General features: G+C 42.8%; 6 protein-coding genes and 1 long non-coding RNA gene across 12 annotated transcripts in view; all 7 read right to left on the bottom strand.

Moving 5' to 3' along the window:
* The window catches only part of kifbp (kinesin family binding protein), a gene marked incomplete at its 5' end in the record, with an annotated part of 9,085 nt that extends 2,519 nt beyond the window's left edge, over positions 1-6,566 (bottom strand). The window contains 9 exons of one of the 2 annotated variants that reach the window (XM_079736388.1): positions 111-185; positions 754-960; positions 1,128-1,240; positions 2,183-2,276; positions 3,918-4,042; positions 4,579-4,637; positions 4,886-4,965; positions 5,268-5,366; positions 6,132-6,566. In XM_079736388.1, coding sequence (XP_079592514.1) covers positions 111-185; positions 754-960; positions 1,128-1,240; positions 2,183-2,276; positions 3,918-4,042; positions 4,579-4,637; positions 4,886-4,965; positions 5,268-5,366; positions 6,132-6,566 — 1,287 coding nt within the window. The remainder of the gene's footprint in view (positions 1-110; positions 186-753; positions 961-1,127; positions 1,241-2,182; positions 2,277-3,917; positions 4,043-4,578; positions 4,638-4,885; positions 4,966-5,267; positions 5,367-6,131) is intronic. The other variant, XM_079736389.1, reaches the window with a different exon arrangement.
* Positions 6,567-7,866: 1,300 nt separating this feature from the next.
* On the bottom strand, positions 7,867-11,179 carry mpc1 (mitochondrial pyruvate carrier 1). Its single transcript, XM_079737084.1, has 5 exons — positions 10,120-11,179; positions 9,539-9,542; positions 9,265-9,361; positions 8,772-8,904; positions 7,867-8,462 (listed from the first exon to the last, which is right to left on the bottom strand). The coding sequence occupies exons 1-5, from the start codon at positions 10,188-10,190 to the stop codon at positions 8,438-8,440; spliced, it is 330 nt and encodes a 109-aa protein (XP_079593210.1). The 5' UTR covers positions 10,191-11,179; the 3' UTR covers positions 7,867-8,437.
* Positions 11,180-23,690: 12,511 nt separating this feature from the next.
* Positions 23,691-49,079, bottom strand: LOC307076355 (globoside alpha-1,3-N-acetylgalactosaminyltransferase 1-like). Of its 2 annotated transcripts, XM_079737317.1 has the most exons (11): positions 48,843-49,078; positions 45,238-45,279; positions 45,008-45,085; positions 44,873-44,905; positions 39,412-39,546; positions 39,008-39,116; positions 38,350-38,463; positions 25,372-25,488; positions 25,124-25,257; positions 24,807-24,884; positions 23,691-24,203 (listed from the first exon to the last, which is right to left on the bottom strand). In XM_079737317.1, exons 1-11 carry the CDS (start codon positions 48,905-48,907, stop codon positions 24,056-24,058), a joined length of 1,053 nt encoding a protein of 350 aa, XP_079593443.1. In that variant the 5' UTR covers positions 48,908-49,078; the 3' UTR covers positions 23,691-24,055. The 2 variants fall into 2 exon arrangements, with proteins under 2 accessions (XP_079593443.1, XP_079593444.1); XM_079737318.1 differs by lacking the exon at positions 44,873-44,905 and having other exon boundaries at positions 48,843-49,079.
* Positions 49,080-55,124: 6,045 nt separating this feature from the next.
* On the bottom strand, positions 55,125-60,757 carry LOC307075694 (uncharacterized protein). The gene is made up of 3 exons (XM_079736373.1): positions 59,621-60,757; positions 59,190-59,273; positions 55,125-57,724 (listed from the first exon to the last, which is right to left on the bottom strand). Exons 1-3 carry the CDS (start codon positions 59,774-59,776, stop codon positions 56,654-56,656), a joined length of 1,311 nt encoding a protein of 436 aa, XP_079592499.1. The 5' UTR covers positions 59,777-60,757; the 3' UTR covers positions 55,125-56,653.
* A 9,026-nt stretch (positions 60,758-69,783) lies between these two features.
* LOC307075991 (uncharacterized protein) lies at positions 69,784-82,570 on the bottom strand. The gene is made up of 4 exons (XM_079736795.1): positions 82,330-82,570; positions 80,153-81,499; positions 78,932-79,008; positions 69,784-77,899 (listed from the first exon to the last, which is right to left on the bottom strand). The coding sequence occupies exons 2-4, from the start codon at positions 80,163-80,165 to the stop codon at positions 75,917-75,919; spliced, it is 2,073 nt and encodes a 690-aa protein (XP_079592921.1). The 5' UTR covers positions 80,166-81,499; positions 82,330-82,570; the 3' UTR covers positions 69,784-75,916.
* A 142-nt stretch (positions 82,571-82,712) lies between these two features.
* LOC307075992 (globoside alpha-1,3-N-acetylgalactosaminyltransferase 1-like) lies at positions 82,713-119,183 on the bottom strand. 4 transcript variants are annotated; one of them, XM_079736796.1, is made up of 12 exons: positions 108,712-108,852; positions 107,888-108,071; positions 104,265-104,306; positions 104,035-104,112; positions 103,900-103,932; positions 98,439-98,573; positions 98,035-98,143; positions 97,377-97,490; positions 84,395-84,511; positions 84,147-84,280; positions 83,830-83,907; positions 82,713-83,225 (listed from the first exon to the last, which is right to left on the bottom strand). In XM_079736796.1, the coding sequence occupies exons 2-12, from the start codon at positions 107,950-107,952 to the stop codon at positions 83,078-83,080; spliced, it is 1,053 nt and encodes a 350-aa protein (XP_079592922.1). In that variant the 5' UTR covers positions 107,953-108,071; positions 108,712-108,852; the 3' UTR covers positions 82,713-83,077. The 4 variants fall into 4 exon arrangements, with proteins under 4 accessions (XP_079592922.1, XP_079592924.1, XP_079592923.1 ...); XM_079736798.1 differs by lacking the exons at positions 107,888-108,071; positions 108,712-108,852 and adding an exon at positions 119,104-119,183; XM_079736797.1 differs by lacking the exon at positions 107,888-108,071 and having other exon boundaries at positions 108,712-108,914.
* A 6,066-nt stretch (positions 119,184-125,249) lies between these two features.
* On the bottom strand, positions 125,250-128,199 carry LOC307076200. The gene is made up of 3 exons (XR_013811888.1): positions 127,269-128,199; positions 126,841-126,924; positions 125,250-125,378 (listed from the first exon to the last, which is right to left on the bottom strand). It is a non-coding gene; the product is annotated as an uncharacterized lncRNA (long non-coding RNA).
* Between the last annotated feature and the right edge of the window lie 15,980 nt (positions 128,200-144,179).

Here is a 144,179-nt window from a genome sequence, read left to right as displayed (position 1 = left end):
GTGAGGCATTTAGTAGGCACACTTTACTCGTTGCTGCCACAAGAGGTCATCCAAAATATACTGTTCAAAAGATCCATCTGAAAAATGTGTGCCTGTTGTATATTCCTCACCTGTGTGACATATGTCTGTCCCACCAAAAACAAAGCTCTGGCTTCAGTAAAGTCCAATGGGGTCAAACTTTGCACCTAAAAATAAACAAATAATAAACACACACACACACACACACACACAAATAGGGTTAACGAAACAACAAAAAAAAGATACAATTATTGGTGGGTCAATAAAATAAACGCCTTTTCACTTTATATGTGAAAGCGCAAATACAATGCCATAATTGTTGGCAATATTTTCACCGATGAGGTTAAAGATGACTATTATGAGCAAGGAAATCTGTAGAAAAGTAGTGCAAAGTGTTAGCCAAAAATAGAAGTACCAGTAGTACTACTACTACTACTACTACTACTACTGGTAGTAGTAAAAACCTAACAGCGATTCATTAAGAAGCTGAAAGGTACTGCCTTTCAGCTTCTTAATGTTTCGCTGTAAGATTTTTACTGCTACTAGTAGTAGTACTACCAGAAGGTTCAATCCCCAATGTCCGCGCATCTATGAGATCCCAGAACATAATGCCTAACCACTACCTGCTCCTTCAAGACCTGTACCAGAATTCAATGACCACTTTGTATAAATGTATAAGATGCAAATGGTTAATATGGCTTCTTAAACTATTCCGTATCAATAAGGGACACAGACCTTCTCTTCCAGACTGGCGATGGAGTCAAACGTGTCTTCAGATCCAAAGAGCAGGGCACTCTTCCTGCTCTTCTCCTCCTCCTCCACCTCCACTCTTCTTGCTGCCTTCAACTCCTCCTGACGATCCCCATCCAGTTCACCAATGTTGTCCTGTCGCACACACAGATAAAGAGAGAAAAACACACAGCCACACAAATATACAAACACCTCCACACACACACACACACACACACACACACACACACAAAGAGAAAAACACAAACACACACACACACACACACCAACACACAAATAATGTGTCATTCAAGGTACAAGTACCGTAAAACGTTCCCAAGAGTGGAAGAAGCTAGTGATGACCAAGGGTGGCCCTGTACCTCCAGGGCTTTCTTTGCATCCAGCAGCAGATTGAGGCAGTATTTAATCCAGCAGCGGGCGATGTCGGCCCTCTTCTGTCTCAGCTGGTCCCTGCGCTCCTGCTCCCGCTCACCTGCCACACAGCCAGGGACACAGCGGGTCAATGGTCCTCCTATACGCAACCATTATGGATGGCTATGGGAATTCTATTCCATTTCGTGTAGCATTTAGATTAGGTCATCAGCGGCACATCTCCCACGTCAAAATAGACAAGATCCAAATAACATTCTGACGACATTATTGAAAAATAAATATTAGATTCTTTAGATAATGCACATCAGGAATGCATGGTACTTATTTTAGATTTGTATCAATTGTGCCATAAAAAAGGCTAACAATAACTATTACAAAGATTGGAAAATTGCAGAAGTTGCAGGACAACTCCTGCAAATAAATAAGGCCTACCAAATGGTGACTTTAGAACAGTTCCTCAGTACTGTCTCTCCCACCCAAAAGGGTACTGGGTTTGATCCCCAATGTCAACATTCCACCTTAAGGCATCCTTCAGCAAGATTCCCAAAACCAACTATCTCCTTGATAGCATGTACATCAATTCACTGTAACAGTAATCTCTGATCCAGCAGCCCTACTACTTTATAGCAGAACGTAGAACGTTCTAGGGGGAGTGACGGCACGAGACTGGGCTGGAAACCAGTAACTGAAAGGGCAGAGGGACGCCTCATTTAACCATTCGTGCGGGAGGCTGACATCACAAGGGGATTTTAATAAGTGTATTTCAACACTGGCCAGTCTACACTGTGCTGAACTGAAGCCTTTACAGAACCTCAGCACGTTTAAGCACTGCTAGCCGAGCGTGTGATTGCCAGTTATGCGCTTACAGACCTCCGCCTTGAGCTATATGTTTGCAAAATAAAAAAATACTAATATATATAAAGCAAAATTATGTGAAACTCCCCGTTCCCCCAGGTTTGGGCTTGTCTGCCATCCAACTTCAGATTATCCATCTAAAGTCTGATCTGTGAGACTAGTGAGTTGAGTGGATGAGTGAACTCACTCTCCTCCGCAGCCGCCTCAGAGGGAACCTCTCCTGCTAGGCCTGAGATGACGGTCGCTGCAGAGAGACAGTGTCTGCCTTCCATGTAGAGGCCCTTCACACACACACACACACACACACACACACACACACACACACACACACACTTTGAAAATCGGGCTGATGAACATGCAATTGTAACGTAGTTTGAGAAGGAAAGGAAAGACCGATCCTCATGTCTGACTCACGTCGGTGCAGGCCTAATGAGTAGGTTAACGTTTACGCTAAGAATAGGAAAGTGCACCACATGCACCAGCAGCCAAAGTGAGACATTAGAAAAGCCTGTAGCCAAATAAACACTGTCATGCGCCTACCCGATGTCAAGTGGACGGGGTTGAATTCACTGCGGCTTTCCTGAATCTGTGCAAACTAGAGCAGCACTAAACAGCAATATCGACGTGATGCGCTATGCGTAGAGAATAAAATTTGCAACATATGATTCTAAATCTGCCCATAAATGTACACGTCAGAATTTTGCTGTTTTCACTGGCTACAATATTGCATCTGTCAGTTGTCAGATTTGCTGAACAAAATGTTAAACTTCAATAATTGTTCATAGTCAACTTATTTAGTCCATTTATTTAAGATCTCAACAGCATAACCAGACAGCTTCGCCACATCTGCGAGAAATCACGGCACACGCAAAGTATATCCATGGAATCAGCCGTTCAAAGCCAGTCTGCATGAATCGTATGACAACTGGATGGCAGGGGATGCGGAATACACCGCAGGGGGGAACATGAGAGCCCCAGCTCGCCGCATATGCCTACTAGTAGCCTGGGTGCTTAAAGCGTGGAACAAGCTGGATACGGAGCGGGCAAAAAACTCCTTTAAAGTGTGTGTCTGTGTGTGTTTGTGTGTCACTCTGTTCGAGCCTGCACGAGAGTTCAATGTTGTCATGAGCTGTTACGTCTTTCTGCCCAATCGCAGTTCAAGGCCGACCTGGGCTGTACCACTTCGGAAGGGGGCGCTCAGTTACTCCCCTGTAGACAAAATCGAATTGGTTGCGACGTTGACAGATTGTATGTGTTGCATGTGTTGAGTGAGTGAGAGGTTGTGGTTGCACAGCGCAGTGTGTGTGTGTGTGCAGGCGTTATTCGATTGCCTGGTAAACATGTACGGTAATATTCGTACTGGTTTAAATAATACATTTGATAGTGTTTCCCATCTTTGCTGAACAAGAGTTTTGTTCGAAAGTTCAGTGATTGAAACAAATAAAAGCCTGGGCTATTGAAGTTTTACAGTAGGCCTACCACTGTCATGCACCCGATGTCAAGTGGACCGCGTTGAATTCACTGCGGGTCTCTCGTCTTATATCCATCTTACCAAAGATATTTTATTACTGTCCTTCTCAACACTCTGATCTCACTAAAAGGCTAGCAGCACGAAACAGCAATATCGACGAGATGCTCTATGCATAGAGAAGAAAGAATATGTTGAATTTGCAACAAATTATTCTAAATCTGCATATATTGACAGTCAGAGTTTTGTGGTTTTCACTGGTTACAATGTTACATCTGTGGCTGCTGGTAATGCAACCACAAAGAAGTATACTTTCTGGGGCTATTTTCATAATTTTTATGTTTTTTTATTTATTTTTTGACGGCACAGCGATCCGGGGCTATTCCCAAAAGATCCGAGGCTATAGCCTCGAATGCCCAGGTCTAATGACGCGCCTGGCATAATGGAAGCTCACCTTGTTAATGTAGTACTGTGAAAGCGTAGCGGCGTTGAGAGCCCATTCCATTGGATTGAACTGGTTCAGCTGGAGCTGTCTCTGTAGGGTGCTATGACAGTATGTGGCAGAAAGCTCCGTTTCACCTGCCAGACCAATGAAGACGTCCATATCAATCAATATCTAATGAGTAAGTACAGTACTAGTATGAACACTATAAGTACATACTGTGGGTCATTATCACACTACACAGGCAATAGCCAAAACATTTAAAATGGCTTGTATTGCAGGAAATTAGGGTTAAATAAGACAGAGGTTTTTAAGATAATTTCTAAAATCGAATGACCTCGAGGGAAAGGTGGCGGAGAGCAGTTTAATAACCAATCTATCTATATGGATATGAGGCTTCAAATTATTATAGTAGCCAGTACTACGGAAGAATTGCATACATATTTCAAACATTAACAAAATCACATTTCTCAGCTGATTAATATGTTCTGTTTTACCAACCACCAGTCAAATGCCCATTGAAGTATGGCATCAGAATCCATTGATTCAGTACAATACATTCAATTCTAAAAAGGGATGAAGAGGACTGATGACTAAAGACTTCTCCTCATAGTTCATGATCGATTGATTGCCACATGATCTGTAATACTAACGGTCAACAGAGACGACTCACCGAGGTACTGATAGACCTGGGCCAGGTAGTACTTAGTATGGGTGTAGGCCAACTCAAACCTAGAGAGACCCAGGAAAGGAGAGAACAGGCAAGAGAGCCAAGAAAGACAGAGAGGGGGCAAAGAGGTTAAAAACTAGGGAGTGGAGAAGACAAAGAAAAAATGAGAGCAATGAACATAAAATGTAAATCGCGCCTGCTGTCAACTTTTTAAACAGTTGGACAATGGCAATCAGGAACTCAACAAGGCATTCACTTTAACTGAATATAAATAATGTGCGTATAGAGGATGTCAGTGCGTTTCCAATACCGCTTGGTCCTCTCTTGGTGCGTCAGTTGGTTCTCTTCTGTGCTGAAGTACTCCGTCATGTCTGTCGGAGGACTCCCTTCCTGAACAAATACAAACAAGAAGTGCAGATTTTGAGTTCAGCTACAATTAATAAGATAACTTGGATACAAGGCTACTGTAACTCTAGGTTTATTTGTTGATCTTCGCCGGGTCATACCTGGCTACGTTTAACATTACCAAGGTATGTAACATTAGCCAAAAAATATGTCAGTAAGGACTCACTGTTCCATTTTCTTTATGTTGATATTCGTGCCTTTGAATATTTAACTGTCTGTAAAAGTCCAGGACTACCTCCATGGCATTCCTTTACAATGTGCAAACTTTTTTTTAATGAATGCCTTACCTTCTTCATGTAACGTAGATAGGTACCTTCTGCAGTTTCCAAAAAGGCTTTTGCTGTTACCGTCTCGTCTCGCCCTGACCAGAGGATTCCCAGTTGGTTCTGTCAATCAATACCAAACCAAAGTCAATCAGGAGCCTCTGTATACATATGTTTGGCTAATTGTTTGGCAGCAGAATTATGTGCTATATGGATTGGTAACACGGAAGGGTGGTTATGGCGTTTATAAACCTCCTGCTGAAAAACAGGCTTCACTTCAAGATAAAGCTCAAGCTTTTTTATATTTCTCCAGTTCTAGCACATAAACACCCATCCAAAATGCACTGCAGTTTTCATGTCACTTTTTGCAGATATATAAAATTTGAATTCAATTTTATATCTACATAATCAATGTAGATATAAAACCATTGGCCATCCTGCTCTCTATCTACAACCTGCTCATCCATGTGTTGTCCATTGGTCTACAGATGTTTGCAACGGAATCGACATTAGATGATATATTAGACTTTAACCATCTATCTATATTTATTCAAGCTGACTAGGGGACGAATAAATATAGGGTAACCTATTCCAATCAATAAAATATTTCACCGAAGATTCGTGCTCTTTTATCACTCATGTTATTGAACAGTAGTGGTCTACCGTCATCTTTAATGCATCCTTCAGATTTGTTATGAACTGATGTAGATTATGAATCATTGTGTATTCATTATTGTATACGAAATAATAAATGTTATGTCGCTGATTGTGCCAATTAGGCATTGGCGTAAGTAGTGGATTTAAAAAACGTTAAAAAGGTATTAATAGCAAGATATTATTGTAAAAGTAGGGCCTAGGTCCGATGAAAATAGAGAGGGCGATCATTACCTTGACATGGATGACGAGAGACACATTCATGGACGAGGTACTCCATTTATCTAATAGTTTCATGCAATTCATCAAATGCTCCTGTCCGGCAGACAGCTCTTCAGTCTCGATGTGGTTGACACCCAGGAAATACTCCACAGCTGCCAGCTTTGCGGCCCGCCACCCGGCCGGTGAGTCTCCGTAAAAACATTGGCATTCCTTCTCTCCATCTACAACCTGCTCCTCGCCCCTCTCTTCGCTGCTCTCACTGTCAGCCTCGGTGGCCTCGAAATTCTTCAGAGCACTGTATATCTCTCTGAGGATCTCCCGTGCTTTGTACTTGGATCGAAATGGATCGTTCTCTGGGTCTTTGTGAGATTCTACCTCAGTCAAGTTTAGGGCGGTGGTAAATTGTTCACAGACGGTTCTCCAGTCTGAACTGTTCACGGACGCCATGTTTCATACTGGATCTGCGCATGTTTGTTGACGAACGTCTTGAGGGCGTTCGAGAATGCGCGCGCATCAAGGAGGCAATAAAGCGTTTTGTTGCCATAAACTACTGTGGTCCCATTAGCGAATACATCGATGTTATCAATGTATAAACGACATTGTACTGCATTATGTCGGATTTAGCATGATGATGTAATGATAAGTTGATATTACAAATTTATCATTAATCATTTGGATATTATTGTCACATAGCTAATGTTTGTTTGTTTTGTCATTCTAATTCGACTGACACGAAAACCTTAATTTGACTGCCTAAATAAATGACAAGTGTTGCCCTCTTGTAATTCTAAGATAGTTAACTTAAGCAAGCATTCTAACCTAAGAAACTATAACGTTATGGTTTATGAACTTGGCTTACTTGCAGCAATATTGACCCTGCATGCACTCAAATGATTTTAATAATCCTAAAATCTTTAACTTAACGACAATAATGCTAAAAGGAGGGAATATGTGGCAAGATTTGGCATCTGGCCATCAAATACACTGGAAGCCTCCTTCTCACAGTATACAGAATAACAATACTGTGTGTGTAAAATATAATGGGATATAATGTAGTGTCCCTTGGACATTCTGTATTGCTTTCAGATGTGTATTCTCCTTTAGACCAACTTTTCTAATTCAATATTTTCCCTGCAGGGTCAACATAGGCAGGATTAACTAGTATGTCCTATTCAGTGAGGAAAATGGCATTGTTGTGTCTACACAAGCAACCATTTATTTTTTATCTGTTTCCTGGCCGGAGGTCAATTTAAGAGGCTTTGCAATAACATTGGATGCATGTTGAGTGCCTACAAAACTTGAATAAAGGTCTGTTTAGTCATTGCTAGTAAATGAGAATAGCTCAAGACAAGGTCAGGGGAACTGTAGGCCTTGTTTTGTCCCTCTCTCTGCCTCAACCCTGATTTAGTTGTGACAGAGGTTTTTACCATCTACCAAAGCAAATACGAATAATGCTCTCTACTCTTTACGCGGAGTGAATGCAATCATTTCACCACTTTCAACATACTGGAAGTTCAACATACTTCAGGGCAGTATTTTGAGTTAAACATATGCAAATGACCATTGATATACTGTATAGTGCCAGTGTATTTAGGTACCCAGAGACCATATACAACCATACATTTAACAGGGAGATTATCTGAGTAATTTATTACCATTGAAGAATAATTCACCAAGAAGCATACAAAGTCAACACTTCCCCAGTTCAATTACACAACCCAATTTGTTCATGTAATAATCAGTAGTCTCAGAAGAAAATCTGAATTTAATTGTAGTACACCGTACAATGTAGTACATCATACAAAGTGGGCCCTAGAGGGTAAAATTAAATATGTGTCTTGTTTGTAATTCATATCATTCATACATCTTAGAGGTTTCATGCTAAAATATTGGTTCTAGAACTTTCATTACAATAAATTAAGAGATTAAAATTGATTAAAATCATCAACCATTAGTTGTTTGAAGATGGTTTAAGAGCTAACAGTGTAACATTTTTACAAAGCTAATGAAGTATAGGCTAATTTGTGATGATTTACATTCTCCCCAATTACGATGATGCGTGGCTTAAGTTGTAAAAATAAACTACATACAGTTTGATATTTCTGAGAACCGTCTGTGTTAATATCCCTGTGAAGTACATCCTACAATCCAAACTACAACTAAATGCTGAAAATTAACCACTAGCTAGCAGCAAAGAATACTCTTAGGGTCTCTACGTATTGTACTGTGGTGGTCAAGGTAGATCCTTAATCAGCAGGCCCCCTCAACTGAAACTCGCTCTCCAGGCAGGAAGCTGACGTGAAGGCTTTATGCTGCCACTAAGACGCCCTCTTCTTCTCCATGCTGAAATAAATACATTTGGGTTAGTTACCTTACTTTCAAATCCTTCCAGAAGAGAATTAAAAGAACAGAAATTAATAAAACAGCCAGTGTGTGCTATAATATTATATGATCCTCATATGCTATGCATACTTTCCTTTTTTAATCTGTGAATTAATAACAATAAATATATAAAGTGTAGTGTCACATGTATGCTACAGTAGTACAAAGGCAGCTTGGACAACAGCCAAGATAATGACTAATTGCTGCATCTGTTAGCAAGAAGAACATGTATACATACAATTCAGAAAGTAAATAAAAAATAAGACTTACTTATATTTGATGAGTCGACCACCCTGAACGAGCTGAGCCGATTCATTGGTCAAATGGCAAGCAAAAAGCAACCAATTGCGAGGCTGCACCTTATAGGCGAATCGCATGAAGAGCAGTGAGTAGCAGGTCAACGCTACAAGAGAGGGAGAAAAAGTTACGGTGCATCAAGGTTATCCTATGTGTCAATTGTTTACACAAAATATGAAAAGTGAATACACTACAAATCATATGTCATGAACAGTGGGAGCTAGTATTCAACTAAATGTTAATGTGCATTTATGTTTAGGTATGGCCCCGGACTACAAGGCTTTTTGCACAGACTGTACTTTATAGATTTTGGTCACACTCGGTACTGAACTTTCAGTCAAGCGTACCCTGATAAGTTTCTGCATTTGCCAATGAAAAAAAAAAATGCATTTACCATACACATTCCAAAGTATTCTTGCTTTATTTTTTTCATATTTCTATGTTTGGGTCAGTGCATGTGTCTCACCAAAGGTCATTCTGCCACTTATAATCTCTGGGCTCTTCTTCATATCAGAGATGGCCGCAATTGGAAGACCCCAGTTTGCAATTGGACCCCAGAAATGCTGTCACACACAGACAAACAGAATTGTTAGACTGTGACTAACAAAAAGTTATAATTAAGTTAATGAAAACCTAGTACTACTGATATTTGATACTTAAAACACAGTAACACGTTCATTAACATTTAATGAATTGTTAACTTTGTAACAAATAAGGCTGAAGATAAGTAAGTTACTTACCGTGCTGGTGATTGGAGTTAACATATAAAAGAGATACAGAAGAACAAGAGAAATACATCAGTTGGGACATTGACCATCAAAAGTGTACATTTACAGCAGTCCATTGATTTTGCAGTGTTTTGACTGTTATTAAGGAAAACATCGTTAGGAATGATAAGAATAATTATTATCCTATTAATCTTCAAATGAACATACAAGTAAACATATGTTACCCCATTGCACTTTACTTGTAGGTCAAACGTTTAGAGAATGCAGGTTAAAGCTCTAAATAAATCCGAATCTCACTTCTGCATGACACTTTTGTTGTCACCATCCACCAATGCAGTAATCTCATTTCCAACATTAGAACCATGATTAGGATGCTATGCTGTTATGTTTATACGTCAATAAGTCCTCATGCAGAATCACAGAAAGATTTTAACTAAAAGTAACCATTTTAGTTACTAAGTTGTATATATTGTATAGTGGAGGCCAGCTAGCTTCATTTAATTCGTAATGCACACTATCTAAATACTGTCAGTGTACATAGCTAGTGCCCACAGATAGCACACCAGCTAGTTAGCATTTCCATCAAAATTTACCTCATCAAGTAATCTCTGAAATCCTTGCTCCTCATATGGTCGATGGCTTTTCGTGCAATTACTCCTGCCATGATTAGGTTTGTCGATTGCCCAAATTAAACTTGATTTGGTGTTTGAGAGAGATTCGGCCGAACCGGTTTAGAGGACAACTGGTCAAATTGTCAACCTGCCGTCGGCCTTGACGACACTGTCGCAACACCATCGTGAAAACAAGCGCTCTCATTGGTGGCTGTGGGGGAGTTTCGTGGTTACCATGGATTTCAACACCAGCCCTCTGCTCACTGTACTCTAAGCAAAGAGAGCCTAACATAGATCAACAAGGGTCGAAATTGTTGTAATGCGGTTAATGGTGGAACTGGTGAATAAAATTCGACATGTAATATTAAACAACAAGACGACAAAAATACAAAAACAACTATACTGGCTCGCTCGATTATCTGCGACGTCTGTGACGGTGACTATATTGAAGTTTACCAAATCAATTTAAAATTAAAAGCCTGTGTAACGTTATTTACATCCCTGCTACCGTATTGCGTCTGCAGAGCTATAAGAATAAATACATGTGAAACAAACCAATGGATAGAACGATTAGTGTGCGCTTTCTCTATCTGTGGTCTCCTGTGAGCTCTCTGGGTCACATGAGACACATGAGGGTCTGGGTCAAAGCAGCGGGCGCGGGGATCAACGTGACACAAGGCAGTTTCACTCAGAGAGATTTCAAGTTAATTGGGATACATAAAGCATAGGCCTATACTGTTTATTCAGAGAAGGCTCTGCCTGGGTGTGAAGAGTCTAAACGGAATAATACGCGTGTGACGTTCGAGGCTTCATCTGTGACAGGGACGCAGTGACAGGGACGTCTCCCTGTCACCCCCTGCAGCTGATAGTTGTTCTCCCCTGCTGCTGTTGTCTGGGGTTAGGTGTTCTTTCCCCAAAACCTATCCTTCCTTCTCAGCCAGTGCCAAAAGCTCCCTCTCTCAGCCTCCTCTGCCAGGTCATTTCTTGCCCTCTTTAAACTCCCTCCGGTCACTCCTGCATCCCTCAAGAGGCGTATGGTTGACAACCCCAGAAACCCTCGGCATCCAACCTCCACTGAGTAGATGGTAGCCTTCCAGCCAGCCTCCCGGCACTCAGCAGCCAGCTCCTGAGTACTTGGTGTAAAGTTATGTAATTATAAATAAACAACTTTGGATATTTCTAAGTAGGTGTCTTTATTTTACCAGCCTTCATGGTTCTCCCGTTACACTTGTTCTGTCGTTCTCAAGTCTAGCTTCATCTGATCTAGTAATCAACACTGCCACCTAGTGGTCATAACATATAACATATATACAGAACATACATATCATTACACTTGGTCTTCTTTCGTTCGAAGGCGGCCTCAATCCCTCTCTCCTGTGGTACTGTGAGCTCGATGAGGTGCACAGATCTTGTATGGTTGACCACACAACTATGTCTCTTGGGAGAGATGTGGTGGTGATCTCTGTGGGGAACCGGAGCTGCCTGTCAAGGTCAACCCTCATGTTCCACTCGGGGAGATGGGCCTTGATGTTTCTGTTGGCCTGGTGTTTCTCCTTACCCCTCCTTCTGAGACAAAGCTGCAATACAAGTGGGGCACAGGAATGTGTCTCCGCAAAAAGATTCTGGATATCAATCAAAGGCTCATAATTATCTTTATACCATGTACTAATAAAATGTAAGTTTCACTAATAAAATGTAAGTTTCTCTTTTCAAAACGCCACCTCAAGCGTTTTATTTTATTTATGTATTTTTTGCAGGAGAAGGAGTGGGCAGCTGAAAGGAGTCGTTTTGAAACTGAATAACAGTGGGAAGCAGTGTCATGGTCGTCGCAGCCACAAATGGCGCATGAAAACCGAAATGTTGTTTCGGCCCGGCATAATAATTGTTAAATACTAATTGTTGTCCAGATGGCAGGAGGAGTGTCAATGGGTAGAATGTCGAGGGTCTTAGGTTCAGCACAAAAAGGCAGCAGTGAAGCAAAAATTACTTCGAATCCATTTGAATCCATTTTTTCTTTCATACAACTGACAATACACAAGCAGCATATTGCACGGCTTCCACGTTCTAGCTTCCCCTATCGGGACTGACACGCCACCCTTATATCTGCTCATCAGGTCACCCGAGATTGGTACATACCAATCCATGAAATATTGCCGGGGGTGTTTACATATCAATCAACTAAATATGCATCAAACTGGTCAAAACAAACGTACCTATAATAAATTAAACTACATCAGACCTTAGTTATTATTTTTGCGTGGACACACGCCACTACTTACAAAGTACATGTTCAAATAAAGATAATTCATTTCACGGAGACGCAACGGCGTACGCCCCCGCACCATATAGCTGTACCCAGCCGGGCGCGCGCTTCTTAGAAGCCGCATGGAACGCACAGCTGACAACGGCATTCGGAATTCTACAATAAAAGGTTGCACCCGTCAGAGACTCTCCGGTTATTTTGATGTCAAGGGCAGCTACAAATAGTAACGCCTGTATCTAAGATAATCAAATCCCAGATTTACTTGAATGATGAATTATTAAACGACCAATGCGGGTTATGTTTGTTATTGTGTAGTATTGTTTGGTTGCGAGTGCAACCTGTTATTTCTGTATCGCTGCACTGATAATGGGACTGTTGAATTTCTTTGAGCCAAGTGTTTACATGTTTCTTGCTGCTGACACGACCGAGTAGACAATCGAACGCCTGAAGGAAGCTCACATGATGTGCAATTAACCTCTCTATGTGAGCCGCGCCCTTGACAAGGAGGGACGAACGTTAGGTTCATGAATTACAGGTCCTGAGGACGACAGAGGAAACGAGAGCTGTGACTGCAACAATATCCAAAACCCCCCACATGTACCAGCGCACCAATACATGAAGATCACCATCCATTCCGTTCGAGCCTACAGACAATCTTGACTTTCAATGTTGATTGTTATGTCACTTATTTTTGTACCTTTCACTTTAATGCGTGCTGAAAATGTATAACTTTGTCACATATAACCAGAAGTATTAGTTTGCATTTCTATGAATGCATTTATCTATGTGCCCTTATGACTATATTATTGTATGAAAACCAGGTAATATACTTATTGTTGCATTGTTGACAATGACCTGTATTGCCTTTGAGACCCACCACGGTGAATGCCGTTTCAGAATTAGGGAGACGCGTTGTGGTTTTATCTCCCCTATGGAGTTTCTCCACCTCGGTCGATGGTGTTTATTTTTTCCTATTTTGACTATGTTTTCGGTGTGGTAAATGGTGCAGGGTTAGTTGTGGTTGGTTGTGGTCTTAGTGAAACAGCCTAGCCTTGGAGTTGGAGTAGTTGGAGTGATTGCGTGTTTGTGCGAAAGAGAGCGCACCTGCCGTGGTGATGTTTGGCTTGTTGTGGGCTTTGTGTATGTGTTCAATGATGTATCTGTCTGATCGTATTAGCTGTAGATGGATGGTTAAATAATGTCACAAGATCGGTCATACTGCAGTCTCTCATTTGCAAGTGCACTGATTGTGTGCCTGTCTCCGATATGCTATATAGGCCTACCTGGCATTTATTCAGTTCATTGTTCTTCTGAGTGCGCAAGAATGGTGCCAATTATTGTCGTGTTTGCATTGAAATGCACAAATTTGCCTCTCCCTGTTCTAAAATAACGAGTCCGGCCGGTTTACCCTTTTACCGCGCCGAGCAGGATCAAACATATAGGCTGTAATAAGTACTCCAGCCACAGAAGCCAGCATCTTTAACACAGACTGTTGTAGGAGCGTATGTCTCTATCCAGCCGGAGTGTCTGCTCTGAGAATGTTCTCGGCGCTTCATAATTTGAGAATAATTCGGCGCTTGAGAATGTTCTCGGAGCAGCATAATTCGGTGCGAATTATGCTGACCTTCCAGTCAAACGCGGGGAGATATATTGGGTATGCATTGGTCACTTTGGATGAGTGACCCCTCTACCGAACCGTCAGAGCCAATAGAGTCGAGGTACAGTCAAATCGAGGGACCCAAATCCATGTAAAAAAAACACCATTCGCCAATCAAAGGTAACACACTGTATAACGTTTTTTATTTGTTTATTTATTTTGCTCTTCTTTGGCTGCTAGTTCAGTGAGTTTTCGTCGGATATTCGTCGTTCATCATTGGAATCCGTGGAGCCTCAGCTTTCATATAACATATAGTTTGTGTGGGTGGCATGAAGTAGCGAAATCGGCGGCGGCCAGTATGCGTGCATGCACGTTTTTGCGTGTTTGCTACGGGCTCATTTAGTTGCTTGGTGTTAGAATTGTGTTTTGTTTAGGTAAAAATGGTTATCATGGGCTTTTAGCCGAGCTTCTTCCCGTTACGTGGGTATGCACCATGGACATGTTGGAGCATGGTGGTGCTGTTTACAGCTGTTTACAGCACACGTTGGTGCAGCTGCCCCTGCCCCCGGGGGCGCTTGGGTTTAAGAGGTTAAAGGATAGGGTCGGCTTAGCTCAGGAGCTAGAGTAGTTGTCTCGTAACCGAAAGGTTGCTAGTTCGATCCCAGCTCCTCCTAGCTGAGTGTTGATGTGTCCCTGAGCAAGACACTTAACCCTAACTGTTCCTGATGAGCTGGCTGTCGCCTTGCATGGTTGACTCTGCCGTCGGTGTGTCAATGTGTGTATTAACCAATGTAAGTCGCTTTGGATAAAAGCGTCTGCTAAATGCCCTAATTGTAATTGTAAGGATACATTGTAGTGCCGGAGGACGTAGGCAACGTAATAATAACTGTTTAATCCAAAACGACCGCAGAACAATCACTCGCAGTGCATGGCTAGAACAACAACAAATGCTGTGCCACCCTCTCAACCCTCCCCAGACCCCCGTGTCTCATAGCCAGTTCCCTCCCCACCATCACTCACAGTAAGAGGGGAACACGAACCCATAATGTAGTCACTACCCCAGCCCCCCCAGTGTTCACCTCAATATTCAAAATCCCCGCGGCGAGGAGGGCGAATGGCCCGGCCCCTACGACTGTAGGCAAAGTCAGGAGGTGCGGGAGGAGGCGTGACATCGTCCATCACATCCTCTTGTTGGGCGGGGCGGGGGGCAGCGACGACCGGAGGGGCTTAAACTCATGGCCCTCCAGTAAAAAACGGAAGTGTCTTTCCGCGAGCCACAGCCCGAGGAGCTCTCTGTCAAAGGTGCTGTACTTGTGCTCTCTGGGAGACAGCTGGCGGCTGAAGAATGCGAGTGGCTGCCAGGCCTCCCCAACCCACTGCTCATACACCACCCCCACGGCAAAGTCTGATGCATCCGTGGTGAGAGCCGTGGGCGCAGAGGGCAAGGGGTGGGCCAACATGGCCGCGCGGGCCAGGGCCGCCTTGGTGTCCTGGAAGGCCTTGACACGTTCCGCCGTCCAGTCGATCGTTGCTTCAGCGCCTTGCCCTTCTGGGCCTCGTACAGCGGTCGCAGGATGTGAGCTATGTGGTGGAGGAAGCGATAGTAGAAAGTCACCATCCCGATGAACCCCTTGAGCTCGCTGACTGTGCAGGGGCGTGGGAAGGCTGCAACAGCTTCCACCTTTGAGGGGAGGGGGATCACACCCTCCGCGGAGACCTGATGCCCGAGAAAGTCAAGGGTGCCCCGTCCAAACTCACATTTTGCCGGATTGACAATCAGCCCATTTTGGCTGAGTCACGTGAAGAGGGTCCGGAGGTGGGACAGGTGCTCCTCCTCCGTGGTGCTCGCAATGAGGATGTCATCCAAGTAGACGAAGAGAAAGGGCAGGTCCCAGAGCACCGAGTCAATGAGGCGTTGGAAGGTCTGCGCCGCGTTCCTCAGGCCGAAGTGCATCCGCAGAAACTCGAAAAGACCGAAGGGGGTGACGACGGCTGTCTTAGGGACGTCCTCTGGGTGCACCGGCACCTGAGGGTACCCCCGTACCAGGTCCACCTTGGAGAAGAAGCGTTTGCCCGCCAGGTGCGCTGAAAAGTCCTGGATATGCGGGACCGGGTAGCGGTCAGGCTTGGACGCGTCGTTGAGGCGGCGGTAGTCCCCACATGGGCGCCACCCACCGTCTGGCTTAGGGATGATGTGCAGGGGAGACGCCCAGGGGCTGTTCGAGCGTCAAACGATGCCCACCTGCTCCATGTGCGCGAACTCCGCCCTGGCGACGGACAGCTTCTCTGGGTTGAGGCGCCTGGCCCTGGCGTGGAGGGGAGGCCCATTGGTCTCGATGTGGTGCTCCACTCCGTGCCTCACCGTGGGCGCAGAGAAGGTGGGCTTAGTTAGGTCAGGGAATTCGGCGAGCAGCCGAAGGTACTGGTCGCTTTCGGCGAGCGTGTTGGACAACCCGTTGTAGACCGCCTCCCCCTGCATGCAGGCGAAGGAAGTGAAAGTCTTCGAGTTGACCAGGCGCCTGTTCCCCACGTCCACCAACAGGTTATGGGCGCACAGAAAATCTGCGCCAAGAAGGGGAAATGTGACAGCTGCGACGGCAAAATCCCAGGTAAAGCGTTGTCCCCCGAAGCACACGTCAACCGCCCTAGTGCCATAGGAACGGATTGGGGCACCGTCCGCACCCACCAACTGCGGACCATTACATTTACATTTAGGGCATTTAGCAGACGCTTTTATCCAAAGCGACTTACAATAAGTGCATTTGTTACAATAAGTACATTTGTCATAAGAAGTGAAACAATATATCGCTGTCGGTACAGTAAAGACGTTCGTAGAACCAAGTGCAAGTATTACAATCGCTAGGCTAACCCATTCCCCGTGTAAAGCAGCGATAGCAGCTACTGTAGATGCTACACAATTAAGTACCTTGAATAAGTGCAATGTACAAGTGCCAGGACGTACAACATTCAATGGTGGCTGTGCATTGGTTTCTATGCAATGCTATGTCGAGATGAACTCTGTCGAGATGGACCATGCTCTCCCATCGCCACCTCTGATCTCCCCGACGGAATGATGCTCCACTGGGCACCTGTGTCACAAAGGAATCTGCGACCGGAGATGGTGTCTTGTATGAAGAGCAGCCTGTTGGTGACACCAGCGCTCAAGGATACTACTGAGCGCCGGCCCTGCTGTTTCCCGTCGGTCCAAAGGAGCAGGGCGAGCAGCAGCGTTTGGCCTTGGCGCCAAAAGTGGCGCGGTAGAAACAATGGCCCGCAGCGTTACCCTGCGGGGTCCCACGATGGTGGTGTTAGCCAGCGCCGTCCTGACCTGAGCTGGCAGTGTGCGCATGAACAGCTCCGTGAAGAGGATCATGGGGTCCTCTGTACCGAGCAGGTTTAGCATCCTCTCCATACGTGCAGAGGGCCTCTCGTCTTCCAAGTCCGACACGTCAAATAAGCGGCGATTGATTGAACAGTCATATTGTTCTTAGTACAAAGAAACAGATAAAATGTGATAAATATAAAACGCCAGGCCATATGAAAAAAGCATGCTATACTATCATTTATTGAGAAAAGCTTGCAATGGATTGTGGGATTAGGAGTTATTTTATGTCCAGATAATAATATGTACACAATGTTTTATAAGAGTACTGGGGTAGCTGGTGGGCCTTATTTCCATAGTTAAAGCAAAATATATTAGCAAATGAACATTTTCAAATGAGGTTTTGAAGGAGAATTATTTTTTTTCGTGGGCAAATTAAGATAAAATAATAATAGACTTTCTGAATTGAAATATTCTTCATTTACAGGAATGTTCTGTCGCATATGCCGCCAGCATAAGTAGGCTGTAAAGAGAGGATCACCCCAAAGGGTGTTCATTGAGGTCCCCTCTCAGACGTTTAGAAAGGATGTCTTGGATGCCCATTTGAGGTCAGAACATCACAGTGCAGCGTTTAAGGCCCACACAACTTTGGTTAAAGGTAAGATTTAATTTAATGATTTGATTTCAGTGAAAGAATTTAACAACTAGACTTTAATCACATTAATGTGAAACTGATGTGTAAGGGCTTATTTTGCTCTTTGTCCAGGTCACTCTGTCACAGCAGCTTTCGAGCCTGTGGTCGTTATTGAGCATGAGGCTGTGGTGGGTGCTTTCAAGTGTCTGTACTGGCTGGTAAAACACAAAATTGCCCACCACACTAACTATCCAGCTCTGCTTGAGCTAGCTGAGCTGCTGGGTTGTGACTACTTTGCCAAACTGAAGGCAACTGTATAATATTAACTGGTAAACTGTCAACTGTATTATAATAAGACTTATATAATTTAAATTTTTGTATTTTTCTATATCTCTTTTATTTTCAAAGATAGGGAAATCCACCAACTATAGGTCCCATCACATGGTTGATGAAATGCTGGAAATACTGGCTGGTGTTATAGAAACAACAATCCTGCAGGACATTAGAAACTCCCAGGCTGTCGGGATCGAACTGGATGAGAGCACTGATGTTGCTGTGATTAAACAGCTGGATGTACATGTTCGGTAAAAAGATAATGTTTTCTTGTAACAATAATTTAACATAGTTTGAAAAATATATTGCAAGATCAAGCTATGTGTATTTATTTAATTTTAAAACTATTTTATTTTAGATACCTTGATAAAGAGGGAGTTCTTTTTAGCCAGTTTTTGGATTTGGTTCCCCTTCCTGATGGGAAGGCTGACACCATTGTGACTGCCATCCATAGCATCCTTGATCAGAAGGGCATTCCCAAGGACAAAATATTTGGTCTTGGGACGGACGGTGCAGCAGTCATGACAGGTATAAGATTATTGGACTTAAATATATTGTTTTTTTTGCAATTATACCCTCTAATCTTTTTTCTTTTTAAAAATAGGACGCCATAATGGAGTGGCGAAACAACTCTGTGACACCATGCCATGGCTAGTCGCTGTGCACTGTGCTGCCCATCGTTTGGCTCTGGTCTGCAGAGATGCCTAAGAGAAAACAGCCTACCTGAAGACTTTCAGGGACCACCTGCAGCATCTTCACCTGTATTTTTGTAACAGCAGCAACAGGACAGAAGTTTTGAAGGCAGCAGCCACAACACTGGGAATCGCTAATCTGAAAGTTAAGGCAAGACAAACCTTAATTTTTACAATGAGGAAAGATTACAGAAAACTGTTTCATTGCACCAGATATTTCATAATATTTTCCCTGCAATAATGTATAGGAGGTCAAGGACACACGCTGGCTTTCTCAGCACCAGGCAGTGGCAAACCTGCGGAGAAATCTCCCTGCAGTGCTGACGGCCCTTGCAGAGGAGGTACAACACAATAAGTGCCCGGTGGCAAAAGGACTCTACTCCTTTTGTGCTACTTATCGTTTTGTAGCTGCACTGTATCTTCAGGCTGATGTGCTTCCTCATCTGGCGAGATTGTCAAAGATCTTCCAGAAGGAGGATGTTAATTTCCTCGCTGTGAAAGACCAGTTTATCCACAATCCTTGTTAGAACTTTTTTTTTAATCCAAACAAATGATTTGATATTTTAAGACTATTTGGTTGTGCAGTTGTCACACTGCATACTAAATGTAACTTTGTTTTTCCCTCAGGTACCAGTCACAATTGCCTCAATCCAAAGGATTAAGGAGGCAGGTCACAACCAACCTCCTGGCTCAGCCCTGGCCAAACTCCACTACGACCTGAATGATCCCAGGGGGCTGGGATTGTTTAATATCAGGGCTGAAGAGGAGAGAGAGAGGAGAGGGCAGCAGTCCTCTGGCAGCAGTGACCAGCAATCATTTTGGGGTCGATTTTGCACTCAGGTATTTATTTTTATATTTATTTATATTAGCTAATTGCAACCTGACAGATACAACTATTTTGTACCACAACTATCATAGTATAACAAGTTGTTTTTTTTAACAAACTAGGTGATGGAGCCATATCTGCTGCAACTTGTTGAGCAGTTGAACGGGCGTTTCCAGGAACTCCACATCCTTGGGGCATTTAGTGTGCTGAGCCCACAAGCAGCCAGGAAGCTGGATCAGGATGTGCCTGTGAGCCAACTGAAGACTCTCGCAAAAAAGTTCCACCCAATGGATGAGCAGACACTGCTGGAAGAGTGGTCTTCATTCAGAGAACATCTCACTACTGGCATGCTGAAGGTGAAAGATTTTTTAAGAGCTAGCTTTGTCCCTTATCAAATTTCTATTAATTATATTAATGTTCCTTGTCAACTGCTCTATCAAACTATAGGACAAGAACCAGATGGATTTAATGAAGGAGCTGACATCACAGTACGATGAGCTCAGTCAGCTCTATCCCTGTCTGAGCAAGCTTGCTGCAATTGGGCTCACTATTCCGCTCAGCAGTGTTAACTGTGAGCGAGGTTTTTCAACTATGAACAGGGTAAGTAACACAACTCATTAATAATTTTAGCAAAGTAATTTCTCCCTTTAGTCAAAATTTAAAAATCTAATGAACAAAGACAAAAACAAATCTTCACTTTTGGTAGGTGAAAACTGACCTCAGGAACAGGCTGCAGGGAGAGCACTTGGGGGACTGCCTGAAAATATCCATCAATGGGCCGCCTGTTGGAAACTTCCCTTACCAAGAGGCCATGGAGCAATTCTTCCAAAAGCCTAGAAAGATTAAGTGTAGCAACCAGCCATGCTCACTGTGTTCATAATAAAATAAGTGTATTGTAAATAAAATGAGTGTATTAATAAAATGAGTGTATTGTAAATAAAATGAGTGTATTGTAAATAAAATTAGTTTATTGTTAATAACGTGTTTATTGAATCATTATCAACTTGTAATGGCTAAGCAAGTGTTTTATATGGAAATAACCAACAAATACTCTAGCATCCCGTGAAAAATGTATAAAAAATCACACTATCAGCTCTTACCACCGGGCCTAAAAGAAATTCTAGGGGAAACATTGAGACTGATACGTCATTGAACACATACACAAAACACATTTGTCAAACCACGCCTGATGCTGACAGACAGCCCTTAACAAGCCAAACATCACCACGGAAGATTCGCTCTCTGTCTCTATCGCACGCTCTCTCTCTCTCTTACGCAAGTACACAATCACTCCAACTTCTCCAACTCCGAGGCTGGGCTGTTTTACTAAGACCACAACCAACCACAACTAACCATGAAGTATGCTGAAGCCTGAGAACGGCAACAGCTGAGGTGAGCCAGGCTGCCAGGCTGTTTCTTCTTACGGTTGAATTACTGCCATACTGCTGACATGACTGTTCAACAGGTAGCGCTCATGCGCTAGTTCTCATGTGCATTCGCCTAATTGGCGACTATTGTTGACTATAGGGTGTATGCACTAAACTGTGTGACGTACTTCCTGTTTCAAATAATACAGCTCGGTTGCTTCCGGTCTGTGTGTTTATCGCGCTAGCCTGCGGACTTTGATACTGTAAACATGGATCAAGACCTCAAACATCTAAAAACTGGAAATTTTCAGAGGCAGGAGACAACCTACGCAGAGCACTGCTGTGTCCCCCACTGTACAGCGTCAGCTAAATTCAACGGGGTATTAAGTTTTCATGGCTTTCCGAGCCAAACTGACGTGAGGAGTCGATGGATTGTGAACATACGCCGGGATGCATATGTCATCACCACTCACTCCAAGGTCTGTAGCAGGCACTTTAGTCCCGACAAGTTGATTGAGCCAACTACTCCAAACCGTTGCTGGATTGCAACGGTTTGCTGGCTCCGACGCAGACATACGATTTTACACCAGGGAAGTCATTTCCATTTTTTGTATTAGCCTATGTGATATTAGCTTTGTCCCTAAGTGACGGGGATATGTGCCATGCAGGGACAATAGCTCTACGTTACAGATTAATTTATAGTACTGTACCAAATTACTTCTTAATAGGTCTATGTGAATGATAAATAGCACACAAGTAGTGTCATGTTGAAAGATGGCGTAATTCAGGACAGGAGTTGGGAATGTCCATGTCTTATCAGAATTTATATATTTGAATGTGACAGCATCAATAGTTCAGAAAAAAACATTTGTAATACAGATTTGTGTAAAGACTTACAGAGACGTTACCAGTTAAAGACTACAAAAGTTTATTTTTAAATAATTGGAAAAAGTCATTAGTTATTCTATGAGAGGAAAATGGGAGCACTGAAGCGACAGCGCCAGAATGTGACCGTCTCCAGCTCCACCAATGTGGGTCCTAGAACAAAAATACTATTAAACAATTGTAAAAATGTATGAATTGAACTTGTAATTGAAATTGTTTAACTTACCATTGTTCGCGGCTTGTGCCATTGCTGCTCCGACTCCGTACAGCTATGCACAGGGGGCACGACAGGAAGCTTCAACGATGAATAGTGTGCTGTCTGAAACAATAATGCTGCTAAATGGTTGCACAGAACAGTGCCAGCCACACAGGAGCAGTGGTGGTGACTTAGCATCACTGGGGATGAATCACAAAGCTTGATCTAAGAGAAAAAGGTAAATCATTAGAAATTATAACCTCAGCATCATGGGTGTAAACAACCAATTGGTTCTTATGAAGGTAAGCACTTGAACTGTGCTAGAAAAAGCCTACCATCCTGAATGCTTACTGTTATATTCTCTCCCTCTTAAAATAAAGATGTGATTGTTTTTAAAGCGGACTCCAAGAATCACACAATTATTCCACTGTACCTGTACTTCTGCTTTGCAAACGACAATAAATATCTTGAATATTGAAGTTGTAGTCTTGTACTCATTACCTTGACTAAATTAAATTGTGTGCGGAAAAAAGGGAGGCATGATAAACATTCAAGTTGGTGGCCCTTGAGGACTAAACTTAGCTACTGCTCAACCGAACAAACCCCACTGAACAGGGATGAACACAGCATCCTGCCTACACTCAAACTGTGTGGTGCCTCGCTCTTCCTCATCGACCTGTAGCACAAGGCTCTCACGCTGACCTGCCCTGTCAGCTTGTCTTTATTGGACACTGAATGAAATAACATACAAATTCATTAAGCTTCAATTGTACTGGGTTACGCATCATCACTATAACAAGTGACTACATGGAAAGTAAGGTTAGGTAGCTACATAACGTTATTTTTGTATACGCAAAACTGTGGCTATAAATTAAACAAATATTACTCAACACAACAGGCAAAAACATCAAGGCTGATATAAAACACTGGTTAAGAAATCTTGTTAGAATTTGCTGTTACTGCATCGTACGACACGTTAGAAGGTGACAGTTAACTGACAGACTAGCCTTTGACAGTAGCTACTAGCTAGCGTCTGTTAGAAGTAGTTTTCTTACCTTCGTAGCTGTGAATGTAGGACGCAGCATACAACCTAAACCCCTTCTCCAATTTGCTCGTCGGAGTTTTTGTTTCCCGACATAAACGGTGCACATCTGTGATATATATTGCCGGCAGCTCCTGTAAACACCGGGTGTAGAACGTTGCCATCTTGGAACCGGAAGCTGATGAGCTGTATTACGGCGAATCAGGAAGTGCTTGTGCAAGTAGCCTATTGTCACGTGAAACGCTGTGCGGATCGGATCATATTTATTTCTCCCCTTAAATATCAGATCCAGCGTAATGGGCCAATATCGGACCGATAATGATGTCGTGGATGGGATCGGGACATCCCTTTTTTCTACTGGCATTAAGTCAATGACGGAATATGCAACAACCAAGATGAAATCCATGTTAATACCCTTTAATGAAAAAAAATAGCATTTATATATATATATATTATGAAGTAGACAATTCTGTTGTTTTAGCAATGACTTTTAGCAGAGATGACTTCGCCTGACAGAAAAGGCTGGATGTAATTTATTAATTTATATCAGTATCATTGAATTATAATATACAATAATCTACAAATGAAAAAAACCTTGTTTGTATGATAATAGTAGACTAAAAATGGCAGTTAAAAACCATTGTCTCATTGATTACATGCTTGGTAAAAAGCTACCTGTACCTTCCCATGATCCTGCTCTAAAATTAAATCCAAAAACGTTGCTGTCAAGAAGTGGCTTCAAATAAGTCATTCTTCTTCAATTAGTGTCCACCATTTGGCCTGACCTCGGCGTAATTCTTCACCAGCTGAGAAATCCTGACTACCTTGATTTCTTCAGGTTTCTGGTCATAGTCTGACCACAGATACTCTGGAGACAACACCTTGGTGGGCTTGTTGTGGAGGAGGTACCTGCATGGACAAAGACCTCACACATTAACGGAAAGAAGGGGTTTTGGCCAATCTGATAAATGACCAAAACACATACAACAGATTTAATTTACACCTGACATTAGAAAGAGTCTCCAGATTCCTGACGGATATTTGAGAGACCGATCGTTCTCGCTGGGTGCCGAGTGAAAAAACAACAACATCTGATGATTGCCGGCCATAGCAAAATCATTAGCTGTATTGGCTTCAATGTTCCTTATGATAAATTACTGTAGGACTAACCCATTATGTGCCCCTAAATGCATGTTTGGGAGTCGGTCGAATTTAAGCTTGCATTAGATAAGCTGGGAATTCGGTCTAGATCATCTCCTGATGTGCTTCGACTGATACAATCAAAAATGCGACTTGGGTGCATTTGCACCTTGCTTTTTAATGCGTTTTGGCGAGTGTGTACTTCTTAAACGAGAAAATGTGGCTGGTTGGGGGTAAACAGACAATAGAAAAATGATACGGCTCATCAAGAAGAAGATGTTCTGTACACCAACAGGTCTAACATATCTGTTAAATGTTATAAGATCACACATCATGAGTGAACCAGAAAATTAGGCTTTATTAACACTGTACTTGTTGAGATGGCTTTCTTCTTGCCAGACAGCTTCAATATTGTTCTTGGAATCGATCTCCGACTGCTCATAACAGTACCTTAAAACACACACACACACACACGTATATTATTCATTTTCCGTACTTTCTCCTAACCCTTATCAATTTGCTCCCATCTGATCCAGACTGTCAACAGGTAGGCATCTTATCAACGTTCCATCAACGAGGAATGGCATTATCATTATGTACCATTTTTACCCTCGCAACAAGGTTGCACTGGCAAAACAACGCTGTACTGCGATATATATCCAACCGGAGCACTGTTAAAGGTTAACTACCTGACCAGTTTATACATGTCCTCCAGGTATCCGCCCCAGACGGCCGCAGTGTAATAATAGTCTCCCTCATCCATCGGGATGTAAGCCTGAGACTTAGGCCGGCGCTCATAAGGGAAATTTCCCCTTGTTTCATCCTAGGAAGGAGAGGGAACGATCAACTGATGGCTGTTACTAAACTCAACATACTAATAGGCATTCAAACATTCCAGAGGGCACTTGAATGATAACAGGATATTCTTTATTAAAACCTTGTAGTATCCTCGATGAAGAACAGCCGACATCCGACTGAGAGATTCAGCTCCGACTCGGCCATGGAAGAGGCTGTCGATGTCCATCATAAAGATATAATCGGACTGATTACGAATCTAAGAACACAGTACATAACAGTGAAGAACAAATGAGTACAAGTTGTGTAAGAAATATGTTACATTCTTTAATATTCAATGATGTTATACTTTAATATTAATTATTATAATAATTTAATATTATGTTGGGTAAATAGGTCAGATATATTTCTGTACAACAGCTGTCTGGTCAGTTCTATTGGATTAAAACAACACAGGTGTAAAATGAACTAGAGCAGGGAAGAAATGTTGCCTGCTTTTCCTCTTCAGCATTGGTTCATGTTTAAATGTTACCTAATTACTGGCTTGGTTTAGAGAGGAGCAGGTCTGCATTAGATGAAAATAATGGCGGAAAGAGATATTGTAGAAGAAGCATTTGAAGAACATGTTTTTATGCATTAGGAATATATGTAATGGTATATATTGGATAGCATGGCCTATCATGTAAATCCTGTTCTGTTGAGCTTAATAACAGCATACCTGTTCACTAAAAGGTAAATTGACCAAGAGCTAAATGTATTAGGTCATATTATGTAATCCTCTGTCAGATCTCTCTCTCTCCAGTAGATATACAGTATATATTTAACAACGATAAATATAAATGTTTTTAATTGACAATCACATCAGTGTCATGTCTTACAGGTTTGATACTAGATTTAATATCATGTTTGTTCATGCCATCCACAGACAATGGGCCCTATTTTAACGGTCTGAAACGAGAGTTACATATGTAACCAAGGTTCTATGAATTCTGGATGACCGCCAGATGCAGTGATTAACGCTGGATGTTATCCATCGCGCATGCGAAGGTTGAGTATTTAATATCAACAAAGTCACACGTGACCGGGGATGACTTCGGGCCGCCCGTCTATATAAGCCCACATCCAGTGGTGGGCTGTCAAAATCTAGATAATATATATATTATTATTTTCAAAATTACATTAATTTGTGTCTGAACGCATCTTAATTCCATATTTTTTTCAGTACTACACAATAATTCCAGAAGGAAAACCGTTTCGATTTTTTAAGGCTGAGCTCAGCTGAATAACGCATCACAGCTACATGGACCAGCGGGGCCAGCGCTAAAAGTATTGCTAGCCTTTCGGTGAAGCTGCCACCTCCCATTGGATAATAAATTTGACTGACGTTTGTAATCAGCCAATCAAATGTTGATGTGTAGTAATAGAACACCCCCAGGGCCCAGCAATATACCGGCGCTGGCCCCCGGTGATGTCATTGTAACCAATAAACAGAATTTACTCGGGTTGTGATAGCAGTTTACTATCGAACCAGTTTTATTTAACATTTGCTGAACTGAAATGCATCTTACTTGATCACAATGTAGGTCAGGAACAACATAAAACAGTAAACCTTAAATCACATGGAAATGTGATATATTTTTGATAACCCTCAATTAGAATAAGAAAAAAAAAATATATATATATTTCCCCTTTTTAGGCAGTTAACCAAATACTTAAATGTCTGAACAACACCCTGTTATTCAGTACAAAAATACCTGAAGGAATGTTACTCGTCCTCTTTAATTAAATGTCTCTTTCTCAGTCCAAGAAAACAAAATGGATACCGAACGGTCTTCTTATAGAACATAGAACAAATCTTGAAGTGTCCTTATATTGTCTTTAGCAACAAAAAAAAATAGCAAAATAAAGTGAAGTGCTGGCCAGCAATAATATTATAGAGCTCTATGTGTGTGGTGGTTTAGTAGTTTTGCCTGCAATCCTCAGGATATTCAGAAGATGACGACGGCTCCTCACGAGCTCACGAGCCACAGGAAAGCACTCAGGCAACAGCGGCAGCGTCTCGTCAATGTTCATTCACTCGGCGGAGTTCCTTGCAAACGGTCTTCTTGTGGATAAACGTTTCCAACGGACTTCCGGATATTATTCAAAGGAAACCGAGTACTTTGTACGGTAAATATTTCACTTAAAAATACTTTTAACAAGTTAAACTCCAAAATTAAACAGCAGGAGAATCACAGCTTGACCACACGTTGCATGCAGGCATTGAAGAAGAGATCTACCCGCCAAAACTTAGTCTCCAAGGTAACAATAACACACACCGTAAAACAGCAGTCGTAAAGCTGCCGCAACATAAAGTGGTCGTAACCCTTAAAGAGACACACACCAAAAACAGTGATAATACAGAAAAGCATTAGCTGACTGAAAATATATCTGGGTTACATCAGCGAATTTTGAATCGTTGGCGGTTAGTGAGAGAGTTGATAGTGAACTACTATGGCCACCGCCTTCACAGCACCTAGCAATCCTTTTTCTGATCTCCTTCGTTTGCCTTTTTCAAGGCGATTGTTTGGAGAGAAGACAGATTTAATTTCAAGAGGCTAAGGTAAAGGTAAAGGTTTTGTGCGGCACTTTAGAGTGCAACTACAGCCGCTATGACTGGCTAACGGCTAGCACCGTTCAGAACAAGCTATTCTGCTGGCCGTGTTTGCCGAGCTCATCGGCGAAAACACCGGTATGCGGCGTTCATAACATAGCCGTGCGTGACTAATCGCAGCCCTTGGAGGACGAATCCGTGGCTCCAACCATGCGGTTGCAGGGCTACCAGCAAAGAGTCACCGGCTAATATTGCTTCTATTCAACCTTATTTCGTACTCTAAACCTGTATTCGCTACTGCGAGAAGATACAAGGGACATCTTGGAGAAGGACGTGGGCTTATATAGACGGGCGGCCCATCGTCATCCCCGGTCACGTGTGACTTTGTTGATATTAAATACTCGACGTGCGCATGCGCGATGGATAACATCCAGTGTTAAGCACTGCCTCTGGCGGTCAGTAAGAATGAAATAGAACGCAAGTTAGAAGCGCCAAACGGAAGTAGCTTTGTGGGCGGTTCTATGGCGATGTTGCTATTTTATCGGCAGATAAATGACTGTGATAATGAAATCTAAAAATGGTTGGTCTGAAGTAGCCTCATTTGGTTTGGGCGTAACGTGCAATAAACCAATGAGAGTGCTATCTCTCACCCCCCGCCATGAGTGCATTTGAATCTGACGAGTTGATATTTTGACAGTGCGTTTGCAGTCTCCGATGAGACAGATGCATGACCACATGAATTTTCATTTGAGGACATGAGTCCTCAAATACATTTCGGCAAAGAAAACTTAACACACATATGATATGCGGTAACTGTGTTTCTATTTAATGATATACGCAATACATTAACAAACATTGTTTCTTACCAGTATTGTATGCATTATCGTTATCGACTTGTGTTCCTAATTTTTTGCCATGGACTGTATTATGCGTTCCGTGTTTAGTTTGCGTATGTTTAAACAGATGGACGCACACACACGCGCCCGCATTCATTAATTATTTTACACATACACACGCGCGCCCGCATTCATTCGTTCTTTTTAACACTCTCGGTAAAACAATGTTATCTCATGTTCAAATACTCATCAATCCTAAAAGTTATAGGCTTGTACACGATGTCTGTGTTAAGAAAATATGTGTTTGCTGTACGGTGTTTGCAGATGCATTGATTTAAAAGTACTCCTTATTACCACTGTATCAGCAGTGATTCATCAATAATTTCCCAAGAATGTGTGGCTGGGTAGATGAGAGAAGCAAAGTGTATGCGCGAGGTGTACAAGCAACATTATGCATGCGCCCTTAAAATAGCATCTGAACAACGTGCCATTGACTATAAACCAGGGCCCTGTTTCCCAGCATCGTTAGCCTAAGTGGATCGTGAAGTGCGTCGTACGAGCATCGTACAGTTTTCACACTGTTTCCCGAAAGCATCGTTGGTAACGAACGTCGTGAAAACGCTCGTAGCTAACAAGGACTCCAGGGGTATGCGTAAGATGCTAAGAGCATCGTTAGCCTACTATAGCCTCAGTGGCATCACCAGCGGACATTCCATGTATTGAATGTGTTTTATTCAAACACATCCAATACCACGGAATGCCAAGCTGGCGCAATTTCGCAACCAAAAACAGTGGGTACCGCTGATGTATTAATCATAGACTACTGTTAGATTTAAACAGCAAAGATAGAGACATTTTAGAAGTCAACAACATAATTTATTGCAGCAATTTAAAATTCCAAAAATACATGCGCAGCCAAAATGTACCGATCAAACGCCACGTCAAAAGGTATATAATAAAATCAAATGATTCCATTGCTGTGGAATCATTTGATTTTATTTTATTTTGTGTGGGAGGTCACTTTTGAGCTGCACTTGCTGTCTCCCTCTGATTTTAATTCAACCATCGTTGTTAAAATGTCCTCATATTGATCAATGACAGAAGACATAGGCTACTGTAGACATGAATCATGCTGAGACCAGCGGGTGTCAGAGAATTTCTGCAGGCGTTTTTTGTTGCGATTTTTTGCATTAAGCACTGTAGGCGCTTCGGTGAGGCTGTGATGAAGGTCACTATTTATTGGTCTGTGCACTGCAAAAAATGAAAATATAGACTAGTGTAGTTTACTTGACTTAAGTATATTTATCTAATCACACCATTTTTTTGACTTATTTACTCATTCAGGCTGAAGATACTTAAGATAATATTACTTGTTTCAAGAAAAATTATTTTGTGCCAACCAACTTAGATAATAAAAGTAATTCTAAGCAAATTTATCTTAAATTGTTGAGGAGGTAGCCTTTAGACATGTTAACAACTCAGCTTAAGGATATTTTTTACTTGTTTCAAGACTCACATCAACCTGTTTTAAGAATGTAGTCCAACTCATTGAGATAATGTAAGAATATATTGTATGTATCATGCATTAATTTACTCTGGGACAATGCAGTGTTCTATGGAAAACCTTTACCTCAGTTTGATTGGTTAAGAATAGACATTAGCCAGTTAAGGTAGCAGGTGTGTGTTAAGGTTAAGGCCTTAACTATAAAGCACTGGGGGAAACACTGTCTAGGCTGCTAATGATACTAAAGTTGAATCTAATCTAATCAATGGGAGCATCCTGGACAATAACAATAACAAAACATGAACTTTTATCAAAACGCTGAGAGGAGTGCCTCAACTACCTTTATTCATGTTTATGGTTCGGTATTTCGGTATGACTCTTTTATCCAAAGCGACACTCATAAAAACACCAATATAATGTAACAAATCAGGACATTTGTAGAAGTCATTTTCAGTATTTATAACTTATAACATACATCTTGTCATGGAATGATACAGAGTGATATGCAGTGTAGTCAGGTAATTTCTCCAAATCTATGAATTCTGTTGCCAGAGCAGCATTTGGTACAGCAATTTCATAAGAAAGTAAATCGCGGTTAAAATCCAATGTATCATATATTTGATATTCGCAACAAATTAGGGATGAATCTACAACAAAAATATTATTTATCAATCCAAAAATAGGCAGCCCGTCTTTTGGATCTGTGATGATGAGTGTCTTCTTACTTATATACTTGTTACCGTTGAGAGTAATCCACTTAACAGAGATGATATGCTGGAAATGGTCAATATTTAAGAAATCTCTTATCTTTGAATTCACATATTCTAAGTTTGATACTTCTGATACAGGACCCAATTCTTTCTCATGTGCAAAAATTTAGTTTGTGTGACTATGAACACTTTCTACCACTAGACTGTGGTTTACCAGAGATTTGCAAACGTTCTTGTAGTTTAACTTTGAAGACCACTTTTTAAAAAAACGATGCTTAGACTCGAATCTCATACACATGTGCCTTGTTAAGGGACCCAGCGCCTCAATTTGTGAAGGAAAATGCAACATATAATGCTGCTTTGGTGTTATATTGTTCTCAGGGAACAGCTCCCTGAACATTTTAAGATGCTTCTCTAACATCGCTCTAAGTTTTATACCTTATATAATGCATCAAATTAATTGTTTCAATTTCAACAGAAGCATGAATGCCTTTGAAAAATTGGACCAGGTGGCGAACGACATTCTAGCAGGTAAGAATGATGACCTGATACTAGTTTACAAATTACATTGGGTGTGGAAGTCGCATGATCTTAGGTATATCTATAGGTGGCTCATAGCCTGGGTAGGGATTCCATTTTGTCCTGCAGGCTGACCCCTTGCTGTTTGTGATTGGCCGGAGTTGATCACTCCTGTTCAAAGTTGTCCATTACTAGAGCTTGGTTTGGGATTAGCCAGGCTAGGGGATGACCACACAAATTCCTAACCAACTGTCAACCTTAAAGGAGAACTCCGGCCATTTTTTAATCCAAAGCCCTGTTGCTTAAGGTCACTGAGTATTATACATAGGAAAAATAACAACACAATTTGGTTGAACATAGACCGAATATCGGTCTGGCAACTAACACTAACCCATGGGGGCAATCAAACTTAAAGTGAACCTTAAGGGAGGTTGCCCCCATAGATTAGCTTTAGACGCCAGTCCGATATTCAGTCAATGTTGAGCCAAATTTTCTCGTTCTTTTTCCTACTGGCATAACTCGTAACTTCAATCAACAGAGCTATGGGTTGAAAAACGGCCGGAGTTGTCTTTCGAAGGAGATTGAGTGGTGGTCTGGCAATAGCCATAGCAAGGTACCTCAATGAATTATCCTGGGTGTCCAGTGGTAGATGTGGGTCTGGATATCCAGGATATAAATCAATTGGACAAGGTGTTGACAATGGAAAGCACACGGTTCTTACCGTAGCCATACCGACGGCACGCTATTTGCAAATCAAACACAACTTAATTTTACATTTAGGGATATTGTGCTGCTGTCTCTATTGTGGCCTGCATGTCTTAATAGTCTAATAGATGTGATCCTTTGAGCGTGCTGGAATAAGAGTTTTAGGAAAAGGAACAAAACAGCGCTGGAACTACATAATCTCTTGGATCACCTTAATCAGTTATCATTATTCTTTAACTACTTCTCCTTTGTCTCTATTTGTGACACAGCTGCACAAATTGATGCAGATGCTCTGCACACACTCTCAAGGATAGATCTGCGGGACCTTTTTCCAGGGCCTGAACATTTTCTTAGGAGAAAATCCATTTGGAAGGTTGTGCATCCTGTGGTATGACAAACTCTTTGTCTTTTGTTTCTTTTTTTCAGATTTTCTTAAAACAGCATCTCAGCATTGTTTTTCAGACTTGATATCAAAGGTACATTTTTCTTTTTCCATGGATTTATTCACAGGAGCAGGCCTCATCCAGCTCCTGTGCAGCCGACACCCAACAACCCAACACCCCAACACCCAAACACCCAAAAAGCGATGACACCAACATCAAAGAGGAAAGTCCAGCCAAAACAATACAATTGCAGGGCTTCCAGTATGTTATTTACATAGATAGCGAGTTAGAGCACGTTAGGAAACACTATTTTGAAATGAAAAGAATTGGGCGAGAAGGACAGTGTGAGCTCTCTAAAGAGCTAACCTGTAGGCTGGTTAGACATACAGTGACAAACATGGTCTCTGTAGTGAGGGCCACGGCCACCGAAGACTACATAAAATACCCTGCCAAAGAAGACCTGCAATCAATGGCAAGGAGACTTGTTTCATATTACCCAATGTTGTCCAATAAGCTTGATCTACAACGTCCATGGGTAAGCATTTCGACATGAATGTAATAATTTCATTAAAATATTAGGGGTGGAATGGTACAATGACTTGATGTGTATCTCTTGTCATGATTATTTTTAAATGATTTGACTAAATGGATACACAATCAGCCACTTAATTTGTCTGAGGGGAATTTGTTTCCAGTCTGGCTAGATGGAATCGTGATCTAAGTTTGATAAACATATCAACACATTTGTATTGAACATCTTGGAACTAAATGGTTCCATATGAACACCTGTATCCTTGCACCCCTAACCAACACAAGTACATGGCTAGTTTGTCTTAGTAAGTCCTTGTGTTGTCCTAAATCTTTTTAATGTTTGCTCATGGTCTTTGTGTTTCATGTTTCAGTTCAAACTCTATAAGCGACTGAACAAGAGGATGCAAAACATCAGGACTCCACGCAAATCCCAGGGGGCTACACCAGCAAGGGGGAAAAAGAGACGCCTTGAGTTTGGAGCCACAGAGGGTGACGATGAGGACGATTTTGACTCCAGCGCATCAACTGTCATTCTCTCCCCAAGTTGCAGTAGCACCATCAGCAGCCAAGACGGGGATCCCCAAGTCATAACCAGCACTCCAGTGAAACAGGCTGATGTTCTTGGTAAATGTATTAGGTTTTTGTAGGTTTTTTAATGAAGGAGTCCCATTCATTGAAATTGCGCAAAACACAATATTAATCATCACCGTACATAGTTCTATTTCTTTCAGAGGGGCACAGACAAAATCTCCAGCTTTTATTAAGATATTTAACTGTTGGGCTGAACAGAAACAAGACAAGCAAAAAATGACAAGGCCAACTGCCATAAAATTCTCATGACCACTATTAACTCTCAGGGGGCTGAGAATTTTGACCTAGTCATTTTTGTCTTTTCCTGATTCTATTCAAGAAATATCAATGATTGTCTTCATTACACGTAGTGGAGATTTTGTCTTTGTTCCAATGGAAGCATTAGGAGCATGAATAACATTAGCAAATAACAAATAATTCTGACCTCAACTGTGTTGTAATATTTTCTCTCTTTAACCTTTAGTTGAATGCAGACAGGACAGCCGGATGGCCCAAGCTAGACTCTACACAACTCTGCAGCAGCTATATCGCAAGACCAAACAGAACAGAGATGATGTGGCACAACTTCTCGACCTGGAGTTCGAGGGCAGGAGGGCCATCATTGATTCAGATGCAATAAGGGAACAGGCCGGCAAAAATATTGGAGGCATATCCATGCCTAAGAGATATTGACCATGTAAGTATGATCACAATTCACACTTCGGTTCAGTTCAACAGTGAACGTGTTTTTTTGAACATTCGAAGCATACTGCTTTAGCACATGAAATAGCTGTTTTAGGCCCCATTTACACGTAGGGAAAACCTATGTATTTTCATGCTGTCTGATGTATCATTTATACGAAAACAGAGGTTTTGTCCCTGAAAACGAAAAATCTGGTTTTATTTCAGCATGTAGACAGGGAAAACAGCATTTATGCATTATGACATGATTTTACCTTGTTTAGAATATCTGATAGTCCATCTGTTTCACAATTTATTCGCAACACGTCAGTGTTTTATCATCAGTGTGAATGGAATTATTTCCACAAATTGAGGAGGGGGAAAATACAGTTTTTCCGAATACATTGCTATGTATAGATGTGGTCTTAAAGTGATGCTTGAACTAAACTATCATGTGTTGGTTATTTCTATAAAATGTTTCTGTGGGTGTCTTCCCCACCAAAGGTTCTTGATGAACTTAGACGAATACTAGACAACAACTCCAACTACGTGGAAGAGCTGAGGGAGCGGTGGCTCGAATTCAAATCTAGAGTACGCTTCTACGGGGTTTACAAGAAGGCAGTGAAACCTCCATATCACTTTCAGCTGGTAAGGACAGCAGACATAATACTAAAAGAATATGTATCTTTATGTTTGTGTCTGTATACCGAGAAACCAATCTTTCATTTTCTCTCCTCTTTTTTAGAGGAGCAAGCGATAAACCTCTTGACCGTACTGCCAGCTCTGTTCCCGTCCAATGTTGCTGTGCCCAAGAAGATGACTTCTGCCTCTGAAGCTCTCATCCACGTTCTACTGGTAAGTCATAACTTTTATATAAATACAAAAAATACCTGCTAAATTTCTCCAATATGGTTGCTCCGTCTGCTGGTCCACTATTTGGTCCATACTAAATCATTGTGTGTGGGCGGGGAATGGAGGGATGGGATTGCTGTCCCACTGATGTTGTGTTTTTATGTTCAGCCCACAGAGGACCCTGAGACGTTCCTGAACAGAAGGCCACTCGCCACACCACTCGTTTTGGTGGATGAAAACCAAGACGCCTTTCTCTGCCTAGGAAGCGAAGCAATCCCATTGCCCAAAAGGTGCTTAGGGGACGCAGCATTGTATATAATTGCATACTATTATGCATTACATATGACCTACCCCAAATGTGTGGCCTGTGTTCTTTCCATTATACAAACCGAGGTCCTGGGGGACTCTATCCATGAGAAGGATGCCACACCGGCTTTCAAACGAGCAAGGACTGATTGGAAGGCCTTTCTTGCATAACTTTGTAAAATGCTGCCTCCCCTAGGGAACACACACACACACACACACTCTCACACTTTGGTATTATTTGTTATTCCTCGTTCTAAAAAGATTTTAGGATTACTGAAACAGTATAATTCTCAAACATTCCCACACAGACACACTCAGACAGACACACACTGACACACAGACAAAACTAATGTTCTTCAAAAGTAGACTAAAAGACTGTTTGCGATTTTCTTGTCAAGTTATACCAACAGCTTGTTGTGCCATCTTATCTGTTCGTGCATCACATGTGATGAGGACCACCAGGAATAAGGGGGAGCTGGGATTAGCGGTGGGTGCGCAGGTGACTGATAAGACCAATCTTTGCGCAGAAGGTTCTAGGGCAGTGGGGGCAGGGATGGAGACGTGTTGGGGGTAGTTGTTGATACACAATTTCTTTGCTTTCCTTTGCACTTTTGTTTTATGTTGGTCCCTTTGTGCTGCCCTGTTGGCAACAAAATGTATGTTACTATGTGTTCAGTCAGTTTGACAACACACTGAGACCTGTGTATGTGATAATTGTGACTGAATTACAGTTGGCACAGGATGAACGTTTGTCAATAAAATAAACAGGTATTGATGTTACTGATGTGTCATTGTATTTTGTGATGATGCCAAAGGTTGTGGTTTGCCAAGATTTTGCAGTAAATATATTAATGTGTTTGTATAATATACCTAAAACTAGACAATTTCTTAAAACAAGACTTCCTAATCTAAGATTTTTTTTACTTAGGAATATTTTTGAGATATTTGATGCACTTGATACAAGCAAATTCATCTTGTTTTCGACCTATTTCTGACTTGTTAAGAAATATTTACTTATTCCGAGATTTCTTTTTTTAAAACAATACAAGATAATTCGTCTAGTTTTAATCTTCTTGCTGACTAGTTTTGAGGAAGCTTGGCTCTCACCCAGTTGGTTTCTAAGCAATAATTCTCCAAAACAAAACACAAATATCTTAAAATAAGACAAGAAAACCTTGACAAGAACACTAAATATAAGTATTTCCTGCTTATAATAAGATTTTTAAGTTTCTTGTTTCTCAGATATTTTTTCCTTGTTTCAAGAAAACTTAACAAGTGGAATTATCATGATCCACTGGCAGATAATTTTGCTTGAAACAAGTAAATTTCCTCTAATAGTGGCTATATTTTCTTGTTTTTTTAAAGCCATTTTTTGCAGTGTGTCTAGACAGTAACGAACATCCCAGACCATAGTTAATCGCGTTTGTAGTCTACACTCAGACGTGAACTCATTATTGCATGCGGGTGTCTTCATTCATAAAAAAAAAATTCAACATTCGGGAGTATGCAGTAGGCTAATGCAAATTATTCTAAAGAGGTCTAGACTCCGCCCGCAGCCCGCCTTCTCCAGTGTACCAAGAAAGCCCACGCAGTGACGAACGGGGGATTTGACCCCCTCGGTTTTACACAGGAAACTTGAGATAAGAAGGTGAAATCGCTGGGCGTGCCAAGCTGCGACCGAACCGGCTTGGCAGTGTAAAAAGACCTATAGCCTACATCATCCTGCCCAACAATATGGGCAGGATCTAGACCAAGCTCTCCTAATCGGGGTCAGCAATAGCCGTGAGTCAATGCCTAGCCTCTGCGTTTGAATGATAATGAATGAATGGAACGTTGGATTTTTAATGTATACTTATATTCTAGACTAGAGCGTGCGCGCCAATCAATGAAACCTTATGCGGAATTAGATAAGGTCAGCTCTCTTTGCTGCGCAAAGCATGTTTCAGAAACCAGCACATTAAGATAAATGTAGTTGTCACACAAGCTATTTTTGAATTTTGGAATATGGAATTATTTCAGGGGGGGAAATGCAGTGAAAAAATGTACGCACAGTGCATTCAGGATTAGGACTGATACATATGTCGGCATAGGCCTAATCAATTGTGTTTTAATATCTTTAGCATTCACATTATTGCAGTCTATTCTTTTCGTAGGCTACTCTGCTGTTGGGCTTGATGGGGAGAAATTTTAAACCTTTTTTTTTACCGTACATACCCCGTTTCAGCACCGTGTCAGTGGACAGTTACAATCCTACGAACGTCGTGAGTGCAGTGAACGCGCGTTCATGTTAAGAGGAGTTTCGGGAAATGCTCCAAAGAAATTCACGATGGTTCGCAAGATCCATCGTGAGAATGATCGTACGAGCGATCGTTATCGGGAAACGAGGCCCAGGTATTTCCTGGTTGGTGGCGGAATTGTTTTCTGAAACTGCAAAATAGCACCAGGGAAGGTTTGCGCCAGAACTCCTCCTTTCGCCGAACCGCCCCTTTGGGTGCAAGGTCATTCTCTAATTTACCGACGCGTGGCGTTGGAGGGAAAAGAACGCTCTGCGCCAGTTGCAAACTAGAAACGACCCATGCGTCAGTGTAGAAAGTCAATTGCGCTGGGTGCAAGATAGGGCCCCATGTGTCACTGAAGCTCATCCGTGAGTTATTTCGTGGACACAAAGAGGATAACCTCAAATACACTCAGGTTAGACTTGTATTTTCATGAATCGTTTACACAATGGAGAGACTTGCAACAAAAACCTTTCAACTTCCACTAAGTCGCCTCCGACTATCTCATGTCCCATCTCATTCTAATTCTTATCACCAATACTATTGCTTTAACATGTTCGTATTTTTTGGGATAAAAAGGTGCAAATTCAATGAAAATCCTTTCCTGTTTGATTCTTATGTTTTTCCAGTCTGTCATCGTATCATCAGGTGTACCTGTTGGTCAATGGCGATGGTGGCGTACTTCATCCTACCCAGCACCACGTCTTGCCAACGAGTGGCACTGGGAACTGGGAGGATGGTGATCTTCCGGCCCATACCTTGGTCAACCTAGGAGAAACACACAGGATGACCCAAATGACAAATCACTAACAATTTATTAGCTACGTAAGATCCAAGCAATCGATAACAAACAAGGAACAACTTGGCAACCACTTGGTGCACTGAAACATAAAGAAGATCTAATTTTAACTTTAATAATCAAGGTTTGTGTACCCAGTTTGTGTACCTAAACACAGTGACGCATTACATGATAACCCCACTGTCAGGCTACTCAATATGTATACACTGTGATCCCAGTTTCAGGTTGTTTTGACTGCATCACCAGCCGTGTCCCTTCCATTCTGTTGGCAGTATCCTCACTGAGGCCCGCTGTGCTCAAGGGCTAAAGGTTTGAGTGTCTTTATTCTTGATATGGGCTAGGAAAAGTCTTTCAAAGGTCTTCATGACTCCAGAGGTCGTGTGACAGGCCTGTAGTCATTAAGGCCAGTAATGCTTGTCTCAGATTTCGGCACAGTTGTGGTGCCTGACAGGGAGGTCAATTTCAAAATAAAACCAAAACAAACAATGGATGTAGAATGTTGCATGAACTTACATTGGGAACCTCGTCCACATGGTCTGTAAAGATGTAATAGGTGAGTTTGAAGTCAACCAGAAAGTGCTTCTCTCCTGATTCAAGGAAGCCCTTCAAAAAACGAGTGTACCTAGGAAAGATTGATAATATAATTTAGATTTGGAGAGTTTTGTGATGCCTTATAGTGTGATGTGTTTTTTCTGGTCATATCGTTACTTAAGTTTTCCAAAATGTCAGTGTGTGTGTGTGTGTGTTTTATTTTTGGGGGGGGGTATAGGGTAAGGATTAATTTAGTCAATCCTGTAGTCAGAAGGCAAAAGTGAGAAAAGCCACATATTTTGCTTTATAGGGATGAAAACACAACTATTATATAGGCTAGGGTTATTAGCCATGTAAGCAAGAACAGAAGGAATAAGTGGGCATACTTGCCAACCGCGAACACTATTACAGCAATTCTTGGATCCATTCTTTTGTAAATGGAATCAATCACCACTGGGTCAAACGTCCCTTCCCACACCAGGGGAACATTCCAGTTTGTGACAGGGTTAACATCCGTCCGTCTAGGAGTAAAAGGACAGAAGAAAACAGATTCTCCAGTTCAGGCAACTGGACAACCGGTTGACCAGTATAACCAATATAGAATGGTAAACAAGATAAAAACACTCCCTGGATAAATGACGCTAGGGCTGGGCGATATGACCAAAATATCATATCCTGATATAGGTCATTCATATCCCGATAACGATATATATCACGATATAGCACATTTTCTGTAAATTCAATGAAAAATAAATAGTTTATATAAAATGACCACATGGAAAGGCCTATTTCGTATTACATTTTGAATTATATACTCTACAAATAAAGATAACTTACTCATGATAATTTTTCTCCTTTTATTTAGAAACTTTGTGCAAATTATGCATGCAACAAAATATAAAATATGAATGCATAAATATAAAAAGGTAAATAGAAAACACTTTTTTTGTTGGTTTTCAAAAATATTAAAACCAACCAAAAAGCTCTTGAGTCGTGGGGACTGCGTGAGGATCACCTAGTCTGTGTCACCACGGATAACGCCACTAACAACATCCTTGCACTTCGGCTGAATGACTGGACACGCTTGCTATGTTTTGGTCACCGTCTTCATCTAGCCATTGGTGAGTGTCTAAAACAATGTAAAAATATATTTCAGCAAGAATAAGAATTTTTATAGTAACAGCCATACATGGTAAAATATGTCTGCAATTGAGTTTCTGAGCATTTAAAAGCCAGTTTAAAAGCTTAAAATCCAGAATACTCCCCCTGACTTTGTAAACAATCAAGTCATGATTTTTCCCACCCCCTAGTGCGCACCTCTATAAAATACAGTAACAATAAAATATATTTTTTAAATTAAAATAGTGGTTGGTTTGTGGCGTTATCCGTGGTGACACAGACTAGGTTATCCTTACGCAGTCCCCACGACTCAAGAGCTTCCCTGAGACCTTTGGCTATAATTTCTCCCGTGTGGTCATCTGGGAAATAGCTTGTCTGTAAACACCGACTGCAGAGTGTCCAGTCTCGAACAAAGTGTATCGTCAGGCTCATATAGGGATGTGTCGTTCGGCTCGACCACATATCTGTTGTTATAGCGTAGTACAATACCTTGTGGATTTCCTCCTCTACTTTGGCCCGACACTCTTGATATAAATGGGGCAACTGGACTCGAGTGAAGTATTTTCGGCTTGGCATTGTGTACCTTGGGTCGAGTGTTCGCACCAACTCATGAAACCCCTTAGTCTCGACCGTGTACATTGTGGCCATGTCTTTGCAGATGTAAAATGCAATGGCAGCCGTTATCTCCTTCCATCGTCGGGAATCTTTGTCATATGGTGTGCCGCGGGCAAAAGCTTCTTGCACGGTCTGGGGTTTGTTTTGAGCGCTCGACGACTGTATTTTTTTGGATTTCATCCGTAGACTCTCTCCGTACTGTTTGTCGTGATTCTTTCGTAGGTGGTAAAATAGTTTGGTGGTGTGGGGACCGGTTTGCGGCATACTTTACAAAGTACGTTTTTCTGGTCCGTGTCCGACTTTTCAAACCCAAACCACATCCATGCGATAGAAGTAGCCCCTCTTTTAGGTACAAGCTCACTTTGTCTTGGCTGGTCGTCGGAGTCCTTCTCCTGTTCAGAATTGTCACGTTCACTCTCCTCCGTGTTTGTTTGTGTTGCCTTCACGTGCCGTGTGGAAGAATGTAAAGCGTCGTCCAAATGACGAAAAATATTACCGTAAAGTGTGTGATTTGCGGCAAGACGATATAAACGATAGAGCATCATATGAAACGATAGACGTTTTTATATCGTTACACGATATATATCGTCATATCGCCCAGCCCTAAATGACGCAAACCCCTATTCGCTAGAGATAAAAAATATGCAAGATGAGATGCCTTTGGGCTGAGTGTTATTTGCACCGACAGGCCTCACGGTTACCGCTGATGCAAGCCCACTGATCAAAGCATACTTGTGAGTGTTACGCGCTCCAGGATACTTTGATTCATGCTGCAAGAGGGACCGGGGTCAATTGCTGACATACTGATAACAGACGCACACCACTGCATGCAGAATCCGCTAGAAATACAATACATGCCCAAAGATGATTTTATTGTACTGCCAGAATGTTTTTTGATGGACAATTAGAAGAGTTTGAGGAGTTGTGACTCCCAAATCAACATACAGGCTAAGACAACCCCAGTACAGGTCATGCCAAGAGGCGATCGATGGTATTGCACCAGTTTTCAACTCATGGTAGGAAGCCGGTGTAACAGTTCCGTGTCCTGATTCACCATGTAATACCCCAATATTCCCAGAGAAAATGGCACCTGTTGAAGGACAACCTACAGCGGGGCGGTTTTTGATTCAAAAAGGTAAATGATGCAGTGTATCCTAGAACACCCATCGTTCCTGATCCTCACACTATTAGCACAGTTTAATAATATTGTGAATCAACGGCTGTTTTCTCTGCAGCGCTGCACGACAATTTGGCTCATTTAGTACTCCGGATGGAAAAACATTGACAACAAAAAATCGAATAATGGGTTTCTTTGAAACAACGGGCTACTGTAGACAGTGGATACTCGTTTATTACAATTTAGCATGGCCAGTCCAAGACAACACACACAGCCATGGCCTGACCCCGTTTGGCCCTAACTGACCCCAGACTTTTTGTAGACCTTAAAAAGGCCCTTATGGCCTCACCTAACCTTTGTGCTTGGGTAGACCGTCACAAGGAAGAGGGCACACCATAAGGTGCATTCACACCAAACACAACATTTGTCGCCCGTTCGCGTTGTCGCCGAAGTTTTGTCGCACGACAAATCATAATCTGTCGCTGTGCAAGTTTTGTCAGGCGAATTTGCTGTGGTTCACCCCGGACTGCACTGCAGGGAACGGTTGGCCGGTTGAACGCTGATTGGCTGTTACATTACACATGTCACTCAGTGGCCACGCTGTTGAACGCTGATTGGCTGTCATCACGCGAATGTCGCGGAAAAGTGGAAATATTTCAACTCGAGCGAATTTGTCGCGCTACAAATCCTCGTGAACGCGCTCACCTGTGCAGGGCGAAAGTGTGGCGCGACAAATCAAAACTTGTCGCCGGTTTTCTATAGCGAATAATTCGATTCGCGTCTCTACGTTCACTTTGTGTGGGATCGTGTCGCCCCATAGCGTTTGGTGTGAACGCACCTTTATGCATTCTTCTGTTTGATGAGAACACAGGCAACTCTGTGTCTTGGGTTAACATTACCTAATTTGATTATTGACATTTTCATTGTGGGGAGTTGTTTAAATAGCTATTCATGTGAAACTGTTTAAACAGCTCTGCCTAGCTGTATTCTGGACTCACTCTGCTACAGAGGAGTCTAATGTATGCATGCATTAAAGTAGGTTAATTGTCTACAACTATTGTCTGCTTTATGGATTTAGAAATCTCATCTGTCCTAGAAGCAATATTAAAGTTTATCAGAAAAAAAGGGAATTTTTCTTCATCATTTCTGGTATTCAATACCTATTTTCTAGATATACCAAAAAGATAAATAATGTGATGTTTTTAAATATAACTGTAGTATTCAGATCATGCCAGTAGTCTGAATACATGTTAATATTTACCATAAGCTTGCACGTACTGCTTACGTCATTACGGTAGTAGAGGCGCGTACCGGATGTGATGTGTACGTGGCGGATTCTGTTAGTTCTCCAGCAATAAAGCAACATACTGCGAAGCTCCGTCTCTTCATTCTAAACTAAGTAAACGATACCCACAAATACCACACTGCATTCTCAAAGCTGGACCTGACGTCGGGATACCACCAGCTGGAATTACATCCCAACAGCAGGTACATTACCACATTCACAACGCACCTGGGACTGAGGAGGTACAAGCGCCTCAACTTCAGCATCTCCTCAGCTGCTGAGGTATTTCAGAACGCCATCCATCAGACACTTCAGGGCATCGCCGGGGTGAAGAATCTCAGCGATGACATCATCGTTTACGGGGCGACACAGGCTGATCACGACAAGAGCCTGACTGCTGTGTTCCAGCTACTAAAAGAGCGCGGCCTCACACTGAACCGCAAGAAGTGCGAGTTCAACAAGACTCGACTAGAGTTCTTCGGGTTCATATTCTCAGATGGCGGCGTCTCAGCTGATCTGAAGAAGGTTGACAGTATACGCCAAGCCGACAAACCCAAGGATGCAGCAGAGGTAAGAAGCCTTTTGGGCATGGCGAACTACTGCTCACGTTTCATTCCCGACTTCGCTACAGTCACGGAGCCGCTGAGAAAGCTGACGAGGAAGAGCACTCCCTGGCAGTGGGATGCGGAACAGGACGCAGTGCTGAGCACGCTGAGAGAGAGTCTCACCAGTGAGACCACGATGGCGTACTTCGACCCGAACAGGGAAACAGAGCTCATTGTTGACGCTAGTCCAGTAGGACTTGGCGCAATACTGCTGCAAAAGAACAAAGAAAAGAAACACATCATCGCATATGCAAGCCGAGCGCTCAGTGATGTAGAGAGGCGCTACTCTCAGACAGAGCGTGAAGCACTTGCAATCGTATGGAGCTGTGAACATTTTCATCTCTATATCTACGGCAAAGAGTTCACTATGGTGACGGATCACAAGCCACTCGAGCTCATCTGGAACAACCCGAGGTCCAAGCCGCCCGCCCGCATCGAAAGATGGGGACTTCGACTGCAGCCGTACAACCTCAAAGTAGAATACAGAAAAGGGTCTGATAATCCGGCAGACTACATGTCCCGTCACCCAATCCCAGCACAAGCACCTACCAAGAACACCCGTGCAACGAAAGTAGCTGAAGAATACGTGAACTTCATCATGCATAACAGCACACCAAAAGCAATGACTCTGGATGAAATCAAGTGTGAGACACTCAAAGATGAAACACTACAAAAGGTCAGTACTCTCATACGCAACAATACGTGGCACACAGTCACAAAAGACACTGTACTGAGACAATATGAACATGTGAAAAGCGAGCTCACAGTGTTACATGAAAATGACATTATACTAAAAGGTTCCAGAATCGTCATTCCCTCCGCACTCGAGCACAGGGTCCTCCAGCTCGCACACGAGGCGCATCAGGGAATCACAAAGACAAAGGCACTCCTGAGAGAGAGGGTGTGGTTTCCAAACATCGATCGACAAGCTGAGGCGATGGTGAGAAACTGTTTGGAAACCACACCCTCTCTCTCAGGAGTGCGGAGGGAATGACAAAGACAAAGGCACTCCTGAGAGAGAGGGTGTGGTTTCCTCTCTGAGAGAGAGGGTGTGGTCGTTGTCAACATTAATTTAGCCTGTGTGATAGATAGATAAATAGACTTACCCTTTCATTATACTAGGCTTGGCATACTTAAGCCTGAAAAACAAGACAAATATTTAGACTTTCTATAACGAAACCCAATCTTTAATATCATGGGTAGAATACACAGGTTTCAAATAGATTTTGAAGTAACCTTACCCCTTCTCCATGATTAGCTCAGTGATCCTCCAACTGTTTTTGTCTTCATTTTTATCTCCATTTTTTTCTGGGCAAAAACTTTAAAAACAACAAATAAACTATTAGCTATTAGTCATGTGTCTTATCTTAGCCTTTGCCATAAATCTCATTGTTTTTGGAGACTTATTACATTATACATTTTTCAAAATGGATTGGTTATGTATATTTATTATTAACAAATATTTCATTACCTTTTGAATCCGATCTGATCTCCTTGGTAGAAATACACCCCCCTGGAAGACAATGAGAGTGCCTTGTTGAAATATGCACGAATAATTTGATAATGGTCAGACAACTGGTTACAGCAGCATACAGTGTTTATTGGTGGCAGGGTTATCGGTGACATGCCTGATGCAGTCGCAAGCAGACTTATAGACTACTATTACATATATGCCTTTCACCACAGACAAATTCATTATCCTTGCTCACATATTAATTGGAATTTCAAATGCTATAATATTAAAAAGCATACATTTTATAACTGGATTTTCGGGGCAGATTAGTCTATTAAAAAGAATTGGAGTCAAATATTAACCATAGCGCTATATTGGCTGATATTTTATCTATATATATTGTGGTATCCTGGGGTTGGAGCAACTTGAGATTTGCTCTCAATGCTTTGGGCAACAGTAACATCACATTAAAAGGATGAGCTAAAGGAACCAATAACCTGTAGTATGGGGAGGAGCTAATAACCTTCACACAGAATATGATGTAAAACTGTTTAGAGGATCAACCACCACTGTAGCAGATTTATAAAGAGCTAATTATTTATAAAGAGCTAAACATATACCCCGATACCGATATAGGGCATCTGTGACAGGGCAATATTGGCCGATAACATCTGCCGACCCATATTGGTCAGGCAAATACAAAATAATTTCAAAATACAAGGAAACCTATGCTTGATATATAGCAAGCTAGTGTTCCTGTATTTTCTTTTCAAGATTACAAGTGCCAAAACGCCAACATATCCTTTATTTTGCTGACCACTTTTTTTTATCCCGAAAAAAGCCTTGTAAGAGAAGTTCCTCTGGTAGGCCTGCCTTCTCGTAGATCGCACCATCTTTCCTCATCTTTGTTTTATGCAAATGCATCACCTTATCTCCCATGATGGTCGCTAGCTAGCGGATTACACCTTCTCTCCAGTTAGAACTACTCATGATGATATCAATGCGTTGTCTCTGCTGTAGAGACAACGCAGCAGCACCTCCACCAAAGTCCCGCCCCTGGAACCGCGGAGCCGTCTAATCGCATTTGCATCAAAATTTTAACGGCAATTTGTGTAGGCCCCGAGAGGGTAAATTGGGGTGCGAAATCAAGCAGGTAAATTGCATCGGTCAGTGAAAACGCGGACCATGCCGGGAAAAAAGCGGTTATAAGACGGGCATATTTGGCAGTATAAAAACATTTATTAAAAGAGAATATAATAATTGAAATCATTTTGCAGGAATATTTAAAGGTCCCATGGCATGAAAATGTCACTTTATGAGGTTTTTTATCACTAATATAGTTCCCCTAACCGACCTCTGGTCCCCCAGTGGTTAGAAATGGTGAATGGTGTAGAGCAAGCCCTGGGTATCCTGCTCCGCCTTTTGAGAAAATGAAACCTCAGATGGGCCGATTTGGAAATTTCCCTGTATGTCATCATAAGGGGAAAGATTACCTCCAAATTCTCTGCTTTGCCCGCCCAGAAAATTTGGCCCGCCAATGAGGTTCTGCTGTTGGTGTTATGGCACATAACACGCAATATAATAACGCAAGCTTGTGTAAAGCTCCCATTTGGTGAAAATAATAGACTGCATTGGGTTCTCCGACATCTCTGGTACTTCCACAACAAGTAAAGACTCGTAGTGGGGGTTATCTTATCCATGGTTTTGAAGGATTTAGGGGAAAGGAAGTTTGGCTTTTATTCCATCAAGTCCAGACTGAACTGCATCCTGGAGGAGAAAGGGATTGTCTACCGCCGGGGCTCCGGTGGGAGTGCTCCGGCTCTGCTCCGTGAGTCCGCCTCTCCTTCGGCGGGAGTCTGGGAGTCCGCAAACGGCAACAATCCCTTTGTCCTCCATGTCGCGGTTCAGATTGATGTGGAACTGGAAGTACCAGAGACGTCGGAGAACCAGATGCAGTCGTTTAAGATTCATAAAATCATCCGGAGGCGCACACACCTTTTGGCCATAGTATTATATATTATATTAGATAGAGATCTTTATATTATATTATATAGAGTATTCCACAACCTGAGCTAGCCAAAACAGTCCGACTTTCTAGCAGAGACCTCCGGGGAGGGAATCCAAACAAACTGGAGACAGACAAGGGGCGAGCAGGCAGAGTTGTCAGGGACATAAAGCTGTTCAGGTTACCAGGGCAGGGATGACGAGGACGGGTCAGGGACAGGCAGGGTCGAAACCAAGGAAGCATCCGGGAAATAACACTAGAGAGCTTTGCATGCTGCTAAAGACAATCTGGCAGAGACTGGGTGGAAATAGTGGGTTTAAATCAGGTGAGGGAACACAGATGAAGGTGGTTGCACTTATAAGGTGGGAGTGGCAGGCAGGTGATCAGGAAAAGTACTGGCAGAGCTGGCAGTAGGATGGAAAGCCAGAAGTGGATCATGACAACTGTATTTAACTGTTTAGTGAATAATCTCAGCTCATCAAATTGCAACTGTTTTTATTTATATTTATTTGTCCTTTCCCTTGTTTTGTGCATGTATATTGCTGTTAACATGTCATTGTAAATGAGGGAAACCTCAATGCCCTACAAGTGTAAATAAAGCTTTGAAATGAAATGAAATGACTCAATTGCCAATACAGGAATTTATTTATACGAATTAGTACGGTAATACAATTAACCATAATTACATAGAGTGCTTGAGCCACTTGTATGGGAGATAAGGACATATTCTGCAGGCAGGATACGGCCCTAAAGGGACAGCCGGTTGGTGTTTATACATGTTCTATTACCTTTTTGATTGCAGACATCTAAGTAAACAAGGTTTATGTACTAAGTAAGTACATAAACCAAAAAACGTATGAATTCCTATCCTTTGTCGTTGCAGTAAGTGCAAAACCAACCTTGGTGTTGGCGGCCAAAATAAGGTGCTCCCCATGAAATAGAAAATAAAAATAGCCGTTATTTATTTTAATTACTTTTCAAAGCTAAGCTTGCCCCTTCAGAGGGCATTAAGGCATCTTATTTTCTCCATATAGGATTCTGAGACCTTTATCTGATTTAACCCATTCAGACCAGATCACGCATCTGTGCGTCTTTATCTTTAAGACCGGATTGCGCATCAATGCGCGTTTACCATTAACAACCCACTTTCAGACTTATCTATGGCATAGCTGCCATCTGGCCTTGCAAATCTTCTTTGGTAGAAAGTTTACCCGGAACATATATCATACTTGTAACTTGCGTGTTTATAATGATCAAATGGAACCGTGGGTTTGAGACAGTAAAACCCATTACAGGATATACAGTTTCAGCCGTGTGGGGGATTCGGTTGGACTCTGACAGTGTGTGGCTCATATAAAAAAATGTTATAGGCATTGTTTCTGTATTTAATAAATAAAACGGGAAAAAAACTTCTTTATGTCATGCATAAAGAAGCATATATTGCTGTTACGTAGGCTTAAGTAAAAACAACAATTTATTAATTTCCCTTTGAATAATGTTCATGTTTCAGATAGCAGTGCTTAGGTCTACACATGGCAACCACAAAAAACCTATGCATTTCCATTTCTGATGAATACCAAGCATTGGACTATTATTAAAACAAAGTTTAAAGTCTTACCCCAGAAAGACAAGAAGGAAGGCTACACAGACAGTAAGATGGTTCTTGGAGACGAAGCGCAACATTTTCGACTTATCTTATCATTCACTTTAAAGAGGTAGCCAAAGGTCATCAATATGGTGGAAAAAGGTTAAAATCCAAAGTAGGTTAAAAAAAACAACAAGGTCACTGGAAGAGCAGTAGCCTGTTGGAGTAAGAGAGAGTAAGAGGGACTTAGAAGAGAGGCTCTGCCTACACCTGCACTTTCTGGCGGAAGAAACCGTCATGGGGGTTGTTCATAAAAGACATCAGCCTGTGGAAAAAATGGAACTAGAGCCCTACATCTAACCGCAGCAACAGTGAAGTGAAGCGGTGGAAAAGGAACACAACACTTAAAAGCCCAATATGTAGACCTATGTTATATAGTTCCCGTTATTTATTTCCATTTTTTTCAAAGCTACAGCTCGCCCCTGCAAATGGGTTTTAGAGAGCCAGGCATGCATTAGGGCATTGTCCATTCTCCATAGGATTCTGAGACCTTTATCTGATTTAACAACCCACTTCAGACATTGCTAAACTTAGGGATATCCATCCTTTTAAAATGAACTCGCCCAATTTCCCAATCCCAGATATTATTACTTGCCAAATTGGACACCTCTCTTATTTTTATTTTGTGCTTCTTCTACTTTATATGAATATGTTAATGAACCTTTTTCAACAGCTCCCATGTCAAATTTGCTTGAAAACCATCCCGATCACGGGTCCTCATAATCTTCCCGGCAAATACTTATTGGACAAAGGATATTCCGACTTTCCTTTATTGGCCTTCTCGTATTATGTGCTGGCTCAGGGAACCTCTCTTCCACAGGGAGGTCATCACACTGGTAATAAGTGATCCATTTACATGGATTTATTTATACACCTCACGTTGTTTAACTGCTTTTGTCGAATGTCTCTCCTGCAGCACTGAGAAGGTTAAGGCTGCACACATTGCAAAACCAATGTTAAACCATATGGGATTTACAGTATATCCAAATTATGCCTGTAGGATTCAGAGAGACAGATCTCCTGTCTGCCCTTTCATGTCCTTTTTGGATGTCTCATATAAAAAAATGTTATAGGCATTGTTTCTGTATTTAATAAATAAAACGGGAAAAAACTTCTTTATGTCATGCATAAAGAAGCATATATTGCTGTTACGTAGGCTTAAGTAAAAACAACAATTTATTAATTTCCCTTTGAATAATGTTCATGTTTCAGATAGCAGTGCTTAGGTCTACACATGGCAACCACAAAAAACCTATGCATTTCCATTTCTGATGAATACCAAGCATTGGACTATTATTAAAACAAAGTTTAAAGTCTTACCCCAGAAAGACAAGAAGGAAGGCTACACAGACAAGTAAGATGGTTCTTGGAGACGAAGCGCAACATTTTTGACTTAACTTATCATTCACTTTAAAGAGGTAGCCAAAGGTCATTAATATGGTGGAAAAAGGTTAAAATCCAAAGTAGGTTGAAAAAAACAACAAGGTCACTGGAAGAGCAGTAGCCTGTTGGAGTAAGAGAGAGTAAGAGGGACTTAGAAGAGAGGCTCTGCCTACACCTGCACTTTCTGGCGGAAGAAACCGTCATGGGGGTTGTTCATAAAAGACATCAGCCTGTGGAAAAAATGGAACTAGAGCCCTACATCTAACCGCAGCAACAGTGAAGTGAAGAGGTGGAAAAGGAACACAACACTTAAAAGCCCAATATGTAGACCTATGTTATATAGTTCCCGTTATTTATTTCCATTTTTTTCAAAGCTACAGCTCGCCCCTGCAAATGGGTTTTAGAGAGCCAGGCATGCATTAGGGCATTGTCCATTCTCCATAGGATTCTAAGACCTTTATCTGATTTAACAACCCACTTCAGATATTGCTAAACTTAGGGATATCCATCCTTTTAAAATGAACTCGCCCAATTTCCCAATCCCAGATATTATTACTTGCCAAATTGGACACCTCTCTTATTTTTATTTTGTGCTTCTTCTACTTTATATGAATATGTTAATGAACCTTTTTCAACAGCTCCCATGTCAAATTTGCTTGAAAACCATCCTGATCACGGGTCCTCATAATCTTCCCGGCAAATACTTATTGGACAAAGGATATTCCGACTTTCCTTTATTGGCCTTCTCGTATTATGTGCTGGCTCAGGGAACCTCTCTTCCACAGGGAGGTCATCACACTGGTAATAAGTGATCCATTTACATGGATTTATTTATACACCTCACGTTGTTTAACTGCTTTTGTCGAATGTCTCTCCTGCAGCACTGAGAAGGTTAAGGCTGCACACATTGCAAAACCAATGTTAAACCATATGGGATTTACAGTATATCCAAATTATGCCTGTAGGATTCAGAGAGACAGATCTCCTGTCTGCCCTTTCATGTCCTTTTTGGATGTCTCATATAAAAAAATGTTATAGGCATTGTTTCTGTATTTAATAAATAAAACGGGAAAAAACTTCTTTATGTCATGCATAAAGAAGCATATATTGCTGTTACGTAGGCTTAAGTAAAAACAACAATTTATTAATTTCCCTTTGAATAATGTTCATGTTTCAGATAGCAGTGCTTAGGTCTACACATGGCAACCACAAAAAACCTATGCATTTCCATTTCTGATGAATACCAAGCATTGGACTATTATTAAAACAAAGTTTAAAGTCTTACCCCAGAAAGACAAGAAGGAAGGCTACACAGACAGTAAGATGGTTCTTGGAGACGAAGCGCAACATTTTTGACTTAACTTATCATTCACTTTAAAGAGGTAGCCAAAGGTCATCAATATGGTGGAAAAAGGTTAAAATCCAAAGTAGGTTGAAAAAAACAACAAGGTCACTGGAAGAGCAGTAGCCTGTTGGAGTAAGAGAGAGTAAGAGGGACTTAGAAGAGAGGCTCTGCCTACACCTGCACTTTCTGGCGGAAGAAACCGTCATGGGGGTTGTTCATAAAAGACATCAGCCTGTGGAAAAAATGGAACTAGAGCCCTACATCTAACCGCAGCAACAGTGAAGTGAAGAGGTGGAAAAGGAACACAACACTTAAAAGCCCAATATGTAGACCTATGTTATATAGTTCCCGTTATTTATTTCCATTTTTTTCAAAGCTACAGCTCGCCCCTGCAAATGGGTTTTAGAGAGCCAGGCATGCATTAGGGCATTGTCCATTCTCCATAGGATTCTAAGACCTTTATCTGATTTAACAACCCACTTCAGATATTGCTAAACTTAGGGATATCCATCCTTTTAAAATGAACTCGCCCAATTTCCCAATCCCAGATATTATTACTTGCCAAATTGGACACCTCTCTTATTTTTATTTTGTGCTTCTTCTACTTTATATGAATATGTTAATGAACCTTTTTCAACAGCTCCCATGTCAAATTTGCTTGAAAACCATCCTGATCACGGGTCCTCATAATCTTCCCGGCAAATACTTATTGGACAAAGGATATTCCGACTTTCCTTTATTGGCCTTCTCGTATTATGTGCTGGCTCAGGGAACCTCTCTTCCACAGGGAGGTCATCACACTGGTAATAAGTGATCCATTTACATGGATTTATTTATACACCTCACGTTGTTTAACTGCTTTTGTCGAATGTCTCTCCTGCAGCACTGAGAAGGTTAAGGCTGCACACATTGCAAAACCAATGTTAAACCATATGGGATTTACAGTATATCCAAATTATGCCTGTAGGATTCAGAGAGACAGATCTCCTGTCTGCCCTTTCATGTCCTTTTTGGATGTCTCAAACTTAAAGAGGAAGAATCATGGAAAATGGCTTATTCTTTGCTCTTCCACTTGTCCCAAATGTTACCCATGACTAAAGACAAAACAATCGGAAATCCGGCAATCGCCCTGTTTCTTTGGAGTGTCATTCTGAAGTTTTGTTTGGAACAAGTTTGATAGAAGAGGTTCCTAGGGGAACGTCTGTGACGTCATGGCTTGGGAATTGGCATAATCCATCTTCTCTCAGGTGAATAACCACTCCCGTTCCAAAGACATTAGATGTTCTGTGGAGAGCGTGCTGAGCTCTGTCTGGGCAACGGTTGACTGCGGCCGAGAGAAAGTTGACCTTTTCACTGACATATAACGCTACGGTATTTCTAGATGGTGAAGCTCCTTCTGCACATTCTCCCAAATCCGAAAATGACAGGACAGAGGGGATTCCTTTTTTTTTGAATGGCAACATCCCGACTACAGTTAAAGTTACAGTTACAGTTCCTAACCCTAGCACTTATTTTAGTATGTGTGATAACCACTTCATGTCGGATTGCCTCCTCAAAGAGGGCCGGTTCACAGCCGGACTGCACCTATGTTGAATGTCAAGGAGTGTCACCAATATGGTCCCCCTCGTAGGCCTACTTCTAAGGGTAAAGCAATTTATCAATATTCCTTTGTTTTCAGATCGCTCATTACTCAGAGTAAAGTTAGGCATGCTGAAGTCGACTCCAATCAGTTGACAGCTCCATGAAGGTGGCTGCATTGAGGAGTTTGTTCAGAAAACGTATTGACATGGAGCTTAGACATGAAACAATCCTGTATGAAAAACCAGCTAAAGAGGGTGTGAGTGCTGCCTTAGTCTCCTGCTTCGATAAATAGGCGGTCTGAGCCTTAAGTACACGCAGCACCAGGTAATAAATAACATAACTACACTGGGAGTAGGCTGCAACATGATAGATTTAGGCATTGACATTTTAATAAATACTTGACATTTTTTATTATGAGTTTTCGACTGATGCAGTGGGTGGTTGGGACACACACTCAACCCGTCGAGTAAGCCCCGGAGTAATAAAAACCAGCTAATCAAACAAAACACTCCTGTTGGGGTGGAGTGTTTTGTGAGGGTGTTTCTTCCTCTTTTGATTGCTGAATTGATAACAGCATAGAATCGCCTCAGCCATATATATTACTAAAACCCTACACTTAACATGACAAATTTCTAATAAGAACAACAGCCTTCATTGTTTTAGTGAACACAAATGTACCTTTCATATTATATTATATATTTAGGAGCCTGTTTAGAGCTCTCAAGCTCAGATCCATTGGTCCTCGGGAAAGACCCAGGACTAGGTGGAGAGATATGTCTCAACACTGGCCTGGGAACGCCTTGGGATCCCCCCGTCAGCTTTTCAATGGCCCGGGAAAGGGAAGTCTGGGGACCTCTGCTGAAGCTGCTGCCCCAGCGACCTGACACTAGACAAGTGCTTTGAAGATGAGGATGAGGGAGATACCTTGTTGGCTGCATGCTATTTACAGGGACTTAAACCTTAATTCTCCTTCTTAACGATACGCATATCACAAGCTGTGCTCGCCTCCTCTCATGCCGCATATCTAACATGAGGTTGTAAAATCAGCCTGGGCAAATTAGAAGGAGGTTTACTCCCAAAGTCTGCAAGGGCACAATCCACCCCATGTGAAATTTTACCATGGTATACCCTGGTATACCATGGTACATTACTTACTGTATCATGGTATATCATGGTACATTGCTCGATGCCATCGTGTACCATGGTACATGAGTATAATGTTCCATGGTAAAGCATGGTACATCGCTAAGTACCATGGTACTTAGGCTTAATGTACCACAGTATGCCATATGGTATTTTGGAAATGTAAAATATTCAAAACAAATCGGATGCTGCCAGTTTCGACACCATTTTGTGTATGACATGTTACATCGAAGGGAATACACTTCACTTGGAAATAATCTGCGTGGATTTACTTTACAAAATAGATATTGAAACCAAGAGTTTCTTGAATAAAACAATCTGAAGATCTAGATCTATATGTCAGAAAGTCGATATAAGTTCTGATAATATATCACGCATGATGTAGAATGTTTGTCAAAATTAAACTAGCCCAGCAAGAGTCCCTGCCAAAGTCAGTACCCCTCGCCACTACAAAGTCCTCTATTGTCCTGGGCCCCCTTCTCTATCCCTTGTACCTTTCATAATGCACAATATCATGTTACATGGAACTTTTACTATGAATGTATTTTCTTAAACAGCACAACGGTACATGTGTAATAACATCAAGACACAAGCATATCCAATTATAAATGATTTATTTTCTTTCAAAAAGGAATATACTTTTGGAGACACAGCAAATCACATTTTATGAAGATGTACAATTGATCATTGATGTATTTATTTAAACAGCATCAACGTTCATTTGTGATAACTTATAGATACCAACATATCATCCACTTATGTATGCTTCATGTACGATTAAAATCAGTGTACTTTAAGAGACAAGTCATATGAAGGACATGAACATTATAAAATAGTCGTGCACAATACGTTTGGCTTCACATTCCTCATTAGAAATTCTCTTTTACACTTTTGCAAATTGCAATGTAGTGGAAGCAAACATTTGGCACGGTAAGAACAAAACACAATCCATAATAGAAATGACATTTTAAATGTTAAACCGTTTACTCCTGTACACCATTTGTTGAATCATATGTTAATAAAATAAGCAACATGAGTTAAAAACTTACTCTGAAGTTTACTAACATAAAGTTTTGTCAATTTGACCGAAAACTCTCGATAGAATAACTATATATGAACGAATGAGCAGTGTAGATTATCACAAAGAAACTTATTTTTAGTCCCTTTCAAATGCAGGCATTTTTACAACGTGAACACGGTTAGCATGTTCCACAAGAGTACACTTGGCCTTCACTTCCCTTGAGGTGCACACCATCAAACGTCCAGTGTTCTCAACCTGAACAAGGAACTTTGACACATTGACATTGATATCACCGTCATAGACGACAAATTGGTTTTGCGTCGGAGACAACTCATAATAATATATAAGCAACTCTGAGCATGAACAATCTTGTTCGCATTGACAGACTTTGGATAAGACTACAAAAGAAGCTATCAACCCATATGTTCCTTCTGTTGCAATTACAGAATTGTTTCTCTTGTAGCCAGCTGCGTAGCCTTGGGTTGTCAGTAACATTTTCCATACAACACAACGTTTGAATATTCAACAAGGAATATTGTGCAGATAATCGTTTAATGGGAATCTATTTTCCAGTGCAACTCTTTCACACGCAGATAACTGCCTGTAATTACATTTCCCCAACATCACTATGTGCCTGGCAATGACAGTTCCTGCCTTCGTCAAATAATCCAAACCGGTTAATCTACAAAAAAGCTCACGGACTGGTCTTGGTGCGTCCTCAAACACTGCAGTTCCTGAACGAATTAACCTCTGCTGGGCAAAGAAGTACTTGAAAATCTGCCAAGGTACCGCCTGCGTGCCATTGAACAAATCAAGTAACTTACCATTTGCATCTTCATATACAAATTCAGAGTTGGCCCACAACGACCCCCAGTCCCTCACACTCTGTGCCAGATGCACAAGCAAATGAGAGTTATATGAGCAGTGTTCGATGCCATACAGTTGAGGAATCTGTGCCACAAACTGGACCAGACACAGTTCTGCACAGTTGACCTGATCCTGCGTTGTCACGGAGGAGAGAAGAATATGTAATGCAAATGCAAGTAGCATCCAATGTTTGTAAAACCTCCTGGGTAGAAAGTCTTTCATAACAACTGGGGAATACAACAACAGAAACGCTCTCCATTCAGTTGCTTTCCAAAAGGCTCTCTCAGAAAGCGGTCTTGGGTTTCGCCTGACTTCACTTGGGGGCTTGATCTCACATAGGGCACTGTCAATCTGTCTCATTTGGTCTGGGAGTAGGTGATATTCTTCGGCACTATACTTGCCATCAAGCCACAGGTTGGTAAACTGTCTAACGACTCCTAGACACTAAGAATGCATGTAATCTGGTACAAATCCTTTGACAAAGTCAAAGGAAGGTAACAGAAACAAAGGACTCGCCCCTTTGACACCCATCTGAGCTTCGCCGCTCTCAGTTGCTCTTTCGGCTAACTCAACTGTGCTCGCCATGGATCTTAACGGTACTATATCAGCTTGTACAGGATACACCCTGGTGTGCCCCTTTCCCTTGTCAACAACTTCACCTTCATGGCAACAAAAGCCACATCCATATTTTCCATTAAACTGTTTAAAGTTTTGAATCATGGCCCGCGCCACAGCATCACAGACACAAACTAGTGCATGCACTCTACTATTCCTCTGCAGGCCAGTACTATCGATCCAAGCTACACCATTCTCATGTAAACTCTGGAGCTCAGCAATGAACGGAGCGAAATAGGTGTCGACCCGGGGTTTGTGCCGCCCAAACCACAAACTATGCAACATAATGGATTTGCCTCTTTCGTCCAGTGACAGCTCGTTTATTGTGCAGAGTATTGGCCAAAGAGAATACTGCGAAGATTTGAAAACGGGAACGCCGTCACAATTGAAAGATATGGTGACATTGTCCGGATTGTCGATAAAATCACCCTGATCTTGGTATAGCTTTCCTGTGTTTATGTCTCCTACACTCTCATCATGTCGAAAGTGGCCCCGCAGTGCCGACTGTGGCAAGATGTTTTTGAGCTGATCGGCTAAAGGCATCACCAGAAAGTAACTTGCAGATTTGAGAAGTTCCTCCTTGTGCCAATGCTTCAGGCAAGTTTCACAATGGTATTCTGGCCCTTTGCCGATGTATCCTACACAGTCCGTGCAATAGAAATGCAACTCTGCCTTGTCGGACAGATTGAAGAAAGCTTTGTCCAAGTACCACTTGCTTGAGGGAACACATCCTGGAATGACGGTATTAAACAAATCAAGAAGGTCTGTCATGGCAACACCAGATAATCCGTGCCTTAGGCACAACCCCATCAGCATCGCTAGCAGTTGTCCCTTTGAAACATCAGCTCCTTCAAAGACAGGGTTGTTGTTGTCAAAGTGCTTTTCATCAAACAGCTTCTCCTGAAAAAACATCAACAAATATTGCACTTTAATAGGTATTATGCTGATAATTGTCATTTATCCAATACTTGCTACACAACAAATCATTGTTATCCCATATACAGATCATAACAATTTGCATTATAGATATTGTTAAGAAGTGTTAAACAATTATACAATTATATAATTGCACAACAGTTACAAAGATCAATCACCAAAAATTATAACCATTTAGGTCAGGGCTGAAAGGTGCTGCAGTTGGTGGGGGTCTGTTGAATCAATGCCATGCCTTTGTTGCGAATTTGCATAGGGGAACTAGCGGAATGATAAGAAGTAGCACGGCATATGGGAACTAGCATAATGGTAGGAAGAAATACAACGGCAGGGGGCGCGTGGGTGAGATTGCGTAGTAAACATCTGCCAGGAGAGGAAAGAAGCAAGTTCGGGAGAAGATTTAGAGGATTCGAGTATTTATCGCCAGTATATTAATGAATAGTTTATGTATCTTTTTTTTTTTATGTAGCAAGTTTCCCCAGTAGTTCGAAGGATAATGATGAGCATTTTGGCCCTATTTTAAAGTGTATGAATACAGTTTCTTTCATTTCAGTTACGCTCATTGGTCAGTTTAGGGGTAGCGTCACTCGGATGTGGGTATCAAAGGCCCTACATCAAGCCAGAAAGCCAGTTGGAGTTGGGGGGACAGCGCAGCATCAGCGCACCTCTAACACTCTCTCAGCGCAACGTTTGCGCACCTCTCTCCCCTTAGCGCAGCATCCACACACCTCTTTAGTAACCTTCTCCTCTTAGCGCAGCATCAGCGCACCTCTTTACTCTTTTCTTTCAGTCTTTGCTATTTTCTTTTATAAGTATTTGTGCAGTATCAGGAAGGTAAAATGTGGGAATAAGCTTGTCTTGGAGGTCTAGGTCAGAGAGCTGTATTTTGGAGGTATATTGAGAGGAATCAGCAGTGGTATGTAAAGAATTAGCTTGGGGATAAGAGGAATACTGTAATAGATTTATGCGACCAGCAATTAGGCAACTAGAGGATATATTGAATGTAAAGAGAGACTTGAGGCAGCATGTACAGTGATATTTCAGTTTGTGACCATGGTGGTTCTTTGAATTATAGTTATCAGTATATTTACCAAGAGGCTGATGCCATATATATTTCAATTGTATTGGTAGTTTGATCATACATTTGTATGGGGTGGCAGCACAGGCACAGTAAATCCGTGGAGGGGGGGGGGGGGGGGGGGGTAGGGGCCCCACACCGTATACTGTGTTTAGTTTACGGTGTGGGCCCCAGAGCAGTGTGTAATTACAACATACACCCTTGGCACGCTACAGTTTTCGTGGCAGCGATACGATTTGGCCACTTACACCCTCGGCACGCTACACCTTGATATGGTTCTCTAAGTAAAACTAAAAAGTCACCCGTTTTTACACATTACTTGTTATAACAGACAAGTTATATATATAAACTAACCTGACGAAAGCCAGGCTGTCCATGTTCGTGGCCATCCCCTGCTATATATTGCTCTGCGCCGTCATATTCTTCTTGTTGAGCATTCTGGAAATGAAATATCAGGATTAGTATTAATGCAAGGTTCCATGGCTATATTGGCTTGGTCATTATTTTCTATCCGGCTTATTATTTTCTATCCTGCTTTGAAGAGGATTCACATCTTGTTAACATAATCATTATCGCTTATGTCTCACCAAAGTTGAAGAATAGCCTTATTCTGCATTCTTCTTTTCTCTCTCAGCTCCTTTTCTTATCGCTTATCAAACTTATTCCAGTATTGTTTTAGGTGAAATGTTCTTTTTACTTAACTTTAACATTGTACACAGTTTCATTAATTGTTGATATATCGCACAGGTCATCATTAAAAAATATGGAAAATAATGTAGGCCTACCATATGCTGTAGTAGATCACTGTCACATGTGTTGCCTCCATGTTCATCCATATTTCCAACCTCCATTTGTAATCCCCTTTCTGGGCCAGAGCCAGCAGAGACATCTTCAGATGAATCACTGATGTCACTAGAAAGACAATATATAAAAATATACATAAAGGGAAAATTAATGTAAATATTTGTGCGTCAGTTACACAGTAACTGACCATATGGTACCATGTTGACACTTATATTATACCTATAAAACACGTCACATAAGACGCATACAAATGTTTGACATAGAAAATAATGATTTATATAATTAAATGAAATAATATTTTTTAAAGAGAGAATGAGTTATTGCTTATACACTGATTATTTTACTGCCTCGATATACTAAATATAGAGTACCATAAATAAAAATGGACGTGTGTGTCATAAACTAATAATTCAACACCATGCAGTTCAATTCAGCCAATTATAAATTGACCCAATGCACCATAGATGAATAAAAATCACTATATTGCATCAATATTAAACAAAGAATATAGAGACTGAACATTAAGATATGTAAAATGAACATTCATAAAAATGGAATTCAGATCATAAAATGACTAATTGTATCCAGAATGTTTAGATTTGAATACGTTTTTCTTTAACTAAGTTATTTAAGTATCACATGGAAGATTTTACTTACAAGGTTTATTTCTTACACTGTAAAATATATTAAATCTCATGTAACAGTGTTATTTTTGACTTTTGACCCTGATTGTGATTTACCCGTTCATGCCTGTATAAATATAAGCACATAACTTATATTATGCAATAAATTACCAGCCCTGCCGTGGTTATATAAGCCATTTTGTAGCCAAATGGGTGAAACTTGTGTGGACAATTATGGCTGTGTTATGTAACTTAATATTACTATACCATCAACATTTGCACATTACAGCATTGCATTTACCTTCTAACATATGATCACACATCTACTCATGGAGCCAACATTACAGAACGTTTTGCCAAAATAACATTTCTAAAATCACACTGTAGGTGAAAAATTGCTGCATGAGCAGCTTAAGCCTTAAACAGTTAAAAAGTTGCTCAGGTAATAAATGGCATCAGGTGTAAGTTACAACGATCCACTTATACTTACTCTATTTGACATTGTACAACTTGTTCTTGTTCTGAAAGTTCTTGTTCTGAAATCTCTGATGCAGACGCAGGCGGCAACCCTTGTAATTCATCTTCAGACTATGACGATGACGTCGGTTCCGTCCTCGCCGACTTCGGAAGCTTTCGATATAACTCAGTAGTCCGAGGAATATCTTGTGATTCGTCACATAAATATCGCTTATAAGATGGCGGAATCTTTCTCCCACGATCCATTTCTCGATCCCACTCTTAAAAACAACTACAGATAGGTCGCCATTGCTCTTTCATCTCAATCAACTTGACGCAATCCTCGTTTTCTTTCAATATTCGCTCGGTATCTCACTATGGGACACGCCCCTCGCGCTTGTCCCCCAGAAGCAATTTTACATTATGCCAGTCGTGACTGGCCAACAGATGTGACGTCTGCCTGCAGGGGAGGGACTCCCTCCTACTACATAAGTCCCGTCGTCACGTCATCTCTTCAGTCTTTAACCTCTTCTCGCTCCTAGAAGCACCTCTCGGACAGAAGTTGTGGACGGCTTAGCATACTGTTCCCAGAGCGAGCTAACCCCTCGGTCACCGAACGCTAGCCTACATCGCTGCAACTGACCTCTGTGAGGCAAAACAAAGCTAGACTCTCACCAAACAGTAGCTGCTACTATCCGTACTAGCTGCTAGTACCCACACTAGCTGCAATCCACGTGCCCAAGCTGACCTGTCACCAAACAGCGGCTGGGCATAAGCGGAAAGCGGAGACCATGCAGTTCGAGGTTGAACCTACCCTAACCGGGGGCTCGGGGAAGCCTCCGACAAAGTCCTGCGTGTGCGGGAACAAGATGTCGGGAGCGGATAGCCACACCGCCTGCATTCGCTGCCTTGGGCTGGAACATGCCAAGGCTGCCCTTGCATTCCCGGCACCTGCGAGCATTGCGCGCGGTTTACTAATAAAACCCGCAAACGCCGGCTGAATAAGCAGGCGAAGCTCTTCGCAGAAGATCCGGTAATGGGGGTAACCGACCCACCACTACCGGAGCTAGCGGGAGGTTCCCTGGGGCTCGCCGCCCCCATGGGCGCCAGCTGGGGATCGGAGGTGGACCTCACCGAAGCTTCCCACCCGCTGGAGTTGACTCAACCCGACGCTATCGAGGCTAGCCTGCTGGCAGGGCCTGACGAGGCCGAGGGCGGTTACTCCGAGTCGGGGGAGGAATCTATTAGCCTCGGCTCTGACGAGGATGATGATTCTTTTTCCCCCCGCACCGCGTCGCCTATGGTGGTCGGCGGCGCGTGCACCAGCTCCCTGAACCCGGCCGTCAGCATGGACCTCCACGAGGCCTGCAAGAGGGCTGCTGCGAGGCTGAACATCGAGTGGCCTGAGCCCCCGGTGGAGACCGCCACATCTCGCTACGAGGGCAAGCGACTCCCAAAGGCGAAGACCTCGACCAGCCTGCTACTTCCGGCCTTTCCCGAGTGCCTGGATGAAGCGACTCGGTCTTGGAGCAAGCCTCGCTCAGCCAAGATCCCTGTCCAGGGTGGATCAGGGTTGGATTGGGCCGGTATGGAGGAAAAGGGGTTCTCCCACCTGCCTCCGGTTGAACCACTGCTGGCGTCGCACCTCCACCCCACGCAGAAGTCCGCCATGACTTCGGCGAGCCCTACACTGCCGTCCAGAGCCGACTCCTTCCAGTCGTCAATGACCGAGAAGGGCTACAAGGCGATGGCCACGACGGTGAGGGCCCTCAACGCATCGTCGTTGCTGCTGGCCTACCAGGCTGAGCTGGAGGTCGACATGTCATCGTCACCAACCCCAGCCCTCTGGGATGAATTGTGCGTGGTGACGGACCTGTGCCTACGCCTTCACAGGAGCGCTGTCCAAGCGTCCGGAAGGGCCATGGCGCTGATGGTCGCGCAGGAGAGAGCAAGGTGGCTGCACCTGTCCAGTCTCTCTCAGCGGGAAAAAACCCAACTCCTCGACGTGCCTGTGGACCCGAAGGGCCTGTTTGGCCCAGCGTATGACGTCATGCTAAAACGCTGGGAGGAGAAAAAGAGGGAGGGTGAGGCGCTGCGTCTGTGTCTTCCCAGAAGAGCGCCTTTCCCCGCCAACGCACCCGGCCAGGTGTTCACCCAGCCCCGCGCTCCTCCGCCGGCTTACCGCATCCAGAAGCGTCAGCCCCACTCAACCCACGGTGCCGGCCGGGGCCAGAACAAGCCGCCGGAGCACAGTGGCGCGTGGGCGAGGAAACCACCCGCGCCCGGGGCGGCGCCAGGTGGCCGTGCGGCCCCTTCGGCTACTCAGGGAGCCGTGAAGAAACGGCGCGCTACCTGCGGCGCTGTGGCCAGGGGGGTATGGCGGGCCCGGCCAGACGCCGTCGCCTGCCCCCCTAGATGTTCTGTTCCAAACCCGGTTCCAGAAGGGGTTACAGAGGGCGTGTTCCAAGCCCTGCAAAAGGCGTGCAGAAGGCCGTTCAGCCTTCACAGTTCACGGCGCGAAGGAGAGAAGGGTCGGACCTGCAGAGAGCTCGGTGGAGCGGCAGCAGTGTCTCGCAGACGCATGCGTATGTATAAGCACACGCCAGTGCCCAACATCACACATGTGTCCCCCTTCCCCAAATCATTGTTCATTAAAAATGAAAAAAATGATAAACATAAAAAAGGAACAGAATGTAATAAAACGGTGCCTGGTGGGCACAAGCGCCGGTGCGCAGCCCACCATGCCCGTTCTGCCCGGCACGACAGCGGGACCAGCGACGCTGGGGCCGCTGTCTGGTCGGGCTCAACAGTGGCGTGCATGTGGTGCGTCAGATTGGGTTATAAAAACTGTAACCACCGGCTACAGGCTCCAATTTGCGTCCACTCCTCCCTGTTTCAACGGGATACTGCAGTCGCAGGCCCGTGGAGAGAAAGCTCGTGTTTTACAGGAGGAAATCACCTCTCTAAAAAACAAACGGGCTATTCAGATCGTGCCACCGGAGAAAAACCAAAGCGGTTTTTACTCGAGGTACTCGCTAGTCCCAAAGAAGGGAGGGGACCTCCGGCCGATATTAGATTTACGCGCTCTCAACAGATACATGAGACAGTACAGTTTCAGGATGCTGACACACGCCGCTCTCATACGCTTCGTGCGCCCGGGAGGCTGGTTCACGAGCATAGATCTGAGGGACGCTTATTTCCATATCCCCATTTATCCTCCTCACAGGAAATATCTCAGGTTCGCCTTCCAGGGCGTAACATACGAGTATTTGGTTCTCCCGTTCGGCCTTTCGTTAAGTCCACGGTCGTTTGTGAAGTGCACGGAGGCTGCTATCGCGCCCCTCCGGTTGAAGGGAATGCGTTTAGCATCGTACATAGACGACTGGCTTCTAGCCACACAGTCATCCCAGGAGGCTCAGGCGCAAACCAGCGTGCTCATATCGCACCTAATGTCCCTGGGTTTCACAATAAACGTGAAAAAGAGTGTTTTGGTCCCCACTCAAAGCATAACGTTCATAGGCCTGTGCCTCAATTCAGTGACGTTCAAAGCACGTCTATCCGCGGAGAGAGTGGAAGCCTTTCAGGCTTGTCTGGCGCTTTTTCGCAGGGGGACGATGTTGAAGTTCAGAACGTGCCTCAGACTTTTGGGTCTGATGGCTTCGGCGCTGGTAGTAGTCCCACTTGGCCGCCTCCATATGAGGCCGGTCCAGCGATGGGTTGCATCACTCGGACTGAACCCAACGTGCCATGGCCATCGCCGAGTTTTGATCTCCATGGCGTGCGTCTTGGCGCTGCGCCCTTGGGGACGCGCGTCCTTTCTGACTACAGGCGTTACCATGGGAACTTTCAACGGATGCCTCCCGGGCGGGCTGGGGAGCTGTCTACGAGGGCAGAACAGTGAATGGCACGTGGAGCTCACATATGCAGTTTGTTCACATAAACTGCCTGGAGCTTCAGGCGGTGTCACTGGCGCTGAAACATTTTCTTCCCTTTCTGAGAGGGCAACATGTTCTAGTCAGGACGGACAACACCACGGTGGTGGCGTATATAAACCGTCAGGGTAGGCTACGCTCCCCTCAAATGCACACGTTGGCACACAGACTGACCATGTGGGGCCACGCCCACCTGTCGTCGCTGAGAGCAACGCACGTACCGGGCGCGCGGAACTGGGGAGCAGATTTGATGTCCAGGGGCGACCCTCGCTACAAGGACTGGAAACTCCACAACGTGGTCGTGAACCAGATATGGGAGAGATACGGTCGAGCAGGGGTCGATCTCTTTGCATCAGAGGAGAACACTCAGTGCCCTCTGTTCTATTCCCTGACCGGTCGGAGCGCCCCGATGGGGCTGGATGCTTTGGCATACGAGTGGCCGCACGTCCTCCTGTACGCTTTTCCCCCATTAGAACTGATCATTCCTACTCTCGCCAGAGTGCGAGAGAAGGGTCATGCGCTGATCCTTATAGCCCCCCGTTGGCCGGGAAAATATTGGTTGGCGGAAATAGTCCAGTTGCTGTGCAACCAGCCTTGGCCTCTGCCTTTACGCAGGGATCTCCTGACGCAAGCGCATGGGGAAATCTTCCGTCCTCATCCGGAACGCATGGCTCTGCGGGCCTGGCCCGTGAAAGGATGAACCTAACGACGGATGGACTCCCTTGGAATGTCATTACGACTATCCAGGGCGCCAGGGCTTCCTCTACGCGTTACGCATATGACGGAAAATGGCGTGCGTTCGAGGAGTGGTGCGCGAAAGCTGGGGAAATAGCTTTCCAGAGTCCCGTGCCTGTTATTCTGACATTTCTACAGGACTTGCTGGATAAAGGCAGGGCTTTCTCCACGGTCAAAGTGTACTTAGCCGCAATATCGGCTTGTCACATAGGTTTTGGGGACAGAACGGCAGGTCAGCACCCGATCGTTTGCCGGTTTATGAAAGGTGCACGCCGTCTTCGGCCGGTGTCGCGGAGCTTGGCTGCTCCGTGGGATTTATCTACGGTGCTTGATACACTGTCACGCCCACCGTTTGAGCCCTTACAACAGGTAGAGCTTAAGACGCTCTCATTTTAAACGGCTTTGTTGCTCGCGTTGGCCTCGGCTAAGCGCACGAGTGAAATCCATGCGCTGTCGGTTAGTCCGACATGTATGCAGTTTTTGAGGGGGAACTCAAAGGTTCTATTAAAGCCGAATCCTGCGTTTGTTCCCAAGGTATTTGACTCGGCGGTGTCATACCGCCCTATTGAGCTGATGGCTTTCCATTCTCCTCCTTTCTCCTCCCAGGAGCAGGAGCGGCTGAATGCGCTCTGCCCGGTGCGGGCTTTACGCGTCTATGTTGATAGGACGGCTGGATTCAGGAAATCGGAGCAGCTGTTTGTATCATGTGCTACGTCACACCTGGGGAAGCCTCTCTCGAAGCAGCGTTTATCACACTGGATCGTAGAGGCTATAGCCATGGCTTATAATAGCGTGGGTTTGGAACCCCCTATCGGCCTGCGCGCACATTCGACTCGCGGCATGTCCGCATCCTGGGCACTGTTTCAGGGGGTCTCAGTGGAAGAGATATGTGCGGCTGCCAGCTGGGCGACGCCTCACACTTTCGCTAGATTCTACAGGTTGGATGTTACTGCGCCTAATCTGTCTCACACAGTCTTGAGCGTTGGATCAGTGAACATGCCTGTTTGATGGGTTTGCACTGGTACTTCTTTGGCAATACGGGAGTTACTATATCCCATAGTGAGATACCGAGCGAATATTGAAAGAAAACTTGGGGTTAAGAAATTAACCAAGGTTTTCAGATATATGAGTGAGGTATCTCACCAGACCACCCTCCTTGCCCGGAGCGAGGAAGAGGTGTTTTTGCCTATAGACTGAAGAGATGACGTGACGACGGGACTTATGTAGTAGGAGGGAGTCCCTCCCCTGCAGGCAGACGTCACATCTGTTGGCCAGTCACGACTGGCGTAATGTAAAATTGCTTCTGGCGGACAAGCGCGAGGGGCGTGTCCCATAGTGAGATACCTCACTCATATACATGGGTATCAATCACGTGACCTTTTTGTTGTGACGGCCATCTTTAGGACCATAGCGCCAACAACCGAGTCCAGGTGAAATGGCGTTGGCTACCGTTAATCAGATGATCTCTCATCTATCTGATGAAGAAATGCAACGCTATTCCCAAAAAATTGATATTTTAAGTTTTGATCCATATTTACTTCCCAATCAATTACTGACCCCGCTGAAATCGGTCGTTATCTTGCCAAACATTTCTTTTGGCGACATTTACATATACCTTGTCCACAATCCTTCTCCATACACCGGGGAGTCCCTCAAGGCATACAAAAGCACGGAAGCTTACATGTATTTTAAATCAGGATGGGTGAATGATCCTCGAGTTTATCATCTGGAGATGAAGAAGCTGTTCCTTTTTACAGGAAAGGTAAGATATGTGTTTACTACAAGGCTAGGATAATAATTAACAATTGCCAATGGTGTTTCTTTTTTTAAAACTGACCTTACGTTTGTTAGCGAAAACATATTACATATGTAACCGATGTCTTTCTGTGACCCCAACACATCCCTGGATCACAGTCCAAGAGGATGGGACAGTACTCATGGCTCATTGCACCTGTAAGGCAGGCCTAGGAGAGGTCTGCTCTCATGCAGCAGCTCTTCTGTACTCTGTGTTGGCTGCTGCTGATATAAAAAACGGGCAGGCTTGCACGGAGAAGCCCTGTGCTTGGGCTCAGACTAGTATGAACTCTGTCAGAGGGGTTCCATATGAAGAGATCTGCAACATCAGTTTCTCTCATAAAGAAGAGCCATGTTCAAGCTCCCAAAATCAAGGTCCTGGTCTTCCTGATATCAGACCATCAGATAAAGACTGCCAGGCATTCTTTGAGGCGCTTCATAACAGTGAATTGCGGGAGTCCAAACCAAAGAAGAGTGCCATCCTCTCTGTCATTGAGGGCCACTCCCAGAGGTAAGATACTGCACTGTTTCAAAACCAGAAGTGTAACGGGCTCTGTTTGTTTGTGTGTGTGTCGAAGGCGGGGTCCAAGCAGCACCTCCTTGGACCTGACGGGCTACCGAAGACGCCTAGCTGGGAGTCCAGGCCACAAGCTGCTATAGCTATAGTCACATTTAAAAGACAGGGATTTTTGATATTGGCCTCTGCATACTTTTTCTTTGGTCAGTATAAATAGTCTGGACACTTTATATGGTCACTTAAAATTTCTTGTTTTTGTTTCTCTCTCACAGGTACATCCCAAAGGTGATGCAACTGGACTTGCCAACTCCTCTTTCCACCCTGTACTCAAGCACCCAGCTGGAGATGGACTTTTCCTTGCTGCTGGTTGAGAGTACCAAGGTCTTTGATGATCTACATCTAACGAGGCAACAGGTAAACAATATAAACATTCTCCTTTTAGTTTGCCATAGGCCTACTTCAATTTTATTACATTGTATTGTAATATCCTTAATGGTCAGGCTGTGTAATGGTACACCTCTTAATATTTCCATCAGTTCAGGTGCAATAAATGATAAGCCTTTCCATTTTGAAAGTACTCCTATGGATGATTTTCCTGAACGTAATAAGTTTTAGTCAATATGAACACATAAGTGGTAGGTTAATGTCTAAATAGTCAAGTGTCACTAACTTTTTTTCCCCCAGTGTTTGATAGTTGAGAAGGAGACCAGGGAGCAAAGTAAATCTAGAGTATGGTTTGATCAGAGGGCAGGAAGAGTCACAGCGTCAGTTTTCAGTGAGGCAGCCAGAGCAGGCACATCTGCATCCTTGATCAAAAGAATTTGCTATCCCCGTGCTTCTCAGTTCTCCACTGAGGCAACAAGGTACATTGATTACAGAACAGTTTCATAGGAGATCTATGCATAGGCCTACTGTGCATCTCTTGAGAATTTCAAGCTAGACAACCGTGCATAAAGCAGAATGAATTGGTCTAGTTTGTTCTAAGGCTTACAGCTTGCATACAATAGTGCTTGCAAGTTTGTGAAGCCTTTGTTTATAAGCCAGTAAATCAATGCTTTTTAATTGTCATAAATGCAACACCTTCTGGTAAATGATAGGCCAGATAGACACATTTTAATACACATCTTACATTCCAATCTTTGTCAGATGGGGTCAACAAAAGGAGGACAGAGCAAGGGAAAGCTATGTTGCTATGAAGCAAGACCACCATGACGACTTCCAGGTGAGGGCATCAGGGTTCATCATCAACCCAGAACTCCCCTGGATTGGAGTATCACCTGATGGTGTGGTTTCCTGAACTTGCCATGGAGATGGTGTTTTAGAGATAAAATGCCCCTTCAAAACCAGGAACTGCTCTCTCACTGAAAGCTGCAAGGATTCCTCATTCTGTCTTGGCATAGGAGAGGATGGGGTCATGGCACTGAGACACATCCACAAGTACATGTTTCAAGTGCAGGTTCAAATGCACATTGCAGAGGTGAGTTACTGTGATTTCCTGGTGTGGACACCACAGGAAGTTTTCACCCAGCGAATTTTGTATGATCCTCTCTTCTTCCACGATGCTTACGGCAAAGTGGTGAATTTCATCAAAACTGGGGTGCTACCTGAGCTGCTGGGGAAATGGTATACAGCACCACGCCTTACTCCCACAGCCACAAAACAGCCACATGAAGCGGGATGCTACTGCGGTCAACCTGCAGGCACAGATGTCATAATTTGCACATCTGGGAACTGTAGGCGAAAGCACTTTCACAAGACCTGCCTTAAGTTGACCAGGGTACCTAAGACATGGAGATGTGTGGAGTGTAGAAAACAAGTTTAGTATTACCAGTCTGTGACAGGGGAGCCAATGGGATGGGAAAATGTATTATGTATGTATTGTAATTGCACATTTATTGTTACCACAATGTGACCATGTACAATAAACATCACAAGTGTTTGTATTTGAATGAATTATATTTTTTATTTCCAAACTAAGTTCATATATATATATATATATATATACACATATATATATATATATATATATACACATATATATACACATATATACACACACACACACACACACACACACGATAGTTTACTTCACAAAACTAGTAGACACAATTTTACAGGAAACTAAAGTAGGCTTGTATAACAAAACAAAGATTGAGATATATTTACATTTGTACAAAATTGTGACACTAAGGAAAACAATGTTAGTGACACCCATGCTATTGCGAGGGGACAACAGATTGGCAAATGTTGCACAGAGCACAGCACACTCTGACCATCTTGTCGAGAGATGTAAGCTCTCCTGGAGTTGCAGTCTGGCAGAGAGAAATAGGTATTGTGCTTTGTAAAATGGTGTACTTGTTCCTCACAAGACCAATCACCCGTTCAACGTGAATTCGAACAGCTGCTATCCCCCTTGAATACTCAAGTTCACTTGGATGCAGTTGCTTTTTACCTCTAGTGAAGGCAGGTATTTTGAGATGAGCACTGTACAATCCCACAGCATCTCCTACTGTGAAACCTCGATCTGCTAGGACCAAATCACCAGGTAACAGATTTGCCAGGTAGCCACAGTTCTCTGTAATGTACCTGTCACTTGCTCGCCCTCCCCAGCCACGAGACACAAACGATATGACTCCCTGTGGAGTTATTGATATCAAGTACTTTGCAGTATTGTGGTGCTTGTATTGTGAATATGTTTGTGCTCGGGCTCTTAGGTTTTTAGGTCTTTCAATGAAAATTTCAAAGCAGTCTATTATGGATGTACAATTTCTGTAACTACTATTTTTGAAACACATGGGTAAACTAATTTGAATCTGTTCCTTACTGGGCCACAGTATGCATCTAGACAACCTATCATGCAAGACATTTAATGTACTGTTAAAAAATCGGCCCGCAGTAGGCTTTGACACATATAATGAAATATGAACATGAAATATAAATTAAACAAAGTGCAGTGGTAAATTCAGTCTCATTCTCATTAGAGTCATTAAAAAGCTTTGAAAGGGAGACAGTCCAGGTCCCACCTTGAGGAACTCTGACACAAAAGTGAAGACAACCATCAGCTTGGCAAAGGATGGAAGTCCAGTTAAGTCCTGCACCATGTCATCATTGTCCTTGAAGGTTTCCTGGCTGAAGGATAACTTGCTAACCTTTTCCCTGAGCTGATAAACCTCTGACCTCAGTGCAGTACACACTTCTGTCAGTTTCCTCACAGTTTCTTGGCAGGCTTCATTGGAGCATGGTACACTGCTCTCAGGATCGACTGTGGAGCTACAGTAGTTGTGATCAAATGGCTGACCTCTACCCTCCTGAGCTGAGGTGTCATCACAGGGTGCCACAGGTCCAACATCATGCGTCCTTCTCTTTCTTTTGACAGCTTGGATTTGCTCAAATTTGCTGTAGCTATTTCTTTTTCTTTTGCGTTGCTCAGGTGTGAGATAATCAAACAAACTTGGCACATAGTCGGGGTGCAATGGATTCTCACTCTTGTGACCTACAGTGGTAGAATGAGATATAGTGACACATTAGATAGATACATAGATAAATGTATAAATAAGCAGTATAATTGTAGTGCAAAGTAGAAATATAAGGTGCAAGTGAACAGATAAAACATATAAGGTGTTTTGAGACTGTATTATTCTTATTATTATTATTATGACATGAGTTTCAGCTGTTATTGTACAGTGTGATGGCATGTGGCAGGAAAGATTTCCTGTATCTGTCCCTTAGACAGATTAATGAACCGTGTGTGAGACTAACAGGTGGGCTACGCTGTGTAAGTGAACGTTCGCAACGCGCAAAAAATAGTTTTAGAAAACTAGTTTCATCACATCTGATCATAGCAGAAGGTAATTGTTACATCAGACGCAACGCGAACGAACACTTCAGTTACGTGCCCAGTGTAGCCTTGTTACATCTCTACCAGAAATAAGTAATGTTACTCGACCAAAAAAAGTGTTCATTGCACAGTCTGGAGTGTTCTGTCGGAGTCCAGTGATCCCTTTTAATGGCAGCTAACCACTTATGTCTCCTTTCTACGGAAGAGCATTAGGGCCACGGAGTAATATATTAATTCTAAATCTCTGAGAAAAAAGTCGAAATTTTCGAGAAAAAAGTCAGAAATGTAGGCTACCAGGAAGAACCAGGTCATTCAGAGCTGGAGCTGACAGACTTCGTGTCCTGGCATAGTGCTGCTGAAATGGAGGATTTAATTAAATGTTACTTCGAGATTGGATTATCTAACAAAGAGATCCTTGCAGTCTTAGCACAGAATCACAGTATTGTGATTTCTATTCGGACCTTGAAGAGGCGGTGTCGTGAACTTGGACTGTGTAGGAGGCGAAATCAGTCGGACATAGACAATGTGATAGCCTTCGTGCAGGAGGAACTGCATGGGAATGGACAGATGCAGGGGTATCGTTGGCTACACCTACGAGCTATCCAGAGGGGGTTTGTGGTGTCTCAAAGGACTATAAGGCTGATACTCAGGGCACTTGATCCTCGTGGGGTGGAAATTAGACGGGCACGTCGTCTGAGGCGGCGTGAGTACACAACCCCGGGGCCTAACGCACTGTGGCACATGGATTCATACGATAAGTTGAAGCCATTTGGAATTTGCATTAACGGATGCATTGATGGCTACAGTCGGTACGTATTGTGGATGGAGGCGTATACCACCAACAATGACCCTAAAGTCATTGCCTCATATTACACCAAGTGCATCGAACGTGTGGGGGGCTGTCCGGAGCGGCTGCGAGCAGATAGGGGGACTGAGAATGGCCACGTCGAGGGCATGCAAGTCTTCCTTAGAAGAGAGCACTCCGATGCATTTGCAGGCATCAAAAGTTTCTTGTATGGCCGCAGCACTGCAAACCAGCGCATTGAGTCATGGTGGGGTATCCTTCGCAAACAGAGCGTGCAGTTTTGGATGAACCTCTTCAAATCATTGCAAGATACTGGCCACTTCTCCGGCGATGCCTTGGATAAGAGCCTAATGCAATTCTGCTTCATCCCGTTTGCATCATCACCCAATGTGAGAATTGATTTAATCAAAATGCCATTTAAAATGAAACATACAATATGGTGTACCGCAATTAGGCAAGTGCGAACCCCGATGTGACATGGCTAAGTGAGTCCTATCGTGGGTATGCTAAAACTCATTATTCGGGGATGTATTACTTCTGTTAGGCCTACATGCAATACACATTAAGGGTGACTTCAATTCTCTGCAAAGGACCTGGGGAAACGAAGTAGTTTAGTAGGCTAGTTACAGGTACATAATAAAAAACACACGACTATAGGATCCATTACATGTGAAAACATAAAAAAAAAATGTATTAATAGTCTTCAGGCCAGTGTAATCTAATATTACTGCATTACCATTAACTCGCATGGAATTATGGGATCACTCAATGTGCTGAAACTTCTACAACCCTCTGCTGAAACTGCAGGCGTAGATTGTTTGCTTATAAACTCGCACTGCGCAGAAACGAAACTTAATTTAGCCTAATTCATTCAACCGTGCAGAAACCAAATGTGTGTATTATATCATTTTAATTTCATTTGCATTGTCTTGCAGAAAGAGCTGGATGAAGTTGTGCAGACATGGAATACTCATAGAATCAGACCAGCTACATCCAGGGGTCAGTCTGGAGGTCGTCCAATCCTACTTTACACAGCCCCGCAGATTTCTGGTGGGGAGGACAGACTGAAGTTATTTAATCAAGAGGAGGTTGACCTTTGTAAGGAGGAGTGCACACCCAAGGGTCAATTGCCTTGTGATGAAACAGTCTACGATCTGTCCACATTGCTGGTACAAGAAAATGGATGGAACACTCCTAAAGATGCGTTTGAAGCTGCTGAACTGTACACACTGTTACGAGAGGAGATACAAAATAATCTTTGAGGATTTCACTTACTCGTCTGTGCCCACAGTTTGGGTGCATCAGCACTTGCTGTGTACTTGGAGAGACTTTTGATTGCCATTGCCACTGAGCAAGCCTCCACTTTACCCATCCACTCGCACACACACACACACACACACACACACACACACACACACACAGTGGTACTTGGAGAGACTTTTGATTGCAATTGCCACTGAGCAAGCCTCCACTTAACCTGCCCACTCGTATTGTTTCTAACCTGCGGGAAGGGACACCTCACCTGTTTAGCTGGGGTTGGGATAGTCTTGGGGTGGTGACTAGTTGGGTCGTACACATTTACACACCAGTTAAACACCCTTCAGGCACCCTGACAATCTGCAGATCCTGAAGCTCACTCTAGCAAGTGACTGCTAAATAGGAATGTCCCTTGAATATCCCCTTGGGGATTAATAAAGTATCTATCTATCTATCTATCTATCTAGGAAACCACCTGCTGCCACACGACAGCACTAATCCTACTAGGCATTGGGCAAGGGGGAGTCAGATCCTGTCCTGCTCAGTCCTCCCTAGGTTAGCGTAGAGGTTTAATCCCTACAAGACTGTGGCAATACCCCATCTGCTACACTTTAATAGGTTAACACAGTAGAGATGACTGTGTAGTGTGACATCCCAAGAGGCCAATGAGCCAGGGCAGGGGTGTATAACAGGGATGTATAAAATAACGATAATAGTTGTAATGTTAGGTGCAATAGATTAATATAATGCAGTTCTTAACTAATGGGAATATTATTTAGCTTGTTTTTCTTCATTTTGGTATACATTAGTTATTCAATGATTTATTTTGTTCTACTGTATACTTTTCCTGACAACCTGCTGCCGCCCCCCCTATCATGTCGTGGCCCCCCAGGGGCCCCCGGCCCCTTCTTTGAAAACAGCTGAGCTAGAGGGCTTTTTGAGAGGCAGAAACTCTCAGTATGAGGGTGGAGTTTGGGGAGACACATACACTCAGCTTCATGCACTCTTGTTCTTGACTGGACTCTGCTGTGTGGAGCATTCACTGAAAACGTACCTGTGATTCTGGCCTTGGGAATTGTACTGAAACTTACTTACCTGTGGATTGAGTTTCTCTGTTACTGGGCTGAAGATCGTATGTATTGTTGAATGAACTGAAAGTAAGATTTTGTTTGTTCTGTGAAAATGATATTGTTGGACTGAAGGAAACCTACCTTTAAGTTTGTTGTTCAAGAGCCAGAGACATTGTTTGAGTTTGACTTTTCAAATTCAACCCTCATTAAATGAATTTTGAACATTTACAGTTTTTCATACGGTACAGTACAGCTCAATGAGCACAGTAGTACAGTATTGCCTGTGGGCTATTCTGTAGGGCTGTGAAAATAAAGTATGTTTCAAGTATTTGGTGAAAGTATTCCTACTTTGTATTCATACACAAATCTTAGTTCCATGGAGAAGGGTGTACTAGTATAATGTAGTGTTTATGCTATCCCTTATTCTTTGTACATATTCCATAATTACCCCAAAGTAGCTCTGTACATTCCTGCAACTAGAGTCTGATACAATACAAAATTAACACTAGGGATTTGTACATTAAGGGGAAAATGGCACTCACTGCCTTTGAGGGCAAAATAGCAGTGCAGTTCCTCACATCCTCGAATCATCCACAAAATGGCACTGTAATGCCATGAAAGTTTATGTACATTTTATGAAATACGTGTATTGTCACATTTTTTTTTGACACATTGAATTGCTTTTTCAAAAAAGACCCCTTGTATGTTGTTTTCTTACTTTTCAAAGATCCCATGACTGCAGACCGCAGTATCTATTACCATTTTAATAAAGACAACTATGTAAACTATTTATAAAGCATTTAATGGAAATGATTTTTGCAGAAAACAGCACAAGTACAGTATAATGGTGCAATGTGCAATCAATACATATGCCTACAAAAACCATTCAAGGCAGTACACCTGTAAAATTGGCTGTGCGTTAAGATAGTAGAGAATACTTCAGTATTTTGATATTCAAACAGAACTGTTTCCAAAGACCTATAAAACCATCCCTGAGCAATAATGCATTCAAAAACCATTCAAGACAGTCATGCTGAAATGCACAGACGTTAACTAGAGTTCATTGAACATTGCTTGAAATATATTGAACTAAACATAGCTTGAGCTATGTTATAAGTACACCTGTAAAATTGGCTGTAAAAATACATAAGTATTGCGATATTCACACAGAACTGTTTCCTAAGACCTATAAAATCATCTCTGAGCAATAATGCATGCAACAGGGCAAGCATTCTGCAAACATCAGAAAACTAAACAATGTCCATTACCCAGATGTTGCTGTCTAAGACTTTATTGAATTCTGACCTAAACTCTGGGAAGTTGTCAAAACTATCTGACAGTTCCAACACACATCCACAAGTGTGACCAATGGGTCTTCTGGAGAAGTCTGACATTTTTGTAAAGACAACCTGGATTTTGCTACAAATTATTACATCGCTGCCTGTAGTAAAACGCAGAAATTTTCCAAGACGTTCGTCATCTGATTCTCTTAGGTACCGTCTCAGGTGGTTTACCACCTCCTGCTGCTTTGCGGTGGTGACCTGTTCAAATTCCAGGAGGCCTTGGACTCTCCTGGGAGTGGGTTTGATTGCCTCATAGTGTGCCCGCAGCTCATCAATGCCGATCATTCCCTTTGTCACCTCTTTCCAGCAGTCCATAACGTATCTTGGTTTTTGAATGAGATCTTTATGGGCGATTTCCTCCAAGATCTGTGGCAGTGTGTGGGCGTTGACAGCCTTTCTGCACTCGTATGCCTCCAGCACATCCATGAGGTCATTGTAATCCACCTTTGAGAAATCCTCAAGTGCTGCTTTGAGGATGACCTTGTCCTGAGAACTGACATAGTTCAGGAAACTATCCAGGATGTCACAGCACACACATCCATGAAAGAAGTCCTCCATCAGAGGAAGAGCTAATTTTATAGGCAAGTACTGACAGGTGTAAAAACCTGAGAGCAAAATTCTGCCAATGGCCTGCCAGGTCTCGCGGTTAAAGTCGTGCCTAATAAACGGAACTTTTACTGTTGTTCCAACAGTACAGCGATCATAGAATTCTTCCCAAAAGGCGCAGTAAACATCTCTGACAACCCCTTCACCAATCCCCTTTTCCACACTGTTGTCTGGAAGAATTCTCCTAAAAACGAATTGTTGCGTGAGCACAGCAGGATCCATGAACTCCTTAATCAACTCGTTCAGGCAATTACCATGGTGTATTTCTATTATTCTGGTAGCACTGGCTTGTGATGTGGTGGCAGGTGGTTGTGCATCGTGGGATACAGGCGATGGTTGTGCTGAAGAGGCATCGTGGGATACAGGCGACGGTTGTGCTGAAGAGGCATCGTGGGATACAGGCGACGGTTGTGCTGAAGAGGCATCGTGGGATACAGGCGACGGTTGTGCTGAAGAGGCATCGTGGGATACAGGCGACGGTTGTGCTGAGGAGGCATCGTGGGATACAGGCGACAGTTGTGCTGAGGAGGCATCGTGGGATACTGTGGAGAGCAGTTCGTCAGGTGGAGCGTCCATCACTAGAAATGAGGAGGAAGAACCCGGTGATGGCTGCAGCTCAAACACAAACTCCAAGGGCTCTGTGTCATCATCATCACCATCAATGTCACCACCCGGACTTCCTGGACCAAAGGTCACTTCCTCATCCTCATCCTCATCCTCAATTGCAATTACCTTAGCGGTAGTTGCAATGTAAAATCGCAAACGAGCCATGCACAAAGTGTCGTAGATAAACCCAACAGTAAGATCCTTTTGCACAGGGTTTTGTTTGTAGTCCCTGAGTTCAAAGTTAAACCCCGATTCATGTCCTTTTGATGACATTCCATCTGGAAAGAAGAGCTTCTTTCCTCTTTGTAGAACCTCATTCATGCCACATTCCACTCCAATAGGTACCATTCTGGTCCCGCCTCCCTGCCTTGCTCTGATTTGCTTCATTTTTCCTCCCTCACAGTGCAACCATCCAATTTCAATTTTTCGGTGGCTTGCCTTACGCCTCTTATTTGAAGTAGGTGCTGATGTACCGCCTGGTTCTGCATTTTGTTTTCTGTTTTCCTCAGCTTTTCTTTCATTTTGCTTGTTCCTGAGTTTTTCAAAAAGACCAATTTTGTGCTTCTGAAGAGCAGTCCCAGTTCTGCAAAAATTCCTCAGAGCTAGACGATCCCCGAATGATGAAAGGTACTTTGCCAGGTCATCGTCTTCCATCAACGGGATTATGTCTTTGTCAATCTGTAAAATCACAAACAAAATCGAATGTAAGTTGTTTTTCTCTTACAATAAAATATGGTGTGTGTGTGTGTGTGTGTGTGTGTGTGTGTGTGTGTGTGTGTGTGTGTGTGTAATTGAATTGATAGGTTCCAATTTCTATAACTCCTGGAAGCTGAAAATTTGACAACACCAGAAAAGTGTGTGTTAGTGTGTAGCATGTGTAATGTAATACCAGTATAGATGTATTTTCCTGTCGACAACTCATTAAAGCCATTAATGTATAAAAAGTTGGCAACAAAAGTGAGGACACCTCAGAGTGAAAAGGTTCTTATCAAACTGTGCATAAAATATGTACACTACACCCATGGACTTGACATTCAAAGGTGATGATTGCCCAAACACATCCCTACTTTTTGTTTTGACATGATAAATCTCTGACATTGGTAACTTAGTGGTTATCAACTTGTTCATAACGCAGCCCATAAAATGAATACTATTTACCCATACCCATTTTCTAATGGAATCCCCCACCAACTCCCTGATGTTGACATCACTGGACTGTTGAAAAGTTAAGCATCTGCTCTCCTCCTCCTTCCACATACAATGGATGCACCATACATGCTCAAATTAGTATCAAATACCTATACACACTTGCTCAGTCCAACAAGGCAGTGGTGGTCAACATAATGGTGTTAACCTTAGTCTTCATCAAGATGTATAACTGGGCAAATGATATTTTAGTAGTAGCACATGTCAGGGATGTGCAACCACAGCTAATGCCACTATTGTATGGATTAAATGTTGTTTTTAGTGGATTGTCTATGAACCATATTAATTGCTTTACATTAATTGCCAATTACTAATTAATTTATGAGCATTAGCTGTGGTTGTACCACCTGACGTCTGAGCCAAAAAAAACATCATTGACCAAACTACACGTGTAATAAAAAGTGTTCTAAGGCATCAACCCCCATTTAGTGTTTACATTACCGTACATATACACATTCATATCCAGAAAAGCACAACCTGACATTTGTCATCTGAACACTTTACCTTGTCCTCTTCCAAGTGTTGTATTTCATGTTCTGGGGCTCTTCTCTGACGTAAGAAATCTGACACACTGAGACAGCCTAGAAAAGAGATGGCATATGCTGTAATTAACAAGGACAGAATGAAATTTCATTGTCAAAAAGTGCAGTGATATTCTGTTGAACTCAAACCCTTCACCTGGAGTACACTCGTCCTATGTGTAGTGTCCCCCCCCCCTTCTACGGTTTTGTGCAACATAACTTTAGGAATTGCATTAAGGCAACACATTTATGTTTACTACAGGGGATCTAGTAGGCGCATTTCCTTGCACTGCTGCTATAACTCTTATATTATTACAATGTTAGGTCTATTTTAATTGTCCATATATTTATACTAGTACTGTTATTATTATCACTATGCTTACTTTTTGTACTGTAGCCTACATATTTATTGCTGGTGACTAGAAAGTAATCTTGCACTGTTGCACTGTGGAGTTTTTTTTATTTACTATGCTTACATTTTACATTTTGTACTGTACATATTTATTTCACTAGAATTTAATCTTGCACTGTTGGACTTATTTGCACTACCAACTTGACACACACCTCATACTGGATCACAGTACCAATCCTCAGTAGCCTACATTCATGCACATCTTATCCATAGTAGGCTATTTTACTGCTCCCTTAGTCATGTTGATTTGTTGATTTGCTTTGTATTTCCTGTTTACATTGTATTGTATGTCCATTCATGCTCAACGTGTGGCAATTTACGTCCGTATTTTGTACGTACGTTCTATCCGGTGGTGTCTTCAGCTGCTGGGACCTTGAATTTCCCCTTGGGGATCAATAAAGTATCTATCTATCTATCTATCTATCTATCTATCTATCTATCTATCTATCTATCTATCTAGTGAGAAGTGTTAGGCGCTAGCCAGGCTAGTGCTGTGTAGCACTATGTAAATGTCTGGCGTGCGGTAGGCTACCTTGCATTATATTATTAAACGCATTTCCAAAGCCAAGTAGTTTTACATGTCCAAACGACGTAGGCTACTGCGGCCAAGTTGTCTGGTTGAACTCCACGAAGCAGTCACAGGCTAAGTTAGCCACACGGCACAAACTAGCCGAATAGTTGTGGCTAGCCAAACAACACCCGCGGCATCATCTAACCGCACTCCCACTCGCCTCATATATGGTACTGCTTGAGTATCACAGAATGCAGCATAAACATGTATTATCTACCCACCTGCCGCAGCCATGGCTCCCCGGTTCCTCCAGTCGAACCACCAAGCGGAATGCGTGTGTCTCTCTGCCACTCCGTCTCAGCCATTGACATCTACTGGCCGCCAGTGAATGTCACTGCCGTGGAGGGTTGCATTCTACAGATTTCTGACTTTTTTTCTCGAAAGTTTTGACTTTTTCCTCAAAACTTTTGACTTTTTTTCTCGAAAATTTCGACTTTTTAAAATTTCGACTTTTTTTCTCGAAAATTTTGACTTTTTTCTCGAAAATTTTGACTTTTTTTCTCAGAGATTTAGAATTAATATATTACTCCGTGGCCCTAATGCTCTTCCGTACAGCTCTTACCACCGGGCCTAAAAAAAATTCTAGGGGAAACATTGAGACTGATACGTCATTGAACACATACACAAAACACATTTGTCAAACCACGCCTGATGCTGACAGACAGCCCTTAACAAGCCAAACATCACCACGGAAGATTCGCTCTCTGTCTCTATCGCACGCTCTCTCTCGCTTACGCAAGTACACAATCACTCCAACTTCTGCAACTCCGAGGCTGGGCTGTTTTACTAAGACCACAACCAACCACAACTAACCATGAAGTATGCTGAAGCCTGAGAACGGCAACAGCTGAGGTGAGCCAGGCTGCCAGGCTGTTTCTTCTTACGGTTGAATTACTGCCATACTGCTGACATGACTGTTCAACAGGTAGCGCTCATGCGCTAGTTCTCATGTGCATTCGCCTAATTGGCGACTATTGTTGACTATAGGGTGTATGCACTAAACTGTGTGACGTACTTCCTGTTTCAAATAATACAGCTCGGTTGCTTCCGGTCTGTGTGTTTATCGCGCTAGCCTGCGGACTTTGATACTGTAAACATGGATCAAGACCTCAAACATCTAAAAACTGGAAATTTTCAGAGGCAGGAGACAACCTACGCAGAGCACTGCTGTGTCCCCCACTGTACAGCGTCAGCTAAATTCAACGGGGTATTAAGTTTTCATGGCTTTCCGAGCCAAACTGACGTGAGGAGTCGATGGATTGTGAACATACGCCGGGATGCATATGTCATCACCACTCACTCCAAGGTCTGTAGCAGGCACTTTAGTCCCGACAAGTTGATTGAGCCAACTACTCCAAACCGTTGCTGGATTGCAACGGTTTGCTGGCTCCGACGCAGACATACGATTTTACACCAGGGAAGTCATTTCCATTTTTTGTATTATTCAACGATGAATAGTGTGCTGTCTGAAACAATAATGCTGCTAAATGGTTGCACAGAACAGTGCCAGCCACACAGGAGCAGTGGTGGTGACTTAGCATCACTGGGGATGAATCACAAAGCTTGATCTAAGAGAAAAAGGTAAATCATTAGAAATTATAACCTCAGCATCATGGGTGTAAACAACCAATTGGTTCTTATGAAGGTAAGCACTTGAACTGTGCTAGAAAAAGCCTACCATCCTGAATGCTTACTGTTATATTCTCTCCCTCTTAAAATAAAGATGTGATTGTTTTTAAAGCGGACTCCAAGAATCACACAATTATTCCACTGTACCTGTACTTCTGCTTTGCAAACGACAATAAATATCTTGAATATTGAAGTTGTAGTCTTGTACTCATTACCTTGACTAAATTAAATTGTGTGCGGAAAAAAGGGAGGCATGATAAACATTCAAGTTGGTGGCCCTTGAGGACTAAACTTAGCTACTGCTCAACCGAACAAACCCCACTGAACAGGGATGAACACAGCATCCTGCCTACACTCAAACTGTGTGGTGCCTCGCTCTTCCTCATCGACCTGTAGCACAAGGCTCTCACGCTGACCTGCCCTGTCAGCTTGTCTTTATTGGACACTGAATGAAATAACATACAAATTCATTAAGCTTCAATTGTACTGGGTTACGCATCATCACTATAACAAGTGACTACATGGAAAGTAAGGTTAGGTAGCTACATAACGTTATTTTTGTATACGCAAAACTGTGGCTATAAATTAAACAAATATTACTCAACACAACAGGCAAAAACATCAAGGCTGATATAAAACACTGGTTAAGAAATCTTGTTAGAATTTGCTGTTACTGCATCGTACGACACGTTAGAAGGTGACAGTTAACTGACAGACTAGCCTTTGACAGTAGCTACTAGCTAGCGTCTGTTAGAAGTAGTTTTCTTACCTTCGTAGCTGTGAATGTAGGACGCAGCATACAACCTAAACCCCTTCTCCAATTTGCTCGTCGGAGTTTTTGTTTCCCGACATAAACGGTGCACATCTGTGATATATATTGCCGGCAGCTCCTGTAAACACCGGGTGTAGAACGTTGCCATCTTGGAACCGGAAGCTGATGAGCTGTATTACGGCGAATCAGGAAGTGCTTGTGCAAGTAGCCTATTGTCACGTGAAACGCTGTGCGGATCGGATCATATTTATTTCTCCCCTCAAATATCAGATCCAGCGTAATGGGCCAATATCGGACCGATAATGATGTCGTGGATGGGATCGGGACATCCCTTTTTTCTACTGGCATTAAGTCAATGACGGAATATGCAACAACCAAGATGAAATCCATGTTAATACCCTTTAATGAAAAAAAATAGCATTTATATATATATATATTATGAAGTAGACAATTCTGTTGTTTTAGCAATGACTTTTAGCAGAGATGACTTCGCCTGACAGAAAAGGCTGGATGTAATTTATTAATTTATATCAGTATCATTGAATTATAATATACAATAATCTACAAATGAAAAAAACCTTGTTTGTATGATAATAGTAGACTAAAAATGGCAGTTAAAAACCATTGTCTCATTGATTACATGCTTGGTAAAAAGCTACCTGTACCTTCCCATGATCCTGCTCTAAAATTAAATCCAAAAACGTTGCTGTCAAGAAGTGGCTTCAAATAAGTCATTCTTCTTCAATTAGTGTCCACCATTTGGCCTGACCTCGGCGTAATTCTTCACCAGCTGAGAAATCCTGACTACCTTGATTTCTTCAGGTTTCTGGTCATAGTCTGACCACAGATACTCTGGAGACAACACCTTGGTGGGCTTGTTGTGGAGGAGGTACCTGCATGGACAAAGACCTCACACATTAACGGAAAGAAGGGGTTTTGGCCAATCTGATAAATGACCAAAACACATACAACAGATTTAATTTACACCTGACATTAGAAAGAGTCTCCAGATTCCTGACGGATATTTGAGAGACCGATCGTTCTCGCTGGGTGCCGAGTGAAAAAACAACAACATCTGATGATTGCCGGCCATAGCAAAATCATTAGCTGTATTGGCTTCAATGTTCCTTATGATAAATTACTGTAGGACTAACCCATTGTGTGCCCCTAAATGCATGTTTGGGAGTCGGTCGAATTTAAGCTTGCATTAGATAAGCTGGGAATTCGGTCTAGATCATCTCCTGATGTGCTTCGACTGATACTGATCAAAAATGCGACTTGGGTGCATTTGCACCTTGCTTTTTAATGCGTTTTGGCGAGTGTGTACTTCTTAAACGAGAAAATGTGGCTGGTTGGGGGTAAACAGACAATAGAAAAATGATACGGATCATCAAGAAGAAGATGTTCTGTACACCAACAGGTCTAACATATCTGTTAAATGTTATAAGATCACACATCATGAGTGAACCAGAAAATTAGGCTTTATTAACACTGTACTTGTTGAGATGGCTTTCTTCTTGCCAGACAGCTTCAATATTGTTCTTGGAATCGATCTCCGACTGCTCATAACAGTACCTTAAAACACACACACACACACACGTATATTATTCATTTTCCGTACTTTCTCCTAACCCTTATCAATTTGCTCCCATCTGATCCAGACTGTCAACAGGTAGGCATCTTATCAACGTTCCATCAACGAGGAATGGCATTATCATTATGTACCATTTTTACCCTCGCAACAAGGTTGCACTGGCAAAACAACGCTGTACTGCGATATATATCCAACCGGAGCACTGTTAAAGGTTAACTACCTGACCAGTTTATACATGTCCTCCAGGTATCCGCCCCAGACGGCCGCAGTGTAATAATAGTCTCCCTCATCCATCGGGATGTAAGCCTGAGACTTAGGCCGGCGCTCATAAGGGAAATTTCCCCTTGTTTCATCCTAGGAAGGAGAGGGAACGATCAACTGATGGCTGTTACTAAACTCAACATACTAATAGGCATTCAAACATTCCAGAGGGCACTTGAATGATAACAGGATATTCTATATTAAAACCTTGTAGTATCCTCGATGAAGAACAGCCGACATCCGACTGAGAGATTCAGCTCCGACTCGGCCATGGAAGAGGCTGTCGATGTCCATCATAAAGATATAATCGGACTGATTACGAATCTAAGAACACAGTACATAACAGTGAAGAACAAATGAGTACAAGTTGTGTAAGAAATATGTTACATTCTTTAATATTCAATGATGTTATACTTTAATATGCTAATATTAATTAATTTAATATTATGTTGGGTAAATAGGTCAGATATATTTCTGTACAACAGCTGTCTGGTCAGTTCTATTGGATTAAAACAACACAGGTGTAAAATGAACTAGAGCAGGGAAGAAATGTTGCCTGCTTTTCCTCTTCAGCATTGGTTCATGTTTAAATGTTACCTAATTACTGGCTTGGTTTAGAGAGGAGCAGGTCTGCATTAGATGAAAATAATGGCGGAAAGAGATATTGTAGAAGAAGCATTTGAAGAACATGTTTTTATGCATTAGGAATATATGTAATGGTATATATTGGATAGCATGGCCTATCATGTAAATCCTGTTCTGTTGAGCTTAATAACAGCATACCTGTTCACTAAAAGGTAAATTGACCAAGAGCTAAATGTATTAGGTCATATTATGTAATCCTCTGTCAGATCTCTCTCTCTCCAGTAGATATACAGTATATATTTAACAACGATAAATATAAATGTTTTTAATTGACAATCACATCAGTGTCATGTCTTACAGGTTTGATACTAGATTTAATATCATGTTTGTTCATGCCATCCACAGACAATGGGCCCTATTTTAACGGTCTGAAACGAGAGTTACATATGTAACCAAGGTTCTATGAATTCTGGATGACCGCCAGATGCAGTGATTAACGCTGGATGTTATCCATCGCGCATGCGAAGGTTGAGTATTTAATATCAACAAAGTCACACGTGACCGGGGATGACTTCGGGCCGCCCGTCTATATAAGCCCACATCCAGTGGTGGGCTGTCAAAATCTAGATAATATATATATTATTATTTTCAAAATTACATTAATTTGTGTCTGAACGCATCTTAATTCCATATTTTTTTCAGTACTACACAATAATTCCAGAAGGAAAACCGTTTCGATTTTTTAAGGCTGAGCTCAGCTGAATAACGCATCACAGCTACATGGACCAGCGGGGCCAGCGCTAAAAGTATTGCTAGCCTTTCGGTGAAGCTGCCACCTCCCATTGGATAATAAATTTGACTGACGTTTGTAATCAGCCAATCAAATGTTGATGTGTAGTAATAGAACACCCCCAGGGCCCAGCAATATACCGGCGCTGGCCCCCGGTGATGTCATTGTAACCAATAAAAAGAATTTACTCGGGTTGTGATAGCAGTTTACTATCGAACCAGTTTTATTTAACATTTGCTGAACTGAAATGCATCTTACTTGATCACAATGTAGGTCAGGAACAACATAAAACAGTAAACCTTAAATCACATGGAAATGTGATATATTTTTGATAACCCTCAATTAGAATAAGAAAAAAAAATATATATATATTTCCCCTTTTTAGGCAGTTAACCAAATACTTAAATGTCTGAACAACACCCTGTTATTCAGTACAAAAATACCTGAAGGAATGTTACTCGTCCTCTTTAATTAAATGTCTCTTTCTCAGTCCAAGAAAACAAAATGGATACCGAACGGTCTTCTTATAGAACATAGAACAAATCTTGAAGTGTCCTTATATTGTCTTTAGCAACAAAAAAAAATAGCAAAATAAAGTGAAGTGCTGGCCAGCAATAATATTATAGAGCTCTATATGTGTGTGGTGGTTTAGTAGTTTTGCCTGCAATCCTCAGGATATTCAGAAGATGACGACGGCTCCTCACGAGCTCACGAGCCACAGGAAAGCACTCAGGCAACAGCGGCAGCGTCTCGTCAATGTTCATTCACTCGGCGGAGTTCCTTGCAAACGGTCTTCTTGTGGATAAACGTTTCCAACGGACTTCCGGATATTATTCAAAGGAAACCGAGTACTTTGTACGGTAAATATTTCACTTAAAAATACTTTTAACAAGTTAAACTCCAAAATTAAACAGCAGGAGAATCACAGCTTGACCACACGTTGCATGCAGGCATTGAAGAAGAGATCTACCCGCCAAAACTTAGTCTCCAAGGTAACAATAACACACACCGTAAAACAGCAGTCGTAAAGCTGCCGCAACATAAAGTGGTCGTAACCCTTAAAGAGACACACACCAAAAACAGTGATAATACAGAAAAGCATTAGCTGACTGAAAATATATCTGGGTTACATCAGCGAATTTTGAATCGTTGGCGGTTAGTGAGAGAGTTGATAGTGAACTACTATGGCCACCGCCTTCACAGCACCTAGCAATCCTTTTTCTGATCTCCTTCGTTTGCCTTTTTCAAGGCGATTGTTTGGAGAGAAGACAGATTTAATTTCAAGAGGCTAAGGTAAAGGTAAAGGTTTTGTGCGGCACTTTAGAGTGCAACTACAGCCGCTATGACTGGCTAACGGCTAGCACCGTTCAGAACAAGCTATTCTGCTGGCCGTGTTTGCCGAGCTCATCGGCGAAAACACCGGTATGCGGCGTTCATAACATAGCCGTGCGTGACTAATCGCAGCCCTTGGAGGACGAATCCGTGGCTCCAACCATGCGGTTGCAGGGCTACCAGCAAAGAGTCACCGGCTAATATTGCTTCTATTCAACCTTATTTCGTACTCTAAACCTGTATTCGCTACTGCGAGAAGATACAAGGGACATCTTGGAGAAGGACGTGGGCTTATATAGACGGGCGGCCCATCGTCATCCCCGGTCACGTGTGACTTTGTTGATATTAAATACTCGACGTGCGCATGCGCGATGGATAACATCCAGTGTTAAGCACTGCCTCTGGCGGTCAGTAAGAATGAAATAGAACGCAAGTTAGAAGCGCCAAACGGAAGTAGCTTTGTGGGCGGTTCTATGGCGATGTTGCTATTTTATCGGCAGATAAATGACTGTGATAATGAAATCTAAAAATGGTTGGTCTGAAGTAGCCTCATTTGGTTTGGGCGTAACGTGCAATAAACCAATGAGAGTGCTATCTCTCACCCCCCGCCATGAGTGCATTTGAATCTGACGGGTTGATATTTTGACAGTGCGTTTGCAGTCTCCGATGAGACAGATGCATGACCACATGAATTTTCATTTGAGGACATGAGTCCTCAAATACATTTCGGCAAAGAAAACTTAACACACATATGATATGCGGTAACTGTGTTTCTATTTAATGATATACGCAATACATTAACAAACATTGTTTCTTACCAGTATTGTATGCATTATCGTTATCGACTTGTGTTCCTAATTTTTTGCCATGGACTGTATTATGCGTTCCGTGTTTAGTTTGCGTATGTTTAAACAGATGGACGCACACACACGCGCCCGCATTCATTAATTATTTTACACACACACGCGCGCCCGCATTCATTCGTTCTTTTTAACACTCTCGGTAAAACAATGTTATCTCATGTTCAAATACTCATCAATCCTAAAAGTTATAGGCTTGTACACGATGTCTGTGTTAAGAAAATATGTGTTTGCTGTACGGTGTTTGCAGATGCATTGATTTAAAAGTACTCCTTATTACCACTGTATCAGCTGTTCTTTCCCAAATAATTTACCAAGAATGTGTGGCTGGGTAGATGAGAGAAGCAAAGTGTACGCGCGAGGTGTACAAGCAACATTATGCATGCGCCCTTAAAATAGCATCTGAACAACGTGCCATTGACTATAAACCAGGGCCCTGTTTCCCAGCATCGTTAGCCTAAGTGGATCGTGAAGTGCGTCGTACGAGCATCGTACAGTTTTCACACTGTTTCCCGAAAGCATCGTTGGTAACGAACGTCGTGAAAACGCCAGGGGTAAAAGGACTCCAGGGGTATGCGTAAGATGCTAAGAGCATCGTTAGACTACTATAGCCTCAGTGGCATCACCAGCGGACATTCCATGTATTGAATGTGTTTTATTCAAACACATCCAATACCACGGAATGCCAAGCTGGCGCAATTTCGCAACCAAAAACAGTGGGTACCGCTGATGTATTAATCATAGACTACTGTTAGATTTAAACAGCAAAGATAGAGACATTTTAGAAGTCAACAACATAATTTATTGCAGCAATTTAAAATTCCAAAAATACATGCGCAGCCAAAATGTACCGATCAAACGCCACGTCACAAGGTATATAATAAAATCAAATGATTCCATTGCTGTGGAATCATTTGATTTTATTTTATTTTGTGTGGGAGGTCACTTTTGAGCTGCACTTGCTGTCTCCCTCTGATTTTAATTCAACCATCGTTGTTAAAATGTCCTCATATTGATCAATGACAGAAGACATACAGAGGCTACTGTAGACATGAATCATGCTGAGACCAGCGGGTGTCAGAGAATTTCTGCAGGCGTTTTTTGTTGCGATTTTTTGCATTAAGCACTGTAGGCGCTTCGGTGAGGCTGTGATGAAGGTCACTATTTATTGGTCTGTGCACTGCAAAAAAGGAAATTATAGACTAGTGTAGTTTACTTGACTTAAGTATATTTATCTAATCACACCATTTTTTGGACTTATTTACTCATTCAGGCTGAAGATACTTAAGATAATATTACTTGTTTCAAGAAAAATTATTTTGTGCCAACCAACTTAGATAATAAAAGTAATTCTAAGCAAATTTATCTTAAATTGTTGAGGAGGTAGCCTTTAGACATGTTAACAACTCAGCTTAAGGATATTTTTTACTTGTTTCAAGACTCACATCAACCTGTTTTAAGAATGTAGCCCAACTCATTGAGATAATGTAAGAATATATTGTATGTATCATGCATTAATTTACTCTGGGACAATGCAGTGTTCTATGGAAAACCTTTACCTCAGTTTGATTGGTTAAGAATAGACATTAGCCAGTTAAGGTAGCAGGTGTGTGTTAAGGTGGCTGCCTTAACTATAAAGCACTGGGGGAAACACTGTCTAGGCTGCTAATGATACTAAAGTTGAATCTAATCTAATCAATGGGAGCATCCTGGACAATAACAATAACAAAACATGAACTTTTATCAAAACGCTGAGAGGAGTGCCTCAACTACCTTTATTCATGTTTATGGTTCGGTATTTCGGTATGACGCTTTTATCCAAAGCGACACTCATAAAAACACCAATATAATGTAACAAATCAGGACATTTGTAGAAGTCATTTTCAGTATTTATGACTTATAACATACATCTTGTCATGGAATGATACAGAGTGATATGCAGTGTAGTCAGGTAATTTCTCCAAATCTATGAATTCTGTTGCCAGAGCAGCATTTGGTACAGCAATTTCATAAGAAAGTAAATCGTGGTTAAAATCCAATGTATCATATATTTGATATTCGCAACAAATTAGGGATGAATCTACAACAAAAATATTATTTATCAATCCAAAAATAGGCAGCCCGTCTTTTGGATCTGTGATGATGAGTGTCTTCTTACTTATATACTTGTTACCGTTGAGAGTAATCCACTTAACAGAGATGATATGCTGGAAATGGTCAATATTTAAGAAATCTCTTATCTTTGAATTCACATATTCTAAGTTTGATACTTCTGATACAGGACCCAATTCTTTCTCATGTGCAAAAATTTAGTTTGTGTGACTATGAACACTTTCTACCACTAGACTGTGGTTTACCAGAGATTTGCAAACGTTCTTGTAGTTTAACTTTGAAGACCACTTTTTAAAAAAACGATGCTTAGACTCGAATCTCATACACATGTGCCTTGTTAAGGGACCCAGCGCCTCAATTTGTGAAGGAAAATGCAACATATAATGCTGCTTTGGTGTTATATTGTTCTCAGGGAACAGCTCCCTGAACATTTTAAGATGCTTCTCTAACATCGCTCTAAGTTTTATACCTTATATAATGCATCAAATTAATTGTTTCAATTTCAACAGAAGCATGAATGCCTTTGAAAAATTGGACCAGGTGGCGAACGACATTCTAGCAGGTAAGAATGATGACCTGATACTAGTTTACAAATTACATTGGGTGTGGAAGTCGCATGATCTTAGGTATATCTATAGGTGGCTCATAGCCTGGGTAGGGATTCCATTTTGTCCTGCAGGCTGACCCCTTGCTGTTTGTGATTGGCCGGAGTTGATCACTCCTGTTCAAAGTTGTCCATTACTAGAGCTTGGTTTGGGATTAGCCAGGCTAGGGGATGACCACACAAATTCCTAACCAACTGTCAACCTTAAAGGAGAACTCCGGCCATTTTTAATCCAAAGCCCTGTTGCTTAAGGTCACTGAGTATTATACATAGGAAAAATAACAACACAATTTGGTTGAACATAGACCGAATATCGGTCTGGCAACTAACACTAACCCATGGGGGCAATCAAACTTAAAGTGAACCTTAAGGGAGGTTGCCCCCATAGATTAGCTTTAGACGCCAGTCCGATATTCAGTCAATGTTGAGCCAAATTTTCTCGTTCTTTTTCCTACTGGCATAACTCGTAACTTCAATCAACAGAGCTATGGGTTGAAAAACGGCCGGAGTTGTCTTTCGAAGGAGATTGAGTGGTGGTCTGGCAATAGCCATAGCAAGGTACCTCAATGAATTATCCTGGGTGTCCAGTGGTAGATGTGGGTCTGGATATCCAGGATATAAATCAATTGGACAAGGTGTTGACAATGGAAAGCACACGGTTCTTACCGTAGCCATACCGACGGCACGCTATTTGCAAATCAAACACAACTTAATTTTACATTTAGGGATATTGTGCTGCTGTCTCTATTGTGGCCTGCATGTCTTAATAGTCTAATAGATGTGATCCTTTGAGCGTGCTGGAATAAGAGTTTTAGGAAAAGGAACAAAACAGCGCTGGAACTACATAATCTCTTGGATCACCTTAATCAGTTATCATTATTCTTTAACTACTTCTCCTTTGTCTCTATTTGTGACACAGCTGCACAAATTGATGCAGATGCTCTGCACACTCTCTCAAGGATAGATCTGCGGGACCTTTTTCCAGGGCCTGAACATTTTCTTAGGAGAAAATCCATTTGGAAGGTTGTGCATCCTGTGGTATGACAAACTCTTTGTCTTTTGTTTCTTTTTTTCAGATTTTCTTATAACAGCATCTCAGCATTGTTTTTCAGACTTGATATCAAAGGTAAATCTTTCTTTTTCCATGGATTTATTCACAGGAGCAGGCCTCATCCAGCTCCTGTGCAGCCGACACCCAACAACCCAACACCCCAACACCCAAACACCCAAAAACCGATGACACCAACATCAAAGAGGAAAGTCCAGCCAAAACAATACAATTGCAGGGCTTCCAGTATGTTATTTACATAGATAGCGAGTTAGAGCACGTTAGGAAACACTATTTTGAAATGAAAAGAATTGGGCGAGAAGGACAGTGTGAGCTCTCTAAAGAGCTAACCTGTAGGCTGGTTAGACATACAGTGACAAACATGGTCTCTGTAGTGAGGGCCACGGCCACCGAAGACTACATAAAATACCCTGCCAAAGAAGACCTGCAATCAATGGCAAGGAGACTTGTTTCATATTACCCAATGTTGTCCAATAAGCTTGATCTACAACGTCCATGGGTAAGCATTTCGACATGAATGTAATAATTTCATTAAAATATTAGGGGTGGAATGGTACAATGACTTGATGTGTATCTCTTGTCATGATTATTTTTAAATGATTTGACTAAATGGATACACAATCAGCCACTTAATTTGTCTGAGGGGAATTTGTTTCCAGTCTGGCTAGATGGAATCGTGATCTAAGTTTGATAAACATATCAACACATTTGTATTGAACATCTTGGAACTAAATGGTTCCATATGAACACCTGTATCCTTGCACCCCTAACCAACACAAGTACATGGCTAGTTTGTCTTAGTAAGTCCTTGTGTTGTCCTAAATCTTTTTAATGTTTGCTCATGGTCTTTGTGTTTCATGTTTCAGTTCAAACTCTTTAAGCGACTGAACAAGAGGATGCAAAACATCAGGACTCCACGCAAATCCCAGGGGGCTACACCAGCAAGGGGGAAAAAGAGACGCCTTGAGTTTGGAGCCACAGAGGGTGACGATGAGGACGATTTTGACTCCAGCGCATCAACTGTCATTCTCTCCCCAAGTTGCAGTAGCACCATCAGCAGCCAAGACGGGGATCCCCAAGTCATAACCAGCACTCCAGTGAAACAGGCTGATGTTCTTGGTAAATGTATTAGGTTTTTGTAGGTTTTTTAATGAAGGAGTCCCATTCATTGAAATTGCGCAAAACACAATATTAATCATCACCGTACATAGTTCTATTTCTTTCAGAGGGGCACAGACAAAATCTCCAGCTTTTATTAAGATATTTAACTGTTGGGCTGAACAGAAACAAGACAAGCAAAAAATGACAAGGCCAACTGCCAGAAAATTCTCATGACCACTATTAACTCTCAGGGGGCTGAGAATTTTGACCTAGTCATTTTTGTCTTTTCCTGATTCTATTCAAGAAATATCAATGATTGTCTTCATTACACGTAGTGGAGATTTTGTCTTTGTTCCAATGGAAGCATTAGGAGCATGAATAACATTAGCAAATAACAAATAATTCTGACCTCAACTGTGTTGTAATATTTTCTCTCTTTAACCTTTAGTTGAATGCAGACAGGACAGCCGGATGGCCCAAGCTAGACTCTACACAACTCTGCAGCAGCTATATCGCAAGACCAAACAGAACAGAGATGATGTGGCACAACTTCTCGACCTGGAGTTCGAGGGCAGGAGGGCCATCATTGATTCAGATGCAATAAGGGAACAGGCCGGCAAAAATATTGGAGGCATATCCATGCCTAAGAGATATTGACCATGTAAGTATGATCACAATTCACACTTCGGTTCAGTTCAACAGTGAACGTGTTTTTTTGAACATTCGAAGCATACTGCTTTAGCACATGAAAAAGCTGTTTTAGGCCCCATTTACACGTAGGGAAAACCTATGTATTTTCATGCTGTCTGACGTATCATTTATACGAAAACAGAGGTTTTGTCCCTGAAAACGAAAAATCTGGTTTTATTTCAGCATGTAGACAGGGAAAACAGCATTTATGCATTATGACATGATTTTACCTTGTTTAGAATATCTGATAGTCCATCTGTTTCACAATTTATTCGCAACACGTCAGTGTTTTATCATCAGTGTGAATGGAATTATTTCCACAAATTGAGGAGGGGGAAAATACAGTTTTTCCGAATACATTGCTATGTATAGATGTGGTCTTAAAGTGATGCTTGAACTAAACTATCATGTGTTGGTTATTTCTATAAAATGTTTCTGTGGGTGTCTTCCCCACCAAAGGTTCTTGATGAACTTAGACGAATACTAGACAACAACTCCAACTACGTGGAAGAGCTGAGGGAGCGGTGGCTCGAATTCAAATCTAGAGTACGCTTCTACGGGGTTTACAAGAAGGCAGTGAAACCTCCATATCACTTTCAGCTGGTAAGGACAGCAGACATAATACTAAAAGAATATGTATCTTTATGTTTGTGTCTGTATACCGAGAAACAAATCTTTCATTTTCTCTCCTCTTTTTTAGAGGAGCAAGCGATAAACCTCTTGACCGTACTGCCAGCTCTGTTCCCGTCCAATGTTGCTGTGCCCAAGAAGATGACTTCTGCCTCTGAAGCTCTCATCCACGTTCTACTGGTAAGTCATAACTTTTATATAAATACAAAAAATACCTGCTAAATTTCTCCAATATGGTTGCTCCGTCTGCTGGTCCACTATTTGGTCCATACTAAATCATTGTGTGTGGGCGGGGAATGGAGGGATGGGATTGCTGTCCCACTGATGTTGTGTTTTTATGTTCAGCCCACAGAGGACCCTGAGACGTTCCTGAACAGAAGGCCACTCGCCACACCACTCGTTTTGGTGGATGAAAACCAAGACGCCTTTCTCTGCCTAGGAAGCGAAGCAATCCCATTGCCCAAAAGGTGCTTAGGGGACGCAGCATTGTATATAATTGCATACTATTATGCATTACATATGACCTACCCCAAATGTGTGGCCTGTGTTCTTTCCATTATACAAACCGAGGTCCTGGGGGACTCTATCCATGAGAAGGATGCCACACCGGCTTTCAAACGAGCAAGGACTGATTGGAAGGCCTTTCTTGCATAACTTTGTAAAATGCTGCCTCCCCTAGGGAACACACACACACACACACACACACACTCTCACACTTTGGTATTATTTGTTATTCCTCGTTCTAAAAAGATTTTAGGATTACTGAAACAGTATAATTCTCAAACATTCCCACACAGACACACTCAGACAGACACACACTGACACACAGACAAAACTAATGTTCTTCAAAAGTAGACTAAAAGACTGTTTGCGATTTTCTTGTCAAGTTATACCAACAGCTTGTTGTGCCATCTTATCTGTTCGTGCATCACATGTGATGAGGACCACCAGGAATAAGGGGGAGCTGGGATTAGCGGTGGGTGTGCAGGTGACTGATAAGACCAATCTTTGCGCAGAAGGTTCTAGGGCAGTGGGGGCAGGGATGGAGACGTGTTGGGGGTAGTTGTTGGTGCGCAATTTCTTTGCTTTCCTTTGCACTTTTGTTTTATGTTGGTCCCTTTGTCCTGCCCTGTTGGCAACAAAATGTATGTTACTATGTGTTCAGTCAGTTTGACAACACACTGAGACCTGTGTATGTGATAATTGTGACTGAATTACAGTTGGCACAGGATGAACGTTTGTCAATAAAATAAACAGGTATTGATGTTACTGATGTGTCATTGTATTTTGTGATGATGCCAAAGGTTGTGGTTTGCCAAGATTTTGCAGTAAATATATTAATGTGTTTGTATAATATTGCTAAAACTAGACAATTTCTTAAAACAAGACTTCCTAATCTAAGATTTTTTTTACTTAGGAATATTTTTGAGATATTTGATGCACTTGATACAAGCAAATTCATCTTGTTTTCGACCTATTTCTGACTTGTTAAGAAATATTTACTTATTCCGAGATTTCTTTTTTTAAAACAATACAAGATAATTCGTCTAGTTTTAATCTTCTTGCTGACTAGTTTTGAGGAAGCTTGGCTCTCACCCAGTTGGTTTCTAAGCAATAATTCTCCAAAACAAAACACAAATATCTTAAAATAAGACAAGAAAACCTTGACAAGAACACTAAATATAAGTATTTCCTGCTTATAATAAGATTTTTAAGTTTCTTGTTTCTCAGATATTTTTTCCTTGTTTCAAGAAAACTTAACAAGTGGAATTATCATGATCCACTGGCAGATAATTTTGCTTGAAACAAGTAAATTTCCTCTAATAGTGGCTATATTTTCTTGTTTTTTTAAAGCCATTTTTTGCAGTGTGTCTAGACAGTAACGAACATCCCAGACCATAGTTAATCGCGTTTGTAGTCTACACTCAGACGTGAACTCATTATTGCATGCGGGTGTCTTCATTCATAAAAAAAAAATTCAACATTCGGGAGTATGCAGTAGGCTAATGCAAATTATTCTAAAGAGGTCTAGACTCCGCGCGCAGCCCGCCTTCTCCAGTGTACCAAGAAAGCCCACGCAGTGACGAACGGGGGATTTGACCCCCTCGGTTTTACACAGGAAACTTGAGATAAGGTGAAATCGCTGGGCGTGCCAAGCTGCGACCGAACCGGCTTGGCAGTGTAAAAAGACCTATAGCCTACATCATCCTGCCCAACAATATGGGCAGGATCTAGACCAAGCTCTCCTAATCGGGGTCAGCAATAGCCGTGAGTCAATGCCTAGCCTCTGCGTTTGAATGATAATGAATGAATGGAACGTTGGATTTTTAATGTATACCAATATTCTAGACTAGAGCGTGCGCGCCAATCAATGAAACCTTATGCGGAATTAGATAAGGTCAGCTCTCTTTGCTGCGCAAAGCATGTTTCAGAAACCAGCACATTAAGATAAATGTAGTTGTCACACAAGCTATTTTTGAATTTTGTAATATGGAATTATTTCAGGGGGGGAAATGCAGTGAAAAAATGTACGCACAGTGCATTCAGGATTAGGACTGATACATATGTCGGCATAGGCCTAATCAATTGTGTTTTAATATCTTTAGCATTCACATTATTGCAGTCTATTCTTTTCGTAGGCTACTCTGCTGTTGGGCTTGATGGGGAGAAATTTTAAACCTTTATTTTTACCGTACATACCCCGTTTCAGCACCGTGTCAGTGGACAGTTACAATCCTACGAACGTCGTGAGTGCAGTGAACGCGCGTTCATGTTAAGAGGAGTTTCGGGAAATGCTCCAAAGAAATTCACGATGGTTCGCAAGATCCATCGTGAGAATGATCGTACGAGCGATCGTTATCGGGAAACGAGGCCCAGGTATTTCCTGGTTGGTGGCGGAATTGTTTTCTGAAACTGCAAAATAGCACCAGGGAAGGTTTGCGCCAGAACTCCTCCTTTCGCCGAACCGCCCCTTTGGGTGCAAGGTCATTCTCTAATTTACCGACGCGTGGCGTTGGAGGGAAAAGAACGCTCTGCGCCAGTTGCAAACTAGAAACGACCCATGCGTCAGTGTAGAAAGTCAATTGCGCTGGGTGCAAGATAGGGCCCCATGTGTCACTGAAGCTCATCCGTGAGTTATTTCGTGGACACAAAGAGGATAACCTCAAATACACTCAGGTTAGACTTGTATTTTCATGAATCGTTTACACAATGGAGAGACTTGCAACAAAAACCTTTCAACTTCCACTAAGTCGCCTCCGACTATCTCATGTCCCATCTCATTCTAATTCTTATCACCAATACTATTGCTTTAACATGTTCGTATTTTTTGGGATAAAAAGGTGCAAATTCAATGAAAATCCTTTCCTGTTTGATTCTTATGTTTTTCCAGTCTGTCATCGTATCATCAGGTGTACCTGTTGGTCAATGGCGATGGTGGCGTACTTCATCCTACCCAGCACCACGTCTTGCCAACGAGTGGCACTGGGAACTGGGAGGATGGTGATCTTCCGGCCCATACCTTGGTCAACCTAGGAGAAACACACAGGATGACCCAAATGACAAATCACTAACAATTTATTAGCTACGTAAGATCCAAGCAATCAATAACAAACAAGGAACAACTTGGCAACCACTTGGTGCACTGAAACATAAAGAAGATCTAATTTTAACTTTAATAATCAAGGTTTGTGTACCCAGTTTGTGTACCTAAACACAGTGACGCATTACATGATAACCCCACTGTCAGGCTACTCAATATGTATACACTGTGATCCCAGTTTCAGGTTGTTTTGACTGCATCACCAGCCGTGTCCCTTCCATTCTGTTGGCAGTATCCTCACTGAGGCCCGCTGTGCTCAAGGGCTAAAGGTTTGAGTGTCTTTATTCTTGATATGGGCTAGGAAAAGTCTTTCAAAGGTCTTCATGACTCCAGAGGTCGTGTGACAGGCCTGTAGTCATTAAGGCCAGTAATGCTTGTCTCAGATTTCGGCACAGTTGTGGTGCCTGACAGGGAGGTCAATTTCAAAATAAAACCAAAACAAACAATGGATGTAGAATGTTGCATGAACTTACTTTGGGAACCTCGTCCACATGGTCTGTAAAGATGTAATAGGTGAGTTTGAAGTCAACCAGAAAGTGCTTCTCTCCTGATTCAAGGAAGCCCTTCAAAAAACGAGTGTACCTAGGAAAGATTGATAATATAATTTAGATTTGGAGAGTTTTGTGATGCCTTATAGTGTGATGTGTTTTTTCTGGTCATATCGTTACTTAAGTTTTCCAAAATGTCAGTGTGTGTGTGTGTGTGTTTTATTTTTGGGGGGGGGTATAGGGTAAGGATTAATTTAGTCAATCCTGTAGTCAGAAGGCAAAAGTGAGAAAAGCCACATATTTTGCTTTTTAGGGATGAAAACACAACTATTATATAGGCTAGGGTTATTAGCCATGTAAGCAAGAACAGAAGGAATAAGTGGGCATACTTGCCAACCGCGAACACTATTACAGCAATTCTTGGATCCATTCTTTTGTAAATGGAATCAATCACCACTGGGTCAAACGTCCCTTCCCACACCAGGGGAACATTCCAGTTTGTGACAGGGTTAACATCCGTCCGTCTAGGAGTAAAAGGACAGAAGAAAACAGATTCTCCAGTTCAGGCAACTGGACAACCGGTTGACCAGTATAACCAATATAGAATGGTAAACAAGATAAAAACACTCCCTGGATAAATGACGCTAGGGCTGGGCGATATGACCAAAATATCATATCCTGATATAGGTCATTCATATCCCGATAACGATATATATCACGATATAGCACATTTTCTGTAAATTCAATGAAAAATAAATAGTTTATATAAAATGACCACATGGAAAGGCCTATTTCGTATTACATTTTGAATTATATACTCTACAAATAAAGATAACTTACTCATGATAATTTTTCTCCTTTTATTTAGAAACTTTGTGCAAATTATGCATGCAACAAAATATAAAATATGAATGCATAAATATAAAAAGGTAAATAGAAAACACTTTTTTTGTTGGTTTTCAAAAATATTAAAACCAACCAAAAAGCTCTTGAGTCGTGGGGACTGCGTGAGGATCACCTAGTCTGTGTCACCACGGATAACGCCACTAACAACATCCTTGCACTTCGGCTGAATGACTGGACACGCTTGCTATGTTTTGGTCACCGTCTTCATCTAGCCATTGGTGAGTGTCTAAAACAATGTAAAAATATATTTCAGCAAGAATAAGAATTTTTATAGTAACAGCCATACATGGTAAAATATGTCTGCAATTGAGTTTCTGAGCATTTAAAAGCCAGTTTAAAAGCTTAAAATCCAGAATACTCCCCCTGACTTTGTAAACAATCAAGTCATGATTTTTCCCACCCCCTAGTGCGCACCTCTATAAAATACAGTAACAATAAAATATATTTTTAAAATTAAAATAGTGGTTGGTTTGTGGCGTTATCCGTGGTGACACAGACTAGGTTATCCTTACGCAGTCCCCACGACTCAAGAGCTTCCCTGAGACCTTTGGCTATAATTTCTCCCGTGTGGTCATCTGGGAAATAGCTTGTCTGTAAACACCGACTGCAGAGTGTCCAGTCTCGAACAAAGTGTATCGTCAGGCTCATATAGGGATGTGTCGTTCGGCTCGACCACATATCTGTTGTTATAGCGTAGTACAATACCTTGTGGATTTCCTCCTCTACTTTGGCCCGACACTCTTGATATAAATGGGGCAACTGGACTCGAGTGAAGTATTTTCGGCTTGGCATTGTGTACCTTGGGTCGAGTGTTCGCACCAACTCATGAAACCCCTTAGTCTCGACCGTGTACATTGTGGCCATGTCTTTGCAGATGTAAATTGCAATGGCAGCCGTTATCTCCTTCCATCGTCGGGAATCTTTGTCATATGGTGTGCCGCGGGCAAAAGCTTCTTGCACGGTCTGGGGTTTGTTTTGAGCGCTCGACGACTGTATTTTTTTGGATTTCATCCGTAGACTCTCTCCGTACTGTTTGTCGTGATTCTTTCGTAGGTGGTAAAATAGTTTGGTGGTGTGGGGACCGGTTTGCGGCATACTTTACAAAGTACGTTTTTCTGGTCCGTGTCCGACTTTTCAAACCCAAACCACATCCATGCGATAGAAGTAGCCCCTCTTTTAGGTACAAGCTCACTTTGTCTTGGCTGGTCGTCGGAGTCCTTCTCCTGTTCAGAATTGTCACGTTCACTCTCCTCCGTGTTTGTTTGTGTTGCCTTCACGTGCCGTGTGGAAGAATGTAAAGCGTCGTCCAAATGACGAAAAATATTACCGTAAAGTGTGTGATTTGCGGCAAGACGATATAAACGATAGAGCATCATATGAAACGATAGACGTTTTTATATCGTTACACGATATATATCGTCATATCGCCCAGCCCTAAATGACGCAAACCCCTATTCGCTAGAGATAAAAAATATGCAAGATGAGATGCCTTTGGGCTGAGTGTTATTTGCACCGACAGGCCTCACGGTTACCGCTGATGCAAGCCCACTGATCAAAGCATACTTGTGAGTGTTACGCGCTCCAGGATACTTTGATTCATGCTGCAAGAGGGACCGGGGTCAATTGCTGACATACTGATAACAGACGCACACCACTGCATGCAGAATCCGCTAGAAATACAATACATGCCCAAAGATGATTTTATTGTACTGCCAGAATGTTTTTTGATGGACAATTAGAAGAGTTTGAGGAGTTGTGACTCCCAAATCAACATACAGGCTAAGACAACCCCAGTACAGGTCATGCCAAGAGGCGATCGATGGTATTGCACCAGTTTTCAACTCATGGTAGGAAGCCGGTGTAACAGTTCCGTGTCCTGATTCACCATGTAATACCCCAATATTCCCAGAGAAAATGGCACCTGTTGAAGGACAACCTACAGCGGGGCGGTTTTTGATTCAAAAAGGTAAATGATGCAGTGTATCCTAGAACACCCATCGTTCCTGATCCTCACACTATTAGCACAGTTTAATAATATTGTGAATCAACGGCTGTTTTCTCTGCAGCGCTGCACGACAATTTGGCTCATTTAGTACTCCGGATGGAAAAACATTGACAACAAAAAATCGAATAATGGGTTTCTTTGAAACAACGGGCTACTGTAGACAGTGGATACTCGTTTATTACAATTTAGCATGGCCAGTCCAAGACAACACACACAGCCATGGCCTGACCCCGTTTGGCCCTAACTGACCCCAGACTTTTTGTAGACCTTAAAAAGGCCCTTATGGCCTCACCTAACCTTTGTGCTTGGGTAGACCGTCACAAGGAAGAGGGCACACCATAAGGTGCATTCACACCAAACACAACATTTGTCGCCCGTTCGCGTTGTCGCCGAAGTTTTGTCGCACGACAAATCATAATCTGTCGCTGTGCAAGTTTTGTCAGGCGAATTTGCTGTGGTTCACCCCGGACTGCACTGCAGGGAACGGTTGGCCGGTTGAACGCTGATTGGCTGTTACATTACACATGTCACTCAGTGGCCACGCTGTTGAACGCTGATTGGCTGTCATCACGCGAATGTCGCGGAAAAGTGGAAATATTTCAACTCGAGCGAATTTGTCGCGCTACAAATCCTCGTGAACGCGCTCACCTGTGCAGGGCGAAAGTGTGGCGCGACAAATCAAAACTTGTCGCCGGTTTTCTATAGCGAATAATTCGATTCGCGTCTCTACGTTCACTTTGTGTGGGATCGTGTCGCCCCATAGCGTTTGGTGTGAACGCACCTTTATGCATTCTTCTGTTTGATGAGAACACAGGCAACTCTGTGTCTTGGGTTAACATTACCTAATTTGATTATTGACATTTTCATTGTGGGGAGTTGTTTAAATAGCTATTCATGTGAAACTGTTTAAACAGCTCTGCCTAGCTGTATTCTGGACTCACTCTGCTACAGAGGAGTCTAATGTATGCATGCATTAAAGTAGGTTAATTGTCTACAACTATTGTCTGCTTTATGGATTTAGAAATCTCATCTGTCCTAGAAGCAATATTAAAGTTTATCAGAAAAAAAGGGAATTTTTCTTCATCATTTCTGGTATTCAATACCTATTTTCTAGATATACCAAAAAGATAAATAATGTGATGTTTTTAAATATAACTGTAGTATTCAGATCATGCCAGTAGTCTGAATACATGTTAATATTTACCATAAGCTTGCACGTACTGCTTACGTCATTACGGTAGTAGAGGCGCGTACCGGATGTGATGTGTACGTGGCGGATTCTGTTAGTTCTCCAGCAATAAAGCAACATACTGCGAAGCTCCGTCTCTTCATTCTAAACTAAGTAAACGATACCCACAAATACCACACTGCATTCTCAAAGCTGGACCTGACGTCGGGATACCACCAGCTGGAATTACATCCCAACAGCAGGTACATTACCACATTCACAACGCACCTGGGACTGAGGAGGTACAAGCGCCTCAACTTCAGCATCTCCTCAGCTGCTGAGGTATTTCAGAACGCCATCCATCAGACACTTCAGGGCATCGCCGGGGTGAAGAATCTCAGCGATGACATCATCGTTTACGGGGCGACACAGGCTGATCACGACAAGAGCCTGACTGCTGTGTTCCAGCGACTAAAAGAGCGCGGCCTCACACTGAACCGCAAGAAGTGCGAGTTCAACAAGACTCGACTAGAGTTCTTCGGGTTCATATTCTCAGATGGCGGCGTCTCAGCTGATCTGAAGAAGGTTGACAGTATACGCCAAGCCGACAAACCCAAGGATGCAGCAGAGGTAAGAAGCCTTTTGGGCATGGCGAACTACTGCTCACGTTTCATTCCCGACTTCGCTACAGTCACGGAGCCGCTGAGAAAGCTCACGAGGAAGAGCACTCCCTGGCAGTGGGGTGCGGAACAGGACGCAGTGCTGAGCACGCTGAGAGAGAGTCTCACCAGTGAGACCACGATGGCGTACTTCGACCCGAACAGGGAAACAGAGCTCATTGTTGACGCTAGTCCAGTAGGACTTGGCGCAATACTGCTGCAAAAGAACAAAGAAAAGAAACACATCATCGCATATGCAAGCCGAGCGCTCAGTGATGTAGAGAGGCGCTACTCTCAGACAGAGCGTGAAGCACTTGCAATCGTATGGAGCTGTGAACATTTTCATCTCTATATCTACGGCAAAGAGTTCACTATGGTGACGGATCACAAGCCACTCGAGCTCATCTGGAACAACCCGAGGTCCAAGCCGCCCGCCCGCATCGAAAGATGGGGACTTCGACTGCAGCCATACAACCTCAAAGTAGAATACAGAAAAGGGTCTGATAATCCGGCAGACTACATGTCCCGTCACCCAATCCCAGCACAAGCACCTACCAAGAACACCCGTGCAACGAAAGTAGCTGAAGAATACGTGAACTTCATCATGCATAACAGCACACCAAAAGCAATGACTCTGGATGAAATCAAGTGTGAGACACTCAAAGATGAAACACTACAAAAGGTCAGTACTCTCATACGCAACAATACGTGGCACACAGTCACAAAAGACACTGTACTGAGACAATATGAACATGTGAAAAGCGAGCTCACAGTGTTACATGAAAATGACATTATACTAAAAGGTTCCAGAATCGTCATTCCCTCCGCACTCGAGCACAGGGTCCTCCAGCTCGCACACGAGGCGCATCAGGGAATCACAAAGACAAAGGCACTCCTGAGAGAGAGGGTGTGGTTTCCAAACATCGATCGACAAGCTGAGGCGATGGTGAGAAACTGTTTGGAAACCACACCCTCTCTCTCAGGAGTGCGGAGGGAATGACAAAGACAAAGGCACTCCTGAGAGAGAGGGTGTGGTTTCCTCTCTGAGAGAGAGGGTGTGGTCGTTGTCAACATTAATTTAGCCTGTGTGATAGATAGATAAATAGACTTACCCTTTCATTATACTAGGCTTGGCATACTTAAGCCTGAAAAACAAGACAAATATTTAGACTTTCTATAACGAAACCCAATCTTTAATATCATGGGTAGAATACACAGGTTTCAAATAGATTTTGAAGTAACCTTACCCCTTCTCCATGATTAGCTCAGTGATCCTCCAACTGTTTTTGTCTTCATTTTTATCTCCATTTTTTTCTGGGCAAAAACTTTAAAAACAACAAATAAACTATTAGCTATTAGTCATGTGTCTTATCTTAGCATTTGCCATAAATCTCATTGTTTTTGGAGACTTATTACATTATACAATTTTCAAAATGGATTGGTTATCTATATTTATTATTAACAAATATTTCATTACCTTTTGAATCCGATCTGATCTCCTTGGTAGAAATACACCCCCCTGGAAGACAATGAGAGTGCCTTGTTGAAATATGCACGAATAATTTGATAATGGTCAGACAACTGGTTACAGCAGCATACAGTGTTTATTGGTGGCAGGGTTATCGGTGACATGCCTGATGCAGTCGCAAGCAGACTTATAGACTACTATTACATATATGCCTTTCACCACAGACAAATTCATTATCCTTGCTCACATATTAATTGGAATTTCAAATGCTATAATATTAAAAAGCATACATTTTATAACTGGATTTTCGGGGCAGATTAGTCTATTAAAAAGAATTGGAGTCAAATATTAACCATAGCGCTATATTGGCTGATATTTTATCTATATATATTGTGGTATCCTGGGGTTGGAGCAACTTGAGATTTGCTCTCAATGCTTTGGGCAACAGTAACATCACATTAAAAGGATGAGCTAAAGGAACCAATAACCTGTAGTATGGGGAGGAGCTAATAACCTTCACACAGAATATGATGTAAAACTGTTTAGAGGATCAACCACCACTGTAGCAGATTTATAAAGAGCTAATTATTTATAAAGAGCTAAACATATACCCCGATACCGATATAGGGCATCTGTGACAGGGCAATATTGGCCGATAACATCTGCCGACCCATATTGGTCAGGCAAATACAAAATAATTTCAAAATACAAGGAAACCTATGCTTGATATATAGCAAGCTAGTGTTCCTGTATTTTCTTTTCAAGATTACAAGTGCCAAAACGCCAACATATCCTTTATTTTGCTGACCACTTTTTTTTATCCCGAAAAAAGCCTTGTAAGAGAAGTTCCTCTGGTAGGCCTGCCTTCTCGTAGATCGCACCATCTTTCCTCATCTTTGTTTTATGCAAATGCATCACCTTATCTCCCATGATGGTCGCTAGCTAGCGGATTACACCTTCTCTCCAGTTAGAACTACTCATGATGATATCAATGCGTTGTCTCTGCTGTAGAGACAACGCAGCAGCACCTCCACCAAAGTCCCGCCCCTGGAACCGCGGAGCCGTCTAATCGCATTTGCATCAAAATTTTAACGGCAATTTGTGTAGGCCCCGAGAGGGTAAATTGGGGTGCGAAATCAAGCAGGTAAATTGCATCGGTCAGTGAAAACGCGGACCATGCCGGGAAAAAAGCGGTTATAAGACGGGCATATTTGGCAGTATAAAAACATTTATTAAAAGAGAATATAATAATTGAAATCATTTTGCAGGAATATTTAAAGGTCCCATGGCATGAAAATGTCACTTTATGAGGTTTTTTATCACTAATATAGTTCCCCTAACCGACCTCTGGTCCCCCAGTGGTTAGAAATGGTGAATGGTGTAGAGCAAGCCCTGGGTATCCTGCTCCGCCTTTTGAGAAAATGAAACCTCAGATGGGCCGATTTGGAAATTTCCCTGTATGTCATCATAAGGGGAAAGATTACCTCCAAATTCTCTGCTTTGCCCGCCCAGAAAATTTGGCCCGCCAATGAGGTTCTGCTGTTGGTGTTATGGCACATAACACGCAATATAATAACGCAAGCTTGTGTAAAGCTCCCATTTGGTAAAAATAATAGACTGCATTGGGTTCTCCGACATCTCTGGTACTTCCACAACAAGTAAAGACTCGTAGTGGGGGTTATCTTATCCATGGTTTTGAAGGATTTAGGGGAAAGGAAGTTTGGCTTTGATTCCATCAAGTCCAGACTGAACTGCATCCTGGAGGAGAAAGGGATTGTCTACCGCCGGGGCTCCGGTGGGAGTGCTCCGGCTCTGCTCCGTGAGTCCGCCTCTCCTTCGGCGGGAGTCTGGGAGTCCGCAAACGGCAACAATCCCTTTGTCCTCCATGTCGCGGTTCAGATTGATGTGGAACTGGAAGTACCAGAGACGTCGGAGAACCAGATGCAGTCGTTTAAGATTCATAAAATCATCCGGAGGCGCACACACCTTTTGGCCATAGTATTATATATTATATTAGATAGAGATCTTTATATTATATTATATAGAGTATTCCACAACCTGAGCTAGCCAAAACAGTCCGACTTTCTAGCAGAGACCTCCGGGGAGGGAATCCAAACAAACTGGAGACAGACAAGGGGCGAGCAGGCAGAGTTGTCAGGGACATAAAGCTGTTCAGGTTACCAGGGCAGGGATGACGAGGACGGGTCAGGGACAGGCAGGGTCGAAACCAAGGAAGCATCCGGGAAAGAACACTAGAGAGCTTTGCATGCTGCTAAAGACAATCTGGCAGAGACTGGGTGGAAATAGTGGGTTTAAATCAGGTGAGGGAACACAGATGAAGGTGGTTGCACTTATAAGGTGGGAGTGGCAGGCAGGTGATCAGGAAAAGTACTGGCAGAGCTGGCAGTAGGATGGAAAGCCAGAAGTGGATCATGACAACTGTATTTAACTGTTTAGTGAATAATCTCAGCTCATCAAATTGCAACTGTTTTTATTTATATTTATTTTATTTTCTCATATTTATTTGTCCTTTCCCTTGTTTTGTGCATGTATATTGCTGTTAACATGTCATTGTAAATGAGGGAAACCTCAATGCCCTACAAGTGTAAATAAAGCTTTGAAATGAAATGAAATGACTCAATTGCCAATACAGGAATTTATTTATACGAATTAGTACGGTAATACAATTAACCATAATTACATAGAGTGCTTGAGCCACTTGTATGGGAGATAAGGACATATTCTGCAGGCAGGATACGGCCCTAAAGGGACAGCCGGTTGGTGTTTATACATGTTCTATTACCTTTTTGATTGCAGACATCTAAGTAAACAAGGTTTATGTACTAAGTAAGTACATAAACCAAAAAACGTATGAATTCCTATCCTTTGTCGTTCCAGTAAGTGCAAAACCAACCTTGGTGTTGGCGGCCAAAATAAGGTGCTCCCCATGAAATAGAAAATAAAAATAGCCGTTATTTATTTTAATTACTTTTCAAAGCTAAGCTTGCCCCTTCAGAGGGCATTAAGGCATCTTATTTTCTCCATATAGGATTCTGAGACCTTTATCTGATTTAACCCATTCAGACCAGATCACGCATCTGTGCGTCTTTATCTTTAAGACCGGATTGCGCATCAATGCGCGTTTACCATTAACAACCCACTTTCAGACTTATCTATGGCATAGCTGCCATCTGGCCTTGCAAATCTTCTTTGGTAGAAAGTTTACCCGGAACATATATCATACTTGTAACTTGCGTGTTTATAATGATCAAATGGAACCGTGGGTTTGAGACAGTAAAACCCATTACAGGATATACAGTTTAAGCCGTGTGGGGGATTCGGTTGGACTCTGACAGTGTGTGGCTCATATAAAAAAATGTTATAGGCATTGTTTCTGTATTTAATAAATAAAACGGGAAAAAACTTCTTTATGTCATGCATAAAGAAGCATATATTGCTGTTACGTAGGCTTAAGTAAAAACAACAATTTATTAATTTCCCTTTGAATAATGTTCATGTTTCAGATAGCAGTGCTTAGGTCTACACATGGCAACCACAAAAAACCTATGCATTTCCATTTCTGATGAATACCAAGCATTGGACTATTATTAAAACAAAGTTTAAAGTCTTACCCCAGAAAGACAAGAAGGAAGGCTACACAGACAGTAAGATGGTTCTTGGAGACAAAGCGCAACATTTTCGACTTATCTTATCATTCACTTTAAAGAGGTAGCCAAAGGTCATCAATATGGTGGAAAAAGGTTAAAATCCAAAGTAGGTTAAAAAAAACAACAAGGTCACTGGAAGAGCAGTAGCCTGTTGGAGTAAGAGAGAGTAAGAGGGACTTAGAAGAGAGGCTCTGCCTACACCTGCACTTTCTGGCGGAAGTAACCGTCATGGGTAGGGGTGGGAATCGAGAACCGGTTCCTACTCAGAACCGGTTCCAACTAACCAATTCCATCGGAGTTTACCATTAACAACCCACTTTCAGACTTATCTATGGCATAGCTGCCATCTGGCCTTGCAAATCTTCTTTGGTAGAAAGTTTACCTGGAACATATATCATACTTGTAACTTGCGTGTTTATAATGATCAAATGGAACCGTGGGTTTGAGACAGTAAAACCCATTACAGGATATACAGTTTCAGCCGTGTGGGGGATTCGGTTGGACTCTGACAGTGTGTGGCTCATATAAAAAAATGTTATAGGCATTGTTTCTGTATTTAATAAATAAAACGGGAAAAAACTTCTTTATGTCATGCATAAAGAAGCATATATTGCTGTTACGTAGGCTTAAGTAAAAACAACAATTTATTAATTTCCCTTTGAATAATGTTCATGTTTCAGATAGCAGTGCTTAGGTCTACACATGGCAACCACAAAAAACCTATGCATTTCCATTTCTGATGAATACCAAGCATTGGACTATTATTAAAACAAAGTTTAAAGTCTTACCCCAGAAAGACAAGAAGGAAGGCTACACAGACAGTAAGATGGTTCTTGGAGACGAAGTGCAGCATTTTCGACTTATCTTATCATTCACTTTAAAGAGGTAGCCAAAGGTCATCAATATGGTGGAAAAAGGTTAAAATCCAAAGTAGGTTAAAAAAAACAACAAGGTCACTGGAAGAGCAGTAGCCTGTTGGAGTAAGAGAGAGTAAGAGGGACTTAGAAGAGAGGCTCTGCCTACACCTGCACTTTCTGGCGGAAGAAACCGTCATGGGTAGGGGTGGGAATGGAGAACCGGTTCCTACTCAGAACCGGTTCCAACTAACAAATTCCATCTGAATCATGTTTATCATTAACAACCCACATTCAGACTTATCTATGGCATAGCTGCCATCTGGCCATGCAAATCTTCTTTGGTAGAAAGTTTACCTGGAACATATATTGTAGCTCCCAAGTAGGTCACACGAGGCCAGAGGTCTTTGTTAGAAAACGGGGTTTTATTTCCAGGTCGAACCAACCCGTGAGAACTGGGTTTAGAGAGAAAAATAAATGAAAATAAATACAAATTCACAATATGCAAATGTCCGTTTTTACAGCAGCACAACAGGTGTTACATTACACCAAAAAACACTTCACACACACCTCACATACAGCCCGCAGCTCAATATTAACTTGCACATTTACAAACTTAACTTACATAAACATATTCACAACTTTACATAGTATGCAAATCACTATCACGCACAACCATGCAATTGAAAGCAACACAATTAAATCATTCACATTCTTCTTAGATATAAATAAATGATAAACATACCTCATCCACTGCTTACTACTTGAGGGAATCTTATCTTATTGCTTGTCCTTTATAGTTTTTTCTTCTTCTTCTTATGTGCTTTTACTTTTAACTTTAATTTATAGCTTATTGATTGTGCTGCTTCTTTCGCACTGTTTGGCTAGGTACGTCGCTTAAAGGTGTGGTGTAGGAAACATATGACGGCGGCAATTAATTCCGCCCCAGTGCCATTATAACCAGTAGGAACCAAAAACGGGAGGTTAACCAACTAAACAAACTGCCAATGTGCGGCAGTTACACTCCCACCAATCACCTGTGATTACTTAAACATCTTAAGGACATATACTGCATATAAAACATCAAATAAAGTAAATTTGCTCACTAATAAACAGAGTAGGCTTAATACCCTATGGTCTTCAGTCTGCTTCCAACAGTGTGACTGTTTTATGAATGGGTCTCTCGAGGTGAACCGGCTTGGAGGTGCGCCTTCCCATTACATCCAGAGTTGAGTCGCCGATGAGCAGCTTGAGCTTCCTTACTCTCTCATCCTTCCCGGGATAGACTTCGATAATCTTAGCTAACTTCCACTGGTTTCTCGGCGTCAGCTCATCCTTTAGTAGAGTCATCAACCTTCGCGTTTCTGCAGTCTTTGACCCACTTCTGTCTGTGCTGGAGATTTAAGAGGTACTCCTTCTTCCATCGTGACCAGAAGTTGTTGGCTAGGAGTTGAACCCGACGCCATCTCTTGCGGATGTAAATATCTTCCTTAACGAACTTTCCAGGAGGAGGGGATATAATCGTAGACTTCATGGTCAGTATGTGGTTCGGTGTCAAAGGCTCGGGACTAGATGAATCATTCAGGTTATCAGTAGTCAGAGGTCGACTATTCACGATCGCCATGACTTCGTATAAGAATGTTCGTAGAGAGGAACAGTCAAGTTGTTTGGCTGACTGTTCTAGAATAGACATCAAAACACTCCTGATGGTGCGGATTTGTCTTTCCCAGACACCACCCATGTGACTTGAAGCTGGGGTGTTCATGATGAACTCACATCCCAGTTCCTTGAGCTCCTCTTGATCCATCTCTCTCAATGCCTCATCAAACTCACGCCTTGCACCAGCGAAGTTTGTCCCTCTATCACATCTTATCTGCCGTACCATTCCCCGAATAGCGATGAAGGAGCGCAGAGCGTTAATGAAGGCATCGGTGGTCATGCTATCAAGCATCTCTATGTGTACTGCTCTAGAACACATGCAGGTAAGTAATAGCCCGTAACGCTTTAGCTCTTTCCTTCCTTCTTTGATGTGGAATGGTCCAAAGCAGTCCATCCCGCAGTAAGTGAACGGAGGAGTAGTGTCCATCCTATCTTCCGGGAGGTCTGCCATCTTTTGTTGTTCAGTGCCTCTTCTGAACTTCCTGCACTTAGGGCACTTGTAAATATTGGATGACACTGTCTTGCTGCATCCAAGGATCCATATGCCATTCGAGCGGAGCTCGTTCATAGTCATTCCTCGGCCCTGATGGTGCACTCTCTCGTGATAGTGCTTGACCAACAATGCTGACACATGACTGTCCTTTGTAAGAACTGCTGGATGCTTCACATGTGGATGTAGGGCAGCATGAGTTAAGCGGCCTCCCACTCTGATGATTCCTTTGTTATCCAGGAATGGACTTAGCTTGTTCAACTTGGACTTGCGACCTATCTCCTTGTGATGCTGGAGGCACTGGACTTCTTGAGATAGGGTTGCATGTTGAACCATCTTGATTATGGTCATCTCTGCTTCTCTTCTTTCCTCTAGACTGCTGGCTTCACAGGACTTCGGCTTGAGACCTTTGACCTCCTTTGCACGGCGCTGGAGCCTGGCAATAGCTTTTACCACTCTTAACCAGTCTGAGAACTTGTGTAGGCGATCTAAAAGCGACCTCACCTCCTTTGCCTGAGTATCATGAACCTGGGCCTTCTTGAGCTCTGGGTCACTAATTGAGATATCTCCCACCTTTACGTCTCCACTTGGTAGCTCTTTCTGCCACAGAAAGGCTGGGCCTGTGAACCAGTTAGAGGCTACAAGCTGTTCTGCCGTGAGACCTCTTGAGGCGTGATCTGCTGGGTTCTCCTCAGTAGTCACATACCTCCACTGCGCTGACTCTGTGCTTCGCTTGATGCGTTCTACACGGTTTGCTACGAACACATGAAATCTTCTGGCTTCATTACTGATGTATCCAAGTACAACCATAGAATCAGTCCAAAATACTTCTTGTAGGCATTCTACTTCGAGCTCTTTCTTGAGCAGGTCACTGATGCGGACAGCTACCACTGCTGCTGACAGCTCTAGTCTTGGTATGGTCGTGACCTTAGAAGGGGTGACTCTTGACTTTCCCATGACTAAGGTACAGTGGACTTCACCTGATGTACTGACCGCTCTGAGGTATGAGCACTCTCCGTAGCCTGACACACTGGCGTCCGAAAAATGGTGGAGCTCATAGTGCTGAACGTTGAAGCTTGGTGGAGTGTAGCATCTCTGGATCTTCACACCAGCCAGGTTTTTCAGGTCTTTGAGCCAATATTCCCACAAGGGTCGAAGGTCATCAGGCAAGGGGTCATCCCAACTGAGCTTGTCACGACACATCTGCTGCAGTATCTACTTTCCATCCAGGATGAAGGGTGCCACGAACCCAAGCGGGTCATATACTGAGGCAACCGTGGACAAGACTCCTCTTCGGGTAAATGGATTTTCTTTGACAAGCACTCTGAACTGGAACTGGTCAGAAGACACGCACCACTGAACACCGAGTGCTCTATCCATGTGTTGCTCTCCGAGTGCCATGTCCAAGTCCTTGGCAACTTTAGCACATTCCTCTTTAGGGATTGTGGCTAGGACTTCCTTGCTGGTAGAGATGAACTTATGCAGCCGGAGTTTGCCTGTGCTACATAGTTCTCTTGCCTCTTTCACTAGTTGGATCGCTTGCCTTTCAGATGTTACACTTGCCAACCCATCATCAACATAGAAATTATTCTGGATGAAGCGGATGGTGTCTTCACTGAAGCGTCCACGTCCTTCGGCAGCGAGGTGTTTGAGTCCAAAGTTGGCGCAGCCAGGTGAGGAGGCTGCACCAAACAGGTGGACTTTCATCCGGTAGATGGAGGGTTCTGCTTCGAGATTTCCATTCTCCCACCATAGGAAACGTAGGTAATCTTGATCTTCTGCATTCACGTGGAACTGGTGAAACATGCGCTCAATATCGCACATGATTGCCACAGGACCTCGACGAAACCGACAGAGGACTCCGATCAAGGTGTTTGTCAACTCTGGGCCTGTCAGGAGATGATCATTCAGGCATGTCTCTTTAAATCTTGCAGAGCAGTCAAAGACGACTCGAATTTTCCCAGGCTTTTGCGGATGATACACCCCGTGGTGGGGAATGTACCATGCTGGGGCTTTGCTGATATCTTCTTGTGGGACCTTTTCTGCATCTCCACGGGTTATGGTCTCGTCCATGAAGGTTTTGTAGTCTTGGTAATACTGCTTGTTTCTCTTCAGCTTCCTTTCTAGGCATCTGAGACGGTGGATAGCACATATCTTGTTATCTGGTAAGTTAGGTCTGTCTTTCTTGAATGGCAGTGGCATTTCGTAATGACCATCCTCCTTGAGCCTGATGCATTTTTCCATCCTTGACAGGAATCTGAGGTCTTCTTGAGATATGTTGCCGTCCTCTGAAGCTTTTTCCACAAAGTCAGATTCCAGCACCTTGATGACAGCTGAAGGCGAGACAACTTCCTGGATTTGTGTTCTACAGACGTAGTGCACTTCGCTTGTGAGGTTTGAAAAGGATGGATTACCTGGTATCACTTGCTTAACGATGACCTGGTGACTCACTCCAATCGCGTCTCCATAGTCGAGTGATAGGTTGCCGTAGCCAACTACACTCCAGCCCAAGTCAGTTCTCAGTGCAAAGGGCTGATTTTCTTCCCCAGAAACCACTTGTCTTGGGACGAGTGCTTGAGTACAGTTGCAGCCAATTAGCAAGCCTACGTCGCAGCTTTGGTGCGGAGCTATCTCATCTGCGATGTGTTCGAGATGTGGCCATGCTTTCGCCGTCTCTGGTGTGGGAATATGATCTCTGTTTGCAGGTATGAAATCTCTTGTATAGGTCACTAGCAGGGGAATTATCTTGTCCGAATGCATTCCTCTTACTTGCAGACCAGTCAGTTTCCTACAGGACACAACAGTGTTCCTTGAAGCCATTGTTGAGAGTTTTAGCTGAACTGGTTCGTTCTTCGCATGTAGAGCCTTTGCAGTGTCGTCCAGGAGAAAGGTTGTGTCACTCTGTGTATCAAGAAGTGCATACACAAGAACTTCACGATCAGGCTCACTTGAGGCCGACACCCACACTGGGATGATGGTGGATGTATGAGTGCCTTTGACATGCTGGAGGACTCTTTTGGATGTTGCTTCAAGTGAGGTTCTTGTTGCCCTATCCTGTGACCGTTCAATTTTGCGTCCATTTGACATGTCTCTTGCTGCATCAGGCATTGTTGACCTCCTTCCTTCCTTGGTGCGATTATCATGGAGGCAAGTCGGGTGTTTTTTCTCACACGTTTTGCAGATCATTCTGTTTTCGCAGTCCTTTGAGCGGTGGCCAGACTTCAGACAGCCAAAGCACAACTTATTTTCTTGCACAAACTTGACCCGGTCAGAGACAGTTTCATCTTTGAATTTATAACACTGGTGAAGACTGTGCCCTGTCCTTTCACAGAACACACAGCTTGTGGCGGCAGCCTTTTCGTCTGAATTTGTCGCCAATACCTTTGCTCCAGGACCTCTGTTCCTTGGATCCTTGCTCTTCTCACATTCAACTGGTTTTAGAGCGTGGAGGGATGATATCGGGTTGCAAGCGATTTTTGCTTCACGTGTAACGAACATGACAAACTGACTGAAGCTTGGGTACCTGCGACTATGTTCTTCCTCTTCCATAACCTTCCTATTCCATCTTGAGCTCAGCCAGTCTGGAAGTTTAGCAAGCATTTTCTGATTTTCATTGCAGTCATTGAGTATCTCAAGACCCTCAATCTGAGACATGGCGGCTTCACAGCCACGGAGGAAGTCAGCAAGTTCTCGTTCTGAGCTTCCTTTGGAGCTTATCTTGGGCCATGAATCAAGCTTGTCTCTATAGGCTTTGGCTATGAGGAATGGATTGCCATATCTCTCTTCTAAGATGGTCCACGCTGCGCAATAGGCGGACTCTGTGCCTAGAAGGAAATTACTCTCTATGGCCCTTTTTGCAACTCCACCCACATACCTTCGCAAGTAATAGATCTTCTCGTCACCTGGTATGTTTTTCCGGTCAATAAGTGTCTTAAATGAAACCTTCCAGTCGTTGAATCTGAGTGGATCGCCGTTGAACATTGATGGTTCAGGTATGGGAAGACGACTCGCGCTGATGGAGTCTGCAAACACTTTCATGAGGGCTGCAGTGGTATCTTCTTTGTTCAGAAGTGGCATAGCTTGTGGTTGAGGGTGATGCTTTGACAGGTTACGTTCCTGTTTGACCTCCTTCCTTTCCTCCTTCAAGGGAACATGTTGATGGAGCAGCGCTTCCACTTCTTCATCTGAGCCTTCATTCTGCTCATATACTTGCAGTCGGGCCTTGGCAGCCTTTAGATTCTTTAATGTATCCATTCGCTCTATTTGCCTGCTTTTGGCCTCTAGAACCCTCTTCCTTTCTGATTCTTCGGCTTCAAGAACCCTCTTCCTCTCTGATTCTTCAGCTTCAAGTTTTTCAAGTTCTTCGATATGTCGTTCCTTTTCGAGCAGAACTTGAAATTCGGCTTCATTGGCAGCAGCTTCGGCAGCGGCGTATTGCCTGTGTGAAGAAGACTGACTTGAACGTCTGGATGTGAATTTTGAGCTGCTTCGAGAGCTTTGGGCAGAGAACTTGGAGGACTTGGTGTGTTGAGACTTAATGCTTATATTATCTGAGACTACAGACTTGCTCACAGATCCTGTTTCTTCAACACCTTGTTCATCATCCACTTGACATTCACCCCTTTCAGTTTTTAGATAACCTCTTGCAGTTTTGATTATCTTCTTTGTTACTGCTTCACAGGTGTCTACTCTGCGACGTGTGTCTTGGTCTGGAATTTTGATGTGTCTTAGCTCTTCATAAACATCATTTAGATTATTTGAGGCATTGCTGACCTTGGTAATGTGTTCATGCAGCAGGTTGTTTGAGCATTGACCACTCAGCGTACCTTTGGCGTCCTTAATGATAGTCTTCCACTTCTCGTAGCTCACGCTGAAACGGTGTGCAACCTTTCTTACTTGCTCATCGTGCAGTTCTTGGCCCTTCTCCGTCAATTTACGAACTCTTTGGCCTCTTTGTGGCTCTTGTGAGGTAGTGGGGTTATCAGCTTCAGTGCCTTCGGTCGTTTGTGGTTGTGCTTCTGTGCAGTGCTGCTTCATGTCATCATCACTGACACGTTCTTAGTCACTCTCAGGGGCTAGCTCAAACTCTGACATTTTACTTGGGTTACTTTAGTTTGGTTTAAATCCAAAATTATCTTTAGCTTAGTAATTAACTCAGTAGTAAAGTTGGGTTCAGGGTAGCTTACAATATTTTTTAGGTATTTGTTTACAGCTGTATTTAACTTAAATCACAATAAACACAAAGATATTGCCTCTTTCAAAAGGTAAGCTACAGACATATTAAACACTTGCTAAGTAACAGCAATACACTTTTAAATTCACAGTAATACAGTTGTCTCTTAATTTAGTGTCATTGGTTTGACAGAAATTTTACAGTGTAACCACCAATATACACAATCTCAATATCAACACAATGTGAGTATCAATGCGCTTCAAATAATCAAATAAAAGGTAGGTAAACATCAACTTGTTATATGAAAATGAAAATAAAGTTTCAGTCTCTTGTGCACTTAAAGTCAATGGTTTAAATAAACTGTACTGAAAAATGTACAAATGATCTCAGTCTCTCAGTGCAAAACACTTAAGTCTTTTATTTGCAGCCATGTTCACGCCGTCCTGGTGGTAAAGGATACACACGCGGCATGGAGATGGCCGCTGCTGTCTGGTTGCGCCTTCCTCGGCTACTCATGCAGAGCAGTCGAGTTCTCACTGTAGCTCCCAAGTAGTTCACACGAGGCCAGAGGTCTTTGTTAGAAAACGGGGTTTTATTTCCAGGTCGAACCAACCCGTGAGAACTGGGTTTAGAGAGAAAAATAAATGAAAATAAATACAAATTCACAATATGCAAATGTCCGTTTTTACAGCAGCACAACAGGTGTTACATTACACCAAAAAACACTTCACACACACCTCACATACAGCCCGCAGCTCAATATTAACTTGCACATTTACAAACTTAACTTACATAAACATATTCACAACTTTACATAGTATGCAAATCACTATCACGCACAACCATGCAATTGAAAGCAACACAATAAAATCGTTCACATTCTTCTTAGATATAAATAAATGATAAACATACCTCGTCCACTGCTTACTTCTTGAGGGAATCTTATCTTATTGCTTGTCCTTTATAGTTTTTTCTTCTTCTTCTTATGTGCTTTTACTTTTAACTTTAATTTATAGCTTATTGATTGTGCTGCTTCTTTCGCGCTGTTTGGCTAGGTACGTCGCTTAAAGGTGTGGTGTAGGAAACATCTGACGGCGGCAATTAGTTCCGCCCCAGTGCCATTATAACCAGTAGGAACCAAAAACGGGAGGTTAACCAACTAAACAAACTGCCAATGTGCGGCAGTTACACTCCCACCAATCACCTGTGATTACTTAAACATCTTAAGGACATATACTGCATATAAAACATCAAATAAAGTAAATTTGGTCACTAATAAACAGAGTAGGCTTAATACCCTGTGGTCTTCAGTCTGCTTCCAACAGTGTGACTGTTTTATGAATGGGTCTCTCGAGGTGAACCGGCTTGGAGGTGCGCCTTCCCATTACATCCAGAGTTGAGTCGCCGATGAGCAGCTTGAGCTTCCTTACTCTCTCATCCTTCCCGGGATAGACTTCGATAATCTTAGCTAACTTCCACTGGTTTCTCGGCGTCAGCTCATCCTTTAGTAGAACGATGTCATCAACCTTCGCGTTTCTGCAGTCTTTGACCCACTTCTGTCTGTGCTGGAGATTTAAGAGGTACTCCTTCTTCCATCGTGACGAGAAGTTGTTGGCTAGGAGTTGAACCCGACGCCATCTCTTGCGGATGTAAATATCTTCCTTAACGAACTTTCCAGGAGGAGGGGATATAATCGTAGACTTCATGGTCAGTATGTGGTTCGGTGTCAAAGGCTCGGGACTAGATGAATCATTCAGGTTATCAGTAGTCAGAGGTCGACTATTCACGATCGCCATGACTTCGTATAAGAATGTTCGTAGAGAGGAACAGTCAAGTTGTTTGGCTGACTGTTCTAGAATAGACGTCAAAACACTCCTGATGGTGCGGATTTGTCTTTCCCAGACACCACCCATGTGACTTGAAGCTGGGGTGTTCATGATGAACTCACATCCCAGTTCCTTGAGCTCCTCTTGATCCATCTCTCTCAATGCCTCATCAAACTCACGCCTTGCACCAGCGAAGTTTGTCCCTCTATCACATCTTATCTGCCGTACCATTCCCCGAATAGCGATGAAGGAGCGCAGAGCGTTAATGAAGGCATCGGTGGTCATGCTATCAAGCATCTCTATGTGTACTGCTCTAGAACACATGCAGGTAAGTAATAGCCCGTAACGCTTTAGCTCTTTCCTTCCTTCTTTGATGTGGAATGGTCCAAAGCAGTCCATCCCGCAGTAAGTGAACGGAGGAGTAGTGTCCATCCTATCTTCCTATCGTTCACATTCTTCTTAGATATAAATAAATGATAAACATACCTCGTCCACTGCTTACTACTTGAGGGAATCTTATGTTATTGCAAGATTATATTATATCTTGTCCTTTATAGTTTTTTCTTCTTCTTCTTATGTGCTTTTACTTTTAACTTTAATTTATAGCTTATTGATTGTGCTGCTTCTTTCGCGCTGTTTGGCTAGGTACGTCGCTTAAAGGTGTTGTGTAGGAAACATATGACGGCGGCAATTAGTTCCGCCCCAGAGCCATTATAACCAGTAGGAACCAAAAACGGGAGGTTAACCAACTAAACAAACTGCCAATGTGCGGCAGTTACATATATCATACTTGTAACTTGCGTGTTTATAATGATCAAATGGAACCGTGGGTTTGAGACAGTAAAACCCATTACAGGATATACAGTTTCAGCCGTGTGGGGGATTCGGTTGGACTCTGACAGTGTGTGGCTCATATAAAAAAATGTTATAGGCATTGTTTCTGTATTTAATAAATAAAACGGGAAAAAACTTCTTTATGTCATGCATAAAGAAGCATATATTGCTGTTACGTAGGCTTAAGTAAAAACAACAATTTATTAATTTCCCTTTGAATAATGTTCATGTTTCAGATAGCAGTGCTTAGGTCTACACATGGCAACCACAAAAAACCTATGCATTTCCATTTCTGATGAATACCAAGCATTGGACTATTATTAAAACAAAGTTTAAAGTCTTACCCCAGAAAGACAAGAAGGAAGGCTACACAGACAGTAAGATGGTTCTTGGAGACGAAGCGCAACATTTTCGACTTATCTTATCATTCACTTTAAAGAGGTAGCCAAAGGTCATCAATATGGTGGAAAAAGGTTAAAATCCAAAGTAGGTTGAAAAAAACAACAAGGTCACTGGAAGAGCAGTAGCCTGTTGGAGTAAGAGAGAGTAAGAGGGACTTTACTCTCTCTTACCTCTCTGCCTACACCTACACAAGTGCAGGTGTAGGCAGAGAGGCTCTGCCTACACCTGCACTTTCTGGCGGAAGAAACCGTCATGGGGGTTGTTCATAAAAGACATCAGCCTGTGGAAAAAATGGAACTAGAGCCCTACATCTAACCGCAGCAACAGTGAAGTGAAGAGGTGGAAAAGGAACACAACACTTAAAAGCCCAATATGTAGACCTATGTTATATAGTTCCCGTTATTTATTTCCATTTTTTTCAAAGCTACAGCTCGCCCCTGCAAATGGGTTTTAGAGAGCCAGGCATGCATTAGGGCATTGTCCATTCTCCATAGGATTCTAAGACCTTTATCTGATTTAACAACCCACTTCAGACATTGCTAAACTTAGGGATATCCATCCTTTTAAAATGAACTCGCCCAATTTCCCAATCCCAGATATTATTACTTGCCAAATTGGACACCTCTCTTATTTTTATTTTGTGCTTCTTCTACTTTATATGAATATGTTAATGAACCTTTTTCAACAGCTCCCATGTCAAATTTGCTTGAAAACCATCCTGATCACGGGTCCTCATAATCTTCCCGGCAAATACTTATTGGACAAAGGATATTCCGACTTTCCTTTATTGGCCTTCTCGTATTATGTGCTGGCTCAGGGAACCTCTCTTCCACAGGGAGGTCATCACACTGGTAATAAGTGATCCATTTACATGGATTTATTTATACACCTCACGTTGTTTAACTGCTTTTGTCGAATGTCTCTCCTGCAGCACTGAGAAGGTTAAGGCTGCACACATTGCAAAACCAATGTTAAACCATATGGGATTTACAGTATATCCAAATTATGCCTGTAGGATTCAGAGAGACAGATCTCCTGTCTGCCCTTTCATGTCCTTTTTGGATGTCTCAAACTTAAAGAGGAAGAATCATGGAAAATGGCTTATTCTTTGCTCTTCCACTTGTCCCAAATGTTATCCATGACTAAAGACAAAACAATCGGAAATCCGGCAATCGTCCTGTTTCTTTGCAGTGTCATTCTGAAGTTTTGTTTGGAACAAGTTTGATAGAAGAGGTTCCTAGGGGAACGTCTGTGACGTCATGGCTTGGGAATTGGCATAATCCATCTTCTCTCAGGTGAATAACCACTCCCGTTCCAAAGACATTAGATGTTCTGTGGAGAGCGTGCTGAGCTCTGTCTGGGCAACGGTTGACTGCGGCCGAGAGAAAGTTGACCTTTTCACTGACATATAACGCTACGGTATTTCTAGATGGTGAAGCTCCTTCTGCACATTCTCCCAAATCCGAAAATGACAGGACAGAGGGGATTCCTTTTTTTTTGAATGGCAACATCCCGACTACAGTTAAAGTTACAGTTACAGTTCCTAACCCTAGCACTTATTTTAGTATGTGTGATAACCACTTCATGTCGGATTGCCTCCTCAAAGAGGGCCGGTTCACAGCCGGACTGCACCTATGTTGAATGTCAAGGAGTGTCACCAATATGGTCCCCCTCATAGGCCTACTTCTAAGGGTAAAGCAATTTATCAATATTCCTTTGTTTTCAGATCGCTCATTACTCAGAGTAAAGTTAGGCATGCTGAAGTCGACTCCAATCAGTTGACAGCTCCATGAAGGTGGCTGCATTGAGGAGTTTGTTCAGAAAACGTATTGACATGGAGCTTAGACATGAAACAATCCTGTATGAAAAACCAGCTAAAGAGGGTGTGAGTGCTGCCTTAGTCTCCTGCTTCGATAAATAGGCGGTCTGAGCCTTAAGTACACGCAGCACCAGGTAATAAATAACATAACTACACTGGGAGTAGGCTGCAACATGATAGATTTAGGCATTGACATTTTAATAAATACTTGACATTTTTTATTATGAGCTTTCGACTGATGCAGTGGGTGGTTGGGACACACACTCAACCCGTCGAGTAAGCCCCGGAGTAATAAAAACCAGCTAATCAAACAAAACACTCCTGTTGGGGTGGAGTGTTTTGTGAGGGTGTTTCTTCCACTTTTGATTGCTGAATTGATAACAGCATAGAATCGCCTCAGCCATATATATTACTAAAACCCTACACTTAACATGACAAATTTCTAATAAGAACAACAGCCTTCATTGTTTTAGTGAACACAAATGTACCTTTCATATTGAAACAAAAAGCTGTTTTTTTGTTTAGCTTAAATGTTGATTTGCTTTAATCTTTTAGGAGCCTGTTTAGAGCTCTCAAGCTCAGATCCATTGGTCCTCGGGAAAGACCCAGGACTAGGTGGAGAGATATGTCTCAACACTGGCCTTGGGAACGCCTTGGGATCCCCCCGTCAGCTTTTCAATGTGGCCCGGGAAAGGGAAGTCTGGGGACCTCTGCTGAAGCTGCTGCCCCAGCGACCTGACACTAGACAAGTGCTTTGAAGATGAGGATGAGGGAGATACCTTGTTGGCTGCATGCTATTTACAGGGACTTAAACCTTAATTCTCCTTCTTAACGATACGCATATCACAAGCTGTGCTCGCCTCCTCTCATGCCGCATATCTAACATGAGGTTGTAAAATCAGCCTGGGCAAATTAGAAGGAGGTTTACTCCCAAAGTCTGCAAGGGCACAATCCACCCCATGTGAAATTTTACCATGGTATACCCTGGTATACCATGGTACATTACTTACTGTATCATGGTATATCATGGTACATTGCTCGATGCCATCGTGTACCATGGTACATGAGTATAATGTTCCATGGTAAAGCATGGTACATCGCTAAGTACGATGGTACTTAGGCTTAATGTACCACAGTATGCCATATGGTATTTTGGAAATGTAAAATATTCAAAACAAATCGGATGCTGCCAGTTTCGACACCATTTTGTGTATGACGTTACATCGAAGGGAATACACTTCACTTGGAAATAATCTGCGTGGATTTACTTTACAAAATAGATATTGAAACCAAGAGCTTCTTGAATAAAACAATCTGAAGATCTAGATCTATATGTCAGAAAGTCGATATAAGTTCTGATAATATATCACGCATGATGTAGAATGTTTGTCAAAATTAAACTAGCCCAGCAAGAGTCCCTGCCAAAGTCAGTACCCCTCGCCACTACAAAGTCCTCTATTGTCCTGGGCCCCCTTCTCTATCCCTTGTACCTTTCATAATGCACAATATCATGTTACATGGAACTTTTACTATGAATGTATTTTCTTAAACAGCACAACGGTACATGTGTAATAGCATCAAGACACAAGCATATCCAATTATAAATGATTTATTTTCTTTCAAAAAGGAATATACTTTTGGAGACACAGCAAATCACATTTTATGAAGATGTACAATTGATCATTGATGTATTTATTTAAACAGCATCAACGTTCATTTGTGATAACTTATAGATACCAACATATCATCCACTTATGTATGCTTCATGTACGATTAAAATCAGTGTACTTTAAGAGACAAGTCATATGAAGGACATGAACATTATAAAATAGTCGTGCACAATACGTTTGGCTTCACATTCCTCATTAGAAATTCTCTTTTACACTTTTGCAAATTGCAATGTAGTGGAAGCAAACATTTGGCACGGTAAGAACAAAACACAATCCATAATAGAAATGACATTTTAAATGTTAAACCGTTTACTCCTGTACACCATTTGTTGAATCATATGTTAATAAAATAAGCAACATGAGTTAAAAACTTACTCTGAAGTTTACTAACATAAAGTTTTGTCAATTTGACCGAAAACTCTCGATAGAATAACTATATATGAACGAATGAGCAGTGTAGATTATCACAAAGAAACTTATTTTTAGTCCCTTTCAAATGCAGGCATTTTTACAACGTGAACACGGTTAGCATGTTCCACAAGAGTACACTTGGCCTTCACTTCCCTTGAGGTGCACACCATCAAACGTCCAGTGTTCTCAACCTGAACAAGGAACTTTGACACATTGACATTGATATCACCGTCATAGACGACAAATTGGTTTTGCGTCGGAGACAACTCATAATAATATATAAGCAACTCTGAGCATGAACAATCTTGTTCGCATTGACAGACTTTGGATAAGACTACAAAAGAAGCTATCAACCCATATGTTCCTTCTGTTGCAATTACAGAATTGTTTCTCTTGTAGCCAGCTGCGTAGCCTTGGGTTGTAAGTAACATTTTCCATACAACACAACGTTTGAATATTCGACAAGGAATATTGTGCAGATAATCGTTTAATGGGAATCTATTTTCCAGTGCAACTCTTTCACACGCAGATAACTGCCTGTAATTACATTTCCCCAACATCACTATGTGCCTGGCAATGACAGTTCCTGCCTTCGTCAAATAATCCAAACCGGTTAATCTACAAAAAAGCTCACGGACTGGTCTTGGTGCGTCCTCAAACACTGCAGTTCCTGAACGAATTAACCTCTGCTGGGCAAAGAAGTACTTGAAAATCTGCCAAGGTACCGCCTGCGTGCCATTGAACAAATCAAGTAACTTACCTTTTGCATCTTCATATACAAATGCAGAGTTGGCCCACAACGACCCCCAGTCCCTCACACTCTGTGCCAGATGCACAAGCAAATGAGAGTTATATGAGCAGTGTTCGATGCCATACAGTTGAGGAATCTGTGCCACAAACTGGACCAGACACAGTTCTGCACAGTTGACCTGATCCTGCGTTGTCACGGAGGAGAGAAGAATATGTAATGCAAATGCAAGTAGCATCCATTGTTGTAAAACCTCCTGGGTAGAAAGTCTTTCATAACAACTGGGGAATACAACAACAGAAACGCTCTCCATTCAGTGGCTTTCCAAAAGGCTCTCTCAGAAAGCGGTCTTGGGTTTCGCCTGACTTCACTTGGGGGCTTGATCTCACATAGGGCACTGTCAATCTGTCTCATTTGGTCTGGGAGTAGGTGATATTCTTCGGCACTATACTTGCCATCAAGCCACAGGTTGGTAAACTGTCTAACGACTCCTAGACACTAAGAATGCATGTAATCTGGTACAAATCCTTTGACTAAGTCAAAGGAAGGTAACAGAAACAAAGGACTCGCCCCTTTGACACCCATCTGAGCTTCGCCGCTCTCAGTTGCTCTTTCGGCTAACTCAACTGTGCTCGCCATGGATCTTAACGGTACTATATCAGCTTGTACAGGATACACCCTGGTGTGCCCCTTTCCCTTGTCAACAACTTCACCTTCATGGCAACAAAAGCCACATCCATATTTTCCATTAAACTGTTTAAAGTTTTGAATCATGGCCCGCGCCACAGCATCACAGACACAAACTAGTGCATGCACTCTACTATTCCTCTGCAGGCCAGTACTATCGATCCAAGCTACACCATTCTCATGTAAACTCTGGAGCTCAGCAATGAACGGAGCGAAATAGGTGTCGACCCGGGGTTTGTGCCGCCCAAACCACAAACTATGCAACATAATGGATTTGCCTCTTTCGTCCAGTGACAGCTCGTTTATTGTGCAGAGTATTGGCCAAAGAGAATACTGCGAAGATTTGAAAACGGGAACGCCGTCACAATTGAAAGATATGGTGACATTGTCCGGATTGTCGATAAAATCACCCTGATCTTGGTATAGCTTTCCTGTGTTTATGTCTCCTACACTCTCATCATGTCGAAAGTGGCCCCGCAGTGCCGACTGTGGCAAGATGTTTTTGAGCTGATCGGCTAAAGGCATCACCAGAAAGTAACTTGCAGATTTGAGAAGTTCCTCCTTGTGCCAATGCTTCAGGCAAGTTTCACAATGGTAGTCTGGCCCTTTGCCGATGTATCCTACACAGTCCGTGCAATAGAAATGCAACTCTGCCTTGTCGGACAGATTGAAGAAAGCTTTGTCCAAGTACCACTTGCTTGAGGGAACACATCCTGGAATGACGGTATTAAACAAATCAAGAAGGTCTTTCATGGCAACACCAGATAATCCGTGCCTTAGGCACAACCCCATCAGCATCGCTAGCAGTTGTCCCTTTGAAACATCAGCTCCTTCAAAGACAGGGTTGTTGTTGTCAAAGTGCTTTTCATCAAACAGCTTCTCCTGAAAAAACATCAACAAATATTGCACTTTAATAGGTATTATGCTGATAATTGTCATTTATCCAATACTTGCTACACAACAAATCATTGTTATCCCATATACAGATCATAACAATTTGCATTATAGATATTGTTAAGAAGTGTTAAACAATTATACAATTATATAATTGCACAACAGTTACAAAGATCAATCACCAAAAATTATAACCATTTAGGTCAGGGCTGAAAGGTGCTGCAGTTGGTGGGGGTCTGTTGAATCAATGCCATGCCTTTGTTGCGAATTTGCATAGGGGAACTAGCGGAATGATAAGAAGTAGCACGGCATATGGGAACTAGCATAATGGTAGGAAGAAATACAACGGCAGGGGGCGCGTGGGTGAGATTGCGTAGTAAACATCTGCCAGGAGAGGAAAGAAGCAAGTTCGGGAGAAGATTTAGAGGATTCGAGTATTTATCGCCAGTATATTAATGAATAGTTTATGTATCTTTTTTTTTTTATGTAGCAAGTTTCCCCAGTAGTTCGAAGGATAATGATGAGCATTTTGGCCCTATTTTAAAGTGTATGAATACAGTTTCTTTCATTTCAGTTACGCTCATTGGTCAGTTTAGGGGTAGCGTCACTCGGATGTGGGTATCAAAGGCCCTACATCAAGCCAGAAAGCCAGTTGGAGTTGGGGGGACAGCGCAGCATCAGCGCACCTCTAACACTCTCTCAGCGCAACGTTTGCGCACCTCTCTCCCCTTAGCGCAACATCCGCACACCTCTTTAGTAACCTTCTCCTCTTAGCGCAGCATCAGCGCACCTCTTTACTCTTTTCTTTCAGTCTTTGCTATTTTCTTTTATAAGTATTTGTGCAGTATCAGGAAGGTAAAATGTGGGAATAAGCTTGTCTTGGAGGTCTAGGTCAGAGAGCTGTATTTTGGAGGTATATTGAGAGGAATCAGCAGTGGTATGTAAAGAATTAGCTTGGGGATAAGAGGAATACTGTAATAGATTTATGCGACCAGCAATTAGGCAACTAGAGGATATATTGAATGTAAAGAGAGACTTGAGGCAGCATGTACAGTGATATTTCAGTTTGTGACCATGGTGGTTCTTTGAATTATAGTTATCAGTATATTTACCAAGAGGCTGATGCCATATATATTTCAATTGTATTGGTAGTTTGATCATACATTTGTATGGGGTGGCAGCACAGGCACAGTAAATCCGTGGAGGGGGGGGGGGGGGGGGTAGGGGCCCCACACCGTATACTGTGTTTAGTTTACGGTGTGGGCCCCAGAGCAGTGTGTAATTACAACATACACCCTTGGCATGCTACAGTTTTCGTGGCAGCGATACGATTTGGCCACTTACACCCTCGGCACGCTACACCTTGATATGGTTCTCTAAGTAAAACTAAAAAGTCACCCGTTTTTACACATTACTTGTTATAACAGACAAGTTATATATATAAACTAACCTGACGAAAGCCAGGCTGTCCATGTTCGTGGCCATCCCCTGCTATATATTGCTCTGCGCCGTCATATTCTTCTTGTTGAGCATTCTGGAAATGAAATATCAGGATTAGTATTAATGCAAGGTTCCATGGCTATATTGGATTGGTCATTATTTTCTATCCGGCTTATGAACACTGCTGCTTTGAAGAGGATTCACATCTTGTTAACATAATCATTATCGCTTATGTCTCACCAAAGTTGAAGAATAGCCTTATTCTGCATTCTTCTTTTCTCTCTCAGCTCCTTTTCTTATCGCTTATCAAACTTATTCCAGTATTGTTTTAGGTGAAATGTTCTTTTTACTTAACTTTAACATTGTACACAGTTTCATTAATTGTTGATATATCGCACAGGTCATCATTAAAAAATATGGAAAATAATGTAGGCCTACCATATGCTGTAGTAGATCACTGTCACATGTGTTGCCTCCATGTTCATCCATATTTCCAACCTCCATTTGTAATCCCCTTTCTGGGCCAGAGCCAGCAGAGACATCTTCAGATGAATCACTGATGTCACTAGAAAGACAATATATAAAAATATACATAAAGGGAAAATTAATGTAAATATTTGTGCGTCAGTTACACAGTAACTGACCATATGGTACCATGTTGACACTTATATTATACCTATAAAACACGTCACATAAGACGCATACAAATGTTTGACATAGAAAATAATGATTTATATAATTAAATGAAATAATATTTTTTAAAGAGAGAATGAGTTATTGCTTATACACTGATTATTTTACTGCCTCGATATACTAAATATAGAGTACCATAAATAAAAATGGACGTGTGTGTCATAAACTAATAATTCAACACCATGCAGTTCAATTCAGCCAATTATAAATTGACCCAATGCACCATAGATGAATAAAAATCACTATATTGCATCAATATTAAACAAAGAATATAGAGACTGAACATTAAGATATGTAAAATGAACATTCATAAAAATGGAATTCAGATCATAAAATGACTAATTGTATCCAGAATGTTTAGATTTGAATACGTTTTTCTTTAACTAAGTTATTTAAGTATCACATGGAAGATTTTACTTACAAGGTTTATTTCTTACACTGTAAAATATATTAAATCTCATGTAACAGTGTTATTTTTGACTTTTGACCCTGATTGTGATTTACCCGTTCATGCCTGTATAAATATAAGCACATAACTTATATTATGCAATAAATTACCAGCCCTGCCGTGGTTATATAAGCCATTTTGTAGCCAAATGGGTGAAACTTGTGTGGACAATTATGGCTGTGTTATGTAACTTAATATTACTATACCATCAACATTTGCACATTACAGCATTGCATTTACCTTCTAACATATGATCACACATCTACTCATGGAGCCAACATTACAGAACGTTTTGCCAAAATAACATTTCTAAAATCACACTGTAGGTGAAAAATTGCTGCATGAGCAGCTTAAGCCTTAAACAGTTAAAAAGTTGCTCAGGTAATAAATGGCATCAGGTGTAAGTTACACCGATCCACTTATACTTACTCTATTTGACATTGTACAACTTGTTCTTGTTCTGAAAGTTCTTGTTCTGAAATCTCTGATGCAGACGCAGGCGGCAACCCTTGTAATTCATCTTCAGACTATGACGATGACGTCGGTTCCGTCCTCGCCGACTTCGGAAGCTTTCGATATAACTCAGTAGTCCGAGGAATATCTTGTGATTCGTCACATAAATATCGCTTATAAGATGGCGGAATCTTTCTCCCACGATCCATTTCTCGATCCCACTCTTAAAAACAACTACAGATAGGTCGCCATTGCTCTTTCATCTCAATCAACTTGACGCAATCCTCGTTTTCTTTCAATATTCGCTCGGTATCTCACTATGGGACACGCCCCTCGCGCTTGTCCCCCAGAAGCAATTTTACATTACGCCAGTCGTGACTGGCCAACAGATGTGACGTCTGCCTGCAGGGGAGGGACTCCCTCCTACTACATAAGTCCCGTCGTCACGTCATCTCTTCAGTCTTTAACCTCTTCTCGCTCCTAGAAGCACCTCTCGGACAGAAGTTGTGGACGGCTTAGCATACTGTTCCCAGAGCGAGCTAACCCCTCGGTCACCGAACGCTAGCCTACATCGCTGCAACTGACCTCTGTGAGGCAAAACAAAGCTAGACTGTCACCAAACAGTAGCTGCTACTATCCGTACTAGCTGCTAGTACCCACACTAGCTGCAATCCACGTGCCCAAGCTGACCTGTCACCAAACAGCGGCTGGGCATAAGCGGAAAGCGGAGACCATGCAGTTCGAGGTTGAACCTACCCTAACCGGGGGCTCGGGGAAGCCTCCGACAAAGTCCTGCGTGTGCGGGAACAAGATGTCGGGAGCGGAAAGCCACACCGCCTGCATTCGCTGCCTTGGGCTGGAACATGCCAAGGCTGCCCTTGCATTCCCGGCCACCTGCGAGCATTGCGCGCGGTTTACTAATAAAACCCGCAAACGCCGGCTGAATAAGCAGGCGAAGCTCTTCGCAGAAGATCCGGTAATGGGGGTAACCGACCCACCACTACCGGAGCTAGCGGGAGGTTCCCTGGGGCTCGCCGCCCCCATGGGCGCCAGCTGGGGATCGGAGGTGGACCTCACCGAAGCTTCCCACCCACTGGAGTTGACTCAACCCGACGCTATCGAGGCTAGCCTGCTGGCAGGGCCTGACGAGGCCGAGGGCGGTTACTCCGAGTCGGGGGAGGAATCTATTAGCCTCGGCTCTGACGAGGATGATGATTCTTTTTCCCCCCGCACCGCGTCGCCTATGGTGGTCGGCGGCGCGTGCACCAGCTCCCTGAACCCGGCCGTCAGCATGGACCTCCACGAGGCCTGCAAGAGGGCGGCTGCGAGGCTGAACATCGAGTGGCCTGAGCCCCCGGTGGAGACCGCCACATCTCGCTACGAGGGCAAGCGACTCCCAAAGGCGAAGACCTCGACCAGCCTGCTACTTCCGGCCTTTCCCGAGTGCCTGGATGAAGCGACTCGGTCTTGGAGCAAGCCTCTCTCAGCCAAGATCCCTGTCCAGGGTGGATCAGGGTTGGATTGGGCCGGTATGGAGGAAAAGGGGTTCTCCCACCTGCCTCCGGTTGAACCACTGCTGGCGTCGCACCTCCACCCCACGCAGAAGTCCGCCATGACTTCGGCGAGCCCTACACTGCCGTCCAGAGCCGACTCCTTCCAGTCGTCAATGACCGAGAAGGGCTACAAGGCGATGGCCACGACGGTGAGGGCCCTCAACGCATCGTCGTTGCTGCTGGCCTACCAGGCTGAGCTGGAGGTCGACATGTCATCGTCACCAACCCCAGCCCTCTGGGATGAATTGTGCGTGGTGACGGACCTGTGCCTACGCCTTCACAGGAGCGCTGTCCAAGCGTCCGGAAGGGCCATGGCGCTGATGGTCGCGCAGGAAAGAGCAAGGTGGCTGCACCTGTCCAGTCTCTCTCAGCGGGAAAAAACCCAACTCCTCGACGTGCCTGTGGACCCGAAGGGCCTGTTTGGCCCAGCGTATGACGTCATGCTAAAACGCTGGGAGGAGAAAAAGAGGGAGGGTGAGGCGCTGCGTCTGTGTCTTCCCAGAAGAGCGCCTTTCCCCGCCAACGCACCCGGCCAGGTGTTCACCCAGCCCCGCGCTCCTCCGCCGGCTTACCGCATCCAGAAGCGTCAGCCCCACTCAACCCACGGTGCCGGCCGGGGCCAGAACAAGCCGCCGGAGCACAGTGGCGCGTGGGCGAGGAAACCACCCGCGCCCGGGGCGGCGCCAGGTGGCCGTGCGGCCCCTTCGGCTACTCAGGGAGCCGTGAAGAAACGGCGCGCTACCTGCGGCGCTGTGGCCAGGGGGGTATGGCGGGCCCGGCCAGACGCCGTCGCCTGCCCCCCTAGATGTTCTGTTCCAAACCCGGTTCCAGAAAGGGTTACAGAGGGCGTGTTCCAAGCCCTGCAAAAGGCGTGCAGAAGGCCGTTCAGCCTTCACAGTTCACGGCGCGAAGGAGAGAAGGGTCGGACCTGCAGAGAGCTCGGTGGAGCGGCAGCAGTGTCTCGCAGACGCATGCGTATGTATAAGCACACGCCAGTGCCCAACATCACACATGTGTCCCCCTTCCCCAAATCATTGTTCATTAAAAATGAAAAAAATGATAAACATAAAAAAGGAACAGAATGTAATAAAACGGTGCCTGGTGGGCACAAGCGCCGGTGCGCAGCCCACCATGCCCGTTCTGCCCGGCACGACAGCGGGACCAGCGACGCTGGGGCCGCTGTCTGGTCGGGCTCAACAGTGGCGTGCATGTGGTGCGTCAGATTGGGTTATAAAAACTGTAACCACCGGCTACAGGCTCCAATTTGCGTCCACTCCTCCCTGTTTCAACGGGATACTGCAGTCGCAGGCCCGTGGAGAGAAAGCTCGTGTTTTACAGGAGGAAATCACCTCTCTAAAAAACAAACGGGCTATTCAGATCGTGCCACCGGAGAAAAACCAAAGCGGTTTTTACTCGAGGTACTTGCTAGTCCCAAAGAAGGGAGGGGACCTCCGGCCGATATTAGATTTACGCGCTCTCAACAGATACATGAGACAGTACAGTTTCAGGATGCTGACACACGCCGCTCTCATACGCTTCGTGCGCCCGGGAGGCTGGTTCACGAGCATAGATCTGAGGGACGCTTATTTCCATATCCCCATTTATCCTCCTCACAGGAAATATCTCAGGTTCGCCTTCCAGGGCGTAACATACGAGTATTTGGTTCTCCCGTTCGGCCTTTCGTTAAGTCCACGGGTGTTTGTGAAGTGCACGGAGGCTGCTATCGCGCCCCTCCGGTTGAAGGGAATGCGTTTAGCAACGTACATAGACGACTGGCTTCTAGCCACACAGTCATCCCAGGAGGCTCAGGTGCAAACCAGCGTGCTCATATCGCACCTAATGTCCCTGGGTTTCACAATAAACGTGAAAAAGAGTGTTTTGGTCCCCACTCAAAGCATAACGTTCATAGGCCTGTGCCTCAATTCAGTGACGTTCAAAGCACGTCTATCCGCGGAGAGAGTGGAAGCCTTTCAGGCTTGTCTGGCACTTTTTCGCAGGGGGACGATGTTGAAGTTCAGAACGTGCCTCAGACTTTTGGGTCTGATGGCGTCGGCGCTGGTAGTAGTCCCACTTGGCCGCCTCCATATGAGGCCGGTCCAGCGATGGGTTGCATCACTCGGACTGAACCCAACGTGCCATGGCCATCGCCGAGTTTTGATCTCCATGGCGTGCGTCTTGGCGCTGCGCCCTTGGGGACGCGCGTCCTTTCTGACTACAGGCGTTACCATGGGAACTTTCAACGGATGCCTCCCGGGCGGGCTGGGGAGCTGTCTACGAGGGCAGAACAGTGAATGGCACGTGGAGCTCACATATGCAGTTTGTTCACATAAACTGCCTGGAGCTTCAGGCGGTGTCACTGGCGCTGAAACATTTTCTTCCCTTTCTGAGAGGGCAACATGTTCTAGTCAGGACGGACAACACCACGGTGGTGGCGTATATAAACCGTCAGGGGGGGCTACGCTCCCCTCAAATGCACACGTTGGCACACAGACTGACCATGTGGGGCCACGCCCACCTGTCGTCGCTGAGAGCAACGCACGTACCGGGCGCGCGGAACTGGGGAGCAGATTTGATGTCCAGGGGCGACCCTCGCTACAAGGACTGGAAACTCCACAACGTGGTCGTGAACCAGATATGGGAGAGATACGGTCGAGCAGGGGTCGATCTCTTTGCATCAGAGGAGAACACTCAGTGCCCTCTGTTCTATTCCCTGACCGGTCGGAGCGCCCCGATGGGGCTGGATGCTTTGGCATACGAGTGGCCACGCGTCCTCCTGTACGCTTTTCCCCCATTAGAACTGATCATTCCTACTCTCGCCAGAGTGCGAGAGAAGGGTCATGCGCTGATCCTTATAGCCCCCCGTTGGCCGGGAAAATATTGGTTGGCGGAAATAGTCCAGTTGCTGTGCAGCCAGCCTTGGCCTCTGCCTTTACGCAGGGATCTCCTGACGCAAGCGCATGGGGAAATCTTCCGTCCTCATCCGGAACGCATGGCTCTGCGGGCCTGGCCCGTGAAAGGATGAACCTAACGACGGATGGACTCCCTTGGAATGTCATTACGACTATCCAGGGCGCCAGGGCTTCCTCTACGCGTTACGCATATGACGGAAAATGGCGTGCGTTCGAGGAGTGGTGCGCGAAAGCTGGGGAAATAGCTTTCCAGAGTCCCGTGCCTGTTATTCTGACATTTCTACAGGACTTGCTGGATAAAGGCAGGGCTTTCTCCACGGTCAAAGTGTACTTAGCCGCAATATCGGCTTGTCACATAGGTTTTGGGGACAGAACGGCAGGTCAGCACCCGATCGTTTGCCGGTTTATGAAAGGTGCACGCCGTCTTCGGCCGGTGTCGCGGAGCTTGGCTGCTCCGTGGGATTTATCTACGGTGCTTGATACACTGTCACGCCCACCGTTTGAGCCCTTACAACAGGTAGAGCTTAAGACGCTCTCATTTTAAACGGCTTTGTTGCTCGCGTTGGCCTCGGCTAAGCGCACGAGTGAAATCCATGCGCTGTCGGTTAGTCCGACATGTATGCAGTTTTTGAGGGGGAACTCAAAGGTTCTATTAAAGCCGAATCCTGCGTTTGTTCCCAAGGTATTTGACTCGGCGGTGTCATACCGCCCTATTGAGCTGATGGCTTTCCATTCTCCTCCTTTCTCCTCCCAGGAGCAGGAGCGGCTGAATGCGCTCTGCCCGGTGCGGGCTTTACGCATCTATGTTGATAGGACGGCTGGATTCAGGAAATCGGAGCAGCTGTTTGTATCATGTGCTACGTCACACCTGGGGAAGCCTCTCTCGAAGCAGCGTTTATCACACTGGATCGTAGAGGCTATAGCCATGGCTTATAATAGCGTGGGTTTGGAACCCCCTATCGTCCTGCGCGCACATTCGACTCGCGGCATGTCCGCATCCTGGGCACTGTTTCAGGGGGTCTCAGTGGAAGAGATATGTGCGGCTGCCAGCTGGGCGACGCCTCACACTTTCGCTAGATTCTACAGGTTGGATGTTACTGCGCCTAATCTGTCTCACACAGTCTTGAGCGTTGGATCAGTGAACATGCCTGTTTGATGGGTTTGCACTGGTACTTCTTTGGCAATACGGGAGTTACTATATCCCATAGTGAGATACCGAGCGAATATTGAAAGAAAACTTGGGGTTAAGAAATTAACCAAGGTTTTCAGATATATGAGTGAGGTATCTCACCAGACCACCCTCCTTGCCCGGAGCGAGGAAGAGGTGTTTTTGCCTATAGACTGAAGAGATGACTTGACGACGGGACTTATGTAGTAGGAGGGAGTCCCTCCCCTGCAGGCAGACGTCACATCTGTTGGCCAGTCACGACTGGCGTAATGTAAAATTGCTTCTGGCGGACAAGCGCGAGGGGCGTGTCCCATAGTGAGATACCTCACTCATATACATGGGTATCAATCACGTGACCTTTTTGTTGTGACGGCCATCTTTAGGACCATAGCGCCAACAACCACGTCCAGGTGAAATGGCGTTGGCTACCGTTAATCAGATGATCTCTCATCTATCTGATGAAGAAATGCAACGCTATTCCCAAAAAATTGATATTTTAAGTTTTGATCCATATTTACTTCCCAATCAATTACTGACCCCGCTGAAATCGGTCGTTATCTTGCCAAACATTTCTTTTGGCGACATTTACATATACCTTGTCCACAATCCTTCTCCATACACCGGGGAGTCCCTCAAGGCATACAAAAGCACGGAAGCTTACATGTATTTTAAATCAGGATGGGTGAATGATCCTCGAGTTTATCATCTGGAGATGAAGAAGCTGTTCCTTTTTACAGGAAAGGTAAGATATGTGTTTACTACAAGGCTAGGATAATAATTAACAATTGCCAATGGTGTTTCTTTTTTTAAAACTGACCTTACGTTTGTTAGTGAAAACATATTACATATGTAACCGATGTCTTTCTGTGACCCCAACACATCCCTGGATCACAGTCCAAGAGGATGGGACAGTACTCATGGCTCATTGCACCTGTAAGGCAGGCCTAGGAGAGGTCTGCTCTCATGCAGCAGCTCTTCTGTACTCTGTGTTGGCTGCTGCTGATATAAAAAACGGGCAGGCTTGCACGGAGAAGCCCTGTGCTTGGGCTCAGACTAGTATGAACTCTGTCAGAGGGGTTCCATATGAAGAGATCTGCAACATCAGTTTCTCTCATAAAGAAGAGCCATGTTCAAGCTCCCAAAATCAAGGTCCTGGTCTTCCTGATATCAGACCATCAGATAAAGACTGCCAGGCATTCTTTGAGGCGCTTCATAACAGTGAATTGCGGGAGTCCAAACCAAAGAAGAGTGCCATCCTCTCTGTCATTGAGGGCCACTCCCAGAGGTAAGATACTGCACTGTTTCAAAACCAGAAGTGTAACGGGCTCTGTTTGTTTGTGTGTGTGTCGAAGGCGGGGTCCAAGCAGCACCTCCTTGGACCTGACGGGCTACCGAAGACGCCTAGCTGGGAGTCCAGGCCACAAGCTGCTATAGCTATAGTCACATTTAAAAGACAGGGATTTTTGATATTGGCCTCTGCATACTTTTTCTTTGGTCAGTATAAATAGTCTGGACACTTTATATGGTCACTTAAAATTTCTTGTTTTTGTTTCTCTCTCACAGGTACATCCCAAAGGTGATGCAACTGGACTTGCCAACTCCTCTTTCCACCCTGTACTCAAGCACCCAGCTGGAGATGGACTTTTCCTTGCTGCTGGTTGAGAGTACCAAGGTCTTTGATGATCTACATCTAACGAAGCAACAGGTAAACAATATAAACATTCTCCTTTTAGTTTGCCATAGGCCTACTTCAATTTTATTACATTGTATTGTAATATCCTTAATGGTCAGGCTGTGTAATGGTACACCTCTTAATATTTCCATCAGTTCAGGTGCAATAAATGATAAGCCTTTCCATTTTGAAAGTACTCCTATGGATGATTTTCCTGAACGTAATAAGTTTTAGTCAATATGAACACATAAGTGGTAGGTTAATGTCTAAATAGTCAAGTGTCACTAACTTTTTTTCCCCCAGTGTTTGATAGTTGAGGAGGAGACCAGGGAGCAAAGTAAATCTAGAGTATGGTTTGATCAGAGGGCAGGAAGAGTCACAGCGTCAGTTTTCAGTGAGGCAGCCAGAGCAGGCACATCTGCATCCTTGATCAAAAGAATTTGCTATCCCCGTGCTTCTCAGTTCTCCACTGAGGCAACAAGGTACATTGATTACAGAACAGTTTCATAGGAGATCTATGCATAGGCCTACTGTGCATCTCTTGAGAATTTCAAGCTAGACAACCGTGCATAAAGCAGAATGAATTGGTCTAGTTTGTTCTAAGGCTTACAGCTTGCATACAATAGTGCTTGCAAGTTTGTGAAGCCTTTGTTTATAAGCCAGTAAATCAATGCTTTTTAATTGTCATAAATGCAACACCTTCTGGTAAATGATAGGCCAGATAGACACATTTTAATACACATCTTACATTCCAATCTTTGTCAGATGGGGTCAACAAAAGGAGGACAGAGCAAGGGAAAGCTATGTTGCTATGAAGCAAGACCACCATGACGACTTCCAGGTGAGGGCATCAGGGTTCATCATCAACCCAGAACTCCCCTGGATTGGAGTATCACCTGATGGTGTGGTTTCCTGAACTTGCCATGGAGATGGTGTTTTAGAGATAAAATGCCCCTTCAAAACCAGGAACTGCTCTCTCACTGAAAGCTGCAAGGATTCCTCATTCTGTCTTGGCATAGGAGAGGATGGGGTCATGGCACTGAGACACATCCACAAGTACATGTTTCAAGTGCAGGTTCAAATGCACATTGCAGAGGTGAGTTACTGTGATTTCCTGGTGTGGACACCACAGGAAGTTTTCACCCAGCGAATTTTGTATGATCCTCTCTTCTTCCACGATGCTTACGGCAAAGTGGTGAATTTCATCAAAACTGGGGTGCTACCTGAGCTGCTGGGGAAATGGTATACAGCACCACGCCTTACTCCCACAGCCACAAAACAGCCACATGAAGCGGGATGCTACTGCGGTCAACCTGCAGGCACAGATGTCATAATTTGCACATCTGGGAACTGTAGGCGAAAGCACTTTCACAAGACCTGCCTTAAGTTGACCAGGGTACCTAAGACATGGAGATGTGTGGAGTGTAGAAAACAAGTTTAGTATTACCAGTCTGTGACAGGGGAGCCAATGGGATGGGAAAATGTATTATGTATGTATTGTAATTGCACATTTATTGTTACCACAATGTGACCATGTACAATAAACATCACAAGTGTTTGTATTTGAATGAATTATATTTTTTATTTCCAAACTAAGTTCATATATATATATATATATATATATATATATATATATATATATATATATACACATATATATATATATATATACACATATATATACACATATATACACACACACACACACACACGATAGTTTACTTCACAAAACTAGTAGACACAATTTTACAGGAAACTAAAGTAGGCTTGTATAACAAAACAAAGATTGAGATATATTTACATTTGTACAAAATTGTGACACTAAGGAAAACAATGTTAGTGACACCCATGCTATTGCGAGGGGACAACAGATTGGCAAATGTTGCACAGAGCACAGCACACTCTGACCATCTTGTCGAGAGATGTAAGCTCTCCTGGAGTTGCAGTCTGGCAGAGAGAAATAGGTATTGTGCTTTGTAAAATGGTGTACTTGTTCCTCACAAGACCAATCACCCGTTCAACGTGAATTCGAACAACTGCTATCCCCCTTGAATACTCAAGTTCACTTGGATGCAGTTGCTTTTTACCTCTAGTGAAGGCAGGTATTTTGAGATGAGCACTGTACAATCCCACAGCATCTCCTACTGTGAAACCTCGATCTGCTAGGACCAAATCACCAGGTAACAGATTTGCCAGGTAGCCACAGTTCTCTGTAATGTACCTGTCACTTGCTCGCCCTCCCCAGCCACGAGACACAAACGATATGACTCCCTGTGGAGTTATTGATATCAAGTACTTTGCAGTATTGTGGTGCTTGTATTGTGAATATGTTTGTGCTCGGGCTCTTAGGTTTTTAGGTCTTTCAATGAAAATTTCAAAGCAGTCTATTATGGATGTACAATTTCTGTAACTACTATTTTTGAAACACATGGGTAAACTAATTTGAATCTGTTCCTTACTGGGCCACAGTATGCATCTAGACAACCTATCATGCAAGACATTTAATGTACTGTTAAAAAATCGGCCCGCAGTAGGCTTTGACACATGAAATATAAATTAAACAAAGTGCAGTGGTAAATTCAGTCTCATTCTCATTAGAGTCATTAAAAAGCTTTGAAAGGGAGACAGTTCAGGTCCCACCTTGAGGAACTCTGACACAAAAGTGAAGACAACCATCAGCTTGGCAAAGGATGGAAGTCCAGTTAAGTCCTGCACCATGTCATCATTGTCCTTGAAGGTTTCCTGGCTGAAGGATAACTTGCTAACCTTTTCCCTGAGCTGATAAACCTCTGACCTCAGTGCAGTACACACTTCTGTCAGTTTCCTCACAGTTCCTTGGCAGGCTTCATTGGAGCATGGTACACTGCTCTCAGGATCGACTGTGGAGCTACAGTAGTTGTGATCAAATGGCTGACCTCTACCCTCCTGAGCTGAGGTGTCATCACAGGGTGCCACAGGTCCAACATCATGCGTCCTTCTCTTTCTTTTGACAGCTTGGATTTGCTCAAATTTGCTGTAGCTATTTCTTTTTCTTTTGCGTTGCTCAGGTGTGAGATAATCAAACAAACTTGGCACATAGTCGGGGTGCAATGGATTCTCACTCTTGTGACCTACAGTGGTAGAATGAGATATAGTGACACATTAGATAGATACATAGATGAATGTATAAATAAGCAGTATAATTGTAGTGCAAAGTAGAAATATAAGGTGCAAGTGAACAGATAAAACATATAAGGTGCTTTGAGACTGTATTATTCTTATTATTATTATGACATGAGTTTCAGCTGTTATTGTACAGTGTGATGGCATGTGGCAGGAAAGATTTCCTGTATCTGTCCCTTAGACAGATTAATGAACCGTGTGTGAGACTAACAGGTGGGCTACGCTGTGTAAGTGAACGTTCGCAACGCGCAAAAAATAGTTTTAGAAAACTAGTTTCATCACATCTGATCATAGCAGAAGGTAATTGTTACATCAGACGCAACGCGAACGAACACTTCAGTTACGTGCCCAGTGTAGCCTTCCCTTAGCAAAAAGTAGTATACTTGAAGTTTATTTTATTAAGTATACTTGAGTATAAGTATAAGTATAGCAAGTATACTATGGACCATGTACTTTAAGTATACTAGAAAGTATACTAATTTAATACTAAATTGGCTAAATTGGAACATTTCTAAGTTTATAAAAGTATACTTAAAGTATACTCATCAATATACTACTAATGCACTAGGTATATACTTCTAGTCCACATTTTAGTTTATTAAAGTATACTTTGAGGTAATTTTAAGTTTACAAAAGTACACTTTTAAGTATACAAGTATACTCATCTATATACTACTAGTGTACTAGGTATATACTTCTACTCAACATTTTTAGTTTACTAGTTTATTTTATGAACTTAGAATATCTTGCTAGTTTACTTATTGTTATACTTTAAGTATACTTCTAAATTTGCTTAGTATATTACTTGTAGCATACTATTTATATACTTGAAAAAAACGTTAAGTATTATTAAAGTTAACTCATACTGTATGTACTCTAGACTTTAATGTATTTACAAAATCACAAGACAGAATGTTGAGAGCAAGTTTGATATATTAATGTAACATTTCCAGAGACCACAGATCATCATTTCCTTCAAAACGAAGACGTGATGCTTCACTTCCTGTTGCGTGGGTGTGGAGATCAGGTGATCAGATAGTCTCTCCAAGATCAAGTCCTTCTTTATCAAAAATGGTAAAGGAAAAAGTGAACATTTCCTTGTAAAAATGTAAACAAAATAGTGTCTCCAACTGAGAACTAAAGTCTTTCTTTGTAAAAAAAAAAAATAAAAAAAAATAAAAAATAAAAAAGGTGTAAGAAAGGTACACATCTTTGGAACAAACAAAATAGCTTGATAAAAACCAAAAACGTTTTTATGACTTCTTTTCAGTCACTTGCTTGGCATAGTTTATATTGTTGCATTTCTTTCTTATGATGCGTCTCACATCTTGAATGGTGGTGTCAGGGAACTTCGCCTGGACATGGACTGTGATTGAAAAAACAGACATAGAAAACAACATTACTTCAGTGTTATTTTTTATGCACTATCCACATTAACACGCATGTTATTGGAATCCCCAATAATGCACTCACCAAGTATAGCATCGAGCTTTGTGTTATCCAGTTGTGGCTTTGATTCCACTTCTTTGTGAGCCCCTGACTGCCTCCCGGTCAAACTTGAATTGGACAGCGTTTCTCTACCATAGATGAGCACCGCAAGATCCCCAATGTACAATGCTGAATTTGTAGTCCGCAGAGACTTCAGCTTTCGTCTTGGTACTTTGACGTCATGGCCTGGCACAAGAAGCACCTGCAAAACATTTGAATGTTACTTACCAAATAATTATTAAACAAATACGGTGTTCTTTGGGAATCTACTGTATCTATTCATCTTTGCAGTGAATATGCATAGTCATAGTCTATAAACTAACTAATCCATCATTAATGGCATAAATCCACCACAAAGTTGATGAATATGGTTTCTTTCTAGCTTATGTGTACAATCAAAAGATGTAGAGGTATTTACCATTTCATTAGGGTCAGACACTTGAGGAGAGCCGGGTGGAGAAAATGGTGGGTCTCCAGATGGGGATGTTGACCAGGTGGATGCAGGAGTTGAGCTCTGTACTGTGATTTTTTCAATAACTTATTTTAGCTGTGTCACCACTGCTGGGAGCTCTTTAAAGGGAATGAAAACAAGAGGGGGAACAAGGGAACAAACGTTTTTGTGTCATTACTGTGTTTTGAGACAATTTTAAAACATTACATAGTAATTTGTGTTATGAAAAGCATGGCTGGAGGTAGAGCTGATTAAGGAGGAGCAGGAGGTATGAGGAGCTGAATCAGCCATAACCTATAAAAAGAAGATTGTCGCCAGGTATGGGCCTTTTTCCACACTTGGCAGCAGATCCCAGCTCTCCCTGGCAGCCGTTGTTTGTCTGTGTGATTTGTGAGTCTCTTTGTTTTCATTATTCAGATGTCAGTGCTTCAATATTGGAGTATCCGTGTTAAATTACGTTGGTTCAAGGCTGCACAGTATATTTATTGAATTATCAGTTAAATGGTCATTTCTTTGTATTTGGGAAGATTTTTCAGTAATTATATCTATCTGTTTCTATTTAGATAAAACCAGCTTTGATTGTTGTCAGTTTGTCTGACTTCAGAAATCAGTATAGGCACACCACCAAAGTCTTTAAAAGGTGGTGTGCAGAAAATACCTCTCATCGCATCTAGTATTTCTTCCACATGGCCTTCTTTCAGGCTCTTGATTTCTCTCTGAAGCCATTTCATTTTCTGCACCGCCACACTCCAGTTTCTGGGCATCTCCTCCTCATCTGATGACTCCTCATTTGAGTTAGTTAACAACACCAAAACACAGGAAATAAAAAAAAAATCAGCCTATAATAACTGCATCAACTCAAATTATCACAATTAAAATATAGTCAAATATCTTACCTCTGAAGATGCTTTGTCTGCAAGTTGCTTCTTCAGCTCTTCGATCATGAGGTTTGCAGACTCTTTTTCTGCTGAACATGTTTCTCTTTTTTTCTTCTGTCAAAATAATAATTATATTATTAAAAACTAGTCACACCCAGGAAAAGGAGGGAGTCACTCAAGCTGCTGGGACTTTGCTGGAGCTCTCATTGGAACAGCATGGGAACAGCATGGCAGCAGCATGGCAGGGGATTTTCTATGTGGCTCCCACTGTATCCAGGCAACTACCTTTTTTGGTGGAACTTCTTGATCCTCCTCTTCCACAGCTTTCCACTTGTTGTTCGGCTTACTCTTCCTCTTGGGTGATTCTTGCCAGATGTCTTCACCCTTTATGAATCCCTGTCTCTTCTTACACAGATCACTGTAGTTGGCTGTGTGGGAAACGTGATCAAATTAAAAGCATGACTACGTGGGATCTCTTTAGATATGTGTGTGTGTGGCAGACAAACAGTGCATGTCCCCAAATTCAGGCAGGTTTCCAGGATGCCAAGTAGCCTACTTAGGCCCCGTTCACACGAAGCCGAAACGGGCGAAACCGTTACGGTTTCGATCTATCCGGTTTCAAAGTATCTCCGTAAAGACGAAGCCAAGCGAAACCGGGTAGATCTGTAGAAACGCTGTAGTACACATTCCAGGCCCATAAGGGGCGCCTCTTCTGGTACAGAAATCCAGAAGAAATGAAATAAGAAGAAGAGGCGAGCATGCGCATAAAGGCTGCCCTTATGCGCATGCTCGCATGTGATTTCTGAGACTCCGCGGGCTTAAGAGCCATTGGCTAGAAGGTCGAGGGGTGGGGCGATGACGTCATGGTTTGCGGTTTCAGTCGGTTTCAGGCGTACCCACGAATCAAAAACGAAACCGGGTAGATTTGAAACCACCTCCGAGGGTGGTTTCAGAAGTTTGCGGTTTCGGTCAGCGGATTCGCCGGCTTCGTGTGGATGGAAGGCCGAACCGTACAAGACCTTTGCGGTTTCGCCATGAAATCGGCTTCGTGTGAACGGGGCCTTATTTCAATGTAGTTGCTGATAAGAGGTGTCAAAAAGGAAAAAAATAAATAAATAAATGAAAATAAATCGATCACGAACTTCATGATCAATTACCATGACAACGAACAAAGCTTCGATTTTTTTTGGGTCATCCCTAGTGTGTGTGCGTGTGTGTATACAAAAGCCTATTAAAACCTGGGAAAACCTGGAGAGAAACTACCACAGGCTACCACCAGTTTAAGATTGCTACATTTTTTTAATAGACTTAACAAACATCAGATTTAGTCACAACGGTTTTGGCAGCCCACATTTGGGGCCTACACCGGTGGCTAACGCTACCAGTTAGCCGCTCACACTACCACTTAGCCGCTCACACTACGACTAAGCCGCTAACACTACCACTTAGCCGCTCGCTAGAATGCTACTAAAACCGACTTCTGTCGTGGTGTGACACAATCGATCATGGGGAAATAAAGTGGTGGATAGCAAAAAAGCAATAAAATTCAACAACTTACCACCAAACATCAAAACCTTGGCTGGGAAAAAGGCTGGACCGTCTGACTTTTTTCTGCCAGTGTCCCACTTTACCTTCATCCATCCGTCATCTTCTAGATTAGGGCACTGGGTGATTAATTTTGGACATCGTTGCTGGTCTTCAATACTCATCCATGAAGTCTTCCCAACTTCCACACTCTTGTCCTTGAAATAATAAATGGCAAATTCCATTGTGGTACGCGGAAAATTCCTTTTCCCTCTCCTTTCTTTCCCTGTTGAGAACAGGACGGACGGTTTGGGTTTGTTTTTTTTAAAGAAAAATTAAAAAAGACCGTTAACCACGTAAATGGGCGCCAATTTTAAATTGGGCTCCTCCCATTGGCAGTCAGGTAGGAAGGCGGGAACATGGGCGGGAAGTGCACTGCTGCTGCGCCTGCGCGACCACACAGTCAATCAACACTCAGCGAGAGCGGGAAGAGGCTCTCGCTGAGTTAGCTCATTAGAGCTAACATGGCGAAACGTCGTGGACCGTATAAAAGATATTTGGAGGATTACACTGCAGAGATCCCAAGGACTACGAAACACAGATGGAGAGTAAAAGTAAGTAACAGATAATGATTTTCAGGTAGAGTCTGGAGTTTTGTTCGTTGTTGTTTGTACATTCAAACTAGGCCCCTCCTCTGAGGTAGTAGTAGTCAGAGGGGAACCTTCAGGGCCTTCAGAGAAGGCCTTACAAATTCTAAACCAAAAAATATGAATATTAAATAATATGTGTGTATATATATATTTTTAAACGATTTAATTTAATTTAATACAATACATTTAATACATTTTCTGTCATCTATGTTCTAAAGTTAAGTTTATTGTCAAGTTCACATCGGCAATGAAAGGGTTACTGTCCTGAAACGTGTTATCCAATCAGAATCGTCCGTCTCT

This window comes from Pollachius pollachius (assembly GCF_949987615.1).
Source record: "Pollachius pollachius genome assembly, chromosome: 5".
NCBI lineage: Eukaryota > Metazoa > Chordata > Actinopteri > Gadiformes > Gadidae > Pollachius > Pollachius pollachius.
Note: the sequence above shows the minus strand (reverse complement) of the source record. Positions and strands in the feature narration are given on the sequence as shown.

Coding starts and splice junctions, on each gene's coding strand:
- mpc1 (XM_079737084.1), bottom strand. CDS start 10,190: ATGGCAGGAGTAATTGCACGAAAAGCCATCGACCATATGAGGAGCAAG. Junction 8,905..9,264: donor AAGTGGCAGAATGACCTTTG/GTGAGACACATG, acceptor CCTCTCTTGTAG/CGTTGACCTGCTACTCACTG. Junction 8,463..8,771: donor GGTCGACTCATCAAATATAA/GTAAGTCTTATT, acceptor TATTTATTTCAG/CATGGAGAAGAAGAGGGCGT.
- LOC307076355 (XM_079737317.1), bottom strand. CDS start 48,907: ATGTTGCGCTTCGTCTCCAAGAACCATCTTACTGTCTGTGTAGCCTTC. Junction 45,280..48,842: donor TTCCTTCTTGTCTTTCTGGG/GTAAGACTTTAA, acceptor ATTGTCTTCCAG/GGGGGTGTATTTCTACCAAG. Junction 39,547..44,872: donor AAGCCTAGTATAATGAAAGG/GTAAGTCTATTT, acceptor TTTTACTCCTAG/ACGGACGGATGTTAACCCTG.
- LOC307075694 (XM_079736373.1), bottom strand. CDS start 59,776: ATGTATATTTTTATATATTGTCTTTCTAGTGACATCAGTGATTCATCT. Junction 59,274..59,620: donor GTGATCTACTACAGCATATG/GTAGGCCTACAT, acceptor TTTCATTTCCAG/AATGCTCAACAAGAAGAATA. Junction 57,725..59,189: donor GACAGCCTGGCTTTCGTCAG/GTTAGTTTATAT, acceptor ATGTTTTTTCAG/GAGAAGCTGTTTGATGAAAA.
- LOC307075991 (XM_079736795.1), bottom strand. Junction 77,900..78,931: donor AACACTTGGAAGAGGACAAG/GTAAAGTGTTCA, acceptor GTGATTTTACAG/ATTGACAAAGACATAATCCC.
- LOC307075992 (XM_079736798.1), bottom strand. CDS start 119,168: ATGTTGCGCTTCGTCTCCAAGAACCATCTTACTGTCTGTGTAGCCTTC. Junction 84,281..84,394: donor TTCATCGAGGATACTACAAG/GTTTTAATATAG, acceptor TCTCCTTCCTAG/GATGAAACAAGGGGAAATTT. Junction 83,908..84,146: donor GACATGTATAAACTGGTCAG/GTAGTTAACCTT, acceptor GTGTGTTTTAAG/GTACTGTTATGAGCAGTCGG.